This window comes from Tachypleus tridentatus, chromosome 1, assembly GCF_004210375.1.
Source record: "Tachypleus tridentatus isolate NWPU-2018 chromosome 1, ASM421037v1, whole genome shotgun sequence".
NCBI classification, from domain to species: Eukaryota; Metazoa; Arthropoda; class Merostomata; order Xiphosura; family Limulidae; genus Tachypleus; species Tachypleus tridentatus.
In genome coordinates, this window is record NC_134825.1 from 15,926,153 (window position 1) to 16,038,495 (window position 112,343).

Below are 112,343 nucleotides of genomic sequence, written 5' to 3' on the forward strand. Positions count from 1 at the left end.
CTTAAGCTTCTAGAAAACTCATCAAATATAATGAAAAGAAAAACCTAGAAATCAGAAATAAAATGAGCAGCTGTCTCCTTTCTTCTAGGCAGCTAGTCATCACCACCCACCGCCAACTCTTCGGTTACTCTTTTACCAACGAATAGTGGGATTGACCGTCAGATTATAACGCCCACACGGCTGAAAAAGCGAGAATGTTTGGTGTGACCGGAATTCGAACCCGCGATCCTTGTATTACGAGTCGAACGCCTTAGCACGCTTAGCCATGCCGGACCCAAAATTGTAACGCTTAATCGAGCCAGCCAGGATTCGAACCTGGAATATTTTGATCCGTAGTCAGACGCGTTATCCATTGCGCCACTGGCCCGCTGTGAGTAGGCAGAGAAACTAAATTTATCTGTTTAATTCATATATGAATTCTTGGTTCATTTATACTTCGAGTTCTTCAATTAAAAATTATACTTTAAGCTAGTCATGTATTGGTTCTGTAAAGATCTATATTAAAATAAAGGAGTAAACAGACTTAATAACAACCCAGTAGAAAATGAATTTTTGTTTACAGAAAAATATACGTTACTTTTTTGTTTGTTGGTAATAAGAAATTGTTTCAATTTTATTAAGTTTATCCAGTCACATTAATTGGCACACAACTAGAATTGCATTCAAATAAATACCACTCTAGAAGTTTCCTTGTTAAATTTCCTGTAATTAGCGGATCTAACCCTCGGTAAAAAAAAAGAAATCCCTTGTTGTTCCTAATTATTAACAGTTGTTGTTTTTAATTATTTTCCATTGACGGTCCTATTTATTATCCATTGTTGGTTTTAATTATTATTCGCTGATGTTTCTAATTATTATCTATTGCTCTTCGTAATTATTGTCCACCTAATTATTATTGTTGTTCTTACTTAGCATCTGTTATGTTTCCTAATTATTATCGATTATCGTTTCTAAATAGAATAATCAACACAACAGTTAAAATGATAAACACTCCTTCTGTTGTTAGGTTCTGTTTATAAATGTTAATTTGACTACACTTAACTTAGGCACCATTCCTTTTACCAACGTGTCCAAAACTGTTTCGGTTTACAGCACCCTTAGTGTCTCAGCAATTTGTCTCACCTTAGGCAAAAAGAAAAAAAAAAACCTAACAATTCCGTTTATGAAGTCGTTAGGTCCAAACAACTTAAAACTTAGTAACTATTTATCTTCTAACAACGTTGTAGCCGTCTGAAAGAATAATACACGTAAATTGAAGGTAAAAACAATGCTTTTATTTCATTTTTAAACAACCACAATTACTAATGGGCTGTGTGTGCCTTGGAATCAGATTGGACACCAACACTCTAATTTCCTGTTCCACACTGATTTTCGCGCGGTGTGTGTGAGTGTGTTTTTCATATTGCAAAGCCACAAAGGGCTATCTGCTCAGCCCACCGAGGGAAATCGAACCCCTGATTTTAGCGTTGTAAATCCGGAGACATACGGCTGTACTAGCGGGGGGCTTTTCGCACGGTACTTGTTTTTTATCACAGGGAATTCGGGCTCGCCGAGCCTTAGCACTTAGTAGAGGATATTCATCTCTTATTGATATCCAAAATGAGTTAGTTCCATGCTGTCAGATTCTGTTTATAAAGTCTTGTCGACCCGGTATGGCCAAGCGTGTTAAGGCGTGCGACTCGTAATCTGAGAATCGCGGGTTCGCTTCCCCGTCGCGCCAAACATGCTCGCTCTTTCAGCCGTGGGGACATTATAATGTGACGGTCAATCCCATTATTCGTTGGTAAAAGAGTAGCCCAAAAGATGGCGGTCGGTGGGGATGTCTAGCTGTGTTCCCTCTGGTCTCACACTGCTAAATTAGGAACGGCTAGCGCAGATAGCCCTCGTGTAGCTTTCCACGAAATTCAAAACAAACCAAACCAAACTAGGTATCAGGATCATAAAACAAATATTCAAGTTAACATTTTTAATAACATGGACACGTTCAGATTTGCAGTTATGAATGTTCCATTTTTAAATACGAATATTGTAGATAAGTAATGTTACAGTATGCACTACGTACGGCATATTCGTTATATTTGTCCAGCATGGCCAAGTGGATTAAGGCGTGCGACTCGTAATTTGAGGGTCGTGGGATCGAATACTCGTCGCACCAAACATGTTCGCCTTATCAGCCGTGGGGGCGTTACAAAGTTGCGATCAATCAAACTATTCGTTGGTAAAAGAGTAGCCCAAGAGTTGGCAGTGGATGGTGAAGATTGGCTGCCTTGTCCTACACTGCTAAATTGGGGACAGCTAGCGCAGATCGCTCTCGTGTAGCTTTGTGCGAAATTCAAAAACAAAACAATTAGTTATATTAGAATTTGCTTACCTTTACAATACTTCTTAGAAAGAGCTCGTAATGTCTGTGATTTTTAACAAACAAGACTTCTTCTGTTACTTTTTTTAAAAAATCATTTATTTTGCTGAAAAATTGAACAGTATTGGTGTTGCTGATTAAAGTTGTATAAAGTTTACAGAATATTGTGACCTTTCAAAACTACATCCACACTTTAGTTATTTTGGTAATTATTTAGGGTTATAGTGAATGGAGTTAATGTATTACAAATCATTGGTTTAACCTCTCGTTAATTTAAGATCGTTTCATGAATGCTCAATTTTACGGTATTATTGTGTGGCATTTGCCACACTTGCGAATATTCTAACTTTCTGAGATATATCATTGTAATTAAACACCTTATGAACTTTTCACGTTTACCTTTTAATTTTTCACAAGACTAGCCTTATTTTATCTGCTTCTTGTACACCTCCAAGTGGCTCAGCATTAAGTTAAAGGTTTTGATCCCCATGGTGAGCAGAGTACATGTAATATAGTGTGTAGCGTTATACCAAACGACACCCAATACAAATGGGTTCCATGAGTTTTATTAAGTGCACAAATTAGTTCAAGTGTGTATAATTATTCTAAGTTGTCTGATGTTGATGGAACAGAGTAGCCGATATTCATTACTTGTTTACGATAGCTTGAGCTAAAGGAACATCAAACTATATGTAACCCACGATTTCACATTGCTATTACAATTACTGACGAAGGAGGCGCTAATGTAGTTTGGAGCAATGAACTGTACATAGATGAAGCTGGAGACATCTATCCGACACCTAATTTTACATGTGATGGAATTCACCGTTGTACGCAAACTCAAAGAGCCGACACCATAAACAGACTAACCGACGAAGGACGTAACTTTAGTTTATAAGATCCTAGAATGTCTATCTTTTTCGTACTACCCAAGAACCATAAACCTGAGATTTCAGAAAGGCCCATCATGTTTGTGTACAAGTGTACCACAAAACTGATTTCTAATTTTATTGATAACATTCTTTATCTTATCGTATATAAATGAAGGTTCCTACAAATTGTTCATACTCTTCATGGGTAATGTAATATCTCTTTACATATTCAATCTTTATATTGAAGGCTAAAAAACTCTCAAGTTCTTTCTTGATGGACGAGTTATACTCGTACCTTCCACTGATAAAATTTTACAACTTGTACTAAATCTAAATATATTTAAGTTTAATGAAAATTACTCTATGTTGCTATGGGAACCAGAATGGAATATTCGTATACAAACTGTTTGTTTAATAATTTGGATTTTTGTTTTTAAGAAATGTTTCCTATTTGTACAGAAGGAATATTGACATCATTACCGGAAACTTTATTCGTGACAGGACTCAATTTGGCAGCTTTATTATTATTAATTATGTTTCAGCCTGTTCAACCCTTCTTTAACTTTCAGCTGGCGGCAGATCGTTATTGAAAATAACAAACTGTTCAGTCTGTGTCTCTAGATATTATGTCCAGTGCAAATGTTGACGATTATACTTCTTCATATGTTCATGTTTCTTGTAGGTCATCCATTTAACTGTGTTACAGATGTAGCTTAACAATGGCATCCATCCATTTCTTTGTGTTACTGATATAGTTTAACACTGACATCCATCCATTTCCTGTTGGTTCCTGTTTGGTCTGTTGGTTCAATTTGACAGACTTCGTAACCTGCATAAAAAATTAGGAAATAAATATAAATTATGTTGATTTTCCTAGGAAACCTACATGTGATGACATGAAAACAAAAATGTATAATCTAAATATCTTAAATTTTATAGCATTATACATTTATATATGTTACTTTTAGTATATTCGCCAGTCAGTAGTGCCTGGCTAAAGTTACGGAAATTGCAGTTACGCTGCTCACGTGCATTGATGTTACCGTATTCAAGAATATAAAACTGTCCTTTACAAAGCAACCTGTCTTAGTATATTAGTTGTTTTTTTTTTCAATATACAGTTTGTTTGTGTTTCGGATTTCGCGCAAAGCGACACGTGTACTATATGCGCTAGCCTTCCCTAATTTAGCAGTGTAAGACCAGACGGAAGGCAACTAGTCATCACCACCCACCGTCAGCTATTGAGCTACTCTTATAGCACAAATAGTGGGATTGACCGTCACATTATAACGCTCCCACGTCTGAAACGGCGAGTATGTTTGGCGCGACCGGGATGCGAACTCGCGAACTTCAGATCACTAGTCGCACGCCTTAACACGCTTGGTCATGCCGGACCCAAAATTGTAACGCTTAATCGAGCCAGCCAGGATTCGAACCTGGAATCTTCTGATCCGTAGTCAGACGCGTTATCCATTGCGCCACTAGCCCTATCCGTTTAGCCACAGAAACTAAATTTATCTGTTGAATTCAAATATGATTTCTTGGTTCATTTATACTTCGAGTTCTTCAATTAAAGATTATACTTTAAGCTAGTCATGTATTAGTTCTGCAAAGATCTATATTGAAATAAAGGAGGTTACAGACCTAATAACAACCCAGTAGAAATGTATTTTTGTTTACACAAGAATTCACGTTACTTTTTTGTTTGTTGATAATAAGAAATTGTTTCAATTTTATTAAGTTTATCCAGTCACATTAATTGGCACACAACTAGAATGTCACTCAAATAAATGCCACTCTAGAAGTTTCCTTGTTAAATCTCCTGTAAACAGCGGACCTTACCCCCGGTAAAACAAGAAATCCGTTGTTGTTCCTAATTATTATCCCTGGTTGTTCCTAATTATTATCATTTGTTGTTTCTAATTATTTTCCATTAACGGTTCTGTTTATTATCCATTGTTGGTTTTAATTATTACTCGCTGCTGTTTCTATTTATTATCTATAGCTCTTCGTTATTATTGGGCCCCCGCTAGTACAGCGATATGTCTTCGGCTTTACAACGCTAAAATCAGAGGTTCGATTACCCTCGGTAGACTGAGCAGATAGCCCTTTGTGGCTTTGATGTTCGAAAAACACACACACACACTCGTGTGTCCACCGTTGCTCCTATTTATTATTGTTGTTCTTAATTAGCATCTGTTATTTTTCCTAATTATTATCCATTATCGTTTCTCAATAGAATAATCAACACAACAGATGAAATGATAATCACTCTTTTTGTTGTTAGGTTCTGATTAAAAATGTTAATTTAACTACACTTAACTCAGGCCCCATTCCATTTACCAGCGTATCCCAAACTGTTTCTGTTTACAGCGCCCTCAGTGTCTCAGTAATTTCTCTCACTTTAGGCGAAAAAAAACAAACCCTAACAATTCCGTTTATTAAATAGTTAGGTCCAAACAACTTAAAACTTAGTAACTATTTAAGTTCTAAAAACGTTGTAGCCGTCTGAAAGAATAATACACGTAAATTGAAGGTAAAAACAATACTTTTATTTCATGTTTAAACAACCACAATTACTAATGGGATGTGAGCGCCTGTTGGTTACTGCAAAGCTTACCTTGGAATCAGATTTGCTCCCCCTTTCAGCCGTGAGGGCATTATAATGTGACGGTCAAACCCACTATTCGTTGGTAAAAGAGTAGCCCAAAATATGGCGGTCGGTGGAGATGACTAACTGTATTCCCTCTTGTCTTACACTACTAAATTAAGAACGGCTAGCGCAGATAGCCCTCATGTAGCTTTGCACGAAATTCAAAACAAACCAAACCAAACTAGGTATCAGGATCATAAAACAAATATTCAAGTTAACATTTTTAATAACATGGACACGTTCAGATTTGCAGTTATGAATGTTCCATTTCCAAATACGAATATTGTAGATAAGTTATATTACAGTGTGCACTACTTACAGCATATTAGTTATGTTTGCCCGGCATGGCCAAGTGGGTTAAGGCGTGCGACTCGTAATTTGAGGGTCGTGGGATCGAATACTCGTCGCACCAAACATGTTCGCCTTTTCAGCCGTGGGGGCGTTATAAAGTTGCGATCAATCCAACTATTAGTTGGTAAAAGAGTAGCCCAAGAGTTGGCAGTGGGTGGTGAAGATTGGCTGCCTTGTCCTACACTGCTAAATTGGGGACAGCTAGCGCAGATCGCTCTCGTGTAGCTTTGTGCGAAATTCAAAAACAAAACAATTAGTTATATTAGAATTTGCTTACCTTTACAATACTTCTTAGAAAGAGCTCGTAAAGTCTGTGATTTTTAACAAACAAGACTTCTTCTGTTACATTTTTTAAAAAATCATTTATTTTGCTGAAAAATTGAACAGTATTGGTGTTGCTGATTAAAGTTGTATAAAGTTTACAGAATATTGTGACCTTTCAAAATCTACATCCACACTTTAGTTATTTTGGTAATTATTTAGGGTTATAGTGAATGGAGTTAATGTATTAACAATCATTGGTTTTACCTCTCGTTAATTTAAGATCTTGTCATGAATACTGAATTTTACGGTACTATTGTTTGGCGTTTGCCACACTTGCGTATATTTTAACTTTCTGAGATATATCATTGTCATTAAACACCTTATGAACTTTTCACGTTTACCTTTTAATTTTTACACAAGACTCGACTTATTTTATCTGCTTTTTGTCCACCTCAAAGTGGGTCATCAGAAAGTTAAAGGTTTTGATCCCCATGGTGGGCAGAGTACAAGTAATATTGTGTGTAACGTTATACCAAACGACAACCAATACAAATGGGTTCCATGAGTTTTATTAAGTGCACAAATTAGTTCAAGTGTGAATAATTATTCTAAGTTGTCTAATGTTGATGGAACAGAGTAGCCGATATTCATTACTTCTTTACGATAACTTGAGCTGAAGGAACTTGATCCTGGAATGTCGATATTTTTTGTACTACCCAAGATCCATAAACCTGAGATTTCAGGAAGGCCCATCATGTTTGTGTACAAGTGTTCCACAAAACTGATTTCTAATTTTATTGATAACATTCTTTATCTTATCGTACATAAATTAAGGTTCCTATAAATTCTTCATAATCTTCACGGGTAATGTAATATCTCTTTACATATTCAATCTTTACATTGAAGTCTTAAAACCTCTCAAGTTCCATCTTGATGGACGAGTTATTCTCGTACCTTCCTCTAATAAAATTTTACAACTTGTACTAAATCTAAATATATTTAAGTTTAATGATAATTACTCTATGTTGCTATGGGAACCAGAATGGAATATTCGTATACAAACTGCTTGTTTAATAATTTGGATTTTTGTTTTTAAGAAATGTTTCCTATTTGTACAGAAGGAATATTGACATCATTCCCGGAAACTTTATTCGTTACAGGACTCAATTTGGCAGCTTTATTATTATTAATTATGTTTCAGCCTGTTCAACCCTTCTTTAACTTTCAGCTGGCGGCAGATCGTTATTGAAAATAACATACTGTTCAGTCTGTGTCTCTAGGTATTATGTCCAGTGCAAATGTTGACGATTATACTTCTTCATATGTTCATGTTTCTTGTAGGTCATCCATTTAACTGTGTTACAGATGTAGCTTAACAATGGCATCCATCCATTTCTTTGTGTTACTGATATAGTTTAACACTGACATCCATCCATTTCCTGTTGGTTCCTGTTTGGTCTGTTGGTTCAATTTGACAGACTTCGTAACCTGCGTAAAAAATTAGGAAATAAATATAAATTATGTTGTTTTTCCTAGGAAACCTACATGTGATGACATGAAAACAAAAATGTATAATCTAAATATCTTAAATTTTATAGCATTATACATTTATATATGTTACTTTTAGTATATTCGCCAGTCAGTAGTGCCTGGCTAAAGTTACGGAAATTGCAGTTACGCTGCTCACATGCATTGATATTACCGTATTCAAGAATATAAAACTGTCCTTTACAAAGCAACCTGTCTTAGTATACTAGTTTGTTTGTTTTTTCAATATACAGTTTGTTTGTGTTTCGGATTTCGCGCAAAGCGACACGAGTACTATATGCGCTAGCCTTCCCTAATTTAGCAGTGTAAGACCAGACGGAAGGCAACTAGTCATCACCACCCACCGTCAGCTATTGAGCTACTCTTATAGCACAAATAGTGGGATTGACCGTCACATTATAACGCTCCCACGTCTGAAACGGCGAGTATGTTTGGCGCGACCGGGATGCGAACCCGCGAACCTCAGATCACTAGTCGCACGCCTCAACACGCTTGGTCATGCCGGACCCAAAATTGTAACGCTTAATCGAGCCAGCCAGGATTCGAACCTGGAATCTTCTGATCCGTAGTCAGACGCGTTATCCATTGCGCCACTAGCCCTATCCGTTTAGCCACAGAAACTAAATTTATCTGTTGAATTCAAATATGATTTTCTTGGTTCATTTATACTTCGAGTTCTTCAATTAAAGATTATACTTTAAGCTAGTCATGTATTAGTTCTGCAAAGATCTATATTGAAATAAAGGAGGTTACAGACCTAATAACAACCCAGTAGAAATGTATTTTTGTTTACACAAGAATGCACGTTACTTTTTTGTTTGTTGATAATAAGAAATTGTTTCAATTTTATTAAGTTTATCCAGTCACATTAATTGGCACACAACTAGAATGTCATTCAAATAAATGCCACTCTAGAAGTTTCCTTGTTAAATCTCCTGTAAACAGCGGACCTTACCCCCGGTAAAACAAGAAATCCGTTGTTGTTCCTAATTATTATCCCTGGTTGTTCCTAATTATTATCATTTGTTGTTTCTAATTATTTTCCATTAACGGTTCTGTTTATTATCCATTGTTGGTTTTAATTATTACTCGCTGGTGTTTCTAATTATTATCTATAGCTCTTCGTTATTATTGGGCCCCCGCTAGTACAGCGATATGTCTTCGGCTTTACAACGCTAAAATCAGAGGTTCGATTACCCTCGGTAGACTGAGCAGATAGCCCTTTGTGGCTTTGATGTTCGAAAAACACACACACACACTCGTGTGTCCACCGTTGCTCCTATTTATTATTGTTGTTCTTAATTAGCATCTGTTATTTTTCCTAATTATTATCCATTATCGTTTCTCAATAGAATAATCAACACAACAGATGAAATGATAATCACTCTTTTTGTTGTTAGGTTCTGATTAAAAATGTTAATTTAACTACACTTAACTCAGGCCCCATTCCATTTACCAGCGTATCCCAAACTGTTTCTGTTTACAGCGCCCTCAGTGTCTCAGTAATTTCTCTCACTTTAGGCGAAAAAAAACAAACCCTAACAATTCCGTTTATTAAATAGTTAGGTCCAAACAACTTAAAACTTAGTAACTATTTAAGTTCTAAAAACGTTGTAGCCGTCTGAAAGAATAATACACGTAAATTGAAGGTAAAAACAATACTTTTATTTCATTTTTAAACAACCACAATTACTAATGGGATGTGAGCGCCTGTTGGTTACTGCAAAGCTTACCTTGGAATCAGATTTGCTCCCCCTTTCAGCCGTGGGGGCATTATAATGTGACGGTCAAACCCACTATTCGTTGGTAAAAGAGTAGCCCAAAAGATGGCGGTCGGTGGAGATGACTAACTGTATTCCCTCTTGTCTTACACTATTAAATTAAGAACGGCTAGCGCAGATAGCCCTCATGTAGCTTTGCACGAAATTCAAAACAAACCAAACCAAACTAGGTATCAGGATCATAAAACAAATATTCAAGTTAACATTTTTAATAACATGGACACGTTCAGATTTGCAGTTATGAATGTTCCATTTCCAAATACGAATATTGTAGACAAGTTATATTACAGTGTGCACTACTTACAGCATATTAGTTATGTTTGCCCGGCATGGCCAAGTGGGTTAAGGCGTGCGACTCGTAATTTGAGGGTCGTGGGATCGAATACTCGTCGCACCAAACATGTTCGCCTTTTCAGCCGTGGGAGCGTTATAAAGTTGCGATCAATCCAACTGTTAGTTGGTAAAAGAGTAGCCCAAGAGTTGGCAGTGGGTGGTGAAGATTGGCTGCCTTGTCCTACACTGCTAAATTGGGGACAGCTAGCGCAGATCGCTCTCGTGTAGCTTTGTGCGAAATTCAAAAACAAAACAATTAGTTATATTATAATTTGCTTACCTTTACAATACTTCTTAGAAAGAGCTCGTAAAGTCTGTGATTTTTAACAAACAAGACTTCTTCTGTTACATTTTTTAAAAAATCATTTATTTTGCTGAAAAATTGAACAGTATTGGTGTTGCTGATTAAAGTTGTATAAAGTTTACAGAATATTGTGACCTTTCAAAATCTACATCCACACTTTAGTTATTTTGGTAATTATTTAGGGTTATAGTGAATGGAGTTAATGTATTAACAATCATTGGTTTTACCTCTCGTTAATTTAAGATCTTGTCATGAATACTGAATTTTACGGTACTATTGTTTGGCGTTTGCCACACTTGCGTATATTTTAACTTTCTGAGATATATCATTATCATTAAACACCTAATAAACTTTTCACGTTTACCTTTTAATTTTTACACAAGACTCGACTTATTTTATCTGCTTTTTGTCCACCTCAAAGTGGGTCATCAGAAAGTTAAAGGTTTTGATCCCCATGGTGGGCAGAGTACAAGTAATATTGTGTGTAACGTTATACCAAACGACAACCAACACAAATGGGTTCCATGAGTTTTATTAAGTGCACAAATTAGTTCAAGTGTGAATAATTATTCTAAGTTGTCTGATGTTGATGGAACAGAGTAGCCGATATTCATTACTTCTTTACGATAACTTGAGCTGAAGGAACTTGATCCTAGAATGTCGATCTTTTTTGTACTACCCAAGATCCATAAAACTGAGATTTCAGGAAGGCCCATCATGTTTGTGTACAAGTGTTCCACAAAACTGATTTCTACTTTTATTGATAACATTCTTTATCTTATCGTACATAAATTAAGGTTCCTATAAATTCTTCATAATCTTCACGGGTAATGTAATATCTCTTTACATATTCAATCTTTACATTGAAGTCTTAAAACCTCTCAAGTTCCATCTTGATGGACGAGTTATTCTCGTACCTTCCTCTGATAAAATTTTACAATTTGTACTAAATCTAAATATATTTAAGTTTAATGAAAATTACTCTATGTTGCTATGGAAACCAGAATGGAATATTCGTATACAAACTGCTTGTTTAATAATTTGGATTTTTGTTTTTAAGAAATGTTCCCTATTTTTACAGAAGGTATATTGACATCATTCCCGGAAACTTTATTCGTGACAGGACACAATTTGGCAGCTTTATTATTATTAATTATGTTTCAGCCTGTTCAACCCTTTTTTATCTTGCAGCTGGCGGCAGATCGTTATTGAAAATAACAAACTGTTCAGTCTGTGTCTCTAGGTATTACGTCCAGTGCAAATGTTGACGATTATATTTCTTCATATGTTCACGTTTCTTTTAGGACATCCATTTTCCTGTGTTACAGATGCAACTTAACAATGGCATCCATCCATTTCTTTGTGTTACTGATATAGTTTAACACTGACATCCATTCATTTCCTTGTGTTATTGAGGTAGTTTAACACTTACATCCATTAATATCCTCGTGTTACTGAGGTAGTTTAACACTGACATCCATTAATATCCTCGTGTTATTGAAGTAGTTTAACACTGACATCCATCTATATCCTCGTGTTACTGATGTAGTTTAACATTGACATCCATCCAATTACTTGTGTTACTGATATAGTTCAACACTGTCATCCATCCATTTCTTGGTGTTACTGATATAGTTTAACACTGACATCCATCTATATCCTCGTGTTACTGATGTAGTTTAACACTGGCATCCATTCATATCCTTGTGTTACTGATGCAGTTTATCCCCGATCTCCCTCGACCACTTTACTCTCTAATTTCACAGTAATAATCATATTTTCAATTTCGTCCTTTCTCATTCTATGTCCCAGGAAACTCAGTTGTCTTTCTCTGGTGGTTATCATCAACTTCCTCTGTCTCTGATCTTCTTAGTACTTCCTCATTGGTAATATGGTCTGCCCACGAAACAGGTACCATTCTTCTGCAAAATCACATTTCTGTGGTATCAAGATGTCTTTCCATGTTAGACGAAATGGCTTCCATCGTTCACTATAATCATATGGACTGATTTTTTTTTAAATCTTGGTTTGTTTCACCCACCACATTTAATGTTCATTCCTTACTTACAGTTTTTGAGTTTACGTCGCATTTGCAGTAATGATGATGATTTTATATGATGGAATGATTGCCTTCTTTTTAATCGAATCTTACGAAAAGCTTTCTTTAAAGCTAGTCATAAACTTCTTGAGACGTTGTCACAAGAGAAAGGACGTAATAAACTCACTTTAACTCAAACCACCAAAATTAGCGGAGGAACTTTCACATTCTTCAAACTGATACTGACACTAAGGATATTTTAACTGAAGAATCTGTTATTGCTTTAGATACAGTTAACACCTTCTAGATTTTACTTTAGAAATGTGTTTATCAGAATCTGTTATATACAACATTCTTTGTAGCCTTTGTAACTTGCTCTACAATGGTGAGACAGATTTCGTGACCACAGATGACACATATTAAATCTTAATCTCAATTTATTAGTTTCAGTACAGTTTTCATATGACAAACATGTCACTGCTCTCCATCCTGGAGCTCTAAGATATAAACTAACAGACTGTTGTTTATGTGAACGCGAAGAATGATGTGTTACTTATACTTCAGGTACAATTACTTCACTTGGTTTGTACGAGAAAGTTTCTTTTGTATAACTTCACTTCTGACATCCTATGACCTTTCTCTCTCTTGCCCCCACTCATCAGCTTTATTTATTAACTTCACTTCTGACATCCTATGACCTTTCTCTCTGTTACCCCCCAATTATCAGCTTTATTTATTAATTTCACTTCTGACATCCTATGACCTTTCTCTCTGTTACCCCCACTTGTCAGCTTTATTTATTAACTTCACTTCTGACATCCTATGACCTTTCTCTCTGTTACCCCCCAATTCTCAGCTTTATTTATTAATTTCACTTCTGACATCCTATGACCTTTCTCTCTGTTACCCCCACTTGTCAGCTTTATTTATTAACTTCACTTCTGACATCCTATGACCTTTCTCTCTGTTACCCCACACACACACACTGATCAGCTTTATTTATTCTTCCTGTTCCTCTTTCATTAACATTATTTCTTTGGAACAGATGATTTACCAGTATTATTAGATCACACTTCTAATCATGTTCCATACGTCCTTCTAATGCTACTTTGTGCAGTGCTATGTGAATTTGCTCTGTGCATAACATAAATATATTCGCTCTTTCTATTTATCGCTATTTAGGTCCTTTGAGTGAACCTAGGAGGGTCAGGTACAACCCTGACATCTTCCTCCCGCATTTATTGTGTCATTAATATTTTATGTTTGAGGCCACAATCAAATGTTAAACACAACATAAAAGAGGGGAAAAGTTTCATAAATGTTCACTAATGTGAAATCAAAATCTCTAGAGATCAGGGCCATGTACTTGTTGGAACGTTTATTATTTATACTAGGACACACTCGTTATACAAATAGTCCACATACTCCAATGTTCTTCATGTTGTTGGATTATTTTATGCGTATTTACGTAAATACCCTTTTAATACTCTATATGATAAAACTACAATATGATGAATTAGATACTTATAGCAATAGGTGACATATTTACTTGACTTATAGTACATATTTAGAGATGAGTCATACTTAGGCTCATTTACATCATGTATGGGCCCGGCATGGCCAGGTGGTTAAGGCACTCGACTCGTAATTCGAGGGTCGTGGGTTCGAATGCTCGTTCTTTCAGCTATGGGAGCGTTATAATGTTACGGTCAATCCCACCGTTCATTGGCAAAAGAGTAGCCCAAGAGTTGGCGGTGGGTAGTGATAACTAGCTTCCTTCCCTCTAGTCTTATACTGTTAAATTAGGGATAGCTAGCGCAGACAACCCCTGTATAGCATTGCGCGAAATTCAAAACAAATCAAACAGAAAGAAACTAATCCAACTCCACTTTTTCAGATCATTAACCAAATTAACCATTATGAAGATGGATGTGTACGAGGAGCACATAAGGCATATAATACTTTATGAGTTTAGAAGAGGCAATAGTACAGCAGAAACTACATGAAGCATTCAAGGTGTTTATGATACGTAGTCTTTCAATGAAAGTAAACGTCCAAGGTAATTTCATAAGTTCACTTCAGGTGACTGCAGCTTAACTGATGTGTCACATGCAGGTCGTCCTGTTGAGTTTAATGATGACTTGCTGCTGGCTGCACTTGATGAAGATTGTGCTGTGACAGTTTAAGGACTAGCATGGAAGCTTAATTCAACCCATTCAACAGTTCACCGTCATCTCCAACCGTTTGGAAAATGAGTCTCCCATGACTTGACAAAACCCAGCCTTAGAGCAAAAGTGGACATTTGCACTTCTCTGCACTCTCGTGAACGTGACTCACCATTCTTGGACAGGTTAGTGACTGGAGATAAAAATGGATATTTTATAAAAAATGTTAAGCGCCGCAGGTAAACTAGCTAAAACACAGCCCAAACTAAACCACCACCTTAGGAAAGTCTTGTTAAGCGTTTGGTGGGATATTGTTTATCTGTGATCCACTTTGAGCTGTTGCTACTTAATGTAACGATTTCATCAGATTTCTGTTGTCAACAGTTAGAGCGCTTGAATGTTGCACTGAAAGAAAAAAGGCCTGTTATCACTCGTAAGGATGTTGTGTTACATCAGGATAATGCACGGCCCCATCCAGCAAGTATTACATCTGCCAAGATTGAGAGATAGACTGGAAAAAACTTCCACATTCTCCTTATTCTTCAGACCTTGCTCTATCAGATTATCATTTATTCCGAAGCTTGCAGAACTATCTCAATGGAAAATAGATTGGAACACATGAAGATGTCAAAACTACCCTCTTTACATTCTTCTCCTCCAAACCCCGAGAATTGTATAGAAGTTGCATTCAGAAGCTTGTTACTAAATGCATTTGGTGCCTTATTTTTAAACATTGGAACAGATATGAACGCATGTATGACTGACGCAAAATATAATCAACAGTGACTTTTAGAGAAACAGGAGACTTAAGTTCTGATAACACTTTGTTTACAATCCATATTGTTACTTTTTGAAATATATACTCGTATTTTCTGAACACATATTATAAACGATATCCGAAATTAATCATAAAAGGCAGAATAAATCATACTGGGGTATGTGTGAGTACGTAGTGTAAATAAATCATACTGAGGTATGTGTGACAAAAGCTAACTACGTAGCGTAAATAACATTTTAAAATAAATATTCGACATTTTATCTTTTTTCTTTTCATGAAAATATTCAACCGATAAAAACAACCACAGATTTTAATACACTTGACATACAATTTAATCGTCTTCTGCACATGAAACGGAAGTAGCAGCTGCTGTACATGTTGTTGTGTATATATTTGTGATATGTCGTGAAACTTTATAATTTTCAGAGTTTCCTCACGTCTTTCATATGACTTTTGGTTGTGTGTATATATATATGGTTTTTTAATATCTATTATAATTATTTATCTAATAGCCTTCGGTAATAAATAATATTATTTTCTACTTATTTCTTCTCGGAGTACAAAAGTGTTCTATTACGTTTCCTCCCGAAACAGTAAAGTGATATAAAAATATATCGATTATTGCTAAAATTGAATAATTAAGTTTTACTTTCTTCTGAGCTCTGCACTTACAATCGAGCGAAAACCATTCCCAATAAAAAATACCAAGTAGATATAATATAATACTATTCTTGTTATAATATTAAGATTCCCAGTTTGGCCCTGTAGACAAAAGTTCCATCTTGCGAATGCGCCATGGTCATGGTATTTTCATCATTTAAATCAAAATTGGATGAACCTACGTGATTGTCTGACGTGAGGAACGTATTATAATTATATTATTATTGTTGTCTTTTAAAATTGAATGTGGATATGTCTGATATAAAAAACAAGCGATACAAAAGCTTCTATGTCCGTCAGATATAGAACAACAAGTGATACACAAACATTCAAGTATGAATCTGTCTTACACATAGAAATAACTGGTACACAAATATCCAACTATACAGCTGTCTGACATAAAAAGAGAATTCATACAAAACCATCTAGTATGGGTCTGTTTGCATAGAAAAAAAAATAGTGACACATTCACATATAACAGGAGGACTGTCTAATATAAAAAAATAATGATATACAGACAAACAACTATAGCTCTCCATGACATAGAAAAACAAATAAAACACAAACATAAAACTATAGGTTTGTCTGATATAGAAAAAAAGTGATACATACACATTGAACTATAGGTCCTTAAGACATAGAAAAGTAAGTGATGCACAAACATCCAACCTTAGGTCTGTCTGATAGTTAAGTATAGATCTGTATGACATAAAAAAGAAGTGACACACGAACATACATGAATAGGTCTCTTCAAAGTAGATAAACAAGTGAAACTCAAATATCCAGCTATAGGTCTGTCTGACATGCAAAGCCAAGTGTTACACACACGTCCAAGTATGAGTCTGTCTGGCATAGAAAAGAAGTAATACACAAATATCTGAGTATGGATATGTCTCAATTAGAAAATTATGTGATGGACATACATGTAAAAACAGATTTATCAAACACAGGAAAATAAGTCATTCACAAGCATACAACTATAGGTTTGTCTGATATATGAAACAAGTGATACACCAACATCCAAGGGTGGATCTGTCTGACGTAAATAAAATAAGAGATACACAAAATTTCATCTGATAAACAAATATGCAAGTGTAATTTACGGTGGCATAGAAATACAAGTGACAAGCAAACATAGATCTTTCTGATGTAGAGAAAGAATTGATACACAAACTTTCAACTATAGGTCTGTCCGACCTCGGAAAATAAGTGATAGACAAACATACATCTATAGCTTTATCTGACATAGAAACCAAGTGATACACTAAAATCTATCTATAGATCTTGATGACGAGAAATCCACTTGAAATAAAAATGCATCTCAGAACTGCTGGTATGGGTATTAAAACATATACTGAGAAGGAGAGAACAACGTTTCGACCTTCCTAGGTCATCTTCAGGTTAAGAAAGAGAGAATTTGCAAGTGACCATTGCTGGACATATGTCTTAGGGATGAGAGTATAAACGGGTACAGGATTGTAGGGGGCGGTACAGTTCGATGTTAGGTTGTGTCAATTAGATATAACTGTCTGAGTTTGTCAAAACTGTTACCAATATGCTTAGAGTTATACCATCGATCAAAATAAACATAGTTTTCGTGGGCGAATTCTATATAGGTTTGATTAGCTTGCTTGCAAAGATGACCTAATTTCTTTGTGTTACTGGTATAGTTTAACATTGACATCCATTAATATCCTCGTGTTACTGATGTAGTTTATCGATTGCATCCATCAATTTTCTTGTGTTACTGGTGTAGTTTAACACTGACATCCATCCATTTCCTCATGTTACTGATGTAGTTTATTACTGACATCCATTTCCTTTTGTTACTGATGTAGTTTAACACTGAGATCCATCCATTTCCTTGTCTTATTGAGATAGTTTAACACTGACATCCATTAATATCCTCGTGTTACTGATGTAGTTTATCGATTGCATCCATCAATTTTCTTGTGTTACTGGTGTAGTTTAACACTGACATCCATCCATTTCCTTGTGTCACTGATGTAGTTTAATACTGGCATCCATTGATATCCTTGTGTTTCTGATGCAATTTAACCCTGATCTTCCTCAGCCACTTCACTTTCTAATTTTACAGTAATAATCATATTTTCAATTTCTTCCTTTCTCATTATATGTCCCAGGAAACTCAGTTGTCTTTCTCTGGTGGTTATAATCAATTTCCTCTGTCTCTGATCTTCTTTGTACTTCCTCATTGGTTATATGGTCTGCCCACGGAACAAGTACCATTCGTCTGCAAAATCACATTTCTGTGGTATCAAGGTGCTTTTCCATGCTAGACGAAATGGCTTCCATTGTTCTCTATAATCATATGGACTGTCTTTTTTTTTAATCTTGGTTTGTTTCACCCACCACATTTTATGTTCAATTCCTTACTTACAGTTTTTGAGTTTACGTTGCAATCTGCAGTAATGATGATGATTTTATCTGATGGAATGATTGCCTTCTTCCTAATCGAATCTTACGAAAAGCTTTCTTTAAAACTAGTCATAAACTTCTTGAGACGTTCTCACAAGAGATAGGACGTAATAAACTCACTTTAACTCAAACCACTAAAATTAGGGGAGGAACTTTCACATTCTTCAAATTGATACTGACACTAAGGGTGTTTTAACTGAAGAATCTGTTACTGGTTTAGACACAGTTAACACCTTCTAGATTTTACTTTAGAAATATGTTTATCAGGATATGTTATATAGTATATTGTTTGTAGCCTTTGTAACTTGCTCTACAATGGTGAGACAGATTTCGTGACCACAGATGACACATATTAAATCTTAATCTGAATTTATTAGTGTCAGTACAGTTTTCAGATGACAAACATCTCACTGATCTCCAACCTGGAGCTCTAAGATATAAACTAACAGACTGTTGTTTATGTGAACGCGAAGAATGATGTGTTACTTATACTGCAGGTACAATCTCTTCACTTGGTTTGTACGAAAAATTATCTTTTGTGTAACTTCACTTCTGACATCCTATGACCTTTCTCTCTGTTAACCCCTCACATATCAGCTTTATTTATTAACTTCACTTCTGACATCCTATGACCATTCTCTCTGTTAACCCCTCACTTATCACCTTTATTTATCAACTTCACCATTCCCAATAAAAAATACCAAGTAGATATAATATAATACTATTCTTATTATAATATTAAGATTCCCAGTTTGGCCCTGTAGACAAAAGTTTCATCTTTCGAATGCGCCCTGGTCATGGTATTTTCATCATTTAAATCAAAATTTGATGAACCTACGTGATTGTCTGACGTGAGAAACGTATTATAATTATATTATTATTGTTGTCTTTTAAAATTGAATGTGGATATGTCTGATATAAAAAAACAAGCGATACACAAACATTCAAGTATGAATCTGTCTTACACATAGAAATAACTGGTACACAAATATCCAACTATACAGCTGTCTGACATAAAAAGAGAAGTGATACAAAACCATCTAGTATGGGTCTGTCTGCATAGAAAAAAAAATAGTGACACATTCACATATAACAGGAGGACTGTCTAATATCAATATTAATGATATACAGACAAACAACTATAGCTCTCCATGACATAGAAAAACAAGTGAAACACAAATATAAAACTATAGCTTTATCTGACATAGAAACCAAGTGATACACTAAAATCTATCTATAGATCTTGATGACGAGAAATCCACTTGAAATAAAAATGCATCTCAGAACTGCTGGTATGGGTATTAAAACATTTACTGAGAAGGAGAGAACAACGTTTCGACCTTCCTAGGTCATCTTCAGGTTAAGAAAGAGAGGATTTGCAAGTGACCATTGCTGGACATATGTCTTAGGGATGAGAGTATAAACGGGTACAGGATTGTAAGGGGCGGTGCAGTTGGATGTTAGGTTATGTCAATTAGATATAACTGTCTTAGTTTTTCAAAACTGTTACCTATATGCTTAGAGTTATACCATCGATCAAAATAAACATAGTTTTCGTGGGCGAATTCTATATAGGTTTGATTAGCTTGCTTGCGAAAATGACTTAAGAAGGTCAAAACATTGTTGTGTACTTTATTTTAATTAATGATTTAATACCCATACAAACCGTCTTGAGAACATATAGTTTCAAACAGCTTCACAGTCTATGTGAACCTGTGGAAGATAAGTGGATTTCTTATAACATCCTCTTACTATGATCATTCTGTTAAATCCTCCACGCAAATTACTTGAAAACCCAAATAACATTTATTCGTATCTTGATTCTGGATAAGCATTCAACAAACTGAAAGAAAGAATTGATCAGTACTCTGTGTTCATATTTTGAATTGTTGAAGATCCACTCATTAGGTACAGATGGTGGTAATTTTGCAGATAGCCCTTCCAGTAAAGGTTGGGTGAAATTTACTCAGCTCGTAACCATAAAAGTAATTATACTATAATTTTTTGATAATGTAAGCATATCTTTTCAATATTTGACAGTTTATTGGTACACACTGCCGAGCTTTTGAAAACAAAATATGCCATTTTCAATTAAATATTAAGATCTTTTAATTAAAGATTTTCTTGTATTTTTTTCGTTACCAGGATGTTGACTGTTCAACATACAAAATAATTTTGATTTTAAGATTTAAAATATTTTTAAGGATCAGAACATTTTCAGATTTTACGTACAAAATTTTATAATCCCCAGGTAATTATGAACGTCGTTTTTATCAAACAAACTTTATATTTATCTGTTATTTTCACTACTTTATCTTCATACGGGTTGGTTCAATTTGATAGATTTCGTAACCTGCATAAAAAATTGGGGAATAAATATAAATTATGTTGTTGTTCCTAGGAGAACTACATGTGACGACATAAAAACAGAAATGCTTAATCTAAATATCATAACAATATACATGTTACTTTTAGTATATTGGCCAGTCATTAGTGCCTGGCTAAAGCTATGGAAATTGCAGTTACGCTGCTCACGTGCAATGATGTTACCGTATTCAAGAATATAAAACTGTCCTTTATAAAGGCAACCTGTCTAAGTATACTAGTGTTGTTTTGCAATATACAGTTTGTTTGTGTTTCGAATTTCGCGCAAAGTGACACGAGGACTATATGCCGCCCCTAATTTAGAAGTGTAAGACTAGACGGAAGGTAACTGGTCATCACCACCCACCGCCAAATGTTGGGCTACCCTTTTAGCACAAATAGTGGGATTGACCGTCACATTATAACGCTCCCACGGCTGAAACGGCGAGTATGTTTGGCGCGACCGGGATGCGAACCTCAGATCACTAGTCGCACGCCTTAACACGCTTGGCCATGCCGGACCTAAAATTGCAACGCTTAATCGAGCCAGCCAGGATTCGAACCTGGAATCTTCTGATCCGTAGTCAGACGCGTTATCCATTGCGCCACTAGCCCTATCCGGTTAGCCACAGAAACTAAATTTATCTGTTTAATTCAAATATGATTTCTTGGTTCATTTATACTTCGAGTTCTTCAATTAAAGATTATACTTTAAGCTAGTCATGTATTAGTTCTGCAAAGATCTATATTGAAATAAAGGAGGTTACAGACTTAATAACAACCCAGTAGAAAATGAATTTTTGTTTACACAAAAATATACGTTACTTTTTTGTTTGTTGGTAATAAGAAATTGTTTCAATTTTATTAAGTTTATCCAGTCACATTAATTGGCACACAACTAGAATAGCATTCAAATAAATACCACTTTAGAAGTTTCCTTGTTAAATCTCCTGTAATTAGCGGATCTAACCCTCGGTAAAAAAAAGAAATCCCTTGTTGTTCCTAATTATTAACAGTTGTTGGTTTTAATTATTTTCCATTGACGGTCCTATTTATTATCCATTGTTGGTTTTAATTATTATTCGCTGGTGTTTCTAATTATTATCTATTGCTCTTCGTAATTATTGTCCACCGTTGCTCCTAATTATTATTGTTGTTCTATATAAGCATCTGTTATTTTTCCTAATTATTATCGATTATCGTTTCTAAATAGAATAATCAACACAACAGTTAAAATGATAAACACTCTTTCTGTTGTTAGGTTCTGCTTAAAAATGTTAATTTGACTACACTTAACTTAGGCACCATTCCTTTTACCAGCGTGTCCAAAACTGTTTCGGTTCACAGCACCCTTAGTGTCTCAGCAATTTGTCTCACCTTAGGCAAAAAGGAAAAAAAACCTAACAATTCCATTTATGAAGTCGTTAGGTCCAAACAACTTAAAACTTAGTAACTATTTATCTTCTAACAACGTTGTAGCCGTCTGAAAGAATAATACACGTAAATTGAAGGTAAAAACAATACTTTTATTTCATTTTTAAACAACCACAATTACTAATGGGATGTGTGCGCCTACTGGGTACTGCACAGCTTACCTTGGAATCTGATTGGACACCAACACTCTCATTTCCTGTTCCACACTGATTTTCGCGCGGTACTTGTTTTTTATCACACGGAATTCAGGTTCACTGAGGCTTAGCACTTAGCAGAGGATATTCATCTCTTATTGATATCCAAAATGAGTTAGTTCCATGCTGTCAGATTCTGTTTATAAAGTCTTGTCGGCCCGGTATGGCCAAGCGTGTTAAGGCGTGCGACTCGTAATCTGAGGGACGCGGGCTCGAATCCCCTTCGCGCCAAACATTTTCGCCCTTTCAGCCGTGGGGGCATTATAATGTGACGGTCAATCCCACTATTCGTTGGTAAAAGAGTAGCCCAAAAGATGGCGTTCGGTGGGGATGACTAGCTGTATTCCCTCTGGTCTTACACTGCTAAATTAGGAACGGCTAGCGCAGATAGCCCTCGTGTAGCTTTGCACGAAATTCAAAACAAACCAAACCAAACTAGGTATCAGGATCATAAAACAAATATTCAAGTTAACATTTTTAATAACATGGACACGTTCAAATTTGCAGTTATGAATGTTCCATTTCCAAATACGAATATTGTAGATAAGTTATGTTATAGTATGCACTACTTACGGCATATTAGTTATATTTGCCCGGCATGGCCAAGTGGGTTAAGGCGTGCGACTCGTAATTTGAGGGTCGTGGGATCGAATACCCGTCGCACCAAACATGTTCGCCTTTTCATCCGTGGGGGCGTTATAAAGTTGCGATCAATCAAACTATTCGTTGGTAAAAGAGTAGCCCAAGAGTTGGCTATGGGTGGTGATGACTGGCTGCCTTGTCTTACACTGCTAAATTAGGGACAGCTAGCGCAGATAGCTCTCGTGTAGCTTTGTGCGAAATTCAAAAACAAAACAATTAGTTATATTAGAATTTGCTTACCTTTACAATACTTCTTAGAAAGAGCTCGTAAAGTCTGTGATTTTTAACAAACAAGACTTCTTCTGTTACATTTTTAAAAAAATCATTTATTTTGGTGGGAAATTGAACAGTATTCGTGTTACTGATTAAAGTTGTATAAAGTTTACAGAACATTGTGACCTTTCAAAATCTACATCCACACTTTAGTTATTTTGGTAATTATTTAGGGTTATAGTGAATGGAGTTAATGTATTAACAATCATTGGTTTTACCTCTCGTTAATTTAAAATCTTGTCATGAATACTCAATTTTACGGTACTATTGTCTGGCATTTGACACACTTGCGAATATTCTAACTTTCTGAGATATATCATTGTCATTAAACACATTATGAACTTTTCACGTTTAACTTTTAATATTTACACAAGACTCGACTTATTTTATCTACTTCTTGTCCACCTCCAAGTGGCTCAGCATTAAGTTAAAGGTTTTGGTCCCCATGGTGAGCAGAGTACATGTAATATAGTGTGTAGCGTTATACCAAACGACAGCGAATACAAATGGGTTCCATGAGTTTTATTAAGTGCACAAATTAGTTCAAGTGTGAATAATTATTCTAAGAGTTCTGATGTTGAGGGAACAGAGTAGCCGATATTCATTACCTCTTTACGATAGCTTGAGCTGAAGGAACATAAAACTATATGTAACCCACGATTTCACATTGCTATTACAATTACTGACGAAGGAGGCGCTAATGTAGTTTGGAGCTATGAACTATACATAGATGAAGCTGGAGACATTTATCCGACACCTAATTTTACATGTGATGGAATTCACCGTTGTACGCAAACTCAAAGAGCCGACACCATAAACAGACTAACCGACGAAGGGCGAAACTTTAGTTTATAAGATCCTAGAATGTCTATCTTTTTTGTACTAACCAAGATCCATAAACCTAAGATTTCAGATAGGCCCATCATGTTTGTGTACAAGTGTTGCACAAAACTGATTTCTAATTTTATTGATAACATTCTTTATCTTATCGTACATAAATTAAGGTTCCTGCAAATTGTTATTAATCTTCACGGGTAATGTAATATCTCTTTACATATTTAATCTTTACATTGAAGGCTTAAAACCTCTCAAGTTCTTTCTTGATGGACGAGTTATACTTGTACCTTTCACTGATAAAATTTTACAACTTCTACTGAATCTAAATATATTTAAGTTTAATGACAATTACTCCATGTTCCTATGGGAACCAGAATGGAATATTCGTATACAAACTGTTTGTTTAATAATTTGGATTTTTGTTTTTAAGAAATGTTCCCTTTTTGTACAGAAGGTATATTTATATCATTTCCGGAAACTTTATTCGTGACAGGACACAATTTGACAGCTTTATTATTATTAATTATGTTTGAGCCTATTCAACCCTTCTTTAACTTTCAGCTGGCGGCAGATCGTTATTGAAAATAACAAACTGTTCAGTCTGTGTCTCTAGGTGTTATGTCCAGTGCAAATGTTGACGATTATATTTCTTCATAGGTTCATGTATGTTGTCAGTTTCAAAAGTTACCCCCAATTACAAAACTACTTAACAGCTTTATTTATTCTTCCTGCTCCTCTTTCATTAACGTTATTTCTTTGGATCCGATGATTTACCAAAACTATTAGATCACACTTCTAATCATGTTCCATACGTTCTTCTACTGCTACTTTCTGCAGTGATATGTGAATTTGCTCTGTGCATAATATAAATATATTCGCTCTTTCTATTTATTGCTATTTAGGTCCTTTGAGTGAACCTGGGAGGGTCAGGTACAACCCTGACATCTTACTCCCGCATTTGTTGTGTTATTAATATTTTATGTTTGAGGCCACAATTAAATGTTAAACACAAGGGGAACAGTTTCACAAATGTTCACTAATGTGAAATCAAAATCTCTAGAGATCAGGGCCATGTACTTGTTGGAACGTTCATTATTTATACTAGGACACACTCGTTATACAAATAGTCCACATACTCCAATGTTCTTCATGTTGTTGGATTATTTTATGCGTATTTACGTAAATACTATTTTAATACTCTATATGATAAAACTACAATATGATGAATTAGATACTTATAGCAATAGGTGACATATTTACTTGACTTATAGTACATATTTAGAGATGAGTCATACTTAGGCTCATTTACATCATGTATGGGCCCGGAATGGCCAAGTGGTTAAGGCACTCGACTCGTAATTCGAGAGTCGTGGGTTTGAATGCTCTCTCTTTCAGCCATGGAAGCGAAAGAGTAGCCCAAGGGTTGGCGGTGGGTGGTGATGACTAGCTGCCTTCCCTCTAGTCTTACACTGCTAAATTAGGGATGGCTAGCGCAGACAACCCCTGTATAGAAATTCAAAACAAATCAAACAGAAAGAATCCAACTCCACTTTTTCAGATCATTAATCAAATAAACCCTTATGAAGATGGATGTGTATGAGGAGCACATTAGGCATATAATACTTTATGACAGGGGTGTGCAACATTTTTCGTCGGTGGGCCATATAACCAACTTCATCAATCAAGCGGGGCCACTTAAAAAACAAGCTTATTCGTGTACATGCACAATAAATTAAAAAAAATTCTCAAAATGCAAGCAATAATATTTTATATTTTTGCATGAGTGATCATTTTAGTGCGACACTTGAAATTTAGAGTCCTTGCAGAGCTTGTCAATATCAGCTTTGACAGAAGTGGTTGCCACTCTTAACTGACTGGTCAAATGTTCATCAACATTTGGTTTTGATGAGCTTCATTTTGGAGAAAAATTGCTCACAGCAGTAGGTGCTACCAAAAAGGGAGGCAATTCTTTGTGCATGACGGGACAAATTGGGAAACTTTTCACGTACACAGAGTTTGTAAAAGTCTAGCAAACTGTTTTCAGAGAATTTCCTTTTAGTGTCCATGTCAGCCTGCAGTTTAATGAGTTCCATTTGGCAATCATCAGGACTCTCTTCCACTGCCAAATCAAAAAAGGTTGAGCGAACAATTTCAATCTAATTTCAGTTTGTCTGAAATCTGGAAATCTGTTTGCAAACTCATCACGCAACTTTTGTACACTGGTTCCATATTTGGTGCAATCCAGATTAGGAAATTCCAGTTTCCTGGTTGCAAGACATGTAAAATGGGTCAATATGGCTCTTCTCAACTGAACCTGGAAAAGTTCCAATCTCTTCTCAAAAGCACAAATATGCTCAAACAACTCATTCACAAGTTGACTTTTCCCTTGTAGTTTTAAGTTTAAATCAGACAGATGCTGTGTAATGTCTGTGAGGAATGCTAAGTCATTCAGCCAGTTCTCATTGCTCAAGAAGTCCACATTCTGACGTTTGCTCTCCATGAAGAACTTTATCTCCTCTCGCAGATTCCAGAATCTCTTCAAAGTAGCAGCTCTACTAGCCAACGTACAGCAGAGAAGTACAAAACATCTGAATACTCACTGTCCAGCTCATCTAAAAAAGTTTTAAATTGTCGATGATTTAATCCTCGTGTTCGAATATAATTTACGCATTGGACGACATTTTTCATGACTTCTGCAAAATCCAGAACTTTGGTGCACAAGCTCTCTTGGTGAATAATGCAATGGCTTACAACTACGTCTTGTGCTCCAATTGCAGTTAGAAATTTCTTGGTGAATCCATTTGTCCTACCTGTCATGGAAGGAGCACCATCTGTTGTAACACCACATAATTTATAAGGATTCAGTTCAAACTTTTCTACAACCTTAAGCACTTGTTCACAAATATCCTGTCCTGTGGTTGTGGAGGAAAGGCTTGCCATATCTAAAAACTCTTCGAAAACATCAAAGCCTGCAGTAACAGCTCTGATGAAAATGACAAGTTGGGATGTGTCATTGATATCAGTGCTTTCATCCAAAGCCAGACTGAAAGCTTCACACGAATTCAATCTCTCTTTCAAAGTTTCTTTGATGTCCTCTGAAAGATCTTTTGTCCTGCGTGAGACAGTAAAGCGGGAAAGGCTAGTTTGCTCCACCAAATATTTTTTCTCTGGACATGCATATTCTGTGAATATTGTTAAACAATTTTAATAAATTCTCCATCACTGAAAGGCTTTCCCTTTTCTGCCATACATTCACAAAGCTTAAAACTCAGTTTTGTCACCAGTTCTGAATTTTTCTTGAAAGTGGTAAAAACACCTTGTTGCTTTTCAATGGATGTTTTTAAATGTTCAATTTTGTCCTTTCGTGCCTGACCAACAATTTCATCAAACTGGGAGGAGTGCTTAGTTGCGTAATGTCGCTTAATATTGTACTCTTTCATGACTGCAATTGTAGTTTGACAGACGAGGCAGACAACACTTTGATTATGTGGGACAACAAGATATTTTGTGCACCATTCACTGTTGAATAACCTTCCCTCATCATCAATTTTCGTTTCTTAACTGCTGACATTTTACTAGCCCTGAAATCAAAACAAAAATTATTCTCACGAAAATAGCAAAGTAGAAAAAACATAGAATTTATTTACACATGGAACCTCTTATGGACAGAAACACATGTTTCTAAATTGGCATCCCGATCATAGCCTTCCGGTACTTAAATTAATTGAGAATAGCAAAATACAGTGTGACCTCGCCTATTCGCAGTTCGCCATTCGCGGCCCCGCATATTCGCGGGTTATGCGCGAACTGCGTTTTTGTAGGTCACAGAGACTGAAAGGGCTTTTCGAGGAGATTTCTGTTGTATTTACTCAATCAAGCCGTTTTTATCAATTGTCGTCTTCACCAAACAAGATTGGACTGCTATTGGCTGACTGCCTCAGCTTCCCCAACAACGCAAACGGCAAAGCACAGCCCGGTAACGCACGGTACAGTTTAGTGAAATACATAACAGTATGCAATATTGCTACATTATTATTGCATCAATGAGTATAAGTATCATTAGTGTTTGGGAAGCATTTCATATAGTATATAATCGCATACATATACGTTTTAAAACTGCATCCAATATTCGCGGTTTTTCGCTATTCGCGGGAGGGTAAAGAACGTAACCCCCGCGAATAACGAAATCACACTGTACATAGAATCAGATGCATCTCAAAGCAAAAACTTTAATAAATTCAGTAAAGTCACAACAATATGCAAAATAATAATCAATTTACCTTCAATCTCTTGTAGTAATTGTAAAAGGTAATAAAATTTTCACCAATAATGAATGACGGACAGCAGAGGTTAGGGAAAATTGTCGCCAGCGGGCGAAGGCGAGGTTCAGGACATGACGTTGAGTCGTAGACAATAGTGCTAGTGCACGTCACCTATTCATGCCCTAAGGAGGCCGACCAATCCAATTCGGCCTGCTCCTCTCTAGCAAAGATAATTTTAGAAGTTGTCGAGTCGAAGCCTGGGAATCCCGTAGGATCGATGCTTTTAAAAATATTCCATTTGCGTTGGATTACAGATCAGGCCACATGGTTAGATTACAACAACTAGGGCCACACTAAATGGCTTGGCGGGCCGGGTTGTGGCCCGCGGGCCGCCTGTTGCACACCCCTGCTTTATGAGTTTAGAAAAGGCAATAGTACAGCAGAAACTACATGAAGCATTCAAGGTGTTTATGGTGCGAAGTCTTTCAATGAAAATAAACGTTCAAAATAATTTCATAAGTTCACTTCAGGTGACTGCAGCTTAACTGTTGTGTCACATGCAGGTCGTCCTGTTGAGTTTAATGATGACTTGCTGCTGGCTGCACTTGATGAAGATTGTGCTGTGACAGTTTAAGAACTAGCATGGAAGCTTAATTCAACCCGTTCAACAGTTCACCGTCATCTCCAACCGTTTGGAAAATGACTCTCCCATGACTTGACAAAACCCAGCCTTAGAGCAAGAGTGGACATTTGCACTTCTCTGCACTCTCGTGAACGTCACTCACCTTTTTTGAACAGGTTAGTGACTGGAGATGAAAAATGGATATTTTACAAAAAATGTTAAGCGCCGCAGGTAAACTGGCTAAAGCACAGCCCAAACTAAGACTCCACCCTAGGAAAGTCTTGTTAAACATTTGGTGGAATATTGTTGATCTGTGATTCACTTTGAGTTGTTGCTACTTAATGTAACGAATACATCAGACTTCTGTTTCCAACAGTTAGAGCGCTTGAATGTTGCACTGAAAGAAAAAAGGCCTGTTATCAATCGTAAAGATGTTGTGTTACATCAGGATAATGCACGGCCCCATCCAGCAAGGATTACATCTGCAAAGATTGAGAGCTAAACTGGAAAAAGACTTCCACATTCTCCTTATTTTTCAGACCTTGCTCTATCACATTATCATTTGTTCCGAAGTTTACAGAACTATCTCCATGGAAAAGAGCTTGGAACACATGGAGATGTCAAAACTACCCTCTCTACATTCTATTCCTCCAAACCTCAAGAATTGTATAGAAGTTGCATTCAGAAACTTGTTACTATATGCATTTGATGCCTTATCTTTAAACATTGGAACAGATATGAACGCATGTATGACTGACGCAAAATATAATCAACCGTGACTTTTAAAGAACCAGGTGACTTAAGATCTCAGAACTCTTTGTTGACAATCCATATTGTTACTTTTTGAAATGCATACGCATGTTTTCTGACACATATTATAAAAGATATCCGAAATTAATCATAAAAGGCAGAATAAATCATACTGAGGCAGGTGTGACTACGTAGTGTAAATAAATCATACTGAGATATGTGTGAGTACGTAGTGTAAATAAATCATACTGTGGTATGTGTGAGTACGTAGTGTAAATAAATCATACTGAGGTATGTGTGACTACGTAGTATAAATAAATCATACTGAGGTATGTGTGACTACGTAGTGTAAATAAATCATACTGAGGTATGTGTGACAGAAGCTAACTACGTAGTGTAAATAACATTTTAAAATATATATTCGACATTTTATCTTTTTTACTCTCATGAAAATATTCAACCGATAAAAACAACCACAGATTTTAATACACTTGATATGCAATACAATCGTCTTCTGCACATGAAACGGAAGTAGCAGCTGCTGTACATGTAGTTGTGTTTATATTTGTGATATGTCGTGAAGCTTTATAATTTTCAGAGTTTCCTCACGTCTTTCAGATGACTTTTGGTTGTGTGTATATATGTATGGCTTTTTTATAACTATTATAATTATTTATCTAATAGCCTTCGGTAATAAATAATATTATTTTCTACATGTTTCTTCTAGGAGTACAAAAGTGTTCTATTACGTTTCCTCCCGAAACAGTAAAGTAATATAAAAATATATCGATTATTGCTAAAATTGAATAATTAAGTTTTATTCTTTTCTGAGTTCTGCACTTACAATCGAACGAAAACCATTCCCAATAAAAAATACCAAGTAGATATAATATAATACTATTCTTATTATAATATTACGATTCCCAGTTTGGCCCTGTAGACAAAAGTTCCATCTTTCGAATGCGCCCTGGTCATGGTATTTTCATCATTTAAATCAAAATTTGATGAACCTACGTGATTGTCTGACGTGAGGAACGTATTATAATTATATTATTATTGTTGTCTTTTAAAATTGAATGTGGATATGTCTGATATAAAAAACAAGCGATACACAAACATCTATGTCCGTCAGACATAGAACAACAGGTGATACACAAACATTCAAGTATGAATCTGTCTTACACATAGAAATAACTGGTACACAAATATCCAACTATACAGCTGTCTGACATAAAAAGAGAAGTGATACAAAACCATCTAATATGGGTCTGTCTGCATAGAAAAAAAGTTAGTGACACATTCACATATAACAGGAGGACTGTCTAATATAAAAAAATAATGATATACAGACAAACAACTATAGCTCTCCATGACATAGAAAAACAAATAAAACACAAACATAAAACTATAGGTTTGTCTGATATAGAAAAAAAGTGATACATACACATTGAACTATAGGTCCTTAAGACATAGAAAAGTAAGTGATGCACAAACATCCAACCTTAGGTCTGTCTGATAGTTAAGTATAGATCTGCATGACATAAAAAAGAAGTGACACACGAACATCCATGAATAGATCTCTTCGAAGTAGATAAACAAGTGAAACTCAAATATCCAGCTGTAGGTCTGTCTGACATTGAAAGCCAAGTGTTACACACACTTCCAAGTATGAGTCTGTCTGGCATAGAAAAGAAGTAATACACAAATATCTAAATATGGATATGTCTCAATTAGAAAATTATGTGATGGACATACATGTAAAAATAGATTTGTCAAACACAGGAAAATAAGTCATGCACAAGCATACAACTATAGGTTTGTCTGATATATAAAACAAGTGATACACCAACATCCAAGGGTGGATCTGTCTGACGAAAATAAAATAAGAGATACACAAAATTCCATCTGATAAACAAAAATGCAAATATAATTTACGCTGGCATAGAAATACAAGTGACAAGCAAACATAGATCTCTCTGATGTAGAGAAAGAATTGATACACAAACTTCCAACTGTAGGTCTGTCCGACCTCGGAAAATAAGTGATAGACAAACATACATCTATAGCTTTATTTGACATAGAAACCAAGTGATATACTAAAATCTATCTATAGATCTTGATGTCGAGAAATCCACTTGAAATAAAAATGCATCTCAGAACTGCTGGTATGGGTATTAAAACTTTTACTGACAAGGAGAGAACAACGTTTCGACCTTCCTAGGTCATCTTCAGGTTAAGAAAGAGATTAGTTGTAAGTGACCATTGCTGGACATATGTCGTAGGGATGAGAGTATAAACGGGTACAGGATTGTAGGGGGCGTTGCAGTTCGATGTTAGGTTATGTCAATTAGATATAACTGTCTTAATTTGTCAAAACTGTTACCAATATGCTTAGAGTTATACCATCGATCAAAATAAACATAGTTTTCGTGGGCGAATTCTATATAGGTTTGATTAGCTTGCTTGCGAAGATGACCTAAGAAGGTCAAAAAATTGTTGAGTACTTTATTTTAATTAAAGATTTAATACCCATACAAACCGTCTTGAGAACATATAGTTTCAAACAGCTTCACAGTCTATATGAACTTGTGGAAGATAAGTGGATTTCTTATAACATGCTCTTACTATGATAATTCTTTTAAATCCTCCACGCAAATTACTTGAAAACCCAAATAACATTGATTCGTATCTTGATTCTGGATAAGCATTCAACAAACTGAAAGAAAGAATTGATCAGTACTCTGTGTTCATATTTTGAATTCTTGAAGGTCCACTCATTAGGTACAGATGGTGGTAATTTTGCAGATAGCCCTTCCAGTAAAGGTTGGGTGAAATTTATTTAGCTCGTAACCATAAAAGTAATTATACTATAATTTTTTGATAATGTAAGCATATCTTTGCAATATTTGACAGTATATTGGTACACACTGCCAAGCATTTTAAAACAAAATATGCGATTTTCAATTAAATATTAAGATCTTTTAATTAAAGATTTTCTTGTATTTTTTTCGTTACCAGGATGTTGACTGTTCAACATGCAAAATAATTTTGATTTTAAGATTAAAAATATTTTTAAGGATCAGAACATTTTCAGATTTTACGTACAAAATCTTTATAATCCCCAGGTAATTATGAACATCATTTTTATCGAACAAACTTTATATTTATCTGTTATTTTCACTACTTTATCTTCATACTGGTTGGTTCAATTTGACAGACTTCGTAACCTGCATAAAAAATTAGGAAATAAATATAAATTATGTTGTTTTTCTTAGGAAAACTACATATAATAATATGAAAACAAAAATGTTTAATCTAAATATCTTAAATTTCATAACATTATACATTTATATATGTTACTTTTAGTATATTGGCCTGTCAGTAGTGCGTGGCTAAAGTTATGGAAATTGCAGTTACGCTGCTCACGTGCATTGATGTTATCGTATTCAAGAATATAAAACTGTCCTATACAAAGCAACCTGTCTTAGTATACTAGTTTTTTGTTGTTTTTTTTTTTTTGCAATATACAGTTTGTTTGTGTTTCGAATTTCGCGCAAAGCGACACGAGGACTACATGCGCTAGCCGTCCCTAATTAAGCAGTGTAAAACTTGAGGCAAGGCAACTAGTCATCACCATTATTGCCAACTCTTAGGTTATTCTTTTACCAACGAATAGTGGGATTGACGTCACATTATAACGCCTTCACGGCTTAAAGGGCGATCATGTTTGGTGCGACGAAGATTTGAACCCGTGACCCTCACATTATGACTCGATCGCCTTTACTACCTAGTAATGCCAGGCCATAATATATAGTCACATTTCAGTTATAATACGCTACCTATATATGCACATATATTTTTCTATTTACAAATACGTTTTAAACTTACTTTTTATAAAACATTATAACTTATCAAAAATACTGTATTTTTTTAAGAACTTACCAGTTTGAAAATTTGTTTCTCAAAACTGGTACGACGTCATAACAATTGATACTGTCTGAGAAAAAACACAGTTGAAGGATATTTTGAGCTTTCGATTGATTAACCACATATCATAAACAGAAATAAGATATATAAGGTAGCGTTTACAAATATGGAAAGAGAGTAGAAGGGTCTGTGTTGGAATAGGTACATGAGCGATACCTTAGCAAACAAGGAAGATTGTAGGTTATTTGTTGATATTCTAGCTTGTCAGTAATTTGAGTTCCTAATTCGTAAGAAACTGCAGACTTTGTACTTGGACATACAGCATGACACACAGAAGTTAATGTGTAGAATTTCTTTTTAATATTTACTTTTAAATAAAGGTATAAATTAATGTATCATACTAAAAGACGAATTATAATCCACAATTTGATACCAAACTTGTTAAAATACATTAATAAAATAATAGTTCAATGAAATTTAAGTGCGAGTCAACAAACGTGATATGGCATGACCTTTGACCCATACCTGTCACGATAGACCTGTAGCACTGTTATTATAACTACAACATCGAAAAGAACATGCTATTGTTTGTGAAACTAAGACATTGAATGTTACATAAAAGGGGTGTTGTTCCACTTGTTAAGATTAGCTAAGTGTTATCGAGCCATCAGTCATTTCTATTATTAGTCGTATAGTCACAAAATACGCAACACTGAAGTTAGTTGTACGTTTTTGCAATTTAGAAGGCTACATAGGAATAAGTGTCCATAATCTTCAGAAGTATAACTTTAATATCTTGATGAGATATAGATAAGAGGGAAGCACAATATATTAAAGACGACCAACCTAACGTACAACAGAGTGTCATTCAAGATGTCAAAATCACATGTGATGTGGTACAACACTTAATCTACGGACATTACCTAGTCCCATCGGACGTAACCATAACTAATTGACATACAAGTAACTTCTAATTTATATATGGTGTATCTTCAGAAAATTTGCTAGACTTTCACTAAACATTACAAGGTTTTCACACAAAAATAAGATTTTTAACGAAGTATTTTTATTAATATTTCTTCGTGAAATTATCGATTCTTTTTTTTAACTAGTACTAGAGCAAAGTGATTTCATTTGGAGATTAAAATTTCAAAAATCTCACATTTCACTTGTATAATTTCTAGAACCTCTTAAGTGAATATATAATTTTTTAGTAAAATTTTATATTTTTCTGTTATTACGTTTATTACTTCATTCTTCAGTCTGTAGAAAACTCATCAAATATAATGAAAAGAAAAACCTAAATATCAGAAATAAAATGAGCAGCTGTCCCCTTTCTTCTAGGCAGCTAGTCATCACCACTCACCGCCAACTCTTAGGTTACTCTTTTACCAGCGAATAGTGGGATTGACTGTCACATTATAACGCCCACACGGCTGAAATAGCGAGCATGTTTGGTGTAACCGGGATTCGAACCCGCGACCCTCGTATTACGAGTCGAAAGCCTTAGCACGCCTGGCCATGCCGGCCCTAATCAAGAGGATTCAAAGCTCGTACCCTGAGAGTTTCAACTGTTAAACATGTCCGATGAATTTTCTGTGTTTATTTTACTCTCAACACCTAAAGTTAAACCCACTGTAAATAATGCTGTAATACAACCTACAGAGCAAGAACACACGTGAAAAACATAAAAGTTTTATTAGTACTTGCCATTTCTCCAAGAACACAATATTGTACCAAGCGGTTTATATTTCATACAACATTTACAAAATAAATTTCCAAGGCTAACAAAATTGCAATTAGAATGTGTCAAAACATTTATTGTATGATTCAAAGTTGAGCTGGTCCAATAAACTTTGTAGGTTCTGAGTCTCGCCAATCAATTTACCTCGCAGGTGTTTCTGTACCGCTTCTCATTGCCTCCTAGCGAAATCACGCAAGTACAGCGGTATGTCTCCAGATTTACAACGCAAAATCAGGGGTTCGATTCACGTCGGTGGGATCAGCAGATAATCAGCTCATTTACATCATGTATGGGCCCGGCATGGCCAGGTGGTTAAGGCACTCGACTCGTAATTCGAGGGTCGTGGGTTCGAATGCTCGTTCTTTCAGCTATGGGGACGTTATAATGTGACGCTCAATCCCACTGTTCATTGGCAACAGAGTAGCCCAAGAGTTGGCGGTGGGTACTGATAACTAGCTGCCTTCCATCTAGTCTTACATTGCTAAATTAGGGATGGCTAGCGCAGACAACCCCTGTATAGCATTGCGCGAAATTCCAAACAAATCAAACAGAAAGAAACTAATCCAACTCCACTTTTTCAGATCATTAATCAAATAAACCCTTATGAAGATGGATGTGTATGAGGAGCACATTAGGCATATAATACTTTATGAGTTCAGAAAAGGCAATAGTACAGCAGAAACTACATGAACCATTCAAGGTGTTTATGATTCGGTGTCTTTCAATGAAAGTAAACATCCAAGGTAATTTCATAAGTTCACTTCAGGTGACTACAGCTTAACTGATGTGTCACATGCAGGTCGTCCTGTTGAGTTTAATGATGACTTGCTGCTGGCTGCACTTGATGAAGATTGTGCTGTGACAGTTTAAGGACTAGCATGGAAGTTTAATTCAACCCATTCAACAGTTCACCGTCATCTCCAACCGTTTGGAAAATGAGTCTCCCATGATTTGACAAAACCCAGCCTTAGAGCAAGAGCGGACATTTGCACTTCTCTGCACTCTCGTGAACGTGACTCACCTTTTTTGGACAGGTTAGTGACTGGAGATGAAAAATGGATATTTTATAAAAATGTTAAGCGCCGCAGGTAAACTGGCTAAAGCTCAGCCCAAACTGACTCTCCACTCTAGGAAAGTCTTGTTAAGCGTTTGGTGGGATATTGTTGATCTGTGATCCACTTTGAATTGTTTCTACTTAATGTAACGATTACATCAGACTTTTGCTTCCGAGAGTTAGAGCGCTTCAATGTTGCACTGAAAGAAAAAAGGCCTGTTATCACTCGTAAAGATGTTGTGTTACATCAGGATAATGCACGGCCCCATCCAGCAAGGATTACATCTGCAAAGATTGAGAGATAGACTGGAAAAAACTTCCTAACCTCCTTATTCTCCAGACCTTGCTCTATTAGATTATCATTTGTTCCGAAGCTTGCAGAACTATCTCTATGGAAAAAAGCTTGGAACACATGGAGATGTCAAAACTACCCTCTTTACATTCTTTTCCTCCAAACCCCAAGAATTTTATAAAAGTTGCATTCAGAAGCTTGTTACTATATGCATTTGATGCCTTATTTTTGAACATTGGAACAGATATAAAAGCATGTATGACTGACGCAAAATATAATCAACAGTGACTTTTGAAGAACCAGGTGACTTAAGATCTGAGAACTCTTTGTTGACAATCCATATTGTTACTTTTTGAAATATATACGCGTGTTTTCTGACACATATTACAAAAGATATCCGAAATTAATCATAAAAGGCAGAATAAATCATACTGAGGCAGGTGTGACTACGTAGTGTAAATAAATCATACTGTGGTATGTGTGAGTACGTAGTGTAAATTAATCATACTGAGGTATGTGTGAGTACGTAGTGTAAATAAATCATACTGAGATATTTGTGACTACGTAGTGTAAATAAATCATACTGAGGTATGTATGACAGAAGCTAACTATGTTGTGTAAATAACATTTTAAAATATATATTCGACATTTTATCATTTTTACTTTCATCAAAATATTCAACCGATAAAAACAACCACAGATTTTAATACACAGATTGCAATACAATCGTCTTCTGGACATGAAACGTAAGTAGCAGCTGCTGTACATGTTGTTGTGTATATATTTGTGATATGTCGTGAAGCTTTATAATTTTCAGAATTTCCTCACGTCTATCATATGACTTTTGGTTGTGTGTATATATATATGGCTTTTTTATAACTATTATAATTATTTATCTAATAGCCTTCGGTAATAAATAATATTATTTTCTACATGTTTCTTCTAGGAGTACAAAAGTGTTCTATTACGTTTTCTCCCGAAACAGTAAAGTGATATAAAAATATATCGATTATTGCTAAAATTGAATAATTAAGTTTTACTTTTTTCTGAGTTCTGCACTTACAATCGAGCGAAAACCATTCCCAATAAAAAATACCAAGTAGATATAATATAATACTATTCTTATTATAATATTAAGATTCCCAGTTTGGCCCTGTAGACAAAAGTTCCATCTTTCGAATGCGCCCTGGTCATGGTATTTTCATCATTTATATCAAAATTTGATACACCAACGTAATTTTCTGACGTCAAGAATTATAATTATATTATTATTGTTGTCTTATAAAATTGAATGTGGATATGTCTAACATAGAAAATAAGTGATACACAAACATTCAAGTATGAATCTGTCTTACACGGAGAAATAACTGGTATACAAATATCCAACTATACATCTGTCACCACCATTCATTACCAACTCTTGGGTTATTCTTTTACCAACGAATAGTGGGATTGACGTCACATTATAACGCCTTCACGGCTTAAAGGGCGAGCATGTTTGGTGCGACGAGGATTTGAACCCGTGACCCTCAGATTATGACTCGAGCGCCTTAACTACCTAGTAATGCCAGGCCATAATATATAGTCACATTTCAGTTATAATACGCTATCTATATATGCACATATATTTTCCTATTTACAAATACGTTTTAAACTTTTGATAATTTGTTTCTCAAAACTGGTACGACGTCATAACAATTGATACTGTCTGAGAAAAAACACAGTTGAAAGATATTCTGAGCTTTCGATTGATTACCCACATATCATAAACAGAAATAAGATATATAAGGTAGCGTTTACAAATATGGAAAGAGAGTAGAAGGGTCTGTGTTGGAATAGGTACATGAGCGATACCTTAGCAAACTAGGAAGATTGTAGGTTATTTGTTGATATTCTAGCTTGTCAGTAATTTGAGTTCCTAATTCGTAAGAAACTGCAGACTTTGTACTTGGACATACAGCATGACACACAGAAGTTAATGTGTAGAATTTCTTTTTAATATTTACTTTTAAATAAAGGTATAAATTAATGTATCATACTAAAAAGACGAATTATAATCCACAATTTGATACCAAACTTGTTAAAATACATTAATAAAATTATAGTTCAATGAAATTTAAGTGCGAGTCAACAAACGTGATATGGCATGACCTTTGACCCATACCTGTCACGATAGACCTGTAGCACTGTTATTATAACTACAACATCGAAAAGAACATGCTATTGTTTGTGAAACTAAGACATTGAATGTTACATAAAAGGGGTGTTGTTCCACTTGTTAAGATTAGCTAAGTGTTATCGAGCCATCAGTCATTTCTATTATTAGTCGTATAGTCACAAAATACGCAACACTGAAGTTAGTTGTACGTTTTTTGCAATTTAGAAGGCTACATAGGAATAAGTGTCCATAATCTTCAGAAGTATAACTTTAATATCTTGATGAGATATAGATAAGAGGGAAGCACAATATATTAAAGACGACCAACCTAACGTACAACAGAGTGTCATTCAAGATGTCAAAATCACATGTGATGTGGTACAACACTTAATCTACGGACATTACCTAGTCCCATCGGACGTAACCATAACTAATTGACATACAAGTAACTTCTAATTTATATATGGTGTATCTTCAGAAAATTTGCTAGACTTTCACTAAACATTACAAGGTTTTTACATAAAAATAAGATTTTTAACGAAGTATTTTTATTAATATTTCTTCGTGAAATTATCGATTCTTTTTTTTAACTAGTACTAGAGCAAAGTGATTTCATTTGGAGATTAAAATTTCAAAAATCTCACATTTCACTTGTATAATTTCTAAAACCTCTTAAGTGAATATATAATTTTTTTAGTAAAATTTTATATTTTTCTGTTATTACGTTTATTACTTCATTCTTCAGCCTGTAGAAAACTCATCAAATATAATGAAAAGAAAAACCTAAATATCAGAAATAAATTGAACAGCTGTCTCCTTTCTTCTAGACAGCTAGTCATCACCACCCACCGCCAACTCTTAGGTTACTCTTTTACCAACGAATAGTGGGATTGACCGTCACATTATAACGTCCACACGGCTGAAAGAGCGAGCATGTTTGGTGTAACCGGGATTCAAACCCGCGACCCTCGTATTACGAGTCGAAAGCCTTAGTACGCTTGGCCATGCCGGGCCCTAATCAAGAGGATTCGAAGTTCGTACCCTGAGAGTTTCAACTGTTAAACATGTCCAATGAATTTTCTGTGTTTATTTTACTTTCAACACTTAAAGTTAAACCCACTGTAAATAATGCTGTAATACAACCTACAGAGCAAGAACATAAAAGTTTTATTAGTACTTGCCATTTCTCCAGGAACACAATATTGTACCAAGCGGTTTATATTTCATACAACATTTACAAAATAAATTTCCAAGGCTAACAAAATTGCAATTAGAATGTGTGAAAACATTTATTGTATGATTCAAAGTTGCGCTGGTCCAATAAACTTTGTAGGTTCTGAGTCTCGCCAATCAATTTACCTCGCAGGTGTTTCTGTACCGCTTCTCATTGCCTCCTAGCGAAATCACGCAAGTACAGCGGTATGTCTCCAGATTTACAACGCAAAATCAGGGGTTCGATTCACCTCGGTGGGATCAGCAGATAATCCGATGTGGCTTTGCTATAAGAAAAACACACCCAGTAAAACAGTAATATGTCTGCGGACTTAAACCTCTAAAAACCGAATTTCGATACTCGTGGTGGGCAGAGTACAGATAGCCATTGTGTAGTTTTGTACTTGATTCTAAACAAACAAACTTCTCCTTATCTGTTTGATATCTGTCGAATTTCGTAGCATGTATGTACGATGGGGTTATTTGGGCACATATTTTTAATACTGCCCTCTTGTTTTAAAGTTCTCAAGTTTCGAATGTGGTTTTAATGTTACCTCAGTTTAGACTTTAGACAATTAGAAACACACAAATGCAGTAGGCCTAACTATATAATGGCCTATAAGAGTATACTATTTCGGCTAGCGTACGTCAAATATGTCTTTAAATATACATATACTTATTACTGTTTACTCATAAATGTTTAACTTTTAGTTATATTTCTTAAAACATAGAAAGTAAATGAGAAATACAGTGCAAAACATTGATTTAGTGTACGTACCCGTGTTGCGAAATTCTGTACTCGTGCATTCGTACTATCATTAAGCCTAATGAGGGTGGGGTATGTAGAAATAATAATTTTTGTAAACTTTAAGCAATAACTTTAGAAAAAAAAACACATCAAATTGCAGTATTAATATCCTCAAAATTCCTGTAATTTAGTGGGGTCTCCAAGTGAAGTACATGTGGGTTGAAAAAATCCTATTCCTGTTCAGAGGCACGACTTATTAATCACACATCTAGTTCTGACAAAATTCTTTCATTCGCCATCAAATCACTTATAAACAACTGTTAGAATTACGTAGAGGGAAAATTCTCTTTCTATTTGTTTTAAACTTGAGCTACTCAATAGTAGGTGGTACTAGTTAAGAACTTTCAAATGATTGATGTGAAGGGCGGAGCCACTCTATGAGATTTGTTAAACATAATAATATCTCAGCACCTCATAGAGGTGGGAGGTTCTTATTTTAAATTTAGATGATCTTTATCTCCAGGGCCCGGCATGGCCAAGCATGTTAAGGCGTGGGACACGTAATCTGAGGGTCGCGGGTTCGCATCCCTGTCGCGTCAAACATGCTCGCCCTTTCAGCCGTGGGGGCGTTATAACGTGACTGTCAATCCCACTTTTCGTTTGTAAAAGAGCAGCCCAAAAGATGGCGGTCGGTGGGGATGACTAACTGTATTCCCTCTAGTTTTACACTGCTAAATTAGGGACGGCTAGCGCAGATAACCCTCGTGTAGCTTTGCACGAAATTCAAAACAAACCAAACTGTATCTCCCATTCGAGTTTCTAATTCGTTATATACTTGTACATATTGTATGGTGGGAGTAACAAAATTGAAACTGAGCAATAACACGACTGAACGTGTTATGTGACACACAAAAACCGATACTTAATATTTTTCTTTACATTTTTTTTAAATTAAAACATTTATAATTTTTAAAATTATTATTAAAAATTATAAACTACGTTTTCATGCCAATCTCATTGACGTAAGTAGTAAAAATGTAATTTATAGGAATATTGAAAATAACGCTCCAAACGTCGTGGCATGTGCACTTTTTTAACCTCCAGGGACGAGCAAGGGCGAAAGAGCTGCTGAAAGATGCACAGGCAAGATATACTAGGCGAAATCAAATTATTCAGTGGATTAATAAGAGTGCAGAAAACACTCATAGAAATCAGTCTTTCTGTAATGAGGACAGTGGGATTTGTTATGACTACGAAATGGCTTGTTATTTGAAAATTAGAAGGTACCAGTGGACAGAAACAACAAATACAATTGGCTCTTTCATAGTCTCTATATCTGAATTTTTCTATCATCTCCACTCCCTTCTTGTGATTCGATACTTAAATGTTAAGAAGCTATTGAAATTAATAATGATATACATCTATTAGGCTTGATTCTGGAATATTTCTAGAGAATTAAAGCAAATTGTGTGAGGTGTGCTGAGACTGGATAAAGGTCCAGGGAAAAAATTACATGGATAGCTATATCGATATTGTGCATTATGTGGATGCCAGTATGTTTGGTTCTCTCCCATAGAGTAATTGTAGGAATAAATACACTATGGTTGTAACGGACTATTTCAAAAATGGTTAGAAGCATGTGCTGTTTATAATATGGAAGCAGAAAATCTACGAATAAACTCATCAAAGAACTAATTTCATACCAATTAGAAACATAATTTTAATCAGCTTTGTTTGTGCAAATATGTAAATGTATCAGTCTTTTCTCAAGCTACTTACCAGTTAGTAAATGGCAGTACATAAAGCTGTAGTCAACATTCTGTTATCAGTGATGTTTAGTAGTGAATTTAGAGTGTTATTGACAGTCTTTACTCACGTCTAGATGACAGTCACTCAACAAACTGTTACACAGACTATGTAGAGAAACTAAGAAACATCATTTATATCATACATGACTTTACACCTGAAGTTATTTGATGATAAAATGGAATGATGCTATAATGTTAATGCTAGTAAGACTAGATTTCACTGAAATGATATGGTTGTGCAATCTTTCCTACAAAAAAGAACAAGCTCGAAAGTTTAGTAAATGATGGAAGTTACTATATCTTGTACTATACCAAAATTACTAATGTGATTAACAGAATTTTTTAGAACAAGCAGTCCGTACTACAGGTTATAATCGACTAGCGAGAATACATTTAGTTGTGAGTTAGGCGAACACCTCTGTTGCAGTATTTGTTGAAACTTTTTTCTGTGATTTTATGCCTACAATTTGTGTCAAAATGAATGTAGTCAGTAGCAAATGATGTTTCAGAAATAAATTAATTTGTTATCGTTGCCTGAATTGTATATGCCATTATATTTACAAAAATAGAAAAGAATCAGCCATAAGATAAAACATCTTACTGCAATACTTCAGACAAACAGGCCACAGATTCTGTAGTCAAACAATTAAACATTTAAACCAGTTTTTCAACCCGTAGGACCCATTGACGAAGTCCATTGATGCGCCGCAAAGCAGTTTGAAGTGCGGCATTTTGATTTAAGATTAGATGGGAGTACTTTATAAAAATGTTGCAAAACAGAAAAAATATAATGCAAAACACATAATATATCGCAAAATGCTAGCTGTAAATTAACGTCATGCGCATGAACTCAGCGTAGCAACTGTTAAATAACATTGTCATATGTTTCATAATTCTTTTCAGTGACCATCGAGAAATGTTTTGAAATTTATGGCGTGTAAGTATAAAGGTTAAGAAATGCTCATCTAAACCATATTAAATTACAGATTAGAGATACTTCTTTAGGCAAACATTTTACCGACAACAAGAACACAATTGAAATATTTTCTATTCTTTGACTTATACGTGCTTCAAAGGACTTTCACAAAATATAACAATATAAAGGAAATTATTCTTATTTAAAAAAGTTTTCTTTGTTCTAGAATGTAAAAGTTTGTGTAAATTGTTTCAGTTTTAATTTATATATGTATATTTAATTTTCACAGCTTGTATTGAACTTTTTTGATGTGACTGTTTCAAAGATACCGCAGATTCACAAAGAAATTTAGATCATTTGATGAATTGGGTGGTTATAATTGGAAGGGACATCCTTGTTTTTAAACAAGCTCCTGTTTGTTCATTAAAAAGTTTACGAATTTATTTTATATATGTAAGATGTATATTTCAAAAAAACATCTATGGCTTAACGTTTGAAATGCCGCTAACGCAATTTTCAAACTTAAATATGTTCTTTCATTTTAAGCTTTATGATTGGACAAAGAGCTTTATTTAGAAACATTAGCTTCAAAACATATTTACGATTTTATAACCTATTTATTTATAATCTGTCTGTGTTACCTGTGCGGTTAACTGTATCTTTCATGTTATTTAACCTATTTTATGTTGCCCTCTAGGAAACGCAACTAAAAACTTCAAAAATTGTTATGGCGGAAGGTGGCTCCGGAGGAATTTTGTGTCGGTAAGTGAAATTGACTATTTTTCTTATTCATTATATTTTCAATTATATGTGCTTAATTTATGATTTATAATAATGTTGGCTAAGGAAGAAGTCTGTATACATAGCAAAATAAATAATGAAGTATGAATAAGCTGAATTATTCAGAAGTAGGCCGAAAAGTGAAAATTCTACTTTCAACCTTTCAAGACCTAGTTTAGTAATTATTTACAAATTACATTATTATTATTATTTATATTGAATTATTATTTAGTTTTATCACTAATACTGTTAGTAATTGTAAATGTAATATTTCTGCTGTTAGTATTACTACTAGTATTACAATTACTTAGTTAATTCAATAATTGTATGATATTGCTAATACTACTACTAATAGCACTTGTTAGTAGTTGTACTAAAATTCATCGCGGACAACTGTTGGTATTATACTTTATTTAGCTCGTCCGGTGTTTCTGTTTTGACATTTTCTTAGCTCTCGATCTAACCGTAACGTTCAAATATCAGGTAAAGTACTTACTAAATTACTACGTACTTTTTTGTTTGTTTACAATTTACACCAGTTCTAACATTGTTATTATCACGTGAAATACGATTTTTTTATAAGAAGGAAACAAATATAAAAAAAAATTCACGTTTCCATGCAAGTGTACAATCATACAAGTGAAATTTGCTTAAACATTAAACATAAATGCTCTATTAACCAACCTACTAAGATCAAGTTTCTGAGAATTGATGGAAGTGTAAATTACTGGATAAATTAACTGCAGTTTGAACATGCTTAATAACTTTTGATTTTATATTATTGTTGTGTTGAGTGTTACTGTTTAATAAAGCAAAGCACATATGCCTGTACATAATGACCTGTGATCAGACCAGCTAACAGAGATATGTCATTAGGTCGTAATATTTTCACTGGGGGGATGAAATGCAGAGCATACCTTGCATGAGACTGAACTTGTAATTCAAAGTTACTTAAAAAGTGAAACCATGTAGTATTAAAAATTTAAATTTTGCTTTTTTTTTACATTTCAGTTACAGAATTATTGTACTTTGTGTAAGGTTTCCCACACTGTATGTCTAAACACAAATGCCTCATTGCTGTTAATTTATGTTAAGAGTGATTATTGCATAATTAGATATGATGTTTTATTACATAATGATAAAATTTTATTTAGTTACTAACTTTTTGAAAACTAATTTTGAGGCCATGAGAAAGAGTTATCAATAGTGAATGTAGATGTGAGGTGGGACATACTTGGGAACTTCTTAAAAGTTATATATATGCAAAAATGGCTCGTTTCGGTTCTCAACCCAAACGAGCCATTTTTGCATATATATTTCTCTACAAGTGGGTTTTTGCGACATCACTGATTCTTAAAAGTTGTTTTAAAATTTTAATTAAAAAACTGACATTTTTCAAAAAGAGGAAAAGGATAACACTGTAAAGGCTAAAGTGACTGAGAAGATGAATGATTTATAGAATGACTATATCAAATGAAAGCAAAACATTAAATGAGAACTTGACCATAAAAGAAACTATTTAAAAACATGTATTGAAATGTGGTAATATAAAGAAGTCCTTCAAAAACACACATTAAAGTATAGTAATATAAAGAAGATCTGTAAAAAACATATTGAAATGTGGTAATATAAAGAAGATCTGTAAAAACATATTGAAATGTGGTAATATAAAGAAGATCTGTAAAAAACATATTGAAATGTGGTAATATAAAGAAGATCTGTAAAAACATGTATTGAAATGTGGTAATATAAAGAAGATCTGTAAAAACATGTATTGAAATATGATAATATAAAGAAGTCCTTCAAAAACACACATTAAAGTATAGTAATATTAAGAAGATCTGTAAAAACATATTGAAATGTGGTAATATAAAAAAGCCTTGTAAAAACATGTATTGAAATATGATAATATAAAGAAGTCCTTCAAAAACACACATTAAAGTATAGTAATATTAAGAAGATCTGTAAAAACATATTGAAATGTGGTAATATAAAAAAGCCTTGTAAAAACATGTATTGAAATATGATAATATAAAGAAGTCCTTCAAAAACACACATTAAAGTATAGTAATATTAAGAAGATCTGTAAAAACATATTGAAATGTGGTAATATGAAAAAGCCTTGTAAAAACATGTATTGAAATATGATAATATAAAGAAGTCCTTCAAAAACACACATTAAAGTATAGTAATATAAAGAAGATCTGTAAAAAACATATTGAAATGTGGTAATATAAAGATCTGTAAAAAACATATTGAAATGTGGTAATATAAAAAAGATCTGTAAAAACATGTATTGAAATGATGTAATATAATTTTTTTTTAATTCACTAAACATAAATCATGATTTAGTAAACTGTTAAATATTTTTGAGTATGTTATGGAAAGGTGTGGGCTTGGTCTATGTAGATTTTCTACAGTTTGTTGGTACTCAACCTGGCTGTTTTCAGATTGCTGGAAGTGTATATAATATCAAAACCTGACACACAATTCAAACATGAGATAAACAGTCAATGGTTAAAGAAATTATTCATTGAAATAGTTAATTAATTTTTTTAAATGAAGATCAATAACATTAAATTCATTTATCCTTTTTACAGATGACAAGTAATAATATTAATTCTGTTGACCAAATTAAAAACTTGCAAATACTCTTTGAAGTGTATTGTATTGATAGGTAATGTATACATTCTTCTCCTTTTGAGTACACAAAGCTAAGTTAACTTGAGTTTGAAATAACATGATAACACCTATTGTTAAAACATGTTTTATTTATAATAATTCCTTAACATTCCTGTTTAGCTGTGTGCTAAACACATTTTTAGTAACATAAAAGGTATTTATATTTAAACAGATGTTTGTGATGTTATTTAAAATTACATTCATCACTTCCTTGTTTCTCTATGAAAAAACAAACAATTTATTCTTCCTAACCATACAAAATGTTTTTCTATAGAATACAGACTTGTATGAACCAGTAAGCTTGCTGGTTTGATATTATGAATTATATTGGCAGAATGAACAATTACAAGTACTTTTAACCAATAGACCATGATGATAATGTTGTTTATTACAGTTCTGTAAATAAGAAATGTAAAAGTGCAATTAAAGTAATAATTGGAAATTACTTAAAGTAATATTAATAACACTTTAAATCATGGTGGGTGAAATTTACATCAGTGTAACAATGTGTCTTTCTCAGATGTACAGTAGTCAGTTTGATTATGAAACCAACAATAACGGTTGTAAGTAAAATACATTTGAACATTGAAACTAGATTTTATGAAAAAGCAGCTTCTGTTACAAAATAAACTTGTATATATATATATTATATTATTTTGAAATTATTGCCAAAGTAATAAAATTATTACAAATGTTTTTTGACACAGCAAGCACTGCTCTTAATGAGGTAACACATACAAAATTAGCCAAAAAATCATATAAACAAGAATTGGAAAAAGTTAGTTATATATACTGGTTGGATGAGAGAAGTGAAAGGTTGTTATGAATGGTTCATTCAAACTGGATTCTTGTAACAAGTGGAGTACCTCAAGGGTCAGGGCTTTGATCTTTTTCTTATTTACATTTATGATATTGATCAGAGCAGAATTTGTTAGTTAATAAAGTATATTTTTATGCATTTCTGTAGGCACCGTGCCATGATATTATAAGACAGTAGAAAAATTAGCATCAGAAACCCAATAAGCCTGATACTTTTAGGAATTGAACTTTCCAAAAGTGCTAGGGTTATTGGGTTTACTGTGTAGGTGGGTTGAGGTACTACATAATAACTGAGATCAGTTGGTCAGTTGGTCTGATATTTGGTCTTTAAGTAAAGTGATGCATTTTGATCACACAATTAAAATAAATGTATAAAATAAATCAGTGGTGTGAGTGAGGAAAATGAAGTTGGCATGGTATTAATCAGGTCATTGAGATAATATTCATTCATTAATAGTAAAACTGAAAGAATTTCAGGGTCTAATTGTGGATGTACTGATTGCAAAAATAAAAGATCATTAACCTGTTGGAAAGGGCTTAGAGGAGGGATATTACAGCAACTTCAGGGGATAAAAGGGTTACTTCATGAGGACTGATGTTTATTTTAAAAAATGAAGGTAGAGAGGTAATCTTGTTGAGAGTACAAGATTACCCAGATAAAGGGTTTTTTACAGTACTAGATTTTAAAGATAATATCAGTAACATGTATATATTAGCAAAAACAATTACATTTCTAGTTCTTTTGTTCAAAAAGACAAGAAACACTTCAGGTTAAAAATAGTAAAGGATAAAGTAAGACATGTCTACTTGAATGTTGTATTTTACTTTTTTGACAAACACCTTTTGTCATGCAGTATATACTGTGTTACAGCCTAATTTATATATAATGCAATACATACTGCCTGATGAAGGACATCTGCCCAAACCATTGTATAAAGTTTATACTTAGACATGTATTACTTTTCATCAAAATCTTGCATAAAGACTTACTAGTAACACTAATATTATACAGTTACTGATGTATGGAGATTTAGAAGGGTTTGTAATATACTTTGTAACAGAATTAATGATGTTACTTCAAAAAAAGGTAAGGACTTAAGTGTTATCATTAATAAAATCTTAATGTTTCTGTTAAATGATTGGCTTTGGTTTAGAGTGTTTTATTAAGAAACTGTGGACTGTAGTCCAGAGGTTATTTCTAAAGTTTCTTTGTGGCTTCTGACTCTCTTCTTGCTGACCATAAACCTCAATTAAGGAAATGTATATCATAACCCAATCTCAACAGATCAGTTAAACCCAAAAGTCTTATATGCCTTATAATTGTTATTTATGAGTGGGGTGAAGAGAAACAGAAGTTTCTGATAGCCATTGGTTATGTTTTGGGGAATTAAAGCATAATTTAACCTAAGTCACTACCAAGTTCATCAGAACCAGAGGTCATTGTGAAAACTACTGTGAATCCTGGGTTTGGTACTTTACTAAAAGAAATATTAAATGAGCTTACAAAATAACTGTGTAAAGAAATACATAAGATTGTAAGTTTTGGTATTTCATTCAAATGATTATTTTTGACTATTACTGATAAATATTTTCAACAAATACATAGTTGTGTAAGTATTGTTTAAAAGTGCTATACTGTAAGTGTATAGTGTAAATTAATTCAAGTCAAGGCTTAATAACATTTTTAGAATGTATTTATTCACAGAACGTTTGATAATTTGATTACATAAACTAAAAATTAATGTACTTTTTCACAGTGGATAATAAACTCGTTCTTAATGAAACTTGTTAGTTTTATGAATATTTCTTATACCTGTTTTACTTATGTCTTAGATAAAGGTGATTCAAAGTCTCATAAGAACAATAAACTAATAAATTTATTATGTTCATTGTACATTTATGTTGTCCTTTTATACTTGTTTTCTGTATGTTTTATCCATATCATACTGTTTGTTACAGCCGTACATAACAGTGAAACTTTTGATCAACTTCAGTAAGAAAGCCACATACAAGAGAAATTCTCTTCATTTTGAATTTATTTTCCAAATGCTACAAAATTGCTATAATAATGCTTTAAAATATGCATCACTTTGGAAAACTTACTCATATAGAAACTTTACCATTAGTAAGGAATCATTGTTGAGATTAAAATAGAGCTGTTTTATTAAAGATATGTTATTTTCATTTGTAGTTATTTTGCCAGTGGGGCTTGCAGAGAGGGAAACAACTGCCCTTTCTCTCATGACAGGTCGTTAGGAAATCCAGACACTATTTGTAGATACTACCTTCAAGGACGATGTATTTTTGATAGTGTTTGCAGGTAAAAAAAAATTATCTGAATGGAAAAAGTTTTGAAATTTGGTGTAAGACATTACAATATTATGTAGTGAAAGTAGGTAAATTAACAATACAGACCAGAAGTAATATAATTTCAACTGTTGTGTACATAATCATAATTAAAATGGACAATAATAAATACAATTCTGTGTAATCTTTTGATTATAAACAAACATTAAGTTTAGTATTTTAATTCTGTTTCATATTTCTTAAATATTTATAGTTTCTCAGCTGCTCATATTCCTGAGTTTGGCTACTTAGAGACAACAGTGCTTTAATAATTTGTAAGCCTTCTTCAATGTGTTGAGAGCCACCTAGTCGTGGATCCTGAATATTCAACCCACAAGAAGGGTTTACAGATTTATAGATAAAAACAATATTTCTCCATTGATATTACATCATTAAGTGAAATGATATATTCTTGCAAGAGAGAGTCAAGTATATATCAAGTTTTTGTCTGCATACAAGTTCTGTCCACGATTAAAATAAACTTTTTTATTATTATATATTGTAGCTGTTATCTAAATATGGTAGTACTTTGTGGGGAATCTGCTAATATTGATTGAATACTCAGACTGCTAAGTCAATATGGACTCCCATTCAGTATCTGATTCATTTGGGAGTCATTGTCTTGTATTACTAGCATCTAATTCTGGGGTAATATCACTAATCTGAGTACTAGAGTCACTAAAGTACTTTCCATGATCATCAGTTTATTACCCTTGTCAGATGTTTAGGATAATATCATAGTTTGAATACTGGAGCCACTAAAGTATATATAAAACATACTTACCTCCTTTTACACTACAACTATTATTCAACTGCAAGGATTTCCTTCCTTTGCACTAAGCACTGGTTTGATTTTTTCCCAGTTGTTTCAGTCATTTATTTCCCATTTAACTGCTAATGGTGATATGTCGTGTGACACTTTACGTTAATGTGCCTTGTATATGGTACTCTATATAATAGGGTGCCAGATACAGCATCCCATTCAGATAATTTTAGTACTTTTTGCAGATAAAGCTTTCACTAAGATGTTTCTCTGCACTACAAATGTTGGAGATGCTTTGAACATTATTTGTGTTACCTAGTTGTTTTTATAAACAAACAAAACAAAAACAATGTTTGGCAAGCTGACATACAATACAGATTCTTAGATTATGGTTTCCTGCGTGGAAGCATATCAGGTCTTTCCTATCCCACCTCTGATATCTTGAGTCACTCAACAGTCAGGAAAGGGTGTGGGGCAGGGGTCACTCTCAGTTGATGCTGCATGTGACCATATAAATTATGTGGTGTTCTGCAAATGGCTCTGCGACTGCTCATGCAGGTAGTTCTGGACGTTGTTCAGTCTATAAATCTTCTGCAGGCAGTCCCAAATATTTTTCTGTCTAGGGGTGTTTTGCAGGTGGTTTTGAGGCTGCTCCTGCTGGATATTCTGGAGAGAATTTCCATCACCTTTATTGTGTCAGCTTCTGAGGAGGCTGAAATGGGATGAGCTTACTCCTACTGTTTTCCTTTAGTTGGTAAATCAAGCATCTGCACCTTGAACTTTAGTGGGTCTACTCCCACCATATAATCCTACTAACTTGTCATATTTGTGGGGGTGATAAATTTGATGGGAGGAAGATTTGTTTTCTCAACCCATCTGGACTCTCTAAACACAATGGTAACTGCATTGTGAGATTTGCTGTTGAATCTGCTCTTGTTTCAGGACACTGATATTTTGTGCATTTGCCACTCATTGGAACACTCAAGTACTGATATTTTTTCTCTGATGCATCACCCTTGGACAGTGGCAACAGGTACATTCAGTCAGAACTTGATGGAATTGTACTTCTGTGCCAATTCATATCTTACCTAATGTTCTAGTTATGATTTTTCATCTTTTTATTAGTTTTTGTTGATAGCACTAGATTGGCTGGCTCAGCTGTGGTTTCTGCTTCTGCATTGCTTTCAGGTGTCCACCTCATCCAGTTCTTTGGCTATTTCTGTTGCAGCAGCCATGATAGAATATCATGAACCAAGCCATTCTGAAGCTCAAGCTTCATGCATGGAGGTTATGCGGTCCATTGCAAAATGTCAGGGTTTAACTTCTAAGTTTGCCCTGTATCTATCTCAATATTTAGGTATTCCCACAATGAATATTTCTCAATGAAAATAGCACACATTCTGACAATGATGTATTGTGAGGAGGCTGAACACACTTTGTGCCAACCATAACTTTTTTCTCACCTGGCTCTTTGACAAAGGTTTCATATGTTCCACAACTGCCTTACTTGACTACCTTCAGATTCTTGAGATGAAAATTATTTTGGTCAACAGTGCTTTTTGATGCTCAACTATTTTGTTGGGTTGAGTGTGGCCCTTTGTTTTGATCAACATTGGTTCAGTATATTGTTCATGGAAGAGAGCCTGTTGTCTCCTCTTAATTCCAAGTGCAGAGTGGTCACATCATAGATTCTTGGTTAAGTACAGTTTGTACCATATCCTACCCCACGTAATTCCAGAGACAAATGGAATTTCTCTTGTGCCCACATGGTTGTAGAGTGAGGATGAGCATTCATAATACCAGAACTGGATAAGTTCTGTTTTGTAAGGTTTATTATGGCATACAGGATTCCACCATTTTGAGTTTGGAGCGTTGTCTTATGGATTTCTTCAGACTAAGGAGAAAGTTTGCCCTCTTAGGTGTTGATTACTTTTTCTTCGTGATTCAGGCATTTTGGAATGCATCACTCTTGAGCTACAGGTTGGGACTAACTCATAAGTGTGTAAAATGTATATATAGTTTGCTGTTCAATTACCCTAACCACCAACATGGGATATAGGGGTTATGGATCCCTTTAACTCCCACCTGGAGCAGTGGAACCTTAGCTATCTGGCTGGATCCTGGCTAATAATGATGTCAGATCATGTAAAATTCCACTCAAAGTGCATGAATTAGGTTCTGGATGAAAAGCACACTTTAGCCCCTCCAACTTGTCAACATGAGATTCCAGCTGGAGTGTGAAAAGAGGTAAGTATGTTTTGGAAGTTAAGAATTTCATAGATCAAAAATCTATTTCCAATAAGACTTATTTTCTTTCACACTCTTCCCACTCTTTCTTCCAACAAAGACCTAGTGTTAGATACTTTGGATTTGGTCAGTCACAAAAATATGATTATGTTACCAGAATGAGTTTCTTATATACAGAACTAGAATAGAGGGTGCAATGACATAGGTGGAGAGTGTCACAAGATAGATCTTGTCAAGGGCAGTTTCATGAGGTATAATGGACTGGATAAAATGAGAAAAAAATCAGACTAGTACTTGGGTGGGCAAAGGAAAAATAACTGGTCGAGTAACAGCTGTAGTTAGAGTGGAGGTAAGTATTATTGGAAATTAATTTTCAGTTAAAAATTGCTGACTCTCCATAGTCATTACCTTATTAGCAGCATCATATTTTGGGGTAATATCATTAATTAGCTTGAGTACTGGAGTCACTAAAGGACTTTTCACAGTCATTGCTTTTTTACCAGCATCTCACTATGGAGTAATATCTCTAGTCTGAATATTGGAGTAACTTGGTATTTATCACAGTTATTTCTTTATTACCAGCATCACACAATGGAGTAATATCTCTAGTCTGAATATTGGAGTAACTTGGTATTTATCACAGTTATTTCTTTATTACCAGCATCACACAATGGAGTAATATCTCTAGTCTGAATATTGGAGTAACTTGGTATTTATCACAGTTATTTCTTTATTACCAGCATCACACAATGGAGTAATATCTCTAGTCTGAATATTGGAGTAACTTGGTATTTATCACAGTCATCACATTATTACCAGCACCAAATTCTATGGTAATGTTTTGAACACTGATCAACTAAAGCACTTTCCTCAGTAATCTTGGCACCTGAGTTTAACTGGGCATCACTTGAGTCTGCAAATTCTTGTTCATAAAATATCAGAAAAGTAAAAGTAACTGAACAGTGTTTATTAAACTTGTGTATTCAATAGTTGGTCAGAGGGTAAGAAAATATCAAATTATTTTGGTTTTAATTTGTTTTTAGGTATGACCATATTCATCCCACCAGGTTTCCTTTGAACCAATTACAAACTACTAGTGGACAGACAGACAGAGCTCTTGGACAACAACCTTCACGGTTATTACAGGAAACAAAACATGACCAGGTGGTTACAAGTGCATCACAGTCTACTAGCTCCAACATTTCTCCAAATTCAGAATCATTACTGAGTATGTTAAAAAGAGTTCTGGAAGTCTGGTTACAACTTACACTTATTACATGAGCTTTATAATTGCTTTGCTTAAACATTCTATTGATGCCCTAATTAAAGTGATTTATAGAAAAGTACTTATCATAAAACCTTGTGTCTCAGGAACATCTACTGTTATATATTTGAGATGGTGTTAAGAAATACTAATTAAAATATACATTGGTATACATCTCATCTACCACTCAGCTACTTTCAGCTATCCACCCATATTGTTGTACTTACAATTAATGAGTGACTGCTTTATATGGGTATTTGATTATTTTTTGGGATAGAGACACTAAACTTTCAGAATAGAAACTTACTTCTGTTGATAATGGTTTCTCCTTCACATATTTGAGATCTAAAATGGGTTAAAAATTAAAGAGAAAAAATTCCTTTCTGTCTGTGTTGTTTATAAGTTAGTGTTAGAAGAAAGTACTTATAAAATGAGTGTTTGTCTCGCAGGTAGAACAAGTACACTAAAGAATCGAGGCCAGTCTGCTGATAGTGGGATAGGAGACGAAGGATCTGTTGTGCCAGTCTCATCAGATTGGGTTAATGCTCCAGAGTTTGTACCTTGCTGTAAGCAGTCATTTCTGTTTGTTAAGGTGAAAATATGTTGTAATGTACACACTACTAAATCTGATATTTTCACAATTCAATGAAACACATGTTCAAGTCTTCTAGCTAAATATCTGTAAATGTTTATTCTAATTAAATATCTATTGTGTAAATGTTTTTTTTTTTCTGCTTAAGTGTCTGTTGTGTAAATGTTTTTTTTTCTCATTAAGAGTCTGTTGTGTAAATTTTTTTTTTCTGGTTGTCTGTTGTGTAAATGTTTTTTATTCTGGTTAAGAGTCTATTGTGTAACTGTTTTTTTCTAGTTAAATGTCTATTGTGTAATTTTTTTTTCTGGTTAAGTGTCCATTGTATAAATTTTTTTTCTGGTTAAGAGTCTATTGTGTAAATGTTTTTTATTCTGGTTGAGAGTATTGTGTAAATGTTTTTCTGGTTAAATGTCTATTGTGTAAATGTTCAGAGTTTTTGTGTCATACATGCACATGTACATGGATGAAACATACCTTTCTTGAACTTTAGTTTCATTACTTTTACTTCTAAAATCCTGTACATTTCAAATGTATTTAGTGCTGTACTGCCCAGTTATTTATGAGCTTGTAATTAATTCTTATATTATGAATATTTGTGTGTGTGTGTAGAAAATACTGGCCATTAGCAGGTTACTGAAACTTTAAATCAACAGTAAATAATAATCTGAGATGTTAATATCTCTAAATGGCTGGTATTAACACTTTCAATAAGAAGGAGAGAACAACATTTCGACCTTCCTAGGTCATCTTCAGGTTAAGAAAAAATGTTTGAATATGACTGTTGACGTACACGTCTTAGGGACGAGAGTATAAATGGATACTGAATTGTAGAGGAATTTGCAGGTGGATGTTAGGTTATTAATTAGTATCAGTGTAAAGTTGTTCCTTTATATTGGTTTAATTTTGGTTTTAGTTGCTTTATAAGTAGTGCTTCTTTGATTTTTGCATTTGTTTATATTTGTTTCCCAACTTAATATCTGGGTTTTTTCTATTGTTATGTTGTGTTTATTTGATTTGCAGTGTTCAACAATGTGTGAAGGTGTTTTTTTGTGTTCTTTGAATCTAGTTTCCATTTTCCTGCTTGTTTCTCCAATATAGAAGTTGTGGCAGTTGTTGCATTGTATTTTATAAATTATATTGGTATTGTGTTTGTCAGTGTAGTTTTTCCATAATATGGACTTTAGTTTTGTACCTGGTGTTTGAATAAATTTGTGTTTACTGGAATGTTGTGTTTTGTTATAAGTTTTTTCCAAATGTTGGTTATTTTTTCACTGATGTCGGGGCATGAGGTATGCAGCAGTATATGGTTTTGTAGTTTGTTGTATCTTGGGATTTATTGTTGTTGGTCCAGATGTGTGCGTGTAATTTTTCCACAGTTTTTTGGTTTGAGGAAATATTTTGATGAAGTGTTGTTTTATTTTGTTGATTTCATCGTTAATTTTATCAAGTGAGTATGGCTTTGTGGCTGTGTTTATTTGGTTTCTTAATATGTTGAGTTTTTGTTTTGTTTCATGTGCTGAGTCCCATCCACAGTTTTTTTCAATCACATTAACTTGATACACCCCAACATTTAGTTCACCTGTAAACAGGAAAAAACTAACCAAATAGCATTTCTTAACTTCAAAAATCACTGGAACTGATACACAATTCAAAACAAATCCACAGAAAAATCGCCCCTATTGGATTATACATTTCATGGAACTCACCAGATGAAACAAAACAACTTAATACATTAAGAGATCAAATAAACACAGCCACAAAGCTATGCTCACCTGATAAAATTCACGATGAAGTCAAAATAAAACAACACTTCATTAACATCAACAAATTTATTCAAAAAAACGTGGAAAAAATACACACATACACACACCTAGACAAATAACAATAAATCTAAAGGTACAACAAACTACAAAAACCTTATACTATTGCATACCATATGTTCTCAACATGAGTGAAAGAAAACCCAACATTTGGGAAATAACTTATAACAAAACACAACATTCCATCAAACACCAAAAACTAGGTATAAAACTGAATCCATACTATTTAAAAACAACACTGACAAATACAACACAAATATAATTTATCAAATACAACAACTGACATGGCTTCTATATTGGAGAAACAAGCAGAAAAATGGAAACCAGATTTAAAGAAAAAAAAACACCTTGACATGTTTTTGAACACTGCAAGTCATATAAACAAAACATAACCATAGAAAATGTCCAGATATTAAGTATGGAAACAAATATAAACAAATACAAAATCAAAGAAGCCCTACTTGTACAGCAACTGAAACCAATATAAAGGAACACCTTTATACCTATACTAATTAATAACACCTCACAACAATTTTTTGTAAAGTTTTGCTTCTTGAAAAGTTTTTGCTGATTGTGACAGGTATCTGGTGGTATGCTCAAATATAGTTTTGGTTTTGGTTCATCACGTTGAAACTCTGAAAAATATACAGTTAACTGTTTACCGGCAATAACGTATTTAATTGCGTTTATGTTTCTAATACGCTATTAAGTTCAACATAATTAGAACTGTTTTGCTCCTGATTTTCGTTTGTATTCAATGTCCGGTGCATCACGTTGCAGTGTTCAACAGTAGTCAGAAAGCATTGACGGATTCCTAATACCCTGATATCATTTTTTCCATTGTAGCAATGTCCTGGTGAAACCTTTCCCCGTGTTCCTCACTGACAGCACCAAGATTTGCGGGGAAGAAGTCCAAGTGTTAGTGGAGGAAATTAATCTTGAGTGACATGTTGCCCTTCATTGTTCTGTATGCTTTGAGAAGTTTGTCTACCAGCTGAATGTAATGTGAGGCTCTGTAATTGCCAAGAAAATTGTCAACAGTGTCTTTGAAGGCTTTCCAGGCAATCTTTTTTGGCCCAACTAACAGATTTTTGAACCACTTGTCACTCATAACATGTCTGATCTGAGGACCAACAAAAATGCCCTCTTTGATCTTGGCCTCAGTTATTCTTGGGAACAACTGTCTTAAATAACGAAAACCTTTGTCTTTTTTGTTCATTGCTTTCACGAAATTCTTCATAAGTCCCAATTTTATGTGAAAAGGAGGCAAAAAAATCTTTGCCAGGTTGACAAGTAGTTCATGCGCCACATTTTTCTGTCCTGGAACTAACTTTTTACGGAGTGGCCATCCATGTCTAGAATAATGTGACTCTTTGGCACAACTGTCCCATTCACAGATAAAACAACAGTACTTTGTATAGCTGAGCTGCAGTCCCAGTAACAGAGCAATGATATTCAGATCTCCACAGATATTCCAGTTGTACTTGCTGTACTGGATGCATTTCATCAACATTTCCATGTTCTCGTAGGTTTTTTCATGTGTGCTGCATAGCCAACAGGTATTGAAGGTTAAACGTTGTCATTGTGTAACAGAACAGCTTTGAGGCTTAACATTGATGAATCAATAAAGAGATGCCACTCTTGTGGGTCGTGGTCACAACCCAAAGCAGAGAACAATCCTTTGATGTCAACACAGAAACAGGCTGTCAACTTGTGCAAAGAATTTGGTTATATCATCTTGACAGCTTCAAAAAACAGAAATTTTCATACCTGGTGACAGCAAACACCATTCCTGCAGTTTCAAACCCAGCAATTCGGCTTTTGCTTTTGACAGACCCAAATTTCTGACCAGATTGTTTAATTCTGACTGTGTTATGAGATGTGGATCTCCTGAGGAGCATGGTTCAAAATCAGATCAATGCCACTGCCAGTTCCCTGCATTGCAGTTTCTTCATCTGGTTCGTCTGAGGTCCATTCCTCAAGGTTTCGGAATTGGAAAACTGTCGTCATGTGGCATAGGTGTCATTGCTGAAGGCAGATTAGGGTATTCAGTTGACTTCTTGTTTTTGGCAGAGAAACCAGTCACATTAGTCAAACAGAAGTAACAGTCTGCCAAATGGTCTTTCTGTTGTCGCCATATCATCAGGACAGCAAATGGCAATGTCTTTCGAGTGTCTCTGAGCCAAGCTCTCAGACAGACAGCACATGTCGCACAACAAATGTGAGGTGCCCATTCGTGGTCTTGATCACCAATTTTACAGCCAAAGTACAGATGATATGCTTTCTTCACAAGAGTAGTCGTTTGGCATCTCTGATGAACAAGTGTATACTAGCCACAAATATAGCAGAATGTATTGCGGCCGTTACTACATTGACGAGACATATTGACCGACACCAGTCGTCCTGTAAAACGTCTATAACATCTAACTTACTTGTTACAGTGCTACTGAGGCAATGCTATATTCTGAAACACTACAAAGTCTATATTAATCCAATGAGCAGCATCTGTGTATGCAAGCTACTTTTATTGCCTGCTGAAACAGTGTCAAGCTGGCTCCAGCATCCCCAGACTGCATACTTCCACAGAACAGCTTCCAACCTGGCCTGATTTCAAGTCTGGACATGCCCAGACCACACAAAACATTGTTCATAGGTCTCTTACAGGATTCATTTTTCTGCTTGTTTCTTCAATATAGAAGTCATGGCAGATGTTGTATTGTATTTTATAAATAATATTGGTATTGCGTTTGTCAGTGTAGTTTTTACATAATATGGACTTTGGTTTTGTACCTGGTTTTTGAATAAATTTACTGTTTTGTTAAGTTTTTTTTCCAGTTTTTTTATGCACTACTATCAGAATTTTTATAACTGTTGAAGATCCAGTACAAGATACTTTAAAAGCCATTTTTCCTTTTCAAGTTTGTGACTCTGATTTGGAATAGGGGTCTTTCCCTTGGTTTTTGTATATACCTATCATCAGTTTACTTCCTTGCACCCTATGATTTATTTTGGTTTAGAATACTTCTTCAAGTACTATTAATTATTCTTGTTTTGATTAATTTAATTTCAATCATGTATTTACCAGGATGTATTTAGTCCTGATGGATCATGCTTTTGCTGTTTGTATCTCTGTGTTGCTTTACATTCCTTTGACTCTCTAGCCTGTTGGACTATGTAGAGTGAACTTGCCAGCAGATGTTAATTGGGGTTTTAGCATGTTATTTTAATTGTTATTCCCTTCTTGTGTTCTGTGTTTTTGATGTTTGCTACATGAACTCCTACTTATAGTATGGTGTAGTAGGACTTTATGGCTCATTCATTGACTGTCGTAGATGATTTCTCTCTCAGGATGTTTGGAAGTCACCTTATATTTCTGTTTATCTTTTATCCTTTTCTTTATGTTACTTGTAATTACCAGTTACCAAGTTTAGTTATTTTGGATTTCTATTCATTATCTAAAATTATATTTTTCAATTTCTGTTATATTTGGGATTTCGCAGTTTGAACTTTTTTCTACACCAGAGGAATATTGGGTTTGTGCTACCTTTTTCATATGTGTTGATGCTCTCATCTTTTTGTAGTCCAAAGACAATTGGAAGATAGAGATTGGTTTTAAATATTTCCCATCTTTTGTCCAAATCTTTCTTCTTTCAATGAGTACCTTTTAAAATAAGTTCTGTTCACATATCTATAGATGTCTGTGATTGAGGAATAATTGAATAAAAAAATTATTTTTTGTGTGAAACATTATAATACCTAAATGTTTGTTAACAGCATGTGTTAAATATTTCAGATTTAAGTAAATGTACTGGATGATGTCTTTACTTGGCCCCCTTGGTATGGATTCCTGTACATGGTGAGGGGACCTCCCAGGGAAGGTCCTGTTTTTTCAGTTTACCTCCTCTGAGATTTAAACATCCACCCATGTGTTTGCTGTGCATGGCAACCCATGAAGGGGAGATGAGGATCCTGGTGGTTGAGGGGTCCAACCCTAACACACCACTTTGGCCTTAAATTCCTGTAGACAGGCAGCTTTGAGGTGGCCCCCCTTAGGTCAATTGGCTGATCCACTTGGGCTAGGATCAACCAAGTACCAGTGTTGGATGTTCTCAACTGGTGTTGTGGGCATTGTGTTTGATGCTGGTGTTTGGGTATACTGCTCACGAAACCCTGGTATTGCTGCAGTGTCCTTGTTTGACATTGTAGTGCATCCCTTTGTAGGCCTCCATGGTGGGTGGGGTCAGTGGACACCAAGATTTCCCTTTCTTTATTATAGATACTCCAATTAAAAATCTTAGTAAAATAGTGAAAAAACAGCCTATAGGTAAATGACCACATCTTGAAGATTCTGAGCAGCAATCCTCACCATCTGTACCACCTGTTGTACCTCATTTTCTTATACTGCATTCACTTTCAGACAAACCTTTAGGGCAAATGTCACCTTCTTTCATTCAGAAGTGACTAGAGGGACTTGCTGGCTCTCCAAAGTCAGTAAAGAAGCTTTGATCTGGTGACATATTGGTGGAAACATCCACATCTCAACACAGTGAACTCCTCTTGCATATAAAACCAATTGGCAATATACCTATTGAGGTTACACCTCCTGCTACTTTGAATTCATTATGAGGGGTTATTGATAAGAGGGATTTGAAGAACATCCCAGAGTCACAGATTCTCGTAGGTTTCTCCACTCAAGGAGTTTCCACATTGAGGCGTATATCCACTCGCAAAGATGGAATTATGGTGCTGACCAATGTCCTCATTCTCACATTTATGTCACCATGTTCACCTGCCACCATCAAGGCAGGTTATCTTAATTGCAGAGTATGGCCATACATTCCAAACCCTCTCCTATGTTTCCAGTGTCAGCAGTTTGGTCACTTGAAGACTTCATGTTATGGTTCCTTGACATGTGCTCATTGCAGTGGCAAGGACCATGATGCCTACAAGTGTGAAAAGGATACTCATTGCATCAATTGCAATGGCTCTCACCCATCCTACTTTTATTCTTGCCATAAATGATTGTAAGGAAAAGAGGTCCAGCGTTTGAAAACGATTCATAACATTACCTATCCTGAGCCTTGATAATTGCTGTCCACCACCTCATCTTGGACGTATGCTGCTGCACTTCATTCCACAACTACTGTGGGAGTGCAGACAGATCTCTCTGTGCCTCCTAAATAATTGTTCTCCAAACAACTGAAAAGCATTTTGACCTCCATGGTTAAAAAGTTGATGAATCAACTTCAACACCTATTTCTGTCCTTTCTTCTCTCACCCCAAGATGCAAAACAATCCTTTGTTCACATCCTCAGACTCTGGAATCCCCTTCCAACAGCAAAGACCTGCCTAATCGACCCAGGGAAATATTCAATAGACCTCCCTTGAATAAGGACAGTACAGAAAAAAGACATGGTCATAAACAGAAGGGTTTTCCACCCAATTCACCTACACATAAATAAAATTGGCCACCCTGTACAATGGAACTGTCGAGGTTTACATTCTAATCTGGATGACATCAAAACACTGATTGCTTCCTACCATCCTGTTTGTCTTTCCTTACAGGATACATTTCTGAAACCTGCCAATACAGTCACCTTTAGGCAGTTTTCTTTATACAGAAATGACAGACTGTGTGATGGACAAGTGCATGGAGGGGTGGCACTGTTGGTTGATCAGCATGTGCCCACCTTATTTTTGCCACTTGACACACCCTTGGAGGCAGTAGCCATCCTTGGGTTTTCCTTGTTTCCTTGGGTTATACCATCACTGTGTGTTCTCTCTACCTGTCACCTGCAGAGAGATGTAGAGATATGATCAATCAGATCTTGATGCTCTCATTGAATAGTTGCTGTCTCCCTTTCTAATCCTGGGGGATTTTAATGGACATCGTCCCCTCTAAGGAATTGCTGTTACTGATAGGAGGGGTCACTCTATAGAGTGTATGCTCTCAGATCACAACCTTTTTCTTTTAAATTCTGGTTCTTTTACTTCTTTTCATGCACCTAGTCAGTCTTTTACTGCTATTAATCTCTCAGTTTGCTCCCCTTCATTATTCTCCCATTTTTCATGGAGGGTTGACAATAAGTCATGAGGCAGTGATTATTTTCCTATAATCGTGAGAGAGACTGGCAGTGGTTGATGCCACCTGACCCGTGTGCCCCAGTGGAAGCTGTATCAGGCAAACTGTCCCTCTTTCTCTGCTCTTGCAAAACTTGATCCTGCCATTTTCTGTAAGCCATCAATAGATGACTGTGTGACAGCAGTAATTGACTGTATTATACAAGCAGTTGCTCAATGTGTTCCTAAACCCTCAACACATTTTCCACTATATCCTCATCCATGGTGGAATCCTGCCTGCCACGTGGCATGGAAGGCTCAAAAATGAGACTGGGATACTTTCCGTAGATATCCCACACTCTCGAACCGCATTGCTTTCCAGCGGGCCCGTGCATATGCTCGATAGATAAGACATCAAAGCCAGAAGGAATCTTGGATTATGTTCACAACCAGCATATTTTTTACCACCAGTTCCAAAGTCATATGGGACAAGATTCAAAAAGGTCAGTGGGCAATGTAACTCTGTCCACCCCTCGAACTTGCTTTCTGATGGCCAGGAAGTAGCTGATACCCAGAGCATTGCCAATACTCTAGATGAAAGCTTTTGCCAGGTATCTAGCAAACTCTTATTATGGATCACTGGTCTGTGGCTCTGCCAGACCATCAGCCTTAACAATGCTAGACCCCATTCATCAACAAAGACTTCAGCTCTGCACTGGGACTTTCTGCACTTCCCCAGATTGCAGCTTATACATAGAGTCTCATGAACCTTCTTTACACCTCCACTGTTTGCAACTGTCTTTACTACATGCTTCGAAACTTTGTTCCTTACCAAAGCATCCCACCTGGGGTTGTGTTTTCTTACCTTGATAGGCCATGCTTTTTCAGACCAGATGGTCTTCCATTGCTCCTTTTGGCCTTCGTATCCAGGCGCAGTTGGATGAATTGGGTCTGTCCTTGGATAACATTGCTGTATCCACTGGTCAGCCCATCCTGCCATGGCTTCTGACAGTCTCCAATTGTGACCTATTTTAAGTCATCTGAGAAAAGTAGACACTCCTGATTGGAAATACTGTCTGCTATTTGCTGAACATCTTTCAAACCATCCTTCCATTCCACCTGGATTGGAAATACTGTCTGCTATTTGCTGAACATCAAATCATCCTTCCATTCCTATTTATACAAATGGTTCGAAATCAGGTGACTGTGTGGGCTCTGCCATGCTTTTTTGTGGTTCGATGGTTGCGCACAGATACCCCTTTCTACAGCTTCTGTGTTCACTGCTGAACTGTATGATTTATACTGACTCACATAGTTCTATACTGGCCCTGGAATCGCTTCACGTTGGTTCACATCCTGTTCTCACTGATATTCAAAACAAACTGGCCCATTTCTCTATAACATCCACTTCTATCTAGTTTTTCTGGATACAGGGCCATGTTGGTATTTTCAGGAACGAGCTCACCGACACTGCAGCTGAATCTATCTGCTATGGCACTATTACCACTGTGCCTATTCCATACACAGACTATGGTCCTGTATTCAAGGCTTGGCTCTGTGCCAGCTGGCAGTTGACTTGGAGTAAACAACGAGAAAACAAGCTTTTCCAAATAAAACCCTCTGGCCGACTTGCTTCCGTAAGGATTGGAAAGAGGAAGTTATAACTAGACTACTCATTGGTCACAGTTTTTTAACTCATCGTTTTCTTTTATCTGGAACTGATGCAGCAGTGTGTAGTTTGTGTAACACTCAGACCACAGTAAGCCACATTTTACTTTCTTGTCATCGTTACGATTCTCAACAACAGCACCATTTTAAACATGTTCTGTCCCAAAGTTTGTCCATAACGTTAGACAGTGTTATTGGTGATGGTGACACTGTCCACCTTGGTAGTGTTTTTAGTTTTTTAAAGGCCAGTAATCTTTTTAATGCCATTTAAGTTTTTTAATTTATACATTACACCTTTTTAATGTGGCTCCATTTTAAAAATCACAGTTCATCTAGTTCGATTTGAAGTTAAAAACTGGCCGTAATATTAAATAACTGGAAACCAGGACTGGAAAGGCTAGCTTCAGGTGACTGACGGTGGTTTTTGTACTTACCTGTTAGTCTTCCTGGCGAGTTATGATTATTGCAGTTATGCTGCAGAAAGTCCTGTACAACTTGAATTATTTTAGTTTTTCTCTTGACGTCTAGATGTAAACATTGGTTTTATGCTTCTTTTTTTAAACTTTGTTTTGTTTTACCTTAATTTCCTTTTAGGAATTTTACTCAAATTACTTTTAACTTTTCACTGGACGTTTGGTGCAGATTGCCTAGCTGCTTTATGCCATAAACCACTAAATCAACTAACCAACCAACTTTACTGGTCAAATGGTAGTTGCAATAAATGCCTTTACACATACAACTGTCTTTGTTGTCCTCAGTTTTATAATAGTGGAGTTTGATGAAATACCAATAGATTCAGTATTGATTATATGAGATTTAATGTCTGTTATTTACCTTTTGATATATCTGTTAACCTGAGGTGTTTTTTTTTTTTACTGATACAAGAACTGGTTTTTCACACAAGTTAGCTTGCATTTTTTTAAATGCAGGGACAGTTTTTATGTTCTGTTTTTATACATTTATTAGCCAGATTGTTTTATATGTACATTTGATATGGTTTTACTAATGGAGTTATTAGTTGTGTTTTTAATGCAAGACACTGTAGACTTCAGTTAGTGTTTCAACTTTTCTTAATGTTCTCGCTAGGTCATGGATAAAGTACTTATTTTGCTAGGACTGAGTTTCTTTCCATTTGTTTCTTTTATTCTAAAGTTTATGTTGAATGTTATTTAACTGTTTAACTTGTAACAATATTGTATAACTTTGTCACTGGTGATAATATTACATAACTACTTTACTTATGATCATGTTGCATGACTACTTTCACTGATGATCATGTCACATAACTGTTTCACTAGTTGTAACATAAGTTGCTTCAGAAGTAATAATGTTGTGTAACTACTTACTAGTGATAATGATGGTGTATAATTTCTTCACTAAGGCAGTTTTTTTTGTTCCTTTTGTACCACCATAAAAGAACTAAATGGCAGTTCTTTTAAAATTTTTTTAAGTTTGTCAGAAATGTTTTATATTAATTATGGTTTTCACAGCTTTAATCCAGTCTTGTGTGGATAAGGTAAAATCAAATGATGATGAGCATCCTTCAGTGACATCACCTCCTAATTCTTATGGTCTTTTGTGTCCATACAATCTGGCTTATGAATGTTCATTTGGAGCTGACTGCAGCTACTTACATGGAGATGTTTGTGACATCTGTGGTAGAGATATTTTACATCCTCAAGACAAGAAACAGAGAAACCAACATCGAGATGTAAGTGTGTCCTTCTAGCAAACAAGTTTCACCTGTTACTTTTGTATAATTAATTGTTTATATTTTATCTGGAATGTTAAACTTGGTATACACTCAGGATTTCTCTGTAAGAATACTCCAGCACTATTAATCATGTAACATGGCTGGCTGTGTATTTTTTTTTAATAACATAATATTAATTGTATTTACTACAATAAAGTAGTTTGAGCTTTCTTGAAAGCTTCCATGAAATGAAAAAAATCAAAGTTTAACAACATAGTTTTTATTTAATTAAAGATAAGTAGTTGTTTCTTACTTTTCTAACACATTTTTAAACAACTATTCAGTATAAATGGAATTAAAGTTAGTTTGGTTACTAGTGTTTTATATATTGTAACACTTATTTCCTAGTTAGTCAGTCAGTGTTGCTCAAGTTTACTCCAGATTGGTCCATTGCCTTCTTCATTAGGTTTGCTTTAATTTTCCTTATACGTGTTGGTTCTTGTTAATTTATAATGTTCAATTTACATTTAATTATACAATTCAAATTAGATGATGGTTTTACCAGGAGTGTTTAAAGGAATTGGAACGAGACATGGAAATCTCTTTTGCTATTCAGCGGAGTGTTGGGAAGTGTTGTGGGATATGCATGGAGACTGTGCTGGACAAACAGCCATCAAATGAAAGACGGTTTGGAATCTTAGAGAAATGTAATCATGTCTTCTGTCTCAGTTGCATTCGTAAGTGGAGGAGCACCAAACAGTTCTCTTCAAAAATCATTAGGTTTGTGTTTTATTTAACATTCTGTAAGTTGGCTCTTCAGAGAAGGAACATTTCAAGTTTGTTAATTGGATAAACATGAATATTTATACACACTTAAAATAACTTGTAGTAAGTTTACACTTCCTGTTATTCAACATTAAAGTGTTTTTTGTATGTTTCATTGAAAAAAAAAGATCAAGTGTGTCATTGTTGTTTGCTTATTGTTTGACATGGAACACAGTTATGGGTCTGGGAATGGAAATCTCAACTTGCTTGTTCAGTATTCTAGATTGTGTTTAGTTATTTAAGAATAAGTTATCAGTATTGTAAACTATCTGGACTTTATAATTATTTTAACTGATATAAAGTTATTCAGTCATCATATCTGTAGTGTTTCTCTTGATGCCTTTAAGTTGTTTTATTTAAAATTAATAGATGTTATAGCTGTTATGCCTGACTGTATTTGAGAATTCAATATAATAATACCAGCAATATATGTTAACAATTTCAATTCTAAGCATAGTAATAAATATTAAAAACATGGTATTACCAAAAAATATCTTTTAAAAACTGTTTTGAAATTTAAACATGGTAATAGTATAGAAATACCTAATGTTTATTGTTTCAATTGCCTTTGTTTTAGATAAGTTTCTAGGTTTAAGTAAAGCTTTTTTATATAGTACTATGTTTTTGTTTTAGTAGTATATGTAAGCTCAGGTTGAAAGTGAACAATGGGTGCTTGGTCAGGATACCTACTTGATGCTATGAAAGTTCTGACTTTGCAGGTTGTTATGTCAGGATGTCTGCATGATCCAATGAAGTTTGCTTAGCACAGTGGTTGTTGTATCAGGATGCTTGCTTGATGCTTTGAAAGTTGTGACTTTCTGTTTATTGGTTGCTGTGTCAGAGTGCCTGCTTGATGCTATGAAGTTGTGACTTTGTACATGTTGGTTGCTATGTCAGAAGGTGGTGAAAGAAGCAGATCATATGCAAGACTTAACACATTTTTACTGTTTATCCCAGTGAAACATACTAGAATAGCTACAAGATCTTTTTTGCCATACACACATCCCAAATCACTACATCTCATTGTTTATTCAACTTATCACTGTGTATGTATCTGTTCAACTTGATTCATCATAGTTTTTTTGGGGTTTTTTTATCTATATGTAAACTTTGATAATCTGATAGACTCTGATAATGTTGTATTGGTAATCATAACAACATATACTTGAACAGAGCCTGTCCAGAATGTAGAGTTCCATCAGACTTTGTCACACCAAGCCAGTACTGGGTGGAGGAAAAGGAAGAGAAGAAAAAACTAATTGAAAATTACAAAGAAGCCTTAAGGTAGAAAAATGTAGGAGTTGAGCTTCTAGCATGTTGAATCCTGGTAGTATCTTAGGTTTCTGTGTAAAAATATATTGTAAATTTAATAACATATTGTAAAAGATGTGTGTTTTGCAGCAGCAGTACTTTGTGTTTCAAAAATGTGTGAGGGTTGTAGATAGTCTTTATCAGACAGCCCACAGGGGATGTATTTTTGTTTTTGTAGTATCTATAAGATATTTTAATATTTTAGGGAGTAGGAAGCCAACATGTAACAAAAACATGACACTTGATTATCTTTCTGTTTTCAGAAAGAATGAAGTAACATAACATTTTGGGATGAGTTGTTGGTTCATCTTGACTCTCTCTCATCCTTTGATCTAAACTAAAACTATTTAAAAAATAGTTTTAAAGCCTGCCCATATCATTCACATAGTTTTCAAGCTAACTGTAGTTACTTCAGATATAGCTAGGTGGAACACTTCTTAAATATTTATTACTAAAAACTGAAGAAAGAGAATAATTTGATAATCCAGCTATCTCTTATTCATCAGCCTTTAGTATCCTTCAAGAGTCCTATCTCCATCCTAATATTTTATCCACTCTTGATGTATTTAAAGAAATCCTTATTGTTAATTTTTGTTTTCAGTCAAATTTTTCTCATGCATTTTTCTGATGTTCTGATTTCCTATTTGAACAATGTTTTTTAATCTTCTATAATACCAACCAATTAAAATATCTTAAATTTATGATGCTGTTCTTTAATTTTATCACTTATACTTGTTGTGGGCCAAACTTGTTTTTTTACTTGCATTCACCCTTTTCTTTCTATAAGTAACATGTTTATCTAGAATACTTTAAAATTTCCCTCATTTGATCAATGTCTGCATATAACTCAGCTGCCCAATTAACAATAGATGATCCTTGTCAATCCCTTCAAAATCCATGTTTTTGAAACCTTTACCCAAAATATCATTATTCTTCATCTCCATGTGCAGCAAAGCATGAAGTCTCATGAAGCAATGATCACTTGTGCCCAGATGTTCTTCACATTCCACCCTCTCAATCATTTCTGTAATTGAAGTTAATAATAAATCTAAAATACTATTGTATTTAGTAGGTTTTTTGACCAATTAGTGAAGAAAGCAATCTCGAACAGTTTCCAAAATTCTTTCTCGCTCTTGGTTTGACTCTTAACATTTCCTAATCCATATACCTGAAATTAAAATCACCCATAATTATGACTTCTTCAGCAGCTGAAATCTTAGCCTCATTATAAAGTTTCTTATTTCATCAGTTTCATCTGGTGGTTTGCAACAAATTCCCACCAATAGCCTTTTCCCCTTATATCTCCTAATAAAAACCCAAATGGATTAAATCTCCTTGCTATTATCTTTGATAACCTTAACACCAACAGGATGGTAACTCTCATTTCTCATGTGATACCTTACATCCACTCATATAAATAGCTACTCTAATTTGGTGCTTCTGTATTTTTTTGCAAAAAAATATTTATGCACACAACAAACCTTCTATTTCACTATATTAGAATTGACTGGTTCCATTGTGTCTGTCTTGCAAATCATGTTGCATCAATCCTCCACCAAAAAAGAGTGTGACATACTCTTATGACACATGTGATACAATCTACCTGATTCTACCAAAATATCACTTTCCTTTTGGCAACACTTGTGTTCAGAGTTGTTGTTTTTTTCCTTTGGTGCTTTTTGTGTGAATCTTTATTTTAATAGTTTAGTTTCCAAAATGGGATTTCATTTTATTTTATTTTTTACATTGAAGTAACATTTTAACTTCATTTCCCAGCCTTAATTTTTTTCTGACACTCGTACATTTTATATCAAATACTTTTTTTTATTTATGTTTTTTTACAATTTTGAGTTTGATGTTCCCAATTTTTTTGTTATACATCTAGCACTATTTTTACAGGCTGCAAGTAGGGGGATACACTGTTCCATTTCTCGGCTATTATCCATCATTATATGGATAAACCACTAATTCTCCTGAACTAGGCAAACCTAGTTAGGTTGTTGAAGATTTGATAGTCTTTTTATATTCTTATGTTTTCCCTATCCCACCTGTAGAATAAGTTATGCTTAATACAGTGTTTTCTGACATGATTTCTCAAGTATCTTATGTTTTATCCAATTTCCCATTGTTCTGTGTTTCTCTGTTACCTTCTTGTTGGCTTGTTTTTTGTCTTCAGCTCTTGCTTTACATATATTTTCACTGTAGTTGGGATTTTCTTAGTTGCAATGCAACCTTTTCCATAGTACATTTGCTGTATCTTAAACTTTGAAATATTCTGTGTAATTGGTGAGTCAACACTTCACCCTTAACTCTGTGGTTGCACATTTGTTGCAGTCGGAGCCAAAATGTACCATTATTCTTTTCCTCTTCTGCTCCTTATCAACCCATCCCTGTTTACCTTCTAGGAGTTAATAAACATTGATGGGCATGTTGCTTATTCTACTGGAGACTAACCAGAGGCTCCTGGTCCAGTGGACTATATTATATTGTTATCCTTTCAATACAGTTGCATGGGTTCTTTTGGTTATATTAAAGGGACTCGTTCTACGAATTATTTTCACACTTTTTGCCCCTGATGTCATCTTCCTTTCCCATGACTTGAGATCCTGCCACCAGCCCATGACTTTCCAAATCTGTATGAGACTTTGTCTGTACAGGCCATTGCATCTGTTTATTATCTTTCTTCAGGATGTTTGTTGTCTTCACACCAAACTGAAAACTGGTAGCTTGTGCTAATTTGTCCAACATCATCTTAATTTTCAATCTGCCTTGTTTTATCTTGGAGTTATTTTTTCACCCTTAGGTGGGTTTTTTCTTCAGATTTATTGATGACAAAGAGGAATGTCATGACTGCTTATTTTCATATCCTGATACTTCATCATTTGTGACCCTCTCTTCAGTTTATTTTACAAAGGGTGGTTTCTTTGTTTTGTGCACTGCCCTTCAGACTTGCTTCTGCCCTGTATGTTTTGTCAAGCATTCAGAGTATTCAGAGATTATGCTTTCCTCTTTGGTTGACTGACTGTTTTGTGCTGGTTCTGAACATGAGTCTGCTGTCTGTTACCTCTATCAGCTGCTCCTGAGGTGGTTGTAATGGGCTGTTAATCACGTTGGAGAAGTACTTAATATGACTTATTCAGTATCTTGGGTATTTTTCTTTATCTACACACATCTTAGTCAGACATGCCCTTCTCCTCTTAGAATTTTGCGAGCTGTAATCAAACTAATGTCAGTCATTTTTGAGGATGTGATTTTCTATGGTACCCCTTAGGTCAGGCTCATATGCAGGCTCTTTGTGAGCTTTTCCTGACCAGTGGAATTTCAAAGGGATCCGTTGTCTGCTCTTATTATCCTTCTTCTTACCATTGTTGTTGATTGATGTTGGTGGATAGATGTGACTCGTGTGTTAGCAGGTGATCTGCTTCATCCTCATCCAGTTTTCCACATTTCATGGATGTATCCCTTTGGAGATGAGAGCAAGGGTTGAGTAACTGCAAGATTTGGAGCTTTTGGATCGTATCCTATGAGTGACTTGGGACTTCTTACTGTAGATTGTGTTTTGGTTCATTTTCTACATTTGGCCAGAAATCTCCTAATGATCCATCCAAACTTTTCCACACTGGTTGCTTATCTTAGTCATGAGGGTGGCACCCATTCTCCATCTCTGTGTATTCACATGTTGGATTTTATTTTTAGGCCCACACAATCCATATTCTTATCATTGCATGTCATGTTTTGAGTGCTTTCACTCTTGTTGTCAATCAGATTACTGTCCAGAAAACTTTTATCTGATGGAGTGGTCTCTCAGTGCTTTTGTTTTCCAGTGGCTTTGATTTCAGTGGAGTACTCCTCACATTGAGGATTTTGCAATGTCTCTTAATCACAGTATCCCTTGGTTTTGAACTCCAATTCCTTATCTTCTTGTTTTAGTTATTACTGTTTTCAGCCAGGATTGGACTTACACATTTCTCTGTCCTCTCATTCTCCTTCTTCTCTGGGTGAATTCATTCATCTGTGACACTGTGTTGAGTTCCTTTGATGACTTTTTCCTAGCTCTTTCAGCTATAGTTTCCATGGCTTTTCCAGTTCCATCTTCCTTCTTTGTTACCTTTTTCTCTGTCTTCATTCCTTCTCTGCCACTTTCAATTAGTGGTTTTCATCCAGACCTTCCTGTCCTCCATCTTTGCCTGGCTTACCTCCAGTCATTGACAAGGTGATCCAGTTTCTTCCAACAGTTAGCCTTTTTTGTGGTTTTATTCATTTTCCATTTCTACATGGAAGTTTCTCAATGCAGATGAAATTTTTCTGTCATTGGTTTCTGAGTTCAGGAATTTCCCCTGTACAATCCACTGTTCTTCATGTGATTTTCTCTCTTGAGTTTTTCATCATGGGTCTTCTGTCTCTTTGGTCTTGGATTTTCAAGCATTCCTGTCCCATGCTTTTTTGTTCCTTGAACCTACAGGTATTTACCACTCCCACTCATTACCTGTGGATTTGTTCCCTCCAGATTTGTAATCCACTGCAGTGGGCTTCCTTTCCAAATGGGGATATTAATGTGGTCCTGCAATGCCTCACTTTACCTATCTTCAAACATCTCTACCAGTGCTTCTTGTTTCACCTTTCCTTATGTATTCTTTCCTTCCTATTCATCTGTGAACACTGGTAGTCTGTTTATTTGCCATTAATGTTTCACGTACTCTTTATTCTTCTATGTATTTTTTCCTTTCTTCTCATCATTTTCATCCCTAACACTTCAGCAACTCATGAGGATAACTCCTCTGTTTAGTAACTTTCTCTTCCTTCTGTTTCACATCTTTATCCTTGTACAGATTCAGATTGACTTCTCTATCATGTACATGCTCTTCCATGTTATACTGCCTGCATGGGTTCCTTATGTAGTGCCTCCTCTTTCTTTCTAAGCAACCATCCTCTGTTTGTGTTCTTTCTCCTTCCTCCTTTGCAGTCGTGTTTGGCTCTTCATTCAGTTGGCTTCTCTTTCTCTATTGTCGTGTCTTCTCACCCAGTTTGACACCTTAAATTTTTATTGGTCTTTCATCTATATCATCTTTTGAAAATATTTCTTTACTTGGTCATGTGTATTACCCATGATACATTCATCTCTTCTGCATCCTTATGTAGCCATTCTAGAATAACAAAATTCAGTAAGACTTTGACTAGGTAATTTTTTTTTCTTATTTTTCCCTCTTTACAGGGCCTTTTCCCTTTTGTTAATGATCATTGTTCAGATTCCACTGTCAAGCTATGTTCACTTGCTAATTATGATTTCATAGCCATGCAATGTGCACAACAAAGATGGGGTGTTTCATAAGAACACTTTTTGGTTTATCTGTATGATAAAATTATTTCACGAGTTTGCCTGTCCTGTACTCTACACACATGGACTATGTGAATAAAGCAGAAATCCATGTCTTGTATTGAATAAATTGGTATAGACTCCTTTTAAAAATAGGTTTTCAGTTTCATGGTCATTCATTACAGTCTTAGGTGTTTTCATTCTTTCATACTTTTCACCATGTTTTACCCTCTTTTCTTCTAGTTGAGTTTGAGATTTTTTATAACTTTCTACTTTACTGCTGAGTTGGCAGATCATAAAGACATCTTCTTTAATAGATTAAAGAAAATAAAAATTAAAGAAAATTAAATTAATATAATTGTGGGTTGTTATCGTTCTTTCCTTTTTACAGTCCCTCTGTTTTTCTTAATCCTAGGATGTTAACGACCTTGGGGTGGTTACAGTCAATTTCACTTTTGAGGTACATGGTTTACATTCTGTAGAAATCTTTGATACAGAATGGAATTGATCTGTCAAGTTATCATACTCCCATGTGCCACGTTCATGACGTGGGGAAGTACTAGTTTCTCTGCAGTCTCATGAACTTGAGGCATGATTCTCTTTCCAACCCTTGCCAGATGTCTAAGTTTTAGATGTAATTGACTTATCACACAGTTTGATACATCCTAATCACTCTGCACTTAGGGACACCTCCTTTTCATTTCACCCACTTTTATAGTTTCTGGAATTGAGTTTTATAAATATCGCTTGGTTTGGTTCATTTTCTGGCCATAGTTCTCTCCCAGTTAGATGTACTCCAGTGTTATAAGCCCATATATGTAACATTGTTCTTTGATTGGTTTAGAGTATACCTAGTTCAGAAGTGCTACATTTCTCCACTTAAGATCTTAAAAGCTGTCATCAACTTAGGGAAAATTTTTTGGGTATTTTTTCTTTCTCTAGCACCAGTCCCTCCATTTATTCACTGTGGGATTCTAGCTATTTATGTAAGAGGAGATAATCTACCATATGAGAAGCTACGAATTTCCCACACTGGAAATGTACTACTGATAGATTTTTACCTTATCTCATGCTTCCTACCTTTCATTACTGCTGAAAACTGGTGCTTCCATCTTCTACCAAACTTTTAAGTAATAGTTCAGTAAAATTAAATATAGGGAGTCATATGTCATGGTAGTATGTGACACTCTTATTGTTGGTGGATTGATGCATTGGAACGAGTTAATTCCAGTGGAGGGGAGTTAGAAAGCTTGAGCCATGTGACTTTTTTTTGCATATAGAGTGCAGCACCCAATGCAAATAGCTATTTATGTGACAGTAAGTACATATCAGAAATACATTTTCAGTGTAGAAAAATTATAACTTCACATAGAAAGCCCTTCCTCTCTCTTTACTAATCTGTCCTTACTTAAATATCTGTAATCCTATATTTCATAGATTTCTGTCATCAGATTTATCATTGTTTAACCATATTTCATTTATTCCCATTGTATCAAAATCCTCCATTTCTACCAGTACTTTAAAGTCATCGATTTTATTTTGTCATATTATTCTAGTATTAAAATAGTAACAAGCCTACACTTATAACTACTTAAAGCATGTGATTGAAGTTCTAGAATTAAGTCCAACACTTATTGGCTAGATAATTATTCTAAAAGTCATTGATTTCAGAAATATAATTTCAATAAAATGCTTACAATTAACTGTGTTGTGTTATATTGTACAGTTAAATGTAAGCATATTTTCACATTTATTGGACCAAATTGTTCAAAATCTTTCCTGCAATTGTTCTTTTTATATGAGGGAGTGTAAGAAATCACTCGTGAAATAGTATTCAGTAAGCAGAAAGACTGGAGAACTTAAAAATATTACATTTCTCTTTATTACAGAGAGCTTAAATGATGGAAAGTTATATTTTGTGGCAGTTGTTTTAACATCTATATTCATTATTATGGTGTGTTTTTCTTTCTTGAAGAAATGATATTGTTACTGGTTTTACGCTTTTCTACATTTTTAATTAAGAAAAAGTTTATCTTTTGAAATTTTTATTGTTTTCTTATCAAAGTTTTATCTTCTAATAGTTCTCTATGTAATTTAACATTATGTGGATAAACTTACATTTTTTGTAATTTTGTACATTATTGTGTTTTTCTTTCCAGTTTTCTTTGCCTTGTTTTTAATTATTCACTTATAAGTTTTAAAAATTCATAATAAAAAGTTAACGAAACAAAAAAGGAAGCCTGCAGGTCATTAAACAAAATATCTACAAATAGCTAAGAGAGGTACATAAATATTGTTGTATGCATGAATTAATGTAACTTTGTAGCATCCATGGATTACCCAAACTTGAAGATGTGCTAAATTTTAATGTTTTGTTGCTTATTACAGTAAAAAACCATGTAAGTACTTTAAACAAGGACAAGGTGTGTGTCCATTTGCTGGAGCGTGTTTCTATCTGCATGCTTATCCAGATGGCAGGAAAGCTGAACTTCCACCTCCCAGACCTCGTCGGAGGAGGAACCACGGAGAACTAGAGACATTTGATGTGAGTCTAGTTTGTTATGATTTATACATAAAAAGAAAGGCTATAGAAGTAATCAGTCTTTCCAACTTGACACAAATCTGACAGTGATATCATAGTGAAAGTGTCTCATCAGTTTGGGCATACTTTAATTCAGTTCATTTTAATTCTAATATCAATGTTGAAGTAAAGTTTCCTAAAATTTAACCTGTAAATATCCAGCAAGGAGAACATTATTAACAAAGAATATTATGGATAGAAGTTAGCTTGAACCTCTAGTTTTTTGTTGAATCTTTCCCATGTTTAAATATAATACATGAATCAGTGAAGAATGTTTGAAGAAATTACATCATCATTTGCTAGTCAAAGATTTTTTACTTTTAGGCCAACAAGTGCTTTCAGAAGTTCTGTTTTAGACTTTTCATTATGGATTTCAAAATGTCATCACCTGGGCTGAATTATTGGAAAGAAGGGTGATTTGTGAGAGATAAAAAAATAGTTCAAAAATGCTATTCTTTTCACCCATATTATTTGTTAGAAATATGTAATATGCAAAGTTATAGGAATACAAGAAAACAATTTCCTGTCTAACCTGATTTTTGATATTAATATTAGGTCTAAGATTCATCTTAGTTATTAAATTATACATTGTACTCTTGCTAAAAATCAAATTTTGAAACATTTTGGAATTTTTTTCACCCTTGCAAAATTCACATGCTCTAATATCTCTCTGAAGGTAATGTGAGCTTTTTGTTAATGTTTGAGATGGTAATTACAATGTTTTGGAACATAAAGTATTTTTAAACAGTTAAGTAAATATCATTTTAAAATTTTTGTCTTTCAGAGGATATTTATGTGGGATTTCTTTGATATCCATGATGACCAGATCCTGTTTCACTTGGATATTGAAGATATGTTTGACTTGTTCACTGACACCGATGAAGAATCAGAGTATAGTGATTTGGACTTATAGGAAATGTTTCTTAGTTTTCAGTATACCTCATAAAATAACTGGCATCATTTGGCACCTCAGGAGCTAGAACAGATGTTTGTTAGATGAATCAATTTTACTGTATATGTGTTTCCTTGGCCTTCCTATGTTATCATCTTGTGATACGATTTGTATAAGTTTGATAATATTTGGAAAACAGATTGAAGTAACTTTGTTTGTGTTATTGGACCTTTAGTTTTAGAATTTCAAAACTAAAATGTGTGAAAAGTTTGTTAACATCTGTTTAACTTGTAGTTTTTTGTTTTCAGAAACTTTTAAGGTGAAAAAAAACTTGAGCAACTAAAGTTTGTGTGTTTATGACTTGCAACATTTCACTTCTGCTGTGTAGAAATCATAGGTTTTGTAATGTGTTTTTTGTAACTTTATGTAATATTATTTTTGTCAGTTTTTTTTGATAAATCATGCCTCTGTTTTTTTACCCCGGAGGTAGGTCTATCACTTGAACATATGACAGGGTAACCTTATTTCTTATTAGACTGATATTTTAATAAAATCTGTAATTTTGGAATGAGTTTTTGTACTAGTTTTTATTGTTTAATGCACACAAAATATGTTTGTGTTGATATATTTATATTATCTTAAAATGGTATTGGTACAGTCTTAAAGCTGTTCAATAATTTCTTCAATTGTGTTTTAAATAAACTGTTTTAATTTCAATCTCTGGAGAACTATTACCTTGCTCTAAATATGACTTTTAGTTTCTTAGTACATTTAAGTGTGAATCAGCATTTTTAGGTTTTACTGGAACAATAAGAAATATTTTAAATTTCTTTGTTATTCCTTAACAAATCTCTGTTGTTGGAATTTTGTATAACTGATGTAGTTCTGGTTTTTAACACCAGTTACGAAATAATTTTTAAAACTTTTCAGACAATAGTGGTCCATACTTTTTTCTCTTCCTGTATAGAGAAATTAATCATGTGCAATATAGTTGCTTTTTGAAGATTCATTATTTCATCAGTTCCTTAATTTAAAAACAATGTAATATTAATATTAACCTCAAATTATATTAAGTACAAAATATTGTGGTTTAAACCTCATTCATAATCTGTGAATTAGTTGATATAGAACATATCAACATTTTTGTGTAGTCCGTAATCTGCAAAATAGTTAAGTTTTCATTTCATCTCTGGGAATTTTAATTATTTCATTAAACTAATTGTGAGTTCCATTACCTTTCATGATTTGCAAATTCTAAATTAAATCATTTGTATTTGAGGTATAATTTAAAAAAAAATATCTTTAGAATTTTCTTTGGATGGAAAAATGTATTTGTAGAAACTTGTATTACTGTAAATTATAGACATTTTATTGAGTAATTAAACCTGAAATATTAAACATATCCATTAGCAGAAACTTGTACTACTGTTAGTTGCATTCTAGAAGTTTTATTCAGTCATTACACATGAAATATTAAACAAACAGTCCAAAAATAAGGTACTGAAAAATTGAGTTTTGGAAAACAGTATGTTGAGAATTTGTGTCATAGTTAGTATTATGGGCATTCAGATACCTTTTAAGTTAAATATTCATTATTCATAATCTGACATTAATGATTGTATAATTGTGTAGTTGTTATATATCTTAAATTAAATTACACCATGGTTATTCAAAATAAACTCTACCACTTCTAATATAGTCAAACCTCTCACACAGAGCTTTCTCTATCTTCTTTTATCCTTCAAACATTACTAAAATATTTTCATGACTAGCTCTCCAGTCTATATATCCCATCAGTTTTGCACCATTTCTGAATATATGTGACTGCTCTCCACCTGTACTATTGTGCTATCTATATTGGTGCAGCTAGCTCCCTCTGCTATTTGTGCATAATGTTTACTTTCTTGATTAGTACAGCATTGTTTATATGGGTGTTATTTTGCATGTGGATCACCATTTGTTTGTCATAGTTTTTTTTAATTGTTTTATTTTACTGTGTTTGAATTCACTTGTTTCAACAATTTTCTTTTTGTATGTATTACCAGAGATCTTAGTATGAAATTGCGATCAACATGTCAATTTCGATAATTCCAGCTACAGTTTATTATTCTACTGGTATGATTTCCCAAGAATTGGACTTCACTTTATTTGTAAAGGAGGTACAGGTCTTAATTTGCATATGTTCAATCAGCAATTCCTTCTTTATAGTGTGACAGTGTTTCTTACAGAGAGTATTGTTAATAATTTGGACTTCTTCTGATAGCTTCTTATTTTGGTCTGTCTCACTTTACACCTTTTCAGGATGTTTCATCTTCCACCATATGTCACTTTAGTTGATAATTAGTTTCAGTTCTAGGGGATCTGTGTTCCAACATGTAAACTTTATATCCATGTTTGGCACAACTCAAATACCCTTCGTGTGGCTTTATCTTCATTTACACATCTGTTTAATTATTTCACATTACTGGTGATTGACTTTGATAAATTAGATATTTATGCTTCCTTTGTCCTCTGCATTACTTTAGATGAAGTGTAAATGAAATACTGATTAATTTTTCCTCTGAGTTACTATAAATGAAGTGTAAGTTATATATTGATTATTACTTTGTACTCTAAGTTACTATGGATAAAGTGCGAGTTACACACTGATTATTACTTTTGCCTCTAAGTTACTTTAGATGAAGTGTAAGTTACATATTGATTATTATGTTATCCTCTAAGTTACTGTAGATAAGTGTAAGTTAGATATTTATTATTACTTTGTCGTCTAAGTTACTTTAGATGAAGTGTAAGTTACATATTGATTATTATGTTATCCTCTAAGTTACTGTAGATAAGTGTAAGTTAGATATTTATTATTACTTTGTCGTCTAAGTTACTTTAGATGAAGTGTAAGTTACATATTGATTATTATGTTATCCTCTAAGTTACTATAAATGAAGTGTAAGTTAGATATTTATTATTACTTTGTCATCTAAGTTACTTTAGATGAAGTGTAAGTTACATATTGATTATTATGTTATCCTCTAAGTTACTATAAATGAAGTGTAAGTTAGATATTTATTATTACTTTGTCATCTAAGTTACTTTAGATGAAGTGTAAGTTACATATTGATTATTATGTTATCCTCTAAGTTACTGTAGATAAGTGTAAGTTAGATATTTATTATTACTTTGTCATCTAAGTTACTTTAGATAAAGTGTAAGTTACATATTGATTATTATGTTATCCTCTAAGTTACTATAAATGAAGTGTAAGTTAGATATTTATTATTACTTTGTCATCTAAGTTACTTTAGATGAAGTGTAAGTTACATATTGATTATTATGTTATCCTCTAAGTTACTGTAGATAAGTGTAAGTTAGATATTTATTATTACTTTGTCATCTAAGTTACTTTAGATGAAGTGTAAGTTACATATTGATTATTATGTTATCCTCTAAGTTACTATAAATGAAGTGTAAGTTAGATATTTATTATTACTTTGTCATCTAAGTTACTTTAGATAAAGTGTAAGTTACATATTGATTATTATGTTATCCTCTAAGTTACTATAAATGAAGTGTAAGTTAGATATTTATTATTACTTTGTCATCTAAGTTACTTTAGATGAAGTGTAAGTTACATATTGATTATTATGTTATCCTATAAGTTACTGTAGATAAGTGTAAGTTAGATATTGATTATTACTTTGTTCTTCAGGTCAGTTTAATTGTTTTACATCTTTGTTATCACATACTGTGTAGACTTGGTCAGTTTTGTGGGTTTGCTAGTTCATTGTTAATAAGTAATTTATCTAAGTATGTTTAAATTGTGTGTAAAGTACATTTTGTTACTACTAGTAACATTTACTTTGCTTTTCTACTTGAATATTTTCTTTGTGTTATTGTTAACTGTGTGCCTTATCCTAATTTTTGTCTGAGTAGGACTTAATTATATCCTTTATTGTCTAAATTAATTTAGAGGAACAGAAAGTTAGATATTTTTATTAATGTCTTTCCTAGGTACTTTCAGTCATTTTGCATGTTTGTTATTATTACATAATTTGTGTACTAGTTAAATTTATGTGGTATGTAAACTTGATATTTGTAAATACTTTAGGTATGTTCAGGTAGTTTAAATGTTACTTATCATTACTACTACTAATATGGTGTTCATTACTCTATCTTAATTAATATTTTTTCATAATTCTTAACTATGTGCATTATCATCCTAATGTTCATTAGTTAGGACATAAATTTTTTTTGCTTAGTTACATTGTTGTCTGTTTCTTTCCCATTCATAGGGCTGCATTTGTGTGGCTTAAGCTGCTCCTTCTGTATTCATAATACTAGAAACCTTATATTTTCCCTGTAATCTATAATTCATAGTTCTTCCTCACAGTATCTACTTTTTCAATAGTTATTTTGTGTTCTAAACTGAGTTTTCTTTGGATGATTGGCTTCTGCTTGTTTCTTCCCATTTGCAGTCCAGAGACTCCTCTGTTTCTCTTGGAATCAGAATGGATAGGATTTCTGGTGACATTGGTGAAGTCTGTTCTGATTCCCTTTCAATACCTCATTCATTTCAGAGGTTTCTTTCCAACATCATTTGGATCCAGCCTTTTCATCTTCAGCTTTGGAGCAAGCAGTTCATACATCCCTTGCTTCACATTTTTACAGCTTGGGATGTTCATTTTGAAGATTTGGACTTTCTTGAACACACTCGTTCTTGTGAGTTGAGCTCGTATATGTTCCCTTAGGTGCACACTCCTAGGTTAGTAGAACTTCTTGTCAGATCCATGGCTTGATGATTAGATGAAGACCAGACCATGGTAAGGGTGCTGCTCACACTTCCTTGTCCATATTCCGTATATAAACTCATCTTTAGATGGTTTGGGTTCTTCAACTCAAGGGAGACTTCAAGCCTCTGGTTGATCAAGAAGTCGTCTCCATATCATCTGTGGTAGTTTTTCAAGCTTTGTCTCACTTCCTTCCTCTTTTATGAAGGTAGCAGGACTCATACTTAATTTACGTTTTAGGGAATCAGCCAGGCTTCCAGAACGTGCATTTTAATGTTCCAGTCTTATTACTTGTAAAATGTACTATATAGTGGAGGTTATGAGAAATATCACTGAAATAAATAGTGGATGTTATGTAAATTGAAAGGAAGCTAAAGATATCAACACATCTCAGGTTACTTTGTTATGAATACATATTTCATGAAAACAAAACACAAGTCAAATCATTAATGTTTTTCAGACTACTTAAATTATTTTTCATGTATGATCCATAATTTCTCTCTAAAGCATGGTGTAATAGTAACTTTTTGTTTCCTTCCAATAATCAAAATTAGTAATTAAATTAAATTTTTGAATCACTGCCAGTGTAATTTATTCTTGTTCCCATGTAACACATCACCCTCTAGCCGACACATTTGTCAATAAAAGCACTTTTGATGGAGAGATGGGTAAACCATATAGTTTAAATTACCAATAATTGTACAGCAATCACTTTGTTCATATCCTGAAACACCTATTAGTCGTTCATGACTTTATAGTAGGGAAAGTCTTCAGATTAACATGTTTAAAACATACAATAGCTCTAAAATGGTTAAGGTAGTGATGCGTGAAATTAGTGTCCTTTCCTAATCAAGATAAATAATAAAATCTAGTGTAAGTCAATGTCAGGATTTGATGTTGTCCTAACATCCTTTTATTGGATTCTCTCTTTCTCCCATTCTTGCCACTTTCATGCATTTGTTTCTCAATTGGGACCCATTCAGTATTTGGTCTCCTTGTGTGAAGTGATCTTGAGTTCCAAAGATAGATAGCTCTTATGTAATCAAAGTCGCTTATTGAAGGTGAGTCATCAAAAGCTGACCAGTTATCCTGTCGGCTCCCAGACAAGATCTAAAATTGGTTTTTATCATCATCATCTAGCTTAATCCTCCCTGTGTCTAAGCAGAACCAGTTGGTACACACAACAGTGTATTTATCTTGTTAAAACTTCACACAGCTCTAGCCAACCGACAACAATAACTTCCACACCTATCATTTCATTCTACCTCAATATCCCTCTAGTGTAATCAGGCATTTGTCAGGTATGTTATTCATCAGTGAAAGTGGGTTTTCAGGATACTTATCTTTCCCTCTTACAGTTATTTCTCTAGACATTCGAATTTTATATCCCCACTGCTTTGAAGAACCATAATTTCGATAATGGCTAATGTTTTTAAGGAAAACGAATTCACGAACAATATAAATCTATAATTTTCCGTGTCTTGCACCTTACTTCCATCACGAATGGGGTGAAGAGAAGCAGTTGTCTTTGAGTGCCCCAGGTTTCTTCTGGGAGAATTTAAATTGAAAGACCAGTCACGCTGAAACAAATATATATGTACAAATATTTTTCAAATAACTAGCCTATTGGACAATTACAGAACACTTCATTTCATCATTTGAAAGTTGTTATTTATGAATATACAGAGTTTCAGAAAGTCTTTATAATTAGTTGAAGCTTGACAAACGTGATTGCTGATTGGTTGAATTGATTTTGAATTAAAAAAAAATTGGTTTTCTCAAGTAAGAAACAAGTGATTGAAGAACAATGTAACTGAAGGTGAGAAATTCTTCTAACCAATTTCCTATTACACCTGTAATGTAGAGTAAAAGCTAATATTTCACGATTTTAGACAAATGCCAAAAGTGGCACAGTAACACTGTTTAGATTGGAAATACATTTGATGAAAGTATAAAGTGTGTATGTTGAGTTTGGATAGATTTTAAATAATTCAAGCAACATGAAGTGAATATTTTGTATTGTAATGCGCTTCTTTTTCTCTTTTTTTTATTAAGGAGGGAAAGTTGAACATTATAGACACAGTAAAGATACAATTAGGAGCATTTGTTAATAAAGTCTGTTGTAAAAAAACAACTTTAGGTAAGCAGTTTGAAGGTTCCTCTCTTTATAAACGAAATCTTTCAGTCATTCAATTTATTTGACCTTTGGTTAGAATACTTCATTTCTTTTAGAAAATGGTTTAGTTTAAAATGTGTAAAATGACAGCAAAAATCTTCGAACTTGTGGATGAAGTGAAAGATGAATTTAGGCAACCAATCTCAACAACTTGCTTGTCTTCCACAATGATCATAGAGTGCCATGTATCAAACACGTACTAACCAAAAGCTCAATCTCAATTTTTTCCACTCGTTCAAGTCCCACCCCAGTAGTACAGAGGCATGTCTGTGGACTTACAATTATAGAAACCGAGTATTGACGTCCGTGGTGGGCAGAACAGCTTTGTGCTTAATTTCAAACAAACAAACCACTCGTTGATATAAAAGCGGAAAAGAGATCGTGATTTATCATTATTTTTTTTCCATGGCACATTTATTGGTAACTTAAACCATTTCAAATTTAATAAAACTTGAGTATATTTTCTGTAATCTTTACAGTTTTTGAAGTTAAACTGTCAACAATAATACACAATACATTCATCCACATGACTATATAATCAGAATCAGGCCCAAGGCACGTTGTAGTAATTGTAAATCGGTGAATTACGACTCTACATGATCGGTTAAACATTATTTCCCCCTCCCCTCCTTATGGCTGGCTAGTGCAGTCTGCATTCAAAAGTAGTTGCCCTAACATTCATACATTTACGATGTACATGCAGTATGGTAGTTTTCCAAACAACTTGTAAGTTTGAAATTTTTATTTGCCTGTTTTTGGAAAGTGTTAACAAAAAACATGGATGTACATCGTTCAAATGTCTGAGCCTTGATCTTGTTGATACAGGCTTAGTGTCGTATACAAAGTTAAAAAGTGACATTTTATTCAAAATTGTCATCTTTATAAAAGTTCAAATAATAGCTATATTTTAAATTTTTTTTAAAAAATTTTCAATGAATTCCATTAAACTGACACAAAAAGTTTAATGTTGAACTAAATGATTGCATACTTATTCATGAAAGTACATTTACTTTTGATTACATTGCAGTTTATAGTAGTGATGTTTGTGAATTATAAATGACTGAAGGATATTTGTAAAGTTGGGAATCTCCATACATTGTTTGTTGTAAGTTCTGCTCGACTAATTATCAATTAGATTCTGGGTGAAACTTTTAATGGCTGTTTTAGTTTTAAAATGTCGTGAATTACCTATGGGTATGCTGGCATTTTTGAGGACCATTGGCTTCCACGCCTCCACATCGAGTCCTTGGATGGTTGTTGTTATGATACATTGCAACATTTTCACAGTAGTTATTCATATCACAAAGTCAAGAGAATATCAATTATAGGCCTCTGTGCTTTCAGATCTTGAATCTCATTTCTGGATTCACAGTCACTACATTGTGGTCTCAGCTTGTTTTTCTGGCTCTCTGAATCTAATGGATTTATTTTATTTCTCAACAAGTTTTCCTTCACAGATTGTTGCCTCAATACACAGGCCTTTAGCTAAGGACATCTCATATATGCCTTTTTCACCCAGTAGAATACCAAATTTCATTCCCTTTGGTTTTCCATTCCTCATCTGCTGACTTTGGGGGTAGTCAAGTTCTGTCAAGATTGGAAGAGTTTTCACATATATGTTTACCATTTTATTTGACTCTTCTCCATAATTTTATCTTTATTACAAACAACTCTGTGTTTTATCCTAACAGTGACTCCATCTTGGCTGCTGCAACTATAGTTCAATCTGCTCTTATGTTTACTTTACAACCTCCATACCCTTACCTCTCTCTAGGCCCATATTTTGTTGAACTTGGTCGTACATTGTTCATCTGTGTGTCACCGCAGTCTGTCTTCATGCATGGCTTTTGTTAAGTCCAGCATCTCAGTACAGGGAGTATTTCCATGTTTTATTTATTTTCACAATCCTTCAGATCTTCCATAATCATTTACCACAGGTGATAGTATACCTTCATTTAGTCTCTTTGATGTAGTTTTCATCTCTCTGTTTCTCATTTTTTCCTATTCTTCACTTGGTTGTTTGGCAAAGGCTTGTCCACCTCAACTGTGTTTAGCTTTTGGCTGGCTGTTGAACACCTGTTCTCCATGTTTTTTCTTGTCTCTGTCATTTCTCTCCTTTTTCTGCTAATTTTGAGTCATGTATTCATGTTAATTTTATTTGTCTGATTGGGATCTCAGTGTGGTCTTTTATGCTTTTCCCATCCTCTTTGAACCTTTGTTTTCATGTTCCATATACAGTCTCTTCCTCAATACTTATTTCCTTCTTCTTCCTTCAGACATCGTCAATAACATATTTTACCTTTTATTGTTACCCACTTTCTCTACCATTCCTCTTATGTCAGGTCCTTTCTCCATCGGATCTTTGCTTCCCATAATGTCTGTTTGGATTTTAAATCTATTTCTCTAACTTCCATCTACCACCAGTTCGATCCTTATGGTGTTATGTACCATCTTCTGCCTTCTTTTGGTGTTCAAGTTCCCGCCTTTTATTCCCTGGTGCCTTTCCTTTTCCTGTGATTTTATCCCCTGTCACATTAACTGGTTGGTAAACAACTCGTTAAGCTGGCATATTCAATCTTATACATGAAAGATCACTGTGTAAACAATGTTTGTCATTATATTCGTCATATCACTATATCTTTGGTTTCTCATCTTTCCTGTCAATTAGAAATCTGAACTACTTTCAGTACCTTCATCACTTTTATTTGCACAATCTAGCTGTATCTCTCTCGTATGGCGATACTTCAAACATTTATTTTATTTGACTAGCATAAGTCTTATTATTTTCTTTCCCTTATATTTTTTACTTTTAGCTGATAATGGGATCAAGTTTTACTCAATGGTGGACTCTCAGTCATGGAGTTCATGAGTAAAACAGACAGGAATGTCTGCCTATCCATGCTGAAACATTGGTTGAATAAATTGGGCTTAGTCTGCTTTTCAAACTAGATAATTTCAGACACCCACTGCACTTTATCTGATGCGAAATGTATCTAGATTTCCTATCATCATGCATGCCATTTTTCCGCTGAAACGCGGATTTCCGCGGTTTTCAAACGGCCAACGATCACCCACGAGATTCGTGTAAATTCGAGGAGAAAATATGAGCGATTTGGGGGCCGGGTAGGTGGTTTTTGAGGAGAAATCGTATTTTTCAATGTTTATTGCAGAAAAAAAAAATCTGACCGCCATCTTGGAGGCAGTCTCGTTTCGTCTCGTTGCAGGTCTCGTGGTCTGGTATCGTGTGCATACCAGACGATAAAATATTCTCTACACTCCAAAGAAACAACAGCGATTGAAATGTTTAAAAGGAAAGATGTTCATTTTGATCCTGTAGACAAGAGAATGTGTAAGGACATTAGATCAGCAGCTTCAAAGTATATCTCAAAGGTGAGGGAGAATCAGAAGAAAAGGGCAGAAAGGCTTGAGGCTTATGGTTCTGTGAAATCTGGCCCAGCCACCTTGGCTAACGAAAAAGTCCAGAAAGCCGCAGAGGCACAGAGAGCTGCCCATTCAGAGAAGGAGAGAAAGAAAGCTCGGAAGAGAGCACTGGAAACCCTTGTCTCGAAAAAGAGGAAAGTAGCCAAGATTGATTAAAGGAAATTAAGTGATTTGAAATTTGACTGTAATTTATGCAGCAGAGCAGAAGTTAATATCAGTGACTGAAAAACATTTTATTATTATCTGCAGCATACAGTGCCAGTGGTTTATTTTAAAGCATATCATTAATTTTATTTTGAAGCAATGTCAAAGCTTTCCTTGATTTGCTGTTTCAGTTTGTATTGTGAAAGAATGAAAAATATACTGATATTGAGGTACCAGTAATTTACTGACAAGATTGTATAGATGAACAAGTTTTACTGTAGGTAGTCATGTAGAGTAATTTTAAGTAATTTGAAATTTTAATGGAATACATGCAGCAGAGCAGTAGTTGTTGATGTCAGTGACTGTACAAAATTTAATTTCTGAGGCATATCACTGATATCAGTAGTTTAATATTGAACCATATCAGTAGTTGAATTTTCAAGCAATGTCATAGCTTTCCTTTATATGCTGTTTTAGTTTGTATTGTCAATTTGTGAAAGAATGGAAAATTCACTGACATTAAGGTATCAGTAGTATAATGACAAGATTGCATAGATGAACAATTTGAACTGTTGGTAGTCATGATTAGTCAAAAGAGTAATTTTATGTGATTTGAAAATTGTATGGAATATATGCAGCAGAGAAGTAGTTATTGGCAATGACTGTAAAACATTTAATTGGCAGCATACCAATAGTTGATGATGATGATGTTATTGATGACAAAAAGGATAATAATGAAATGATTTGTATTTGAAATATTTACTGAGTTATTTTGGCTTTATTAACTCATATTACTAATATATTTTGATTTAGAAAAAAATTAAACTGAATAAATAGCAAATAAACAATCTTAAATTTCATTTATTTACTTTTTATTTTATTTGTTAATTTTAGATATTTTGATATATCTTCTAAAAATGAATGCAAATTAAAAGAATAAATCTATCTGCTAAAAACTGTAAATGAAAGTTATAGTTTCTATTAGTTTAATTTAGTCTTTTAATTTCCTTTTGTTATTTTATAATATATATATTGTGTACTTTTCCAACATTGCAATGTCAAAAAACATAAAGAAATTATGTCCCAGATTGCACCAAATCACACCAAATAGCATCAATTTTTTTAAAATTTCACGGGGGGGCATGCCCCCGGACCCCCTAGTCAGGCGCGGCTGTGCTGCGCTGTGGCGCCTCTGGCGCCAGGCTATATACCTTTTCCTCCTTTTTTCATAAATGTCATTGGCATGCCTGTATCATGTCACTTCTCATTTTTTTTCTCACTTGACTGAATCATACGAGTTTTTACCACTTACTAGCTTCCAGTAACTGGGATTGTGGGCCATGGAGGCTTCCTCCTGAGAGAATTTAGAAATTTTCTTTACCATTCAAACTCATGATTATTCATCTAGTAAGTAGAGAACAAAGCTGGTTTCTCTTCTGCCACTTCCTTCCCCTGGATGTTTTTTCCCATATGGACAGAGAACAGGTCCAACTTACATGAGATCCCTCTCCTAATGCCAGTTTGGGATGACACTGTTCTGTTCCTACTGTCGTGTTCAGTAGAGGCCCCTCTTCTCATTAATACTGGTTGCAGGAAGCTCTTTCCCTTCTTCTACATATGAGTTTTGGAGACTTTGCCTTGTAATGTTGACTACAAGAGATGTACTCTATTCCTACAGTTGAGTGAATGTTCCATGTCCTCGTAATTCCGGGTGCGGGATGTCTATTATCTGCATTTATAATAGTGAGTTCTGCTCGTAAGACGTGTTACAGATATTGCCCCATTCTTACGAATGAGTTGAGGCAATGCAACTATCCCAGAATGCCAGGTTTGGATTGTACTTCTTGATCCTGCAGTTGTTTTAGGAATTCGTCCGGTTTTGGTTGAAAATTAACTTGTTTGTAATCCCAGATGTTTTACATATGACACTGTGTTTACTTGTAGTTGGAGTTGATGAGTAAATATACCATGGGCTACATGCCCTAACTAATTTGTTTATCTTGATTATGTAACAACATATATCATTTTATCCTCAACTTCCCAATGCCAACGACAGGTAATGGAACTTACGAGGTCTGTTCTAAAAAATACGCGGACTGTTTGAATTGCGCGGCTCCAGTTGGTTCCATGGGAATCCGCTTGGTGTCGCTAGGTTTCCACAGATTAGCTGATTACGACGCCATTTCCCGATTGCAGATATCTTCATTTGTGTATTAGCTACGCGGTTTTAAGTAAAGTGCGATTTTTTCGTTTGGCGGATTTCAGAATGAATGACCTGAAGGAGCAACGACTTGCTGTGAAATTGTGTGTTAAACTTGGAAAATCTGCGACTGAAACTTTTGCTATGCTTTAACACGGCTTACGGTGATGTTGCTATGAAGCGTACGGCATGTTTCAAGTGGCATGAACGTTTTAAGGATGGTCGACAGTCCATTGAAGATGATGAGCGTCCTGGACGTCCTTCCACGTCAACTGACGACCCACACGTCGACAAAATCAACACCCTGGTGCGGGCAAATCGACGTCTGACTGTTAGGGAGCTTGCTGAAGAGTGTGGGATATCAGTTGGATCTTGTTACGAGATTTTGACCGAAAAATTGAAGATGCACCGCGTTGCTGCGAAATTTGTGCCTCAGAACTCGTGAGTTTTTGGCCAAACACTCGATCACTGTTCTTCCCCCCCCTACTCACCTGACCTTGCTCCTTGCGATTTTTTCTTGTTCCCCAAACTCAAAAGACCCTTGAAAGGAAGAAGATTTGAGACGATTCCCGAGATTAAAGCAAATGCGACGAAGGAGCTGGAGGACATTACAAAAGAAGCGTACCAGGACTGCTTCAACAAGTGGAAACACTGTTGGGATAAGTGTGTGCGTTGGGGAGGAGAGTACTTTGAAGAGGTCCCAGACCTGTAACTTTTAAATAAAGTACATTTTGTTTTACGACGTCAGTCCGCGTATTTTTTGAACAGCCCTCGTATTCTGTTCAGTTGAGGCTGCGAATGTGTATAGCTCATTCTGTTTATAGTTTAGTATGGATTTCCCCTCTTAGAACAAATTACACTTGTGCACATCCTTTTTTCCTCGTATCAGATTATTTTCCTACTTCAAGGATGAAGAATTTTCCTGTTTTTCGTGGTTTCATTGTTGTGTACATACAGTGGCCTCTCCACCTTCTAACATGGTATTCTAACTTTGTGAGAGAGAGATAAGGCTGTATTGGACGTTAACACTTTTCTTACCATGTAAGTGCATACTCGCACTCTTACTCCCCATTGCCAGTGTTCTCCTTTTGGATTTTGCCAATCCTCGAAAATGGGGATTGATAGGGAATAGCAGGAGGAGGTAGCAGTGCAAATAGGAAGTTTAATACTATTGGTGGAGGATGCTTGCATAATATATATAATTTTTTTAAATGCTTGAAATTAATGAGGTATATAGGCTAATGTGCTGATCGTGAACATTTTTATCAATGCTTAGAGGGCAGAATAACATCGAGATAGCTTTATGTGAGAGGTAAGTGCCTATCAGAAATACATTTTCAGTGAATAAAAATAACACATAACAGCTTTAACACATAAAGCTTTCCTTGTGAAGAGGAATTCAATTGGATTTTCTCCTTTTTTTCTTTTGCTTTATCAAAACACCTTATTGCACATGTTGGTCTTTGTTACAATGTTTCCAAAATAGATATAACCCTTACATCTGACTAAATCCGAAGAACACGCGTATGGCTTCTCCACAGATAAATAGTAGTTATAAGTTATTTCAAGACTTGATAATCAAGTGCAGGTGGATAAATATATCTTTACTTTCTTAGCTGTTTTATTTGTGTTTATATTTCATAGTTTAAGGTTTCAGACTTTGGTAGTTTATCAGCTGTCTCATTTTAACTCCAACGTTTATGAACATCACTCTAGAATACTTTTTGTTACGGTTATTGGGCTTTCTGCAAGATATTTCTAGACAAGTAGTCTTTGCATTCACTAAAAGGATAATTGTTTCTAATGGCGTATAATATCCATTATATCAGATGATGATGTTTCTTCAAAGTCAGTATTAAGTGTTTCTATAGTAGTTTAATTTGCCTTTATAGTTTCGAAATGAGCCTTGATGCAGCTGAATACAGTACTAGACTAATGTCTTTGCAATGGTTTTCTGAACATTAGATCCTCCATTTCTTAGAGATGCGTAAGATAACCTATCTCTGTGAACTTTGGTATATCTGTTTGGTATTTTCAATATTTTGTATTGAAAGGGTAAGAAAACTTTAGGTGAGTCCGATTCTTACACTGGTGACTAAATTCCGTTTTATTTTCATGGTGGAATTGTTTTCCCAGATGTTTCATTTTTTATATTATCCAAAGTTTTTATTTTGTACATAGCTTTACCTTGCTTTATGGTTCCATCTTTGTAAAGTTCACTTGTCGGTATGGGTTTCTGCAAAGCTACTTGCTCTTAGTGTTCTGCTGGTGAGTCAAACTACTGAGTATTCTCAATGTTTTCATGATAAATTCTAGGCCTTCCTCTGCTTCAGCAATAACAATGAATGTTATCATTACCCAAGTGAATTTTGCTGCTCTCCATGAACTGATTCCAGTATTTTAGGTATGATTATGAGAAAAATTCCATGAGTGATCTTATGATAGCAATGTATGTAGTCAACAATATTTTGAGATGCGCACATCATGAAGACCTACGTCATATCCTCATGAGGCTTAGTTTGTTTTTTTTCAGCTTTGGTAAAGGTGTCTATGATTTGTTCATTGAAATGTAACTCAATACCTGAAGTAACACCAAGGTACTTTGGGATTGGTGAATGCTTCTATTACTGTTCTGATGTTAAGTCTGGGATATTGTTTTTTTGTCTGCAGTGAAAGACAGAAGTTAGGCTATAAAGGATTTAACTGGAGCTTCAGAATCAGTTTTTAGTCCATTATGGATTCTAGAAATTGATTTACATTGGATTTAATGGATTTTAAATCATTATTGATGAACTACTAGACCAAATATCTATGTATCTCAGAACGGCTGGTATGGGTATTAACACTTTTATTGATAAGGAGATGGCCTAGGAAGGTCGAAACGTTGTTCTCTGCTTATCAATAAAAGTGTTAATACCCATATCAGCCATTCTGAGATTCATTTTTATTTTAAATGGGTTTCTCTTCATCAAGAATTAGATCAGATACCATCAACATAAAAACCAACGTGAACCACTTTTGTTGAGTGGTTACTGATTCTTGAAATGTAAATAAAACACAATAGACGACTTAAGACATAACCTTCAGAATACCTGTGTGTAGTTTTGATTTTAACTTTTGGAATAATCAGTTTACTCTCATTTTTTTATCTTCTAAGAAAATCATCCAAACAAAGTTTCATCTCTGGACATCTATTCATAGATTTTGCATAGAAAAATATTTTTGTAAACTTTAATAAATGCAAATGGTTTAGCTAGGAGAACAGCAACTGTCTTATACAGGGTATCTTTTTGTAATCCAACAACTGATTGACATAGAAAGAGGAGTTGGTCTTGTAGTGAGTGCTTCAGTCTGCGACTTAGAAGTGTATTTTCCTGTTGTCGTTTTTTCAGCTATCACAAGATAAATATATGCATCATTCTTTTCATGGTCTTCATGAGAAAAACAACAGACATTGGTATATGTGTATACAACGTTTATTGTTTACTATGTCGTTGTAGCATCAACTGTAATGTATCTGTCGAATTGCTTTTAAATGAACAAACTTTCTTATTTTGGAATATCAGTTCATTATTATTAATTATTGGCCTCAGATTAGATCTTTAACGTACTTGAATGAAAGACAACGTCAGATTCATGCAGGGCGTGTTCAAATATAATTGGTTTAGTATACTAGGTGATCCTAGGTTAGCATTCTCTGTCACATATGCTAGTAATTTTCTTTTGGTGGCACCTATTTAACCCTACTAAGAGCGAAGACAAATTCTTAAACTACAAGTGAGTATTGTAAACTCGGAACTTGGTCTTTAAATTTGAAGAAAAAATCTACGTCGACAAATCTGACTGCACCTCAGTGTGTGTGTGTTTTCTTATAGCAAAGCCACGTCGGGCTATCTGCTCAGCCCACCAAAAGGAATCGAACCCCTGATTTTAGCGTTGTAAATCCGGAGACATACCGCTGTACTAGCGGGGGGCTACACCTCAGGTGTATTTGCGGGTATATCCTTCGAATGACATTTATCAGTAGATTAAATTTTTATGTTAATAGGTGCTACATATCTCCTAAGCATGATGAATTAATATTTTTACTAAATGTTCTTTAAAATATGCGGGATCAAACTTGAAAAATTTAAAACACAAATTTTTGTGATTTGTTTTAATTTTCCACTGTTTTTACCGATTAAAACGTACAGAAATAGAAGTTTATAGTTTCGCTGATGGTCTACAGTAAACTTGATACTGCTATGTATGTTTTTTAAACATCGGAAAAATTGGGAAGTTCGATCCGAATTTTCTGAACATTGCTGAATGTTTAACATAGTAGAATGGCTTAACTTGTTGCAGGCAATTCTCCAACTCTGGCAACCGCAACGACCTTAACATAAAGATTCCATTCAAAAGAAATACAACTTCTTCCAAGGTTGTATTTCGTGAGAAAACTCAATACTGTCTTTTAGGGTATATTCATTTGTATGAAAATATTTAAAAATTCAACCATTAAATCGGTAAAAGCATGACTGTTTGATCAAATGTTAGGTATTATAGGTCGCAAGAGGACATTCTACTTTGTAAACGTTTGGTAACTCGTATAATATACTTGGATGCCCGCCCCATTCCCCATGGTCTAATACTCAAATACTGTTTACCATAAAAATATTGTCTTTCTTCAGTTTCAACACATATTGATACAATTTTACTTCCTTTTTATTAATAGAATAATGGTGCACTTTTTAAAAATTTACTAAAGTCAACAGCAATTTATTCTGCTACTCGTAATTAATAACGTTTATCTAAAATAACAATGACATTGATTTTATCTGACTTAGAAATCACAGTACAATCACTTTCGTTAAGATTTTTAAAGCTTCTTGTTTCTCTTAACTTAAATCCAAGAAACGTTTATAATCACTACTGTAATTATTCAAAGTAATCCAAACAGCACTACTGAGTTGAGTTCTATTGTTACTGAAGAATTGTTTATAATCACTACTGTAATTATTCAAAGTAATCCAAACAGCACTACTGAGTTGAGTTCTATTGTTACTGAAGAATTGTTTATAATCACTACTGTAATTATTCAAAGTAATCCAAACAGCACTACTGAGTTGAGTTCTATTGTTACTGAAGAATTGTTTATAATCACTACTGTAATTATTCAAAGTAATGCAAACAGCACTACTGAGTTGAGTTCTATTGTTACTGAAGAATTGTTTATAATCACTACTGTAATTATTCAAAGTAATACAAACAGCACTACTGAGTTGAGTTCTATTGTTACTGAAGAATTGTTTATAATCACTACTGTAATTATTCAAAGTAATCCAAACAGCACTACTGAGTTGAGTTCTATTGTTACTGAAGAATTGTTTATAATCACTACTGTAATTATTCAAAGTAATCCAAACAGCACTACTGAGTTGAGTTCTATTGTTACTGAAGAATTGTTTATAATCACTACTGTAATTATTCAAAGTAATCCAAACAGCACTACTGAGTTGAGTTCTATTGTTACTGAATAATTGTTTATAATTGTTTCGAGTGACCAAATTTGTAAAAAAAAAAAAAAAAAAGTAAAATTATACAAAATAATCTTGAAACGTAAGCTTACTGGGATTACTAAATTTAAACCATGAACTAAAGCAATTTTTTGGAAATTATTTAACTCGCAGTTCACTTGACTCAATAATATTGCATCTGCACCAACAAAAGCCACTTGCTCATCTAGAAGGACAAACCAAGAAACCCTCAGCCATCATTGTAATGTAGCGTTGTAGTAATAAAATGTTTTTGTTCTGTTGTTTTCAGATAGTTACGTTATTCTAGTGAGCATAAACAAAGTATTAAATTACCAAATAAATAGTTGGAGGACATGTTTTACAACGGCCACTCTATCACTGCTAGTACTCTGGTTTTAAAAGCCGTAACCTAAGATTCTGGCTTAAGTAAGAGTTATACCACTCAGCCAGAATGAGAAACTAACCCTAAACCCGTAAAACACAGTCGTCGGATTCAGAATCACTGTGTAAGCTAACATAGGAATTTATTACGATGTTTCATGCAGTTATCTTCAATTACTGAAAATACTTTGTGAGTTTGTTGAAACTATAAATTGATTTTGCGATCCTAAATCTTTGTTGTAACTGATATCGAAGCCAAAATACGAAAACATAGGTAGAAGTTTCCATTTTTGATATTTATTTACCTATGTGTGCCAAAGTAGCATCATGTAATTAGATCGCGTGAAACATATAAAATCCACTAAAAATTTTGAATGATTGATAACTCTGATCTGCTTCCCCACTGTATAGAATACAAAGATATTTGACGGTACGCCAAGACAAGAGATGAGGAACAGATACTAGTAAACTTGGTTTATCGTTCCTTGCCCACAAATCAGTTCCTGTATAGATGTAAACAAAGAAAACATTTCTTATATAGGAGAGTTTTTATATAGCTTTTAGTTTGAACGTCCGTCAATCAGGAAACCGAAACCTTATCGTTAGTGTTCTCTGGGGCCCGAAGCTGCTAAATACAGCGAATTGTTTTGTTCTAAAAGTTATAGAACTAATCTCGTTTCAAGTTACCGCTATACATGCAACTTAAAATATCTGTTTGTAAAATATCTGTTTGTAAAATATCTGTTTGTAAAATATCTGTTTGTAAAATATCTGTTTGTAAAATATCTGTTTGTAAAATATCTGTTTGTAAAATATCTGTTTGTAAAATATCTGTTTGTGCGTGCATCAAGCGTGAGCTTTTTCTTCCGTTTTTTTTTTTTTGGGGGGTGTTATTAAATCCACAAAATAATTGTTGGGTAATACACAGAGATGTCGATGGTGTCCAAAGAGTGGACATTGGTCTCCGCCTGATAGAGAAACTTAAATGTTGTATAAGTTCCGAAAATTCATAAAATATCAAAATAAAGTACGTATGTGCTTTATTATAGTAAAATCACATTGAGCTATATGCTGTGTCCAGCGGGAAGAATCGAAACTCTGATAGCAGTATTGTGAAGCTGGAGATTCACCGCTGTTCTACCAGAGAACCCGGCATGGCCAAGCGTGTTAAGGCGTTTGACTCGTAATCTGTGGGTCGCGGGTTCGCATCCCTGTCGCGCCAAACATGCTCGCCTTTCAGCCGTGGGGGCGTTATAATGTTATGACCAATCCCACTATTCGTTGGGAAAAGAGTAGCCCAAGAGTTGGCGGTGGGTGGTAGTGACTAGCTCCTTTCCCTCTAGTCTTACACTGCTAAATTAGGGACGGCTAGCACAGATAGCCCTCGAGTAGCTTTGTGCGAAATTCAAAAACAAACAAATGTTCTACCGGGAGACAAAAAGAAATAACAAAACGGTTAAACTTCAATGTTTGCTTTATAACAAATATTTCTATGATAACTACTGGAAGAAGCACAATGAGAAATATCACAGTAATTACGTTTGTGCAAACAAGGATTCAAACGTACTAAAAGTCTGGATGAGACATTAGAATTAACAAAGAAGGCTGATATCTCTGACTCTGGTTGTTACGTGTTCTAGCGCTGAGCTACCAAGCCATCACAATCTGGGATTTTTCTGTTTGTAGTTAGGCACAAAGCTACACAATGGGCTATCTGTTCCGTACCCATCAAGGGTATCAAAGACCAGTTTCTAATGTCCGAAGACTTACTGCAATGCCACTAAGAGGGTGAGAAGTACAGTCTAGGACTGGACATGATACGCTGTACTGTAATATCTACATCTTACCTTGTTCACATAGGACTAGGCGAGATATGCTATATTGTAACATCTACATGTTACTGTATACACCCAGTATTAGATGACATATGCTATATTGTAACATGTACATGCTACTTTATATACTCAGAACTAGATGAGATATGTTATATTGTAATATATATACATGTTGCTTTATACACCCAGGACTGGATGACATATGCTGTATTATAATATCTACATGTTACTTTATACAGCCAGTAGTAGATGAGATACGCTGTATTGTAATATCTACATGTTACTTTATGCACATAGGACTAGGTGAGATATGCTATATTGTAACATATACATGTTACACCCAGTACTGTATGAGATATGCTATATTGTGATATGTGCGTGTTTCTTTATAAGCCCAGAATTGGATGAGATATGCTGTATTGTAATATGTGCATATTACTTGATACACCCAGGACTGGATGAGATATGATATATTGTAATATGTATATGGTATAAAACAAAGTAAGTGACACGGGTATTTGCTTTATTTGGATTACTACTGTTGATTTTTCTGGTAAAATAAAACCATACTGTAAAAAATCCACTCCCCCTCTTGTTCGTTTGCCTGGCAATATGATTGTCCTGTCTTAGCGAACAAAATAAAACTCAAGAACATGTGTTACTATTATTAATACATATACAGTTTATCATAGTATGAAAATAACGCTACAAAGAATAAGAAGGCTTAATTATGGGTTCATCCCTTTCATAAGTACTCAGTAATCTCTACATGTAACATTTCAGTTAAAGCCCACAATATAGCCGCTCTACAACCCAAGATGTAGCCCAGATGTATTGATGATACATGTCTAGTACAGCTACACCTTGTAGTCAAGGGTCAAGAATTCACGAGCCACATGAAAATATCTACGTGATAAAATTCAAATTAGAAATAGAAAATAGAAGAATCTGCCTTAGCTAGTTATAGTTACCCAAACACATAACTCATATACCACAAAACCCTGATGGTTACCAACACACATAATTTATATACCACGGAAACCTTATAGTTACCAACACACATAACTTTTATACCACAGGAACGTGATACTTATCAAGACATATGGTTCGTATATTACAACAACGCTATAGTAACCATGACACATAATTACTATACAACAATATCGTGATAGTTAACGTGACACATAACTCATATACCACAGGAACGTGATACTCATCAAAACATATAATCAATATACTACAGTAATATAATAAATAGCATATCAAATAGCTCGCATATCACAAGAACGTAACAGTTACCAAGACACAGAAGGAACGTGACAATGATTAAGATATAATTTATATACCACAGAAACGTGGTATGTACCATTTCAAATGATTCATATACCACAGGAACGTGATAATTACCAACACACATAACTCCAATAGGACAAGAACGTGATAATTACTGAGACATAAATCATGTACCACAGGAATTTACATGAAACTTAAACATACTATAAATCATAACACCACAACCGTATAGACTTTCTAGTTTAAAGAATGAGCAGTAATTATAATAATAGTGAAGTTCCTCCACAACAACCGAGAACATTTGATAAAAAATAAACATAAAGTAAGAAAATACCACCATATATGTTTACCTTTGTAAGAGGTAACAGAGTATGTTAACAATATGTAATAAGAACGATATTTAGAAGTCACAGAAATATGCAGTCACAATCAACTCACGCCAAATCACTTAAAAACCTCACAGAAAAGGAAAATACCACTTACTGCATCCCCTGTGTGTGTGTACGTGAACACATTGAAATTCGCGCAACACAGAAAGAAATAGCTTACCATGCATGAGAGAACCATAATAACTGAAATAACAGGTTACTCGATTTCAACAGTCAGTTGATTCAAGGAGATTCCATTCGAGTTTGACATCACACCAAACTTCCACCAGGAGGACAAGGGATTGAATCCTAGTTTCTACCGACACAGAAATCAGAAGTTATTTTGTTTTTTCAAAACTTTACTGAAGATGGCAGAAAATTAGCAACGAAAAGGTAGAATAATAACTGCTTAATAATTTTTGTTGTTATTTCAATGTAAAGCTACAGAACGGGGTATCTGCGCTGTAACCCACCTGCGCAATCTAACCTCAGATTTTACCATTGTACGTCCATAAACATACAGTTTACCGAGCTGAGGACTAGTATTTAGTATCTATAGATAGCACAGATAACTCTCGTGCATCTTTGCTCGAAATTCAAAAACAGACAAACAATTCCGTGAGTTTTACCTGATATTACTTGGTTCTAGTATAAAGCATGACTTACCAACGCACTTCAAACTTGATTGAACAGTCACTGATTGGTTATGAAGGCCAAATATCACCAATCAATTATTATTTTACTCTGTCTTTTCCCGTCTGTTTTTAGTTTCATTAAAATATGATTAATTAACGTAGCAGTTTTATGCAGTATATTTAGTCTACATCTCCAGGCATACAGATAAATATTATAGTTTAACATTTCATCTAAGATTATGAAGTCATTTGAAGAATCAATAGTAAATAAATAAGATTTAGAAACTGTTTAATTTTCAGAACACAATATCCCATCATCACTTGACCAAATGAATTAGGATGTGTACTTGTCTAACTTCAGCACAGAAATTGCCTAGGATACTGAAGAAATTCTAGCGTTTTTTCATAAATTAAGCCTAAATGAATCAGCTTCGTTTCACTATATTGTGACCACTTTTGTCTGCAAAGTTCTGATCTCTAAAGTTCTTTATCTTCGGTACATGGACTTGGTGGCTAAGGTAATCTGTGGATCACGGATTCAAATTGCGTTTCCTAAATTGTTTTTCTTTTTACCACGACACAACACAGTGGGTGGTGATGATTATCACTTGCAAATAAGGATCTCCAGCGCAAACAGCTCTCGAATAGCTTAGAGTGGAATTCAACAACACAAAAAACGTATTCGTCTTGAGTAACTGAATCTTCTGTCACGTGTGCACAGTCATTTTATTAGTTTAAGCAAATTGTTTGTAATTAGGAAAGCAGTTTAATGGTTTAGCTGAAAACCAGATGCACAAGAACTAATTCAGCTTGGATCTCACTATCCAGTTTTGGAAATTCCTCTAAAATGACAAACATGCATTTCAGTAAACAATGGCAATTTTTACCAATGTAGTATAATGAGTGTCAGCATTTAAAATACAGTACGCATAAGGATACTGTATGAATCTACCATCTGAACCTTCACGTGAGTGGTGCAACGGATTTATCGTTATGCATTTATTTTAATATATATATGCGTTTGTTTCACTTATATATTTAAAAATGCATGTAACTTATACTGTTAAATGGGTATTGCGAAAGTCCTGCCTATTCTCTAAATTTGTAGAAGATTCTCGAGCGCATGAATCAACAATGTACGACCTATGTTTGTAAAATACTAGTGATTGACAGTATTGTTGCCAACTGAATTTGCTAGAATCTCGCCTAATGCATAAAAAGGTAGCTATCGTAACACGCTGGAAAACAGTTTAATATCGTTGGTTTGCTATAGTTGATATATTATAAACCTCGAAAGATATAACTGTGGCAAACACTTATTAATAGGAAAACTGTTGATATTTAACAAGGACTGTTATAGTCTTCGAACATTACAAACTTCAGTAAATAATCTTCAGGCGTTAGTATTTCTACGAGAACATTAGATATCTTCGTCGGGAAAAACTCATGGGTGAATAAAGTAGCTTCTTTCCTTGAAGAGAAGTGTACATACACTACTGGCCAAAATCTTAAGGCCAATGAATATAAAGAAAAAATATGTATTTCGCGTTGTTAGACTTAACCACTTATTTGAGTAGAGCTTCGAAAGATGAAAATAATAAAAGGGAAAATAAAAATAAAAAAAACTTTTTTAGCACTTAATAGGGAAAATGTGAACACTATGAAATTAGCCTAAATACTAGCTGCTCAAATGTTTAAGACCATACTGAAACGAAGCGTTAATCGGTAAACACGTAACGAAATTTAGTCATTTGCGTTCAAGCATTAGCGTTGTCAACATCTTTCACTGACATCTCCTGTGTTACATTGGATAAAAACACGGCAAAGGCTAAAAAGTTGATAGAGGTTGAACGTGGCAGAATTGTCGAGCTGCAAAGGCAAGGTCTTTCTCAACGTACCATCACTGGTGAGACTGGGTGTAGTAAAACTGCTGTTGCAAATTTTTTAAAAGACCCTGAGGGATACAGAACGAGAATTTCAAGTGGTCGGCCCAAAACAATTTCGCCGGAGTTAAGCAGGAGGATTCGACGGGTTGCCCGGCAAGACACTAGCCGATCGTCGAACCAGATTAAGGCCCTTACAGACGCAGAATGCAGCTCAGGAATAATAAGACAGCATCTAGGAGAGAAAGGCTTTAAAAACCGTAAACGTCTTCTCAGGCCATGCCTCCTTCCACACGACGAAACAGCTCGGTTAACTTTGCAGAGAAGCACCAAACATGGGACGTAGAAAAGTGGACGAAGGTTTTGTTATCTGATGAGAAACAATTTATACTGGATGGTCCAGATGGCTTCTAACATTACTGAAACGATAAGGGTATCTCACTGGAGACATTTTCTACAAGACACAGTGGAGGAGGTTCCATCATGATCTAGAGTGCTTTTTCCTTCCATGGAACAATGGAGCTTCAGGTTATACAGGGGTGTCAAACAGCATCTGGCTATTGGCATGTTGGAGAGAGCATGCTTGTTGACTGAAGGCCCTCGCTTGTGTGGAAATGACTGGATCTTTCAGCAGGACAATGCTGCAATCCGCAATGCCAGCAGGACAAAGATCTTTTTCATGGCGAATAACGTGATTCTTTTGGACCATCCAGCGTGTTCGCCCGAACTGAACCCCATTGAAAAACTTTGGGGATGGATGGCAAGGGAAGTCTATAGAGATGGACGTCAATTCCAAACGGTGCATGATCTTCGTGAACCCATCTTCACTATTTGGAATAACATTCCAGCCAGCCTTCTGTAAACGCTTATATCGACCATGCCAAAGCGAACGTTTGCAGTAATTCGCAATGACAGCCGTGCAACTCACTACTGAGACCTCTTGTTGGGCATTTCCTACCCTGTTCTCCAGTTAAAGGCTATATTCTAATCCTTGAACTTCTGAGTTAGAGGTTTATAAGGCAACTTGTTTCAGATTCTCAACCTGAATCCAGTAGGAAACAAATCAGTATTTACTGTGAGAAAAAGATGCAATTTCCCTTTTGTATACTGTAAGCAGCTCTTGTATTAGTAGCCCAAGATGAAAGAAACTGCTGTAAACTAAATTTCATATAAACATCTTTGTTCACAATGATAGATAAGATGTTGAACAGCCTCGTGGTACAAATATGTGGGAAAGAAAAGACTGACAGGTTAAGCCTAAGACAAACTTTAATACAATATCCAAGTTAGTGTACAAAATGATTAAAAGCCATTGCGTATAACTGAGAGATGGTTCTCTATTCTTTTGAATAATATTGTGCCAGCCTCTTCAAAATGCTTTATTTACTTACATATTTAGCAGAGTATATTATTAATAGGTTATTATTTTTACCTCATCTTTGTTTTATCAATGTACGTTTCTTTTCTGTCTCTATAAATGTAAAACTTTTATATACAGGGTGATTCATTTATCATGAACACTACGTGGTGCTTGAAGAATGATATGCAAAGAGAAAATGTTTATTTTGTGTGCGTTTAGTTTCTTTTCTTTTATTTGTTAAAGTTTGACAAACATATGCCAACCCAACTCTTTGGTTTTTACAAAATCCTTATAATGATTCGATAAATAACAAATAGTTTGTTTCCTATGAACAAACACATGACGTCATGACCAAGTTTCTTTTGAAAGCTGCTGCTAATCAGGAAATTTATAAATCTGACTTTAAGATTAAAATGTTTATTTTGTGTGCGTTTAGTTTCTTTTCTTTTATTTGTTAAAGTTTGACAAACATATGCCAACCCAACTCTTTGGTTTTTACAAAATCCTTATAATGATTCGATAAATAACAAATAGTTTGTTTCCTATGAACAAACACATGACGTCATGACCAAGTTTCTTTTGAAAGCTGCTGCTAATCAGGAAATTTATAAATCTGACTTTAAGATTAAAGGTATGATCAAACTAAACTCAAAATTCTCTTCATTAAGTTAATCGTTTCTAAAATCTAGTAAAATATGTAGTGCAACATCTTGACCTTATTCACCAATACTACAAACATTACCCGATTTGTTTGTACAGATATAAAAAAAAATATATTTAAATTTTGAATGTGAAATCAAATATTTCACATTTTCAGTTATGTCTTAATTGTACAGTAATATGGTTGTTACCGGCATAATATGTGTGAAAACATTATTTAAGTTAATAAAATTTGTTCACTCGAAATGGGGTTGGCTCAAACTAAAGTTGTTAAGATTCATGTCATTTTTTGATCAAAGTATTACTTAATAATCTTTGCTCTATAATTCTAGTACGATCCTACTACATACTAGATTTTCATACATTGTGCGTGGCATTTCTTGGTCAAACCGAGGGACATAAGGAAAATAAAGATGTTGACGTCATGTGTTAATACAAACCTGGTCTTTTAATTGTCTACGAAGTTTCTTATTCAGTGAAAGGTCCAGCCTAAAAGGAAGCTACGTCTGTGTCACAACTTTTAATGTTGACTGAATTAGAAATGATTATACTTGGTAAGAGCTAGAGAGTTATGTCAGATATCACTGCTATTTACAAATGTAATATTCAGACTACTTCCACTTGGAACTCCAAGTCTCACAAACAGTGTATTCACTGCTTAGTTTGAATATTCTACTAAAGGTTACTATGAACTAGACAGCTCTGTAACTTGGTGTTGTGTTTCACGCTAAGTATGCATGCAATAAAGTGCTAATTTTAATTTTTGTCCTCATATCTCTAACTTTTCAACTGTAACCAAACCGACAGAAGAGAAAGGTTATTCATGATTACTTCTTTCGAGTTTTTTTGTAATTTAAAATCTGTATAATAAAATTGCTCGTGACAGTGTTTGTATTCTCTATTCTTATGGATTATTTACAGACTTGTTGTCTGTGGTCAATCATGATGTTTTTCCCTTGAAGAGAAAACTTTACTTGAACATTGTTGAGAAGAATTTCACCAAGTCTCTCAATCCGATTCGTTACCATCGACAGGTTACATCAAGATGATTCCTTTCGACAAATTTTAAACTTCATCTGAAAGTTTTAAGCGAAATACCACCGTCAACACTATCAAAACGAAACTACTTTGTATCGGTTTAATTTCAATCCAGTCCTAAAAGTCTTTCGACTTTAACTATTTGTGTTCAACATGGAACTCTTTTTTCACTGTAGAATTCATCATCACCACTAAGCGGAACTAACCCTTTTCTGTATTCCTTAAGAACGTGAAACTGTCCATTACAATTAAGGATATCCTACAGTCCCTAAAAATGCCACAAACACTAAAATCTAAGCTGTACACAAAACCCATACCAGAAAAACAGGGAAATTCACGAAGTAAATGAACGTCCTGAAGACCTTCTGTGGAGAGAAAAAATACGCAGAAAGCCGACACGCTAAATGAACACATAACATTCAGTACTGTAAACAGAGCCCAAGTTGTCGCCAACATCACTACAATTGACAATAGCCAATGTTACAGACTTGGAAGATAAGAATACAGAAGTCCTCACCACCAAGAAGAAAAAATTACAATACTGACAGTTACAGACGCAGACATTTTAATACAGGAGCATCCACTAATTTCCCATCGACAATAGATTGGTGGACCTAGATGAAAACAAACACTAGAATTAAAAACACAACAACTTCACACACAAATCAATCCCGAACCCAAAGCTGCAAATGAGGACATTTTTCCATGGAAAAGTCACAGATCATAGGGTTTTGATGAAACAGAATGTTTTCCAACATAAGCCAAAGATAGTCTACTGAAAGGTGCACACCAATCCCTATGGTAATTCGCAGAACTAAAAAGAATCTCGAATGACAATGGCTCCATGGACGACAACTACTCTTTTTCCTTCCCAAATATTCGTCAATTTTTTTCTAAAATTCAAGTAGCCTTACTAATGTAATAATATTTTCAAGCATGTTCTATAAAAACATTCTTTCATTTCAGCTTTACAGATCGGGCAGAACTTTCAGCGAAAGTAGGTTTTTCTCAAGATACTCCTGTTTTCCCTCACAACAAATTCTTTAGTAGTGGATCACTTAATCCACTTCTTTTTAAATTGGATCCTTCAATAACATATTTTCCTTTAACTAGACAAGATAATCTACGTATAACTAACCATATTCATATATGTCCGAATAAATCCATCTTTCTCTAAAGTAGCTCTCCTGGTGAATGAAAATCAAAACAGTCAAGTCTTTTTTTTTACAACAACAATTAAAACTACTAGTGGGATAAAGAGAGACTGGCTGTCCCCTGATTTATTTCAAATATAAATTCCTAAACAAATTTTTGGGCTGTAATGGTATCCCACAAATTTATTATTTATTTATTTGTGTATTTGAGAACATCGCACAAAGCTACACGAGAGCTCTCTGCGCTAGCCGTCTCTAATTTAGCAATGTAAGAATAGAGGAAAGGCAGCTGGTCATCACTACCCAACGCCAACTCTTGGGTTACTCTTTTACCAACGAATAGTGGGATTGGCTATCACATTATAATGCCTTTACGGTGGTTAGGGCGCTCGACTTGTAATATGAGGGCCGCGGGATCGAATCCCGTCACACTACACATGCTCGCTCTTTCAGCCGTGGAGGCGTTATAAAGTTACAGTCAATTTCACTATTTCATTGGTAAAAGAGTAGCCTAAGAGCTGGTGTTGGGTGGTGATGACTAGCTGCTTTCCCTTTTAGTTTTACACTGCTAAATTAGGGATGGCTAGCGCAGATAGCTCTCGTATCGATTTGCGCGAACTTTAAAATAAACAAACCATTTCCCAGGAACTAATTGTGTCAAGTAGAGACAGGCACTTTCCTGTAGTAATAACAACACGCTTTTTAATTAGTAAGCCTTGTTATTCTTGCTGGCAAATTTCATAACATCTGCAGACGGACTCATCCGTGATCTTTACTGCCTGTTGCCCAAATGGTATGCTTTGTTGTATTAGAAACTTAAGACTTCATCGCCATCTTTAGAAATCGTTGGACCTGAGAAAGACGATTTTCTTTAGATATTTTTACAAATTTTTACAAGATTTTACACAAATTTTCGCTGATGTTAAGTTTTATAGAATTTACGTAGATATTTACACATGACAGCAGAGTTGTTTTCAATTGGACTGGAGTGGTGTTGTGTGTGTGTAACTTTCATGTGGATCTCCTAAAGTTCTTGTTTTTGATTGCTGGTAACAGGTTATGTTTATGTCGTTTGACTGTCTGAAGACAAATCACGTCCTCTGGTAACTTTATATTTAATTTTCATTTATGCATGTACAGTTTGGTTTTCCTAATTTAGTTAAGTAATGATTAAGCTCGCCAATTAATGAATTGTATATAACTTGTTTCCTTGAACAATATAGCACAAATTTATTTTAACTTTAAGTACCGTAATTCTCTTCTATACGCCAGCCTAAGTTACGGGGGAAGAACACGTACTATCAGAAACATATTAGCTAATAAAATGTTAATTACACGTGCTAGCCCCACACCCGTTTTGTCACACATACAAATACATGATCACTTACCATAAAATATATTGCTGTAGTGTTTTCTTGTACTGTGTGATAGTACCTTATTGTTTGTATTCTTAACTGTGAAGATTTACAATCATATTTATCCTTTTTATAAATCTTTGTCCAACCTCATTCTTTGTGTCCCAGTTGTCGCACCTAATAATAAACACTTGCATACCAGATCCGCGAACTTCCCGTTATTTGCATTCCTTATGATATAACATTAGAGGGTGACCAGGGAAAACTTATTGTGCTATGGCCAGATTCTTTGTATTGCTGGTGTGATGTGCCAACAAGTAAGGTAGAAACCATAGTGTATAACCACGATTTCGATATAGTGCGTGTGAGGTACCAACGAATAAGGTTGGAACCATGCCGTGTGAAAACAATCTCAATATGCAGATATGAATTACGGGCGAGTAAGGTAGAAACCATACAGTGTGACCTCAGTCCTGGTATTGCAGATGTGAAGTACCAACGCGTAAGGTAAAAAACCATACAATGTGACCTCAGTCTGGTCCATTCAATCGGCCTTATGAAGTTTTTAACATGAGGTTAAAGCTCATTTTCAAGAACCATGAATCAAAGAGTATTTCATATAGACATGATCCATATATTGGATTAGTTTTAGATGTGATAATGATGGTTTGCCAAGAGATGCCATTTTGAAAGTATAGACAAACCCAAAACAACCACACCTGGGAAATGGGTTTGTCTAAGATCTTGTTAGGTGTATCAGCATGCAAGTGTAAAATATGTATTACAATCAATTTATATGTGAGGACACTTGGTGTATCTAAATGATAACCTTAGCTACTTATGCCATGATATATCAACGATTATTACTGGTGATTTTGCATCCTCAATGTTTTAAATCGTAATTCATTGTTTAAATCAAATTCATACATACTGCATATTTTGTTAGACATTGTTTGACTTCCACTAGTGTTATTGAAAAATATTATTACCAACAAATTGTCGTCTGCATATATCATTTGAATTGTACTTTGAAAATCATGTTTTAATTATTTCGTGAATGCTTTACAACAGTTAATTAATTGCCCATCTATGTAGCAAATTATAGACAGGAATTTAAAATAACTGACATAAATTTGGAAATAATTCGTTTTAATTATTATAGGGACGATTTGAGGAATATGATGCCCTATGACATGTATCATTTACTGTCAATTAATTACTCCTTCCAGAAAAATATATATGTTCTGAAGTTTTTTTATATTGCTGAAAAACTCAAAAATATTTTGAAACAAAAATGATTATTTCTGGGGACAGTTGTAGTAAGTAAAGGGCACGTACAATTTAGTATCATATAATGGCCCATCTAGGGAACAGTATGGTTCTCCGTTTTTATAATTATGTAACGAAGACTATATTACATCCTTACTTTTAGTGAGATTTTCGTACCCACTATAATTTTATCACATAAAGTTGCTAAACAGGTCGTATTCAGTCGTCAAATAATATGAACGCTTCAAAGATATTTTTGACCCCTTCTAGAATTTATCTTTATACGGCTAATATTTGATTTTTGTATCCAGGAAAACTTTTAAGATAATGTATGATGTTTACGCTCAGCTTTATATTAATGGTTTAGATATCAGAACTGTGTAAATATTTAATATAAATATTTATTATTGTTTTCATTCAACGATTAATTAAGATATCAACTAAAAATTTCAGTAAAGATGTTGGTTAAATTATTATGCAATTATCATAGTGGAAACAAACACAAATTTCTTATGTGGCAACTTCTTTAGATTAGTGTTAGCAACAGCACTACTAGAGTTTAATGCACCATTGTCTTGTCATTTTACAAGTTTTATCTCAATAATTTACCTACAAGATATGATAGAATGTGTTATATGAGCATTCATAGTCTATAGATTTAAAATATAGTAACATCTGTCATTTTTTAGGTATATATTGATGGCAGAGCCATACTGAATATATGAAAGTTTAAAAAAATTGTAATACTAATAAAGCCATTTAAGCACTAAAATAAATTAGACTACACAATCCCCATGGGTTTACAAAGTGGTTCCCACTAATTCTTTAATAACTGCTAAGAAAGTGATTATGTTTTTGTTGAATTATTAAGATGCGGTACAGATGAAACAGTATGGCAATCAAGATGTGCTTTGTTGTATGTGTGTGCAATTCAGAAACGTGTTTTTCCCGGAATTTTTGCAACTTAGAGCCAGTTTAAATCTATTTTGATGCAGTGGAGGCCAAGATACGATGGAAATTCGGGACAAAATATACACGAAATTAACAAGTTACGTGTGTTCATACTGTAACACATCTGTGTTAACAAATGCAGGTGTTTATATTGTGACGCAGCATCTTTATATACATCAGTTGTGGGAAACAGTTAAGGAAAGTTGTGTAAAGGACAATCGAACGTATATAAAAACTAGTGCTTTTCACGCTTGATTTCTCGAAATGGGAGAAGTCATAAAAGCCAAACTGCATTTATCAAGATAGAATAGTTCTATAACTGTCTGTCCATTAAAGTTTTAGTTAGGGGGTGCTCTGAACTTTATGAGTGGACTAATTGTTGTCATAACAAACCTAAAGTAAATATGCAGTGTGGGATGATCTAGCCTAAAGCCAAATACATAAAATTTGTCATCAAAGTAAAAATATCAATAATTTATTACCAAACTTAAATCGTTCCTGATTTAAACTACTTCCTGTTATATCACCAACGTTTTTAACGTGACAGACGCTAACACACACACAACATAATAGATCACCTTTATAACTTCAGTGCAAGCGTGCGCAGATGTTTATTGTTACACAGCTTGTCAATTACAGATACATGTATAGCAACACAACTTTTATGTTAACAAGTATAGGTACTCGTACAACGATATATCTGTTGTGTCAACAAATACAGGAAATCATACAACGACACATCTGCTGTGTCAACAAATACAGGTAATCATACAACGACACATCTGTTGTGTCAACAAATACAGGAAATCATACAACGACACATCTGCTGTGTCAACAAATACAGGTAATCATACAACGACACAGCTGCTGTGTCAACGAGTGCAGGTTCTCATACAGTGTATTACGTATTATAATTTACCTTGGACAAATCTCTGAGTTATTTTTACGTATTATAATTTGAAATAGCCTGAAATTTTAATTTAGAAGCTAACTGAATGTCAATATGTGTCAAATCTATGATATTTGCCAAAAAGATTGATGCACATAATTTTTTCTTAGGACAGATATATTTTAATATACAAGCAATAATACAACTTATAAAACAGGTATTATAAATAGTTGTTATAAATAATGATTTTTATACAAAAGTTTTACAAACAATACTGAGTTTTGTATCTCGTCTGGAACTGTATATTCTATCGACGGTTCACGATGAGCGAATTAATTCTGTGTTGATTCAGGTACACTTCAATTAACGGGAAGTAGGTAGATTCTTCAATGAGCACACGTGAGTTTTTTACTGACGAAGATATGTAATGTTCTCGTAGAAATACTACTTACAAAGTTAATTCACTGAAATTAAACTGTTTATGATGTTCGAAATCTATAAAAGTCTCTGGTCAAATATCTCTAGTTTCCCGATTGCGTTTATCACAATTATAGCTTCCGAAAATTAGGCTTAGAATATACTAACTGTAGCAAACCAACGATATACACATGTATAGTCTCTCGGCGCTTCGGTTTATAAACGTTAAGGCAAGGTTCTAGAAATTATCAGTTGGCAACAATACGCTAACGCTTTCTTAAACTATATAGTTGTTTCTTACACTCGAGAATCTTCTATAAATTTAGAGAATAGGCGAGAATTTCGCAACACATATCTAAGTGTACGTTACACACATTTCTAAATATACACTTAACTGTAATAAATATTGATATTAAAATAAATATATAATTGCAAATCCGTTACAAGTGACATAGCTGCTGTGTCAACAAGTATCGGAACTCATATGCTGATAAAACTTCTATGTCAACAGCTATTGGTACTAATACAATAATACAGCTTCTGTGTCAACAAGTATAGGTACTCATTTAGTGGTACAGGTCCTCATACAGTGACACGGCTTCTGGGTTAATACCTACAGGTATTTAGGTAATGTAACAGCCTCCGAGTCAAAGAAAGACAGGTGTTTATATAACGAAACAATATCTGTGTGAGGAAGTCTAAGTTTGTATATTGTGCTATAGCGTCTGAGATTTATAATTCTCTAATTATGAAAAGCTTGAAGAAACTCAAAATTCCTCAGCTAAATACTAGTTTTGTTTTTACAGATGACGAATAGGGTGTGGACTAGTAACCTATAGAAACTAGTGGATGGATAAATTGATTGCTTTTAGATAAGAATGAAAGGCAAATAAAAATTTTAATGAACCAGAAATAAAATAAAACAAAATATCTGAAAAACAAAAATAACAGGAGTCAATAACGTTGGTAGGAATATTTGACATCTGTAACATAATAATTTGGTCAGATATTGTATACTAGTATGTTACTATTGAGGCTTAAGTCTAACTTTTGAATATGCTTGACCGTCTACGTAAATCTACAATCACCTGTTATATAAGAAATGTTGGGTTCAACAGTCTGTAACAATATCATAATTAACAGAATATGTTGCAGTCT

The 112,343-nt window shown here is 34.4% G+C and overlaps 1 protein-coding gene and 4 non-coding genes across 5 annotated transcripts; 1 reads left to right on the plus strand and 4 right to left on the minus strand.

The window, feature by feature from the left end:
• Positions 1 to 294: 294 nt before the first annotated feature.
• Positions 295 to 367, minus strand: TRNAR-ACG (transfer RNA arginine (anticodon ACG)). Its single transcript has one exon. It is a non-coding gene; the product is annotated as a tRNA-Arg (tRNA).
• Positions 368 to 4,646: 4,279 nt separating this feature from the next.
• Positions 4,647 to 4,719, minus strand: TRNAR-ACG (transfer RNA arginine (anticodon ACG)). The gene has a single exon. It is a non-coding gene; the product is annotated as a tRNA-Arg (tRNA).
• Positions 4,720 to 8,574: 3,855 nt separating this feature from the next.
• Positions 8,575 to 8,647, minus strand: TRNAR-ACG (transfer RNA arginine (anticodon ACG)). The gene has a single exon. It is a non-coding gene; the product is annotated as a tRNA-Arg (tRNA).
• Positions 8,648 to 21,451: 12,804 nt separating this feature from the next.
• TRNAR-ACG (transfer RNA arginine (anticodon ACG)) lies at positions 21,452 to 21,524 on the minus strand. The gene has a single exon. It is a non-coding gene; the product is annotated as a tRNA-Arg (tRNA).
• A 22,918-nt stretch (positions 21,525 to 44,442) lies between these two features.
• Positions 44,443 to 78,841, plus strand: LOC143243390 (putative E3 ubiquitin-protein ligase makorin-1). The gene is made up of 9 exons (XM_076487266.1): positions 44,443 to 44,544; positions 50,255 to 50,383; positions 54,463 to 54,647; positions 55,133 to 55,249; positions 66,314 to 66,534; positions 67,082 to 67,296; positions 68,515 to 68,625; positions 76,355 to 76,511; positions 77,332 to 78,841. Exons 1-9 carry the CDS (start codon positions 44,510 to 44,512, stop codon positions 77,458 to 77,460), a joined length of 1,299 nt encoding a protein of 432 aa, XP_076343381.1. The 5' UTR covers positions 44,443 to 44,509; the 3' UTR covers positions 77,461 to 78,841.
• Positions 78,842 to 112,343: the final 33,502 nt, after the last annotated feature.

Excerpts from the sequence above, each read along its gene's own strand:
- LOC143243390 (XM_076487266.1), top strand. The coding sequence starts at position 44,510 with ATGGCGGAAGGTGGCTCCGGAGGAATTTTGTGTCG. Across the intron at positions 66,535-67,081 it reads AGAGAAACCAACATCGAGAT|GAGTGTTTAAAGGAATTGGA; the intron begins GTAAGTGTGTCC and ends TGGTTTTACCAG. Across the intron at positions 68,626-76,354 it reads AATTACAAAGAAGCCTTAAG|TAAAAAACCATGTAAGTACT; the intron begins GTAGAAAAATGT and ends TGCTTATTACAG.